General features: G+C 45.5%; 1 protein-coding gene across 1 annotated transcript; it reads right to left on the bottom strand.

Moving 5' to 3' along the window:
- Positions 1 to 56,991: 56,991 nt before the first annotated feature.
- Positions 56,992 to 101,193, bottom strand: ZNF292 (zinc finger protein 292). Its single transcript, XM_075597860.1, has 8 exons — positions 100,873 to 101,193; positions 77,416 to 77,570; positions 75,064 to 75,142; positions 71,620 to 71,755; positions 67,911 to 68,113; positions 67,245 to 67,381; positions 66,214 to 66,355; positions 56,992 to 65,510 (listed from the first exon to the last, which is right to left on the bottom strand). Exons 1-8 carry the CDS (start codon positions 101,032 to 101,034, stop codon positions 58,410 to 58,412), a joined length of 8,115 nt encoding a protein of 2,704 aa, XP_075453975.1. The 5' UTR covers positions 101,035 to 101,193; the 3' UTR covers positions 56,992 to 58,409.
- Positions 101,194 to 144,179: the final 42,986 nt, after the last annotated feature.

Raw genomic sequence — 144,179 nt, forward strand, 5'->3', positions numbered from 1 at the left:
CCTTCCCCTAGCTGCTCCAGTCACCAACTGCCAATGTGCTCTCTGCCCGCGAAATCTATCAATCATAGATATCAAAACATAGAATAGATATCAAAACATAGAATTTGTTTGTGCCGTATGTTTTACATCAAGAAAATGTCAGAGCAGAGCTCACAAAGTGCAAGTTGGTTTTAGCGGATGATCTCATCCTCTTCCACCCGCCCTAGTCACTAGTCCCACCACCCAGCCCTAGTCACTAGTCCTGGGAGATTCGTCAGCCCTATTGGCTCCCTGGCGTCACGGGGGGCACTGCTGGGGCTCATGGGACTTGTAGTCCTCTTCAAGAGCCTTCCCTGGTAGGCTAGGGCTTCGCGGGCTTTGTCGTCCCCCTCTCGCACATGCGCGATCTCCCTGGCCTGTTCCTACACTCGCGGGGCTCCCTTGCGCATGCGCGATCACTGCGCATGCGCGAGTGGCTGGGTAATGGCGGTGCCCTCTTCGCCGGCCGCCGGGACCTTAGAGACGCGACCGTGGCCTTAGCGACGGCCCGATCGCGTCCCCGGCAACCGGCCCGCTCGCGGAGAAGAGGCGCTGCTCCCTCCTTGGCCCTCACCCTCCGGAATGGCCGTCGGGTCTGCCGCTGGCCTCCGGCAGTACCCGACATCGGTCCTGGCCACGGAGGCAGACCTGGGAGGTCGCAGGGGGCAAAGGGTGTCCTGGCTACATCCTCCCCCTGGTAAAATCCCCAACGTCCTCGCTTGGGACACAACTCAATGTAACTATATACAGCAGTTATATAATGAAAATGCATTTGAAAACATAACTTAGCACATGCATGAATCTACACAATATTGCACAATTCTGTGAGCATCACAATCACAGATTGGATCTTGCTCCGAGAGCACTGCTGAGCCTCATAATGGGGTGCCCCCATCTGATCATAGGTTACTCGAGTTGGAGGGTACCTGATTCTTTGGCTCCGTCGGAGTTGTTCTTCTGCAACTCCCTTGGGGGAGTAATAAGCACAGTCCTGAGGCTCAGCCTCTTCCCTTGAGGGGAGAAATGTCTCTGCACAGTCTCTGTTAGGCACAAAGCTCGGGCTTTGTGGATCCAAAGGCTGGCCTGTTGGTGCCACCTTAGTAGGCGTTGGCCTACGGGGCCCTTTACCCATAGCTCCTCCGGGAGATGCCCCTTCTGTGGAGTAGTCCCTTTGAGAGGGTCCTTCCATAGGATCTTCAGGAGTTTCAGAGTGGGTCTCGTTATTGACAGTCTCTTGACCCAGCTCTGATAAGTCGGGATCACCGTTGAGCGGTGTAGCCAGTATCTCTGTCTCTTCATCTTCCACTTGTGGAATGGGGAGAAGATGATTGCGGTGCCATACCTTTACCCGGCCGTCAGTGTCTTTGATGCGATAGACCGGGAGGCCAGGCATCTGGGATTCTATTTCATACACTCCGTCTCTCCATCGATCGGCCAATTTGTGTTTGCCTGGCACGCCCAAGTTCCGAAGCAACACAGCATCTCCTGGCCGAAGTTCCCGATATCTGACCTTATGGTCGTATCGCCTCTTATTGTCAGCATTTAGCTTAGTGGTGGATTTCTCTGCCTGCTGGTACGCCTGCTGCAAGCTGTCTTTGAGTCGTTGCACATATTTGAAGTGGGTAGCATTATGTATCCCATCCGTTGAGACTCTAAGACGCACATCCACTGGCAATCTCGCCTCTCGCCCAAACATGAGGAAGTATGGGGAGAATCCAGTTGACTCGTGTCTGGTGCAATTGTACGCATGCACCAAGGCTTCCACGTGTTGACTCCACTCCGATTTCTGAGCATTCTGCAGTGTTCCGAGCATGTCTAGTAAGGTCCGATTAAAACGTTCGGGTAGTGCATCCCCTTCGGGGTGATACGGGGTCGTTCGGGATTTGGCAATGTTCAGCATTTTGAGCAGTTCCCTGATCAATGTACTCTCGAAATCCTGTCCTTGGACAGAGTGAAGGCGGTTGGGAAGGCCGTAATGTACAAAGTACTTTTCCCATAATATCTTCGCCACGGTGATGGCTTTCTGGTCTTTAGTAGGGAAGGCTTGAGCATACCGAGTGTAATGGTCTGTGATGACCAGCACGTTGCATATTCCCCGGCTATCAGGCTCAATACACAGAAAGTCCATACACACGAGGTCCATGGGACCAGAAATTTTTAGATGGCCCATGGGGGCGGCTCGTGTAGGCAGGGTCTTGCGCTGTATACACCTAGTACAGCGGCGACAGTGACGTTCTACGGCCTCTCGCATATTGGGCCAGAAAAAGCGATCTCTGACCAACCTAAAGGTCTTTTCTATCCCAAGATGTCCATGATCATCATGTAGGGACCTCAACACCAGGTATTGTAAGTTCTTAGGGAGAACTAGTTGTCGCCTATCCGGGTGGTTGTGGTATTGCACCACCCGATATAGTAAGCCATTGTCTATTTCGAATTTTTCCCATTCCCGCATGAGCACAGCCACTAAGTCATTTGGGGCACGCTTCAGAAGGGTTGGATTCCTCCGGGCAACGGCCTGTCGGATGATACTGACAACAGGATCTCGTATTTGATAGTCTACCAGATCTTTCCACCGTAACACCTTGTCATGCGTGATGTTCATCCCCTTTGGGTCGTAGTAGGCGGTAATCGTGGAGCTTCTCGGTGATAGCCCACTTGAGAGCCAGAAACTCCAACTTGTGGACAGGGTACCTCTGTTCACTGGGGGTCAGACTGCGACTGATGTAGGCGACAGGCCGAAGACCCTCGGGGTGCTTCTGGTGCAGGACGGCGCCCAGTCCATTGAGACTGGCATCCACATGCAGAACGTATGGTTGTTCGGGATCAGCATACGCATGCACCGGTGCTTCGGTCAGACATTTCTTCAATTTAGAGAAGGCCTGTTCGCACTCAGACGTCCATTTATCGCCAAACGGTTGGCGAGCAGATACAGTCTTCCTCCCGGTTTCTTCGGGGTATATCTTCAATAGATTGTTCAGGGGTTTTTCCTTACTAGAGTATCCTTCCACGAACCGACGGTAGTACCCGCAGAATCCCAGGAAGGATCGCAGCTCCGTGACATTCTCGGGACGAGGCCAGTTCATGACCTCTTCTACCTTGGCGGGGTCGGGGGCGATCCCTTGGGCGGATACGATGTGTCCCACGTAGGTCACTGAAGTATGGCAAAACCGGCACTTGTCTAGGGACAATTTCAGCCCTTCATTCCCCAGACGGTCTATTACTTTAAGTAACCGCTCTTTGTGTTCTTCTAGAGTTCTTCCGAAGACAATGATGTCATCCAGGTATACAAGACACTCCCGCGGGCTCATGTCTCCGATAGTCTTCTCCATCAGCCTTTGGAAGGTAGCAGGCGCCCCACATATACCTTGGGGCATACGTGTGAATTGGTAGAATCCCAAGGGGCAGATGAAAGCTGTTTTCTCTTGGTCTTCCGCAGTCATAGGCACCTGATAATACCCGGATCGGAGGTCGAGCACGCTAAACCATTGGCTTCCATTCAGCGCGTTCCGGATCTCTTCAATGCGCGGGAGGTTGTACTCATCTGGTATCGTACGATTGTTCAGGGTTCGATAGTCGACACACAGTCGCACGGACCCGTTCTTTTTCCGCACCACCACTATGAGGGACGCATAGGGTCCCCGGGACTCCGTCACAATCCCAGCGGTCTCCATGTCGTGTAGGGCATTCCTCACATCGTCCACATCACACGGGGCAATGCGACGCGAGTGTTCTCGGAACGGAGTGGCATCGCTCAGTCGAATGGTATGTTGGGCACTGCGACTGCACCCCACATCCATCTCACTCGTGGAGAACACATGTCGTCGTTGGAGCAGCTGGGTTGTCAGCCGTTCTTTCCACTTGCTGGACAGCGCCGACTCACCGAAGTCGAAGTCCAGATCGACTAACCGTTCTTCCGCGACCGCCGCTTTCACCTGAGGCGTGGTTTCTACAGGGCTGACTGGATATATGCACCCTAACTTCTGGTCGGCATCAAATTCCATCGGGAAGGGGGAGAGATTCTGCACATACACGTGGGTTCGTAGAGGGATCTTAGCCGTCCACTCCCTCACTTCAGGTAGTACCCTATATCCTCTCTGGACCTCTTCTTCTTCAGGCTAATTCTCCAGAGAGAACAGCTGGTCGCTCTCATCTCGTTCGGGATAACAACACCAGACGGCCATCTTTTGCACTCCCCCTGGTAATATGGTCGTCAGTCCGCGTTGACGGTTGTATAGATCCCCGTGGCGCTGCATGGCGTATACCCGTTTGCACTCTTCTCGTAGGACCGGATCTAGGAGAGAGGTAGCTAGCGGCAACTCGTTAGTCTCTTTCAGATATGCTCGGATCACTGCTTGTACTATATCCGCGTTGGTGCCCAAGATGATCGGGTACTTGTACTGGTCTTGGGGCTCCGGACAGACCAGGGCCGCCACCCGCATGGGGTGTCTCTTGCCGGTATTCAGCTGGGGTATTTCTATTTCAACCTGTACAATCCCATCGATAGGGTAGTCTTCGTTGCTTAGCCCCCGTACTTTTACATGATCGGCCACTCTTAGGGGGCAGTGTCTGAGGTGCTGGTCATAGAACGGGCGGTATATGATAGTCACTTGCGATCCCGTGTCCAGTAGTGCCGCCGCATAGATCCCTTCCAGTAACACCCGTACTATAGCTGCGGGGCCTACTTGGCTAATGGCTTCCCGGGTGTAGACATCATCCCCGGTGTTGGCGTCAGCAGGGACATCGGCGGCTCCCAGAGGCGTTTCCGGGCCCGACTCGGCAGTTTGTACTAGGCATACCATCGACAGGGCTGGGTTTCTTCTGTCGGGTGGTTTTTCTTCTGGGAAGTCCTCCCTCTCTGGGCAGTTGTAAGAGACGTGGCCCTTTTTCCCGCAGTTGTAGCAAACTACTTCACGGCGTTCCTTGTATGCAGAGGATGCCCTCTCAGGAACACGACTTTCCCTGGTAGGCGGCTTGTGGGGCGCTTCTTCCTCTGGGGCGGAAGATTTTTTACCCTTAGGGGCAGCGGGAACCTCGGAGTCACTCTTGATGGTAGCTTTGGATTTCTTTGGTTCATGGAAATGTCGCTGCACTTCATGTCCTCGGATGTACTCCATCAATTCTCCGTACTTAGGGGGTATCGCAGCGGTCGGTGCAGCCCGCATCATGATAGCTATGTTGTGATCCGGTAGCGATCCCTTAAGTATCTGTTTGAGTCGGTATCGATCCGCCTCGGCCGCGGAAATGATATGTTTGTCCAGAAGAGTCCCCAGGGATAGCTGTAGATCGCAAGCGAAGGCCGATAAATCCTGTCCTTCCTTCCTTCCTCGTCGTCTTTTCGGGCAAAGGACTGGATCAGCATTTCTACTAGTTCCTGGGCAGTAACTTCTCCCTCCACGCTCCGGTGAGTCCATACCAACCGGGCGGCGGGGCCTCTGAGGCACTCGACCAGCCTTTGTCTTTTGCTGGCTTCAGAACACAACCACTCCGCGATGGCGGGGAGCGTATGTTCCCTCCAGGCCTCGATCCCTTCTTCTCCCACTGGAGTCGGCAGAATCCCAGAAAAAGCTTTTAGTTTCCGGTAGTGCTGGGCTTGGGTCGAGATGGTGACAGCTTCTACTAGTTGGGAGGCGATCAGATTCAAGGAAAAGTCGGCACTGCTGTGTCCAGTTCCTACACCAGGCATGTTTGAAGGCCCGCCACCGGACCATCTATCAGGAGTAGGTGAGGTGGGTGGGCTTCCTGCCCAGCTGCGGTTCCCCCGATACCGCTCGGGGTGAAGGAGACCTTGGGGGGGCCAGTCCATTGAGGAGTACTGGCGGCCCAGTGGCTCGCGCTTAGTCCAGTGAGTGTAGGCGCTTCGTCAGGGGCCTGGGTGTCAGGATAGATCATGATACAGTCCTCTGCCGAGGGCTCGGGTAGGTTCAATACAAGCGGGACAGTCTCTGAACATATGTCATGGGAGGTGGCCATAAGGTAGGTGGTTTTTCGGCCACCGACCCCCAGTTTAAGGTCTATCAGCCGGGCAGTGGCTAGTCTCGGGCAGTCCCGGACTTGGTTGCGTACGAGGTAACTGTCCGCGTCGTTGGGTACTTCCGCCACTGCAACCACGCGCCTTGGGGACACGCAGCGTGCTAAGGCCCAGTCATAGACGTCTTGCTTTGACGGCACGGACAGGATGAAAAATATGAATTGGATAATTTGGAAAAAATTGGAACAGGGCACCCCAGGGCTATCTCAGCAGCACCTCCAAATGTAACGGGTTTCCCCCCCCCCCCGATCGCAGATCATACGGTGGGAGCGGAGAAACATACAGTGTTACCATAGGTGTGTGTGGTGCGTTACCTGTTGGCTCACAGGAGGGCTGAGCTTCCGCCACGGGGAACCTGGGGCAATTACAATACTATGGACAACCACTTACATTAGGTGCAGCGCCTCCACCTGCGATGGCTCCCACCAGAGGGGGAGTGGTTCCTCGCAGGACAATCAATAACCACGTACAACGGAATTGATAATGACTAATACCTTTACTAACATGCATAGAAGGAATATAACATCAACACATAACAACCGGTGTCCCTCGTTAAGGGCAACCTGACTACGGCGTCTCGGCGGACGCTAACTTGCACTACGGCAGGAGCCCACACTCTATGCGTCGCGGCGGACGCTACCACCTTAGGCGCCTCGGCGGACGCTAACACATAGGCGTCACGGCGGACGCTAACCTTATGCGTCACGGCGGATGCTAACCTTCCAAAGAGTGATCCCACCCCGTGTCCAGTAACCCCAACCCAATGTCTCGCGCTCCCAAGTCATATACCAATGTGTGTGTGTGACTGCGCAGCCACTATGTCTGGTGATAGGCCTTGTTGGTGCACGTGAGTTTGTGGGTTACCTGCCCGGGCTCCAGCCACGGGTGCTGCTATACCACTGGGGTTGAGTCGCCGGGATATCCTCCTACGCGTGGGGTGAAATCCGGCGTGGATAATATCACCGCAGCTCTGCACCGTCTATACCTTGGCTAGGGTCTGTCTGCTACCAGCAGGCCGCAGTCACTGCTAGCTTGTTCTCCGTGGAGATAGTCCAAATCCCTTTTGGCAAAAATCAATATGCTTTACTCCTAACTAATAAATAGATAATGGGGCAGAGTCCCTAACCTAGGGCCTGTCCCTACAATACTCAGCTAGGATGACTCAGGGCTATCTGGGGCCTAGGGGATTGCTGGCCTAGTGCAGAGAGTCACTGACTCCTGCACCCTACCTCCTTCCCCTAGCTGCTCCAGTCACCAACTGCCAATGTGCTCTCTGCCCGCGAAATGTATCAATCTCCTCTCTTGGGAGATTCGTCAGCCCTATTGGCTCCCTGGCGTCACGGGGGGCACTGCTGGGGCTCATGGGACTTGTAGTCCTCTTCAAGAGCCTTCCCTGGTAGGCTAGGGCTTCGCGCGCTTTGTCGTTCCCCTCTCGCACATGCGCGATCTCCCTGGCCTGTTCCTACACTCGCGGGGCTCCCTTGCGCATGCGCGATCACTGCGCATGCGCGAGTGGCTGGGTAATGGCGGCGCCCTCTTCGCCGTCCGCCGGGACCTTAGAGACGCGACCGCGGCCTTAGAGGTGGCCCGATCGCGTCCCCGGCAACCGGCCCGCTCGCGGAGAAGAGGCGCTGCTCCCTCCTTGGCCCCCACCCTCCGGAATGGCCGTCGGGTCTGCCGCTGGCCTCCGGCAGTACCTGACATCGGTCCTGGCCACGGAGGCAGACCTGGGAGGTCGCAGGGGGCAAAGGGTGACCTGGCTACATCTATATTACCCCAACAACCCCTATACCCCCCTAACATACACATACAGTATATGCACATCAATGATAGTATACAACAAGAGACAGGGGGTGCCCAATGCTACATCCAATTGACAAAACATATATGATGAAAAGTATAAAGTAAAATATTTCAATAATAATAATATTAAATACTTGGTTATTTAGTTAACCCTCTGGCCAAAGGCGTTATAAGCCTGCATACCAACGTCAAGGTATAACCAAAATAATGCAGGTCCTACACTACACTACATTGTGAACCCTTCCTTTTACCTCTGTAAGAGGGGAAGAACCATTATAGGTCTTGTTCCTGCAGCAAGTGAAATTACCTCCCAAGTTAAAAAGGTGAAGGAGGAGGAGTGAGCTCTGGGGGGAGGTGCCACAGCCTCCAATTGACTGCTACCAGTCAGAAATTGATTAACACACATTCCCAGCAAGCTCAAACTCCCACACCCACCACATGATGAATATATATATATATGTCAACCAGAGAGCTACTGAGCGTGGCAATGGTATACAACAAGAGACAGGGGGTGCCCAATGCTTCATCCAATTGACAAAACATATACAGTATGATGAAAAGTATAAAGTAAAATACTTCAATAATAATAATATTAAATACTTGGTTATTTAGTTAACCCTTTGGCCAAAGGCGTCATAAGCCTGCATACCAACGTCAAGGTATAACCAAAATAATGCAGGTCCTACACTACACTACATTGTGAACCCTTCCTTTTACCTCTGTTAGAGGGGAAGAACCATTATAGGTCTTGTTCCTGCAGCAAGTGAAATGACCTCCCAAGTTACCCGCAGGCCTGCAGTACCAATTCTGTGCCCCCCCCCAATTAATGTCAAAACACATACATACTTATAAATAAATAACCCCCCCCTCCCTAACACATACAGTATAGTAATGGGCACAATTACTATTATCCACAAATGGATAATAGTGAATGTGCCCATTTAAAATACATAAAGAACAATCAATACATTAAATACATATAGAACTCACCCTTGTCCGGCTGCCACGATGAAGGCCATCCTCATCTTCATCACCATCCATGCCGCCTCCGCTGCTGCAAAACAGAAACAATAATAAAAACATCCAATGTAATGTCCCCTAACCCCTTAATCACACTAGCGGTTATTAACCACTACAGTCATTAAGGGGTTAACCCACCCTCACCCACCACTCAGGAGCCCTGCATACCCTCCCCCAGTAACCCCCCACCCCGTGAGGCCTAACCACCCTCACCCACTACCCACCCACAAGGGAGGCTTACCCACATACCCTTGGGACCAATACCCCTCCCCCCACCCCCATTACCCACAATAAAAACAATTCACAGCCCCACATTAAACATTATTCTATTTATTAAATACATTACCCACCCCCGTGCCCCCCCATAAATACATGATTTATCCTTTTACATACAGGGTTCACACAGGGTTCATACCCCAGCCCCACGCGAGTCCCCGGTGGGCTGGCGGGTAACCTGACAGACCTACTGGGTACCAGCAACATGTTTCACACAGGTTCTGGAGCCTGTTGGTGGGTCCTGCCAAGCGCCATGGCCCCCAGGTGGTCTCCTTAGGACACCGTGGGCCACAATTGGGTCCCCACGGTAGGCCCGCGGATGTCTGGGAGCCCCGGGTCAGACCCACAGGTGTCTGCGGGGCCTCGTATGGTTCTCACGGGGGTCTGGGGACTCACGAGTGCTCACTACGGGTCCGCGGTGCCCCCACGGATGTGGGACCACCGGTTCTTCCCCGCACACTACTGGTCCGCGCTGCCCCCACGGATGTGAGGCCACCGGTTCTTCCCCGCAGACTACGGGTCCACGGTGCCCCCACAGATGTGGGACCACCGGTTCATCCCCGCAGGTGTCACCCGTGGAACCACCAGCCTGATACACGTGAGATACCCGACGATACCGCAGGTGGTCTCCAGAGGTCTAATGCAGAACCAAGGAACAAGCCCTGAATGTAAAATAAATAAACATGGCCTATACATTCAATACATACATTCCCCCCCCCCCCCCCCCCCAACACCTACAGTAAAATAATGTGCAAAATAACTATTATCCAGATAGGGATAATAGATTGTTTGCCCATTATTAAACACATTAACTAGCATATTAAAATAAATAAAGTACTACTGACCTCATCAATAAGAAGCCCCCGTCGCCAGCAACATCCTTGTCTTTCGTTGCCCACAAAATACATAGCCAATACAGAGCCAATACATTGCACTTACATTCAGATATCAATTAACCCCTTAAACACCTTTTCGGGTAATAACCACAAATGTAATTAAGGGGTTAAGCCACACTGGTCCGATACCCACCCTTCACCCATTCATTTGTACAGTGGCTTCATCATGCAACTATATATATATACACATATATATATATATTTATTTTTTCAAAACGTTGTATGTCTGTCCCAAAGGCCAATCTGATAAGGCCAATCTGATTGGTCAGTTGGTCTGTCTCTCACCCTCTGGCCAATCAGATTGGTCCGTGGACCAGCCCCGCCCTGCACGCCTCATTGGTCACACTCACCCACGCTGCCCGCTCCTCGGTGCTGCCGCCGCCTCACCTCTCCTCTCCCCACATTCCCCCCCACACCCACAGCAAACCCCAGCCTCTGCACCGTGGGGCCAGCGGCGCCCGCTCCTCTGCACCATAGCCTCACCTCAAACGCCCCCCTCCTCCACCTCACCTCTTGACACACCGCCTCCCGCCGAGTAACCGACGCCGCCGCCTCTCACACATTGCCAGGTACCTCATCATCATCCCCCCCACCCCCCGGCCAGGCCGGGAATTCGGGTGGCGCCAGCAGCTATCACCACCCCACAACCACCCCCCCCCCTGGGGCCGAGGTGGCGCCAGCAGGTACCGACCCCCCCGCGCCCGGACCAGCGGCCAGGCCGGGAAGCCGGGAGCGCGAGCAGGTATCAACAATCACCCCCCACCCCCTCTTCGCGACAGGGAAGAGGAAAAAGCAGAGGGGGGGGAAGGGACACACACACACAACAACAACAACAAACTGACTGACACACGAATTGCAACACGAACTGCCTGTCTGAAACACACATACACACACTGACTGACACACAAACACAGACTGACAAACACACACACTGACTGACGCGCACACACAAACACACACACTGACGCACACACACAGACTGGCGCGCGCGCGCGTGCACACACACCCACTGACTGACGCACACACACACACTGACTGACACACACACACACACATACACTGACTGACGGGGACACACACTGACTGACGCACACACACACTGACTGACGCACACACACCCATTGACTGACGCACACACACACCCACTGGCTGATGCACACACACACCCACTGACTGACGCGCACACACTGATTGACGCGCACACAGACTGGCATGCACAAACACACACACCCACTGACTGGCGCACACATACACTGACTGACTGACTGACACACACACACACACACTGACTGACGCACACACACACACACACACACACACACTGACTGACGCACACACACACACTGACTGACGCAAACACACACACACTGACTGACGCACACACATACACTGACTGACGCACACACACACACAGCCGGATGCGCGCGCACACACACTGACTGACTGACTGACGCACACACACACACACTGACTGACGCACACACACACACACACACACACACTGACTGACGCACACACTGACTGACGCAAACACACACACACTGACTGACGCAAACACACACACACTGACTGACGCACACACACACACACTGACTGGCGCACACACACACACACACACACTGACTGACGCACACACACACCCACTGACTGACACGCACACACTGACTGACGCGCACACAGACTGGCACGCACACACACACACCCACTGACTGACGCGCGCACACACACACACACCCACTGACTGACGCGCACACACACACTGACTGACGCACACACATACACTGACTGACGGACGCACACACACACACACACATACACTGACTGACTGACGCACACACACACATACACTGACTGATGGACACACACACACACACACTGACTGACGCACACACACACACACACTGACTGATGCACACACACAGGAAAAAAGATGGAGAGTGAACTCCAAAAATCCAAATGCTAAACAATCATATTAATGTGAATATGCAATCACTGTCCAGGTGTAGCCAGGAACAAAGTCTCAATGCAGGTGCAAGTAGAAGATATGAAGGTGATAAATGATAATAAAGTCTGGGGTGGCTTTATAGTATAACCATACCTGTCGGGGGTTAATGAGCAAATGTGGACTAGAGGTACAGAGTAATGTGACCGCAGCCGCACTATCTGTAAGCTCAATAATTGTCCCGATAATGCTAACCTTAACCGACTTGTTACTTAGCCAACCCCTGCAGCCCAGCTGTATAGTAAATCAATGTCCCGTAAAAACCTGTATACGGCAAGCGGGTGTACAGCTGCTGGAAATCAGGAAAGCAGGGCGCTCCTGTGCGAGGTACCAGCGGATAACTCAACTGCTCTGCTGCCTGGCGTGTATGCCAATCCCTCAGCTCACCGATGTAGATGATGTGGGAGCTGCGTCACGGGAACCACCGGCTGTGCTGAACTGAGGACCCGATAATGGTGCGCTCCGGCACATAGCCTCCTGGATGCGGCCCCAGGACGACCTATCAGCCGTGCTCTGACTTGGGAGGCAGCATGCAGTGTGTTCTGGCTTGTAGATCAGCTGGATACCGCCTCTGCTCAATGACAAAAGTCAGCACCTGCAGCGAATTGAGACTTCTGTGTGCTCCATTCAAATTGGTAACAATTGAAGTAGAAAAGGAGGAATGGTCACTACTTCCTAGTACCGACACAAGCTTGATGAATAAAAATAAATTTTATTACAAAAAAAGGCTGGACATCATGGTAAAAGCCACTCTGACGCGTTTCATCCCTACATGGGACTTTATCAAAGAGTACACGTTTCAGACAACAGACACATCTAATATAGAAACAAACAACATCTGATTGGACAACTCTAAATCAGACTCAGCAGGTAATAATGATCACTTGAATTGTAACTCAGAAGCGGTGACATATTAACACTAACTAGTCTGGTCAGAAACGAACAACCACACATATACAATTGGGAATATATAGATAAACAAAAAATATATATTAAAAACAAAGAACATGATGGCAAGCATAATTATAAAAATATATAAAGAAATCATGGAAAAATTGTATATAAAGGATCTATTAATTGTTAGCGACAATTATTATAACCTGATCAAATAAAAGCATATACAATGTTAGAGACTATGATATATAAGCATATCATAAATATCATAAAGGAAATACAGATATGGAAGCATAACATTATACATACAATATTCAATAATCAAAAATACAATACTGTACATTTCCTTAATCCTGAAGAAAATGTTTCAACTCCCATTCGGAATTCATTCCAAAGGGTTGAAGAGTACTGAGAGTATATATCCAGTACATTTCTTTTTTATTTAACCTATTCTCCCTATTGCCTCCCCTGGGATGACGGGGTACATGTTCAATAGCCGAAAAGGAGAAATTACCAATACCCCCCCTAGGGCACTGTGAGAAATGTCTGGATACTGGGTGAACCAAATCCTTCTTTCTAATTAAGCGAGTATGTTCAGCTATACGAAGCCTAAGGGATCTAATAGTGCGGCCCACATATCTGTGGCCACATGCACAAGAAAGGACATACTGTATACAACATAAGTTGTATTACAATTAAGAAAATTCTTAATATAAAACTTTTTTTGACCATTAGAATAAGTTATGAATTTGCAGGTAATGCATATTGACACATTGAGCAATTTACACAACTAAAAAAACCTTTTGGTATAGTTTTAACATTAGAACATCTTGCGTTAGAGTTAAAAAGACTTGGAGAAAGGTGAGAGGCCAAGGTTTTAGCCTTGCGAAAGGTAAATCTCGGTCCACCTAACAGTGAGGGACCAATATCCTCATCCAACAAAAGTGTATGCCAATGTTTAGATATAATTTTTGAAATTAATGATGATTGAGAACTGTAGGTGGATATGAAAAATGCACTTTGTGTACTATTATTGGATGGCATTTTTGAAATTTTTGATCTTGAACCAGTTTTTTTAATTAGGATATCTCTATCCATAGAGTCAGCTTTTAAAAAGGCAACCGCTATATCTTTTGTAGAATAGCCCCTGGCCAAAAATCTGTCAGACATTTCCTTAGATCTTGACAGAAAAATGTCATTACTCGAGCACAGTCTCTTCAATCTCATAAACTGAGATCCAGGAATATTCCTAATCAATAAACGGGGATGGCAACTCCGTGCATTGAGAAGCATATTCCTGGAATTCTCTTTCCGAAAAATATCGGTCTGAATATTCATCTCACTGTCAATATACAGGGTTAAATCTAAATAGTTAATATAATTAATGTTTTGCTCAAAAGTGAATTTAATATTATAGTCATTGGTGTTTAAATAGTGAATAAAAGAAAATAAAGAGTGCTCATCACCATTCCAAATTAATATCAAATCGTCAATATATCTCTTTAAAAAGATGATATTATGACGAAAAGAATTACTAGTGTGATAAATAAATTGTGACTCCCAAAAACCCATAAATAAATTGGCGTATGAAGGTGCAAAACTGGTGCCCATAGCAGTGCCTAACTTTTGTAAATAAAAACGTGAATCGAATAAAAAAAAGTGTGAGTGAGTAAGAAAAATATTGATTCTTGTAAAAAGGTGCAATGTGAAACTGATAGGGTGGATAAATCTAAAAAGTGTCGTGTGGCTTTAAGTCCGTGATTATGATCAATAATAGAGTACAGGGAGGTCACATCTAATGTGACCCACCTGTACTCCTTGTGCCATTTAAGATCCTGTAACTTGAGAATGAGATCTGCTGAATCCCTAATGAAGGAAGGAAGTTGAAAAACCAAGGGCTGTAGGAACTTGTCCACATACCGCGATAACCCATCTCCCAAAGATCCAATGCTCACCACTATTGGTCGTCCAGGAGGGTCGACTAGCGATTTATGGATCTTTGGGAGATTGTGGAATACCGGAATCACGGGATGTGGACAGTTCAGAAATTCACATTCCTTAAGACTAATAACATTTAGAATTCTCCCAAAAGATAACAATTCAGTCAATTCTAGAGAATACATTGTAGTAGGATCCTCCTTAAGAGGCTGGTAGAAATTGATGTCATGTAATTGCCTCAGTGCTTCTTTTTTGTATTGATCAGAGGACAATATCACTAGGGCTACCCCTTTATCCGCGTTTCTGATCACAATGTTAAAATTTTTCTTTAGTTGTTCAATTTGTTGTACTTCAGTATAGGTTAAATTACCAGAACTAACATTAGAATAAGAAAAACCTTGGGAAAGTAGTTTTAAATCTCGTTCAACCAAACGTTCAAATGTGGTTATAGATGGGCCCCACACACACACTGACTGACGCACACACACACACTGACTGACGCGCGCACACACACACACACTAACGCGCACACACAGACTGGCGCGCGCACACATACACACACCTACTGACTGACGCACACACACATACACTGACTGACACATACACAGACTGACACACACACACACACTGACTGACACGAACACACACACACACTGCATGAAGCTGTAAAGGAGGGGGGAACGGAGCTGGAAAGGGGTCGGGGGACTGGACCGGTAAATGGGGGGGGGGGGACCGGACCTGTAAAGGGGGGGGGGGGGCTGGTTTGATGGGAATGGGGGACAAACAGAGAGGGGGAGACAGGGGAAGAGAGAGGGGGTAGACAGGGGAAGAGAGAAAGAGAGAGAGGGGGGGAAGAGAGAGAGAGAGAGAGAGAGAGGGGGGGAGACAGGGGAAGAGAGAGAGGGGAGAGGGGAGACAGGAAAAGAGAGAGAGGGGGGAGGAGAAAGAGGAGAGCAGGAACATTACATCCCGGGTATGTATATATATATATATATATATATATATATATATATATATATATATATATATATATATATATATATATATATATATATATATATATATATATATACATACCATAACAATTATTAAGGTTATGGTGGGTAAAAAAAAGTGACAAAAACCCTCCACAGTAAAGCATAAAGCATGTTATTGCTGTATGGTCATTTGCATATCTTAGACAGGTCTGCAACCCTGTATTTCCCCAATATCGCCCAGCATACAGCACTTCCACTGCAGCAAGGGATTCTGGGAAATGACATGCAAATGAGCACTCAGTGCCACCTTTTGTCTCAAGCTCGTATTACACAAGCAAATCCTCAAGCCAATGCATGCTATATATATATATATATATATATATATATATATATATATATATATATATATATATATATATATATATATATATATATATATGTATATAAGGGTTTAAAGGAGTACTACCGAGCGTGAGCAAAATGTATACAGCAAAAGACAGAAAAGCCCAATGCTACATCCAATATGACAGAAAAACACAGTGGAATACTTATATATTTTCTTGAAAAGGGGTCATTTAGTTAAAATATATATATGATACCAGCACCAGAGCCCCCCTGCATGCATCCGAGGCAGGAAAAATGCATGTAAAGCCCACTTCATTACCTTAGCGGCTAACCGCTAAGGCAATGAAGGGGTTAACCCGCCGTGCCAGGTTTATTGTGGGTAGCGGGGGTGGGTGAAGGGGGTATTTGGCACTTGTTGCTTGGTTAGGGTTTGTGGAAGGGTTGCGGGTGCAGTTAACCTCTTCATGACCGTAGCGGTTAATACCGCTACGGTCATGAAGGGGTTAAGCCCTCCCGCTACCCCTAAACAACCACCGTTGGGGCTAATACCCCCTTCACCCACCCCCGCTACCCACAATAAAAAAAAACACACACAACAGCCCCACACTAAATAAATAAATAAATAAATATATATATATATATATATATATATATATACTGAGTTAAGTTATGGTGAGTAAAAAAAGTGACAAAAACCCTCCACAGCAAAGCAAATATGCAAATGTAAATACAACTGTATGCTCATCTGCATGTCTTAGGCAGGTCTGCAACCCTGCCTTTCACCATTATCACCCAGCACTTCCACTGCAGCAAGGGATTCTGGGAAATGACATGCAAATGAGCACACAGTGCCACTTTTTGCTTCAAAAACCATTATATATATATATATATATATATTTAAAGCAGAAAATAGCCGTGTTAGTCCAGTTGCGAAATAGGTGATACCTTTTTTATTGGACTAACAATTTACGTCATAGGACAAGCTTTCGAGAGTTCTCCTCTCTTCTTCAGGTCAAGCAATACTGATATACAAAGGATTCAATAGCTAAAACAGTGTAGAGAGAGGGAAAAAAAAAAAACCAACAGATATTTACTGTAGATAAGGTAGGGTGTTAAGTGTTTGAAGCCAGGGGACAGTGTCAAAGAAAGGTGGGGAGGGGAAGGGATGCTGGGGGGGGGGAGAGAAAGTGTGGATAAGATTTGAGGCAAGCAGGATAATTACAAACAATTTTGATAGGTTGTGAGAAAACCCATGTCCGCATTAAGTCCTTTGGTTTTGGTGTCAAAGAGTCTTATCATTCTGAGTTCAAATGTTTTCCGTTCTTGGGTGCTTTTAAACATTCCATTGAGGATTTTGATTTTTAAATCATTTATGGAATGATCTGGTTATGAGAAGTGATGTCCCACAGGTGAGCAGTATCTTCCTTCTTCGTGATGGCGTATAGAGTGTCTGTGCATATTCATTCTTCCTTGTAGTTTTTGGCTGGTTTCCCCAATGTAGCAACCTTGGTCACATTTGTTGTACTGATGTGTATATATTACCCCAACAACCCCTATACCCCCCTAACATACACATACAGTATATGCACATCAATGAAAATATAGGCCGGCGGGGGCCCTCAGGTGTTACCCGCAGGCCTGCAGTACCAATTCTGTGCCCCCCCCCCCGCAATTAATGTCAAAACACATACATACTTATAAATAAATAACCCCCCCCCCCCTAACACATACAGTATAGTAATGGGCACAATTACTATTATCCACAAATGGATAATACTGAATGTGCCCATTTAAAATACATAAAGAACAATCAATACATTAAATACATATAGAACTCACTCTTGTCCGGCTACCACGATGAAGGCCATCCTCATCTTCATCACCGTCCATGCCCCCTGCGCAGCTGCAAAACATAAACAATAATAAAAACATCCAATGTAATGTCCCCTAACCCCTTTATCACCATAGCGGTTATTAACCGCTACAGTCATTAAGGGGTTAACCCACCCTCACCCACCACTCGGGAGCCCTGCATACCCTCCCCCAGTAACCCCCCACCCCGTGAGGCCTAACCACCCTCACCCACTACCAACCCACAAGGGAGGCCTACCCACATACCCTTGGGGCCAATACCCCTCCCCCCACCCCCATTACCCACAATAAAAACAATTCACAGCCCCACATTAAACATTATTCTATTTATTAAATAGATTAGCCACCCCCCGTGCCCCCCCCATAAATACATGATATATCCTTTTACATACAGGGTTCATACGCCAGCCCCACGCGAGTCCCCGGCGGGCTGGCGGGTCACCTGAGCTGAACAGTCAGTGTGTGTATGTGTGTCAGTCAGTGTGTGTATGTGTGTCAGTCAGTGTGTGCATGTGTGTCAGTGTGTGCATGTGTGCCAGTCAGTGTGTGCATGTGTGTCACTGTGTGCATGTGTGTCAGTCAGTGTGTGCATGTGTGTCAGTCAGTGTGTGCATGTGTGTCAGTCAGTGTGTGCATGTGTGTCAGTCAGTGTGTGCATGTGTGTCAGTCAATGTATGTGTGTGTGTCAGTCAATGTATGTGTGTGTGTGTTTGTGTGTGTCAGTCAGTGTATGTGTCTCTCTCTCTCTATGTTGTGTGAATGTCTCTCTGTGTCAGTCAGTGTGCGTGCGTATGTGTGTCAGTGTGCGTGCGTATCAGTCGGCGTGTGTGTGTGTGTGTGTGTCAATCTGTGCCGGTCAGTGTGTGCATGTGTATCAGTCAGTGTGTGCATGTGTGTCAGTCAGTGTGTGCATGTGTGTCAGTCAGTGTATGCGTGTGTGTCAGTCAGTGTATGTCTCTCTCTCTGTGTTGTGTGAATGTCTCTCTGTGTCGGTCAGTGTGTGTATGTGTGTCAGTCAGTGTGCGTGCGTATGTGTGTCAGTCAGTGTGCTTGCGTATGTGTGTCAGTGTGTGTGCGTATCAGTCAGTGTGTGAGTCAGTGTGTGTGTATGTGTGTCAGTCAGTGTGTGTGTGTGTGTGCATGTATGTGTGTGTGTGTGTGTGTGTGTGTGTGTGTCAGTCAGTGTGTGTGTGTGTATGTGTGTCAATCAGTGTGTGTGTGTGTGTCAGTCAGTGTGTGTGTGTGTGTGTCTGTCAGTGTATGTGTGTCTCTCTTTCTGTGTCCTGCCCCCTCTCTCCTGACTCCCCTCACCCCAGGCGGAGCTGCGGACCCGCGGCGGCTCTGTCTGAGTCTCTCCTCCCCCCCCTCCCTCCCCCACCGCCAGGGAGACGTGGCCGCACCGGGCCCGGCATATGTGAGGGGCAGATACCGTGCTTAAGAGGCCCCCCCTCCGGCAGTGCTGCATGGGAAGCGGCACGCTCAAACCCCCTGCTTCCCGCGTTACCGGAGCAGGAGCCGTGAGAGCACGATAACGTGTCTGTGCGCGCATGCGCGGCATATGCTGACAGCGCAGCGGGCGTTAGTGATATCTTCTCGGTTACCCTTCATGATCCCGGGGCTCCAATCCTCCTCCGGCCCCGGTGGCGCTCAGTCAGCGGGACACAGGGAAGGGGAAATGAAGGTAGAGAAGAGGGAGGAGAGGCTGAGCAGCGGCTCCTCCTCTCACAGCCGGAGGACTTGTGGGCCGCCATCTTAGTACACCCACAGCCCGGAAGCTCTGCGCCAGCCATCTTGGTTTACCCATTGCAGCGGACGTGTGGGGGTAATGGCGGCCGTTAGGAGCAGCTCCGGCGGCTATCGCCGCCGCCGCACGTCACAGCGGGTGTGTGGAGGGAGCGGTGGCATGTCACAGCAGGCGTGGGGGGGGGAGGGGGAGCAGTGACGTCACGTCACTTCCGTTTCATTTTCGTCTCCATCTCTCCAGTTTTGCCCCATCAGAATAGGTGCCACTTAAAGAAGTTTCACTTCAAAAAGTTAACATACAAACATATATACACATATGCACGCACATAGTCTGTGTCTCTCTCCGTCTCTGTGCCCATCTCTTCGTGCATCTCTCCGTCTCTCCGTGCATCTCTCTGTCAGTCTCTCTGGGTTTGAGCTTCCTGCCAGAAGCAACATGGCTGCTTCAGGCCCCCAGGGTGGAGCTTCCTCCGTTTTACCGTCCTACTTCATACAACCAACAGATGATTGGCTCGCAAAGTGGGCGTGCCCAATTATAAGGGGAGTATGTACATTTCAACTTAACTCTATGGAAAAAAATCTTGCCTTATAAAAAAAATCGGTACAAACCGGTACATTCATTGCCAAATACTTTAACAAACAGTACATCCAGGGCTGCCAACAGATTTCCTGGGGCACAGGACTACAGCTTTGCCCGGGGCCCCGCCCCATGTCAGCACCACCCCTCCCCCTGTGTCTGCGGCTTTGCGAGTCAAACCCTTTCACACCTGTATTTCTCTCCCCCCTCACTTTCTCTCCTCCCACTGTTACTCCGCCTCTCTCTACACCCCTCTGCTATCACTCAATTATCCAGTCTTCCTCAACCTTGCTCCCTCAATCCCCCCTCCTCACATGTATTTCCCCCCCTCCCCTGGCCACACACACACATACACAATTCCCCCTCCCACACTGCCTACACAACAACCCCCCCTCCCAATACAAAACTACTCCCTGAAATAGACATGACTACACCCCCCAGATACAATTACCACTACCCCCTCCCAGATGCAATTACCACCACCACCCCAAATACAATTACCATTTAACTCTGGTTGCCACCGGGCCCTGGCTCTTCCCAGCTGCTGCTGCTTGGGCCTGCCTCTCTCTGTCCCCCCAATGTGCGCCAGAAGCTGGGCTTGACTTCTGGGTGCCCCGACAGGAGAGAAGCCCAGCGTGCGAAGGGGCAGGCAGTAGCTGGGGAGAGCCGGGCCCAGCTGGGGAGAGCGCGGACGAAACCAAAGGCCCGGCAGCTGGGCCCGGCTTCTGGTGCCACCGCTGCCAGGCCTCGCCTCCTCTTCCCACGCTGGGCCTCTCTCTCCCGTTGGTGCTCCTCAGAAGCTGGGTACACGCAGAAGTAAATCTCAGCTTCCAGTGCACACTGGTGGAAGAGACAGTAAAGCAGGGGAAGAAGAGGCAGCAGCTGGGAATAGCAAGGAGCCGAGGCCTGGCCTCCGGCCAGACCCAACTTCTAGCTGGCCCCCCCCACAGCCACCAGCCCTGTGACACTTGCCCTGGCTCTCCCCCCTGTTGATGGCCCTGAGTACATGTTGGCTTATCACAATGACATATCTGTCAAAAATGATGACGCTTTTTGTAAGTCCTGAATAAAGATTGGAATAAGTAGACCTCTTGTTGTGTTTATTATGTTGTAAGTCTCCGATCACCTAAAGCGGTGAACCTGGGAAAGTACAAGTTTTAATGCCACAGTGGACCATGGGTCCATCTCCTAGAAGACCTTAGATTAGAAGGAAAATTAAGACCATCCTGGGAACCATGGTGACCAAATTTTACAGAATTTGTGGGATCTATTACGAATCAAGCTGTTGAGTTTCTCCATGCATACCGCTCATATTTTATTAATAATTTGTTGTTGTAGGTGGCTCCATTTGTTGCTAGAGTCTAAGGATCACACATATAGTGGTTTTAAATATGTGGGATGCCACTGCATTTGTTGATTTGTCTAGATCTTTACATGGTCTATAAAGTCCTTGAGATCCTGCTTAATAAGGAGGTGATAGTCTTCCAAATGGGGACAATTTCCAGGCAAATCAACCATATGTGTATGTAAGAGCCAAGCTGGCCGCAATCCCTTCATCACAAAGTAGGCACGTTAGCTTGATATCTATGCAAACATAATGGGGTTAAAAGTTTAACATCATTTTTCTGGTAGTGCAAACCGAGGTCTTTGCTATACCTTCACAAATGTCAGACCAATCGTCAATCTATAAGCTCCCCCAAGTCCCTCTCCCAGGGAGCCATGATTCTGCATTTAATATTAGAGGAGTCAGATAAAAGAAGTTGGTATATAGATGATAAAACCCTTTGAATTAAGGTCAGCTAAGCAGATATTTTCAAAGGGAGGGTGACTTCTGGATAGGGACCCTTCCATACCCCAATACACACACACACACACACACACACACACACACGCACGCACGCACGCACGCACACACGCACACACGCACACACACACACACGCACACACGCACACACACACACACACACACACACACTAACCCCCTCTCCACCCAATATATATACACACACACACATTTTACCTTGGGGGTGGCCTCCAGTGACGTGCCGATCCAGCTGGCAGATGCATCAGTTGGGGCCAACTTCTGGCGCTGACCAGTGGGGTAGGGCATCCAGTGAAGTCTGGGCTGCCATTGGGGAGAGCCGGGGCTTAGCAGGCGACCAACGGATGTTCGAACGTAGTATAGCAGCAGCCAGAGCATAGCCAATAACCAGTATTCAAAATAACCCCAAAATTTGTTGATCAGCTATTTATAGCAGACTGCACAAAAAAAGCAGGATCTACATGATCGCACCACCTTGCGTTTCATGCCGAAGCACTTTATCAAGGTGTAAAGGTGACTGATTAACAAGTGTTTTATACATACCTGTTGGTTCAGCCGCGCCAACCCGGGTGACGTCATCGACACGCGACTGGCAACCAAGTCGCAATGACGCGACGTACAACCCTATTGGCCCAGCAGATCCACAGGAATGGCTTTTTTCTAAAACAAAAATGTTATTCATACGGTAAACATGAATAATCGACAAACTTTGTAAAAAAACAATAGTAAAGATCAAATTAACTTAAAAACAGCAACATATATAAATTAAAAACACTAACCCTTCAAACACTGCTTATAGTTGGGTATAAGGATACTATCATGATGATATAATATAAATACCTGATTTGAATGTTATATATCCTGTTAGATAAAAACTTAGCATACATTGCACAAATATATACTCTTAGCAGAGTGAGGGAAAAAACATAACCTTGATTAGCATTCAGATGGTATAGCAAAGTAGACCAATAGATGGTAAATAGGCATCAAAAAATACATATAAATTTCATATATCAAAATTCATACAGAAAGAGCATGCTGTATACTACATACCGACCCTACCCCAAAGTTTCAGAAGAAACTTAGGGATCTTTTGGACACGGGTTCTATGTTGTGTGTACTCAATAACAATGACACCAATTTTTTATACAATGCTACGCCTGTTACTGCCGTGTTTCACTATCTCCCAAAGATCCACAAAACATTGGTCTCCCCCCCGATTATTTCTAGCATTGGATCTTTAGGTGATGGTGTCTCACGATATGTGGACTGTTTTCTCCAGCCCCTCGTACAACAGTTACCATCCTATATTCGTGACAGTGGTGATTTACTCAACAATATCAATTCTATCAAGTGGAAACGAAATTTAGTATGGGTGACACTTGATGTCACATCCTTATATACAGTCATCTTCCATGAGCAGGGCCTGACAGCTGCTCGCTTTTTCCTCACGCGGTCTGATTTAGCACCAGCGCACATTACATTTATTCTGCAATCCATTCACTTTCTTCTCACTCACAATTTCTTTATGTTTGATGGGGTTCCTTATCTCCAAACATGTGGAACGGCAATGGGGACCAGTTTTGCCCCATCCTATGCTAATTTATTCATGGGACGGTGGGAGTCGTTCCACGTGTTTGGAGATTTGAACAACAGACGGTACATTGATGACCTGTTGCTTATTTGGGAGGGTGATATTCCTACACTTCTCCAGTTTATTGAATCACTTAATCACAATTCTCTTAATCTTGTATTCACATCTAATTATCACTTACACCATATATGCTATCTTGATTTATATTTATATATAGACACTTCACTGCAATTTCAAACAACCTTATTTCGGAAACCGAATTCTCGGAATACTTTCTTGAGAGCCAGCAGCTGTCATCCTAAGGCCCTGTTCAGGGGGATACCCAAAGGCCAGTTTATGAGGGCGCGCCGGAACTGTTCTAGTGAGGAGGATTATGAGAATCAGTCCAGAGAATTGTATACACGCTTTAGGAGAAGGGGTTATGCCCAAGATATCCTGGATAGATCCATTCAGGAAGTGAAAATCATGGATAGAGGGTCTCCACTCAGACGGGCCCATAGGATGGCTAGGTCTGATGAGAGTCCCTCATTCATTACCCCCTATAGTGTACAGGCAGAATCTATAAGGTCCATACTTAAACACTGGAGTGTTCTTTCATTAGATCCTGTGTTGAAACCATTTGTGTCTACGGGACCCAATATAGTATTTAGAAGCACAGACCTTAGCTAATTAGCTCTCAGAAACAAACAGACAAAAGATTCCCCCCTGAATGCACTCAGACCGATCAGTGAATGTGATATGGTTAATGAATTAAAAACCTTTTAATCAAAAATACAATGATAAAATAGTACTTATATAGAGGGGCATGGTATATAAAGTCCAGGGCCAGCCCCTAGTGACAAACCAAACTATCTTCCTAGATACTTATAGACGGAAGATGGTTAAATACAGTGCATCGACTAGCTGTGGGCCAAATTGCTGCGGCTATCAATAACAGATACCTACAGAACAAGGTGCTCACCCTTAGTCCGGATGCCCTTTTTACTAAAAAATCAACAGTCTTCGTGTAATTAAGGCTTCTGATACTGAATCTGAAGGGGTTAATAGCCTTAGCGAAAAAAAGGTCCAGTCAGACGGACCTGCAAAATGTATATAGCCCACCCCACATGTTGATGCAGATCAAAAGCAAAACATCGTGAGAATCAATTTAAACAGAATAATGTACTTAATGAACATACTCTCGCACGCAGAACGATATTTAATAATAAACGTGGTATACATAGGGAAAAATTCCTAGCGTGTGGATATAGCTTTCTGTGGAGGGCAAGCACAAAATGTGCATAGTTAGTGCCCTGAGGCACGGTTCAATGACCGTATCCAGTTATAGCCTCTGAAATACAGTAATTTGTTGCACAGAAATTGCTTATAATCTCCTAACATAAGACCACTCAGTAAGAGTCTCGTGATAGGTATATGTGATCATACTACATATTGAGATGACAGCTCTTACTAGTCATAACATTAACAAATCAGTCTTACAATGTAGCAATCAAAGTTAGGATATTGTCTCACCACATACATATCATGCACACGTCTCAGAAAATAACAATGTTATAATCAAACAGTTGCAAATACAGAGACTCTTAGAGTCAGCAATAACCCCTAAATGGTTGGGACTGTGGAGATGGCACTGTAACACCACAAATAGATATTTGTTTATCACCGTTGTGCCCAATCACGTGGTGAAGCAGTAGCCAGTGAGGCAGTGTTTAGGAGGAAATAATGCCTCTGTCTAACGTAAAGACGCGCAGTCTACGTGTGGTATCAGCACGGCAAAGTGAGTGGGATGGTACACTTAGCTTAGGTCTAGTGCGCGTCAACAGCTGCTCCACTCAGTCCGGGGGTGTAGGGAAATGAAGGAAGAACGCGGAGATACAGCAGCCGAACAGCAGTGATAGTCAGTAATTAAGCTGCGGCGGCTGAACTCGCGAAGACGCTAACACGCTTGTAGGTGGCATCCATTCTGCAAGGTGACGTCACGCTATCAAGTCACCTGACGCATGTTTTGCGCTTTCTCAAATAAGCTCTCACCCAGCCTCTTTAAACACATACCCGATGCCCCGTCTACATTACCCAACGGATCCTTTGCCTGCAGCCGGTGTCAAATTTGTTCTAAAATGAAAAAAGAATGGTGGAGCACTGCTAGAAAAATAAGGCTGGAGGCTAATTTAGAAATATTAAAAAATGCTTTGTTCTAAAATGTGTCAGAAACCAACATTTATATCATCAGTTACAGGAACAACATATAGAATTCAAAATTTTATAAATTGCAACTCGACATTTGTGATCTATTTGTTGACATGCGGCTGCGGGCAACTGTAACGCCTGTATGCCCGCAGACCTGGCCAGTCCCCAGTACTGAGGTGGGTAAGGGTATAACACGCACCCACAGCATTGAGGGCATGCCCGGAGTGTGGTAAGATGCGTTGCCGGGCGTGGTGAGAAAAGGGTTAACGATATACTTGCTGAGTCCGGGGTGCCAGAAGTCGGGGGTTTAATGTCCAAGAGCCTAGGGTCAAGGGCAGGAGAAAGCAGCATAATGAGGTCCAAAGCAGAGTCCAGGAGTAGAGATGTACACGTAAGCAAGCCAAGCCGAGATCAATCCAAGGGTATCCAAACAGGGGCAGGGACAGGAACAAGAGCTGCAACAGAGAGCAGAGCTTGACATAGACACTGCACACAGGAGCCACAGAGAAGCTATGCTGAGCGACGAGGGAGAGGGCAGACTGGGGTTATAAAGGAAGGAGAGCCAATGGTAGCAAGGGGTGGAGCGGAGGCCTGTCTGGGTACTCGCAGGGATAGGTCCAGGTGAGCGTGGAGGGAGACAGGGGTTTGATTCCTGGTATTGGCATGCAGCCGATGGGAGGCGGCGCCAGCGGCGCGGGAGGGCTGGTAAGAGGATTGGCTGCGCGTGCCCTCTTTAAGGCTGCCATGCGCGCGTCCCAGTCGCGTGCGTGCGGATGCGGCATGCGCCGCGGAGGAACGGCTCGGCGTGGGACAGGTAAGAGGCTGAGGGAGCGGGGAACTGGGTCAGAGAGCCGCCGTGGGGCCAGAGGTGACGGGGACTCGCTGAGAAGCGTGTATCCCCTGATCCGTTACAGTGCCCCCCCCCCCCTTGAGGATCGGACTCTGGACGATCCTCCCAAGGTTTGGGAGGAAATTTCCGACGAAATTGTTTGAGAAGAGCTGGAGCATGAATATGATGACAGGGTACCCAGGAACGTTCCTCCTGGCCATATCGTTTCCAATGAACGAGGAACTGAAGTCTGTCCCTGGACCAACGTGAATCAAGAATGGACTGGACTTCGTATTCCTGTTGTCCTTGTATTGTGACGGGATTAGGTCTCCGAGGACGGTCCAGAAAGTGTACATTTTGGACAAAGGGTTTCAGAAGGGACACGTGAAACACAGGGGGTATCTTCATGGTGGGAGGAAGCGAAAGACGATATGCTACCGGGTTGATCCGTTCAAGGACCTTGAAGGGACCCAAGAATCTAGGAGCCAGCTTCTGGGAAGGAGTTTTGAGCTTGATATTTCTTGAAGATAGCCAAACTCTGTCTCCAGGTTTGTATACTGGCCCCACCTGACGTCGCCGATCTGCTTGCGTCTTTTGTCTTTGGACGGACACTTGCAAGGCTCTTTGAATCTTTTTCTAAGAATTTTGTAGATTGGAGACGTGAGTATCCGCTGCAGGAACACCAGAAGGGAGGGAGGAGAGGGGAAGACTGTTGGGATGGTACCCATAGTTAATGAAGAAAGGCGACTCTTGCGTGGACTCATTCTTTAGCGAATTAATAGCGAACTCTGCCTAGGCTAATAGGTCCACCCAATTGTCTTGAGATTTTAACATAAAGTATCTGAGATACTGTTCCAAGGTCTGATACATTCTCTCCGTCTGGCCGTTGATTTGCGGGTGGTAACCCGAGGAGAAGAGAAGGGAAATGCCAAGTCGTTGAGAGAACGCTCGCCAAAATTTAGAGATGAATTGAGTACCTCTGTCTGAAACAATAGAAAGTGGCATGCCGTGTAACCTGAAAATTTCCTTAGAAAAAATGTCAGCCAAGGTAGCTGAATTGGGGAGACCCTTGAGGGGTATACTGTGTGTGTGCTTAGAAAACCTGTCCACTACCACAAGGATCGTATTCATCCCCAGAGACTTTGGAAGTTCCACAATAAAGTCCATGGAAATATGCTTCCAAGGTCATTCCGGAATAGGAAGAGGCAGGAGGAGGCCGGAAGGTTTTTGTTAGGCGGACATGCTCTGAGCACAGACTGGACAAGTTCTGGTAAAATCAAAAATGTCCTTGTTCATTTTAGGCCACCAAAAGGTCCGTTTAATAAGATCCACTGTTCTCTTGAAGCCTGGATGACCAGCAGATCTAGAAGAATGCCCCCACTCTAGGATCTTGTGGCGAAAACGTGGAGCAGCGTACAGACGTCCCTCTGGCACCTTAAATCTCCTAGGAATATGAACCTGGGCTTTATTGATCTCATCCAGTATATCAAAATTATTGGCAGAAATAATATATTTTGCGGGAAGAATCGTCTCAGAAGATTCGTTAGATCCTTCCTCTGTAGAGAATTGGCGAGAAAGAGCATCGGCCTTGATATTCTTGGTACCGGGAATATAAGAAATCGTGTAATTGAAACGAGAGAAAAACAGTGCCCAACGTGCTTGACAGGATCCCAGACGACGAGCCCCCTCATTATATAATAAGTTTTTGTGATCGGTGAGAATGGCTACTGGCTCTTTGGTACCCTCGAGGAGATGTCTCCATTCTTGCAGAGCTAATTTGATAGCCAAAAGTTCACGGTTCCCGACATCATAATTTCTCTCGGCCGTAGAGAATTTCCTGGAAAAGAATTCACATGGATAGAGTTTTTCTTGTGAAGAGGATCTTTGTGAGAGTACTGCCCCAGCTCCCACATCAGAAGCGTCTACCTCCAGGGTGAAAGGTAGGGATGTATCCAAATGCCGAAGGATGGGGGCGGAGACGAAAGCTCTTTTGAGAAACTCGAAGGGTTTGATGGCTTCAGAAGATTATGCTGTAGGATCAGCACCTTTTTTGGTCAAAGCCGTAATGGGTAAAGCGATAGTGGAGAAATTACGGATGAACTTTCGATAGTAGCTAGAGAAACCAAGGAAACGCTGAACGGCTTTTAGGGAATTCGGCAGCGGCCAATCCAGAACAGACTTCCATTTCTCAGGATCCATGGTGAAACCCTTATCGGAGATTATATAGCCAAGGAAGGCTGTGGAAGATTGGTGGAAGAGACATTTCTCCATCTTCGCGTAGAGGCTGTCAGCACGCAGCCGAGAGAGGACCACCCTGGTGTGACAAATGTGTTCTTCCAGGTTCTTGGAGAAAATGAGGATATCGTCTAAATATACGATGACAAAGATTCCCAGAATGTCCTGGAAGATATCATTCATAAATTCTTGGAAGACAGCAGGGGCATTGCAGAGGCCGAACGGCATCACTAGGTATTCATAATGACCCGAACGCGTGTTAAATGCAGTTTTCCATTCGTCACCGTCTCGTATTCGGATGAGATTGTAGGCTCCTCTCAGGTCGAGTTTGGAGAATATAGAGGCTCCCTGAAGCCGGTCAAAGAGTTCCGAGATTAGAGGAAGAGGGTACCGTTTTTTTACTGTAATCTTGTTAAGCCCACGAAAGTTGATAAAGGGTCTTAAAGAGCCATCCTTCTTTTTCACGATGAAGAAACCGGCCCCGGCGGGGGAGGTGGAATTTCAAATAAACCCTTTAAGATTCTCCTGGATGTAGGTCACCATAGCCTTGGTCTCGGGCACAGATAATGGATATGATTTAGACTTGGAAAGTGTAGTAACACGAATTAATTAGATGGGACAGTCGTACGAACGATGAGGTGGAAGAACTTCAGCCTGAGTCTTGTTAAAGACATCCGAAAAGTCGTGGTATACCTCTGGCAGGGAAGAGAGAGAAGGAGTAGAGGCGTTGAGACCAGCGAGCATGGTAACGGGTGGTGTCACCGTCTTCTTCAAGGTAGGAGCCCATTGGATCGGAAGTTCGTTGGTCCAATCAACACACGGGTTGTGAAGCTGGAGCCACGGCAGTCCCAAAATGACCTGGACAGTAGGGGAGTGGAAGACATCGAAGATGATGACTTCAGTCTGACCATTCGCAGTGGTCATGGTGAGGGCAATAGATTCCCAAATAATGAAGGCTGGTTGGAGCGGTCGGCCGTTGATGGCCTCCAGGCCGATGAGCGACTTCTTCTTGACTAACGGGATTTGAGTATTGCAAGCATAGTCGTGATCCAAAAAGTTGCCACCAGACCCGGAGTCGATGAAGGCTTCAACCTCTACCTTGACATTAGGACACACAAGAGTTATGGGGAGAAGGATTCTCTTCAGAAGCTCTTTGGGGGAAGAGGGGCAAGGAGAAATGGTACCTAGTAGAAGCCCCTCTACCTTTACTGGGCATTCTCGTTTCTCGATTTCAGGCGACAGTAACGTAGTTGGTGTTCCGGGGAGCCGCAGTAGTAGCAGAGACCCTCATCTCGGCGGCGTGTTGTCTCAGCAGCCCGAAGCTGTTGGCTACCGATTTGCATCGGTTGGGGGGTGTCCAATGCAGGAAGAGCCAAGGGCGGAGACCTAGGAGAAACAGGCAAGGGAGACAGTAAACGAGGGCGCTGGCGCTCGTGGCGTCGCTCTTGAATGCGCTGATCCATACGGATGCTGAGGGCAATGAGATCCTCTAGAGATGAGGGACGAACATGAGCTGCGAAGTCATCCTTGAGGGATTCGGACAAACCCTGCCAGTATGCCGCGGCAAGAGCCTCATTGTTCCACTGGGTTTCTGCAGCGATGGTGCGGAACTCCACCGCGTATCTTGCAGCTGGCCTGCGACCCTGGGAAAGATGGAACAAGGAAGAAGCGGCAGTCTCCCTACGTGCTGGTGTGTCAAAGACCAGCTGAAATTCTCACTGGAACTTGGGGTAATCTTGGGTTAGGTCAGATCGGTGTTCCCAGAGGGGAGAAGCCCAAGCAAGCGCGTCGCCAGTGAGCAGAGCATAGACATAGGCCACCTTAGAACGACCTGAGGGAAACCGAGATGGGGACATCTCGAACTGGACGTCACACTGATTCAAGAATCCCCGGCAAGTAAGGGGGTCTCCGGCATACCGGTTAGGAGGTGGAATACGTGGTTCCAAATTACCTGTAGGTAGTGGGGCAGGAGGGGACGGTCCGGCACCTGGAGATTCCCGCAGGGAGAGTGTAGAAAGTTTGAGCCACAGCGGTAACTTGGGTCGCTTAAAAATTGCCAGTGATCCATAGTGACACCTTGGCCCATCTCAGGGGGGTCTGCGTTTGTTGGGCTCAGCATAATGTAATGCCTGTATGCCCGCAGACCTGGCCAGTCCCCAGTACTGAGGTGGGTAAGGGTATAACATGCACCCACAGCAGTGAGGGCATGCTCGGAGTGTGGTAAGATGCGTTGCCGGGCCTGGTGAGAAAAGGGTTAATGATATACTTGCTGAGTCTGGGGTGCCAGAAGTCAGAGGGTTAATGTCCAAGAGCCTAGGGTCAAGGGCAGGAGAAAGCAGCATAGTGAGGTCCAAAGCAGAGTCCATGAGTAGAGAGGTACACGTAATCAAGCCGAGCCGAGATCAATCCAAGGGTATCCAAACAGGGGCAGGGACAGGAACAAGAGCTGCAACAGAGAGCAGAGCTTGGCATAGACGCTGCACACAGGAGCCACAGAGAAGCTATGCTGAGCGACGACGGAGAGGGCAGACTGGGGTTATAAAGGAAGGAGAGCCAATGGTAGCAAGGGGTGGAACAGAGGCCTGTCTGGGGGATCGCAGGGATAGGTCCAGGTGAGCAGGGAGGGAGACAGGGGTGTGATTCCTGGTAATGGCCTGCAGCCGATTGGGGGGCGGTAAGAGGATTGGGTGCACGTGCCCTCTGTAAGGCTGCCGTGCGCACGCCCCGGTCGCGTGCGTGCGGATGCGGAGTGCGTGGAGGAACGGCTCGGCGTGGGACAGATAAGAGGCTGAGGAAGCGGGGAACCGGGGCAGAGAGCCGCCGTGGGGCCAGAGGTGACAAGACCCGCTGAGAGGCGCGTGCCCCCTGATCCGTTACAGCAACAATATGTCGGTAGAACTACCAGGGGCCTGAAGATCAGGATCATGGAGCACGTACGACTTATTGTTAGAAAGGATACAAACCATCCCGTATCTATACACGTTTCCAGCTGTATTGATCATTTCCGTTTTCAGGGAATAGAACAGGTTTGGATACTTCCTAGGGTGGGTGACAGGCTTAAGATGCTGGACAGACGCAAAGCGTTTTGGATCTTTTCCTTGAGAACTAGGACACCATTAGGAATCAATATCGATTGTGATATAAGCCATATTCTTTGAAATAGGGGTAGTAATTGTTTCATATGATGCCTCTTATAAATTGAACTATGTGTTTATTATTAATACATTAGTTTGTGTTTATTAATTCGTGTATATATCCTCTTGACGAAATAGCTCTCTGTTAAACAGAGGTTACTAGCAATATTCAACTGCTGCTTGTTCTGTGATAGGTGTAGCATTGTTTATTAATGTCAGAAGCGCAGTGAAGTTAAATTTATTACTTCATTGCTCTTTCTGTATGGATTTTAATATATGAAATTTATATGTATTTTTTGATGCCTATTTACCATCTGTTGGCTCTACTTTGCTATACCATCTGAATGCTAATCAAGGTTATGTTTTTCCCTCACTCTGCTAAGAGTATATATTTGTACAACGGATGCTAAGTTTCTATCTAACAGGATATGTAACTTTCAAATCAGGTATTAACATATTATACCATCATGATATCATCCTTATACCTAACTATAAGCAGTGTTTGAATGGTTAGTGTTTTTAATTTAATAATGTTGCAGTTTTTAAGTTAATTTGATCTTTACTATTGTTTTTTTACAAAGTTTGTCGATTGTTCATGTTTACCGTATGAATAATGTTTTTGTTTTAGAAAAAAGCCATTCCTGCGGATCTGCTGGGCCAATAGGGTTGTACGTCGCGTCATTGCGACTTGGTTGCCAGTCGCGTGTCGATGACGTCACCCGGGTTGGCGCGGCTGATCCAACAGGTATGTATAAAACACTTGTTAATCAGTCACCTTTACACCTTGATAACGGCGCGTTCATGTAGCTCCTGCATTTTTTGGAAGTCTGCAATAAATAGCTGCTCAACGAATTTTGGAGTCTGCCTGGGGTTATTTTGAATACTGGTCATTGGCTGTGCTCTGGCTGCTGCTATACTACGTTGGATCATCCTCACCCACAGACTGCACGCCCTGGATGCATTGACAGTGGGAGTGTTCCTGCAAAGGATACAGGTAATGGGCCATAGTGCCATGTAATATTTTCCTGTTGCACACAACTGCTGCTTATATTTAGTGGGTTACAGAAATGTGCCATTATTTGCGGTCATTAAGTGGATGCTACTAGGCACAGAGTCCCATCATTTTATTCTATTTTCTTCATCATTTGAGGAATGGATAATATACAAGCATCCTGACGCTTATCGGATTTATTGACACAACCCAATGTGGTCGCATATGATTTTTGGAGCACCACAGTATCCTCTATTGAACTGACCACGGATGTTCGCCTGACCTCTGTCTCGGCTTGTCTTTCAGCACTGACTGGGTCACCCACAAGCGCCAGGCCCAGGACAGTTGTCCCAGCTCTCCTGTGTCGGCGGCTATGATTATCTCTAATGTACATTAGTCAGAATACCTAGTTTACACTATGTTCTTTATGGAAGAAATCATGGCTGAAAGTTATGTTATTGTCCTTTGAGGATACATCACCAGGTCTTGACAAATTACCCAGAAAGCTACCCGCCCAACCTAAAAAGCTGCAAGCCGACTGAGGAGTATTCGCGACCGCTAGGGATAGATAGATCTTAAGCTCCAACAGACCCGGCATCAATTAACTTCAAAGCGACCACTTAAGCACACTGTCAGCCTGGAAAAATAGAGAACTGTACAGCGGAATATCGCAAGATGTTTTTTCTCCGGAGAGATCTTATGGACAAGTTGAACTTAAACAATTATTTCCAGAAACCAGGAATAGCAAGGACAGGAAGATCAGCTGCTACATCTCCACAATATGGCTCTGATTCTGAGCAGGAATCGGGTAGAGAGAGGAGCGCTAGAGTAGAGAGAGAGCTAGTTCCAAAAAGTGATTTTTAAAAAAGACCTGGAAACACTCTTTATGGACTTAAAATCCGTATTCCAGTCAGAGCTGCAGGAGTTAAGGAGGGACATATCAAGTATAGGGACCAGGACTGACGACCTGGAGAAAAAGCTGGATGTTACGATCAGAGCCCTGAAAAATAATGAAAATAAAGCCACCTACCTGAAGCTGAAGTGGCCGAGTTGGCAGATAAACAAGAAGACTATGAAAACAGAGAGAGATGGAATATCGTCAGGAGTAGAGGAATACTGGAGTCTATCACTGTTTTGGATGACCTCTATCATGCCTGATAAGACAGAGTCTAAACGTTTATTGGACAGATGCCATAGGTCACTAAGGGCAAGACCACAAACAGAAAATCTTCCAAGAGATATAGTAATGCGCTTCCATTACATTAAAACGAAGGATACCCTGTGCCAGATCACAAGGAATATGAGCCCATTAATCTTTGAAGGAGTGAAATTACAAATTTTTCAGATTTTTCAGGACCTTTCCCAGTTACATTGGGCCGCCGCCGCAATTTACACTAAGATCTTGAGGGATAAAGGACTGAAGTACCGGTGGATCCCTTTCCCTTTGGATTATTGGTGCTCAAAATTGTCAAGGCTGTGTCTATGAGGACCCTGGAGGAAGGTGATATCTTTCTATAAAAGCTGGGGATTAAAGATAAAATTACTCACCAGGCTGTAAAAGAACCTTCACCGGAGACATCCTGGAAAGAAGTTGGGAGCTCTCCACGAGGCTGCAAGGAAATGGCGGCCAATTAAGGACAACGAGACATCCAATTAAGACTTAAAGAAACACTGCTCTTTTGTTCCAGACAGTTCAATACCTTTTGCCCAAAACGGATTCTGTTCCAGATCTTCAAAGTGCTGGAAGCGGAGATCTGCGGAGATGATCGGAGATACCGTAGAGGATCGTGAGTCTAATCACAGAAGCGGGAATGCGCCAGAGGATGAGGGGACCCCAGCAAGATGGCAGCGGTGACACAATGGATCGGCGGTGACTGACCCCACGAAGACAAATTGAGACAGGACTAATGGACCGGAGACCACGGATCGAAGCAGCATGGGAGGGGGGTGAGTAGCGGGGATCCAAAACACAGAGTCTGCCACAGCAGCTAGGAGTGTTCCAGGAGGGGCCTCGGTAAAGGACATGCGTAGACAAGCCTTCTCACCCACCGGTCAGGAGCAGCGAATTAGCATGACCAAAACGAGACTGGAGGGGGGACAAATAAAGGGAAAGAGGGGCTCATGCGGGAACATGAGGAAGGGCCAAGGAAGGTCTAGGGGCAACGGTGGTGGAGAGGAGGCACGAAGGGTTAGGGAAGGAGGAGATAATATGGGTAGAGGGTATAAGGAAGGGGAGCAGTTACAAGGAGCTGTGGGAGGGTATGAGGTGAAGAGAGAGGGGCCCAAAACTGAACCGGTAACAGGCTCTAGATGGTCAGAGATAGAGGAGGTGAGGAACATGATGAGAGGGTAGGGCCTTAGTGGAAGGTGGACCAGAGAGAAGGGTCAGCAGGTTCCGGACACATGAGCCGCCTAGATCAGAATCCAATGATATGGGGTTCAGAAGGCAAAGACGTGGTGAGGTGTGAGACGGAGGTAGCGAGCAGGGGATCAAGGGCACAAAGCTAACTCACCAACAGGAGAAGGTATTAATTAGGAGAAAGAGCAAGGAGGAAGATAGGTAAATGTTTCAAGTTAACAGATAGTTAAGATGCTTCAGGCAGTTAATAAAGGGTTAAGGTCTCTGGAGAGTAAAATTTATTAGAATCAGGCTTGAGTTCAGGTCACAAAATGGGTTCGAATGGTTGTTTCTGTTGTTTTTTCTTCTGCTTTCTACATGACCGCATTAAACATTTCCTCCATGGGGATAGCACTAGGTTATGACCTCAGCAAAAAACACAGGTCACTCCCCGCCATTAGCTCTGGAAGATGGAGTGAGTCAAGGGACTCCATACAAAGCGTGATGCGATTGCTCCCTCTGCTGACCATAAGGTAGTACTACAACAGGCACGGAAGGCTCAGCAACAAAAAGAGAGCTGGGAGATAAGGTTAGAAGGAATGAATGTCTGGGATTAGTTCACATAAATATGAGAAGGGGCTTTGGGTCATTAGTGTTAGTGAATCAGATAGGGAAATCTATTGGGACACACTTCAAGTGTAGGGGGATAGAGAGTCTGCTTTGATAGGGATCCCTCCCTTGATTTCTCTTTTAGAAGTGCAGTTATTAATGGGGATTGTGATAGTCACACAGAAGCTTAGGAGGAAGGAGATGGACTTAGACCGTAAGAGGAAATAGGGTTGCTTTGGTAGTAGCAACATATTATCACCAGATAGAGATGCTGGGAATGAGTCAGGAGTGTAGTTCACATGCTCCGGTTACAGAGGGCCAGGGGGCGCACCCTGATGCCCAAGAAAGTCCCTTGGGTACGTGAGTGCTCTAGTTGCTCAGGCAATGGGACCTCTCCTGGTCCAGTTCAGGGAGAGGCCATGGGCCCAAGGGCAGAAGAGCCAGGGTCACATAGGGTCGGTATTGGCTCATGTATTATTTATGTGTGTGTTTTTGCTTTGTCCACCCTTCCCAGTCCCAAGTCCAGTCTTCTTTGCAGTTTCTTGTCCTTCCCAAGTTGTAAGCCTCCTAGATGGGGAGTCAGAATGCGGAGGCGATGGGGGCATCTCCTTTGCGGTCCGGGTCAGGAAGTTCAGGATGTAAGCAAGGTGCCAGCACTCATTAAATGGCGTTGAACATAGTGTCACATAATGTGAAGGGACTCAATAGCCCCAATAAGAGGCAGGTGGCCATGACGGACTATAAAGGGATGAAGGCAGATGTAGTTCTATTGCAAGAAATCCATTTCAGCAGTGCTAGTTACCCCAAATATTTTGACAAACATTTTAGAAAATCAGCTAGTGTCAAAAAACGGGGAGTGGCAACACTCTTTCACAACAGGTGCCCCTTTGTGTTGGAACAGTTGAAAAAAGACAAGTCTCGCAGATATATAATCATGGTGGGTTCGATACAGGGACAATAACTGATAGCGAATGTTTACACCCCGTGTGATCACGACCCGTAATTTTTTGCCAATTTTTTTAAATCCTAAGGAAAGTAACCAAGGGACACATAATTCTGGCAGGAGACTTCAATAGGGTCCTGGCTCCAGGGACGGATAGATCGACCCAGGCCCATCGATTAAGAAAAGAGAGGTCAGCCACCCTAATAGCGGAACTGAAAGCGCTCCAGTTAATTGATATCTGGAGAGAGCTACACCCAGGGGAGAAGGGGTATACTTTCTTCTCACATTCACACAACAGTTACAGCCAAATAGACTACTTCTTTGTTTCGAATAGATTGGTCTTGCAGGTATCCCATGCCAGGATCCATGATATCTCATGGTCTGATCATGCGCCGATTGAATTAAGTTGCGCTCAAATTAGTTTAGACAGACATGGAGCAAATTGGGAGTTAAATGAAGCCATTAAAAAAATTCCAGAGGTCAGCCACACAATCGAAACAGAGATAGAGCATTTCTTTAGGATTAATCAAGACAGTGTAAATTCGCAGTCTACTCTGTGGAAGGCCCATAAAGCGACTCTCCGAGGTACGTTAATTAGCATAGCGGCAGGACGAAAGAAAGAGAGGGAAGCAAACATTTTGAAGCTTCGGAAGAAGGTGACATAGCTCTCAGAGTTACACACGATTAACGGAAGAGCAGATATGCTTAAGGACATGGAAGCTGTTAGAATAGAGCTGAATATGCTCCTCACCTCCCAGGCTGAAAAGTCTTTGAGTTGCTCAAAGAGGACATTTTACGAGAAAGCGAACAAGCCAGATACCCTATTACCAAACAAATTGAGAAATAGGCACTCCAGCTATTATATCCATGTTATCAAATTGAAGTCAGGCATAGTGACATCTAATCCGAAATTAATTGTAGAAGAATTTAAGAATTATTATGAGAATTTATACAACGGGGAGAAGGCCACACATAATACCAATACAAAGCAAGCTCTTCAGGAGTTTTTAGCGGATTCAAATTTACCAAGATTGAGTGGGGAGGAGAGAGATGCTCTACAGAGGGACTTCTCATTGGAAGAGGTCATACAGGTGATTAAACACTTGAAACCTTCCAAAGCCCCGGGCCCAGAAGAATTCTCAAATTTATATTACGAAAAGTTTATCAAACTGTTGTCCCCCTATCTGCTCCGTATGTGTAATGCAGTGCTAGCGAATACCCCATTCCGGACCGGATGCTCCAGGCGTCCATCTCACTAATCTACAAACAGGGGAAAGACCGACAAATTGTAAGAGCTACAGGCTGATATCTCTAATACATTTGGATATAAAAATATTCTCTAAAATGCTGGCCAATAGACTGAGTCACATCCTGCCTAGACTGATTCACCTGGATCAGGTAGGTTTCATTAAGAATAAACAAGTGGACGATAACACCAGGCAAATTATTGATCCGATTGAGATGGCAAACTCAAAACAGGTCCCGGTGATGGTGTTAAGTCTAGATGCCGAAAAGGCCTTCGACAGGATTGACTGGCTGTATCTGCAGGCCACGCTTGGAGTGTTTGGGTTTGGGGGTAGGATATTGAAGGCAATCATGGCACTGTGTTCCAATCCGGCAGCAAAAGTTATTCATCAAGGCTTCCCCTCAGAGCCATTTGCAATTAAGAGCGGTACTTGACAGGGGTGCCCCCTGTCACCACTATTGTTTGCCCTAAGCATGGAGCCAATGGCGGCACAAATTTGGTTAAATCAAGATATCTCAGGGATACAAGTAAAAAACCAGAACCACGAGGTGGCGCTTTACGTGGATGATATTTTTCTAACTTCTCTAGGCTTCTCACTTCTCTCCCCAATCTGTTTAGCCTCCTAGATACATTTAACAGGATCTCACGGTTCAAAATCAACCAAACAGAATCGGAAGCGCTAAACATTAACCTTTCGAAGGAGTCAGAAAAACTGATATCCATCAATTTCAATTGGCAGCCTGAGGCGATTAAAACCAGATCACTAGAGATTTCAAAACCCTATATCGGGCAAATTTCCCCAAACTACTTCAAACCCAAAGCAAGACATTAGAATTTGGTCTACGTAGAACATATTTTGGATTGGGAGAGTCCATTGTATAAAAATGAATTTGCTTCCTCGAATATTATATATATTTCAGTCTCTCCCGGTACCAATCAGGAAAAAAGACATACTCTCGCTTCAGTTTTTGATCTGAAAATTTATATGGAGATATAAAAGACTGAGAGTAAAGAGCTCCATTTAAAAAAGAACAACATTGGCGGGGAGGGATGGATTGGGGGGGGGGGGGGTGGAGTACTAGCAGTACCTTGCTTGTTATCTTTTTATAAAGTGGCCCAATTAGCTCAAATTTTACAGTGGCACTCTAACCTAAGCCTTAGGATTTGGTTGGCGCTGGAAAAAGAAATGTGTGCTCCATTGGAACTATACAACCTGATTTGGTATCCAAAACCGACTTCAGTCCAAAGAACCGCTGTCCGCAATAACCAAATCACTTGCAATCTGGGAGGTGTCCAAATGTAGGTGTGCTTTGACCACAAAAAATGTAATTAATGGCCCCCACATATGGTAATCCGGATTTTGCTCCAGGGATGAATAGCAGAGAGCTTTTGATTTGGAAACGGAATGGTTTTCTTAGACTTAAAGATCTGGAGGGTAGGAATACAATCAAAACATCAGAGCAAATTAAGTCAGAAAAAGACTTCCCACACACAGAATGTTTTTAGGTACCTCCAGTTTAGAGCGTTTTATAATAAATGTACACCCCATCCCCCATTGATAAATTTTGAAAAGCTCTGTATACTGGAGACAGACATGAGTGGACTTATATCTAGGTTGTACAAGGAAGTAGTCTGTTCAGGTACCACACACCTTAGAAAGTTGACATACATGTTCCAATGGTGGTAACGGGACCTGGGGGAGATACTTGAAGAAGAAGAGTGGGACAAGATATTCTTGGCTGCGGCTAAAAGCTCAATCTGTACGACGTTATGGGAGAATGCGTATAAAGTATTAATGAAATGGTACCTCACCCCACTGAAATTATCCAAATTTATTGAAGTTATTCCCCATTGTGTCCAAAACAATGTGGAAGGGAAGCTGATCTGTTACATATGCTGTGGTCCTGCCCTCGGGTGCTGCTCCTATGGGAGCAAATTAGAAATTGGCTACAGAGGATTTGGGGCCTCACAATTCCACTAGACCCCTGGCTGTTCCTCCTTAACAGGCCAGAGGGGCTAACCAGAATACATAAATTAGTTTTGCAACGGCGACGAGGTGCGCGATTGCAGCATTATGGAAGCAGACAGAGGTTCCGTCTATTTCCACAATCAGAAACAGAATTTGGTATGAATGCCAGATGGAGAAGTTAACGAGTTTGGCTAACGACACTGGCCCTAAATTTCTAAAAGTCTGGCTGATGTGGTTAGCACAGACATCCCAGGGGTGAATGGTGCCACAATTCTGCTATTATAGTCTCCAAACACATTCTCTGCTGACGCCGGGAAGCGAAACTGAACGAGGAGTGAGTGGGAGCTGGCCACAAGAGAGGAGTTGGGAACTCGGGCCGTGCAGGAGACCCAACCTAAGGAAGCCGACTTAGAAATCGGTGGTTACGCCGAGGACGAGAGGAGGCTGAAGACAGATGGACATCCCCCCCCTCCCCAGATTTGTTCTTATTTTCTTTGTATTAAGTTAATTTGATATTGTATTTGATTGCTGGATACATGAAATGTAACGTCATTGTTCTGGTTTTTCAAAACTTCAATAAAATATGAGTTATATATATATTAAAAAAAAAAGAAAAAAAAGCTGCTCGCCCTTGGTCCCGCCCCAATTTTTGAAATAAAAAGGAATACATTTTTAGTAAGAAAAATTCTACATCTCTCCGCACCATTCTTTCCCCATTTTATGTGGAACTTCTTTGTCTTTTGTCACGTTTTTTCAGTGCCAAAATGCAAAGAAGTTTGACTTAGAACGCATGTTTGAGCTATTTACACCTGTATATTTATAGTAACTGTGAATTCCTTGTGTGTCTGTGTGTCAGTGTCAGTCAGTGTGTGTGTGTCCGTCAGTGTGTCTGTCAGTCTGTGTGTTTGTCTGTGTGTCAGTCTGTGTGTGTGTCAGTGTGTCAGTCAGTGTGTGTGAGTCTGCGTGTGTGTGTCAGTATGTGTCTGTGTGCGTCAGTCAGTGTGTGAGTGTGAGTCTGTGTCTGTGTGTCAGTCAGTGTGTGTGAGTCTGCGTGTGTGTCAGTCAGTGTGTGTGTGTGTGTCAGTCAGTGTTTGTGAGTCAGTCAGTCAGTCAGTGTGTGAGTCAGTCAGTCAGTGTGTGAGTCAGTCAGTGTGTGTGAGTCAGTCAGTGTGTGTGAGTCAGTCAGTGTGTGTGTCTGTGTATGTGTGTAAGTCAGTGTGTGCCGTCTCCGTGTCCTGCTGCAGGTGCTCCGGTGCCTTCTGCACAGGCGTGCTGAGCCGGAGCCAGCACCCCCTCTCTTCCCCCTGGAAGAGGTGCAGGGACACGGCGGACGGATCTCTTCACCAGACAGGGAGGACAAGCTGTCCCTGTCTGTATCCTCCAGCCCAGAGCAGCCCCCACTCTCTCCCCCAACGGAGGTACGGCGGACGGATCTCCCGCCCAGACTCGCCACCTCCCTCTTCACAGGACAGGGAGGACGGGCTATCCTTGTCCGAGTCTCCCGGCCCGGAGCAGCCCCCACTCTCTCCCCCCGGCAGCGGTGCGGACACGGCGGCTGGATTTTGTTTGTGTCCTCCCTCTTCCCCCATGGATCCAGCGCTGCCTTCATCCTCACTGCTGCAAGCTCGCAACCCTGCTGTGGGACACGGCGGGGGAAGAGGTGCCGGGAAGGTCGTGTGTGTGTGTCTTTCCTTCCTCTCCCTGAACATCGATGATGGCCTCTTCTGCTAGCAGTGATGTCACTTCCGTCATGGAATTTTGTTACACCAGCAATGTTTCCTATCAAAACTCTATATGTGACAGCAAAGAAGTTTCACTTAAAAAACCAGAGCACTGCGTCAAACACACTTTTCTGTATGTTGAGGCATAGACCCCTTAGAATGTCACTATATCATGCTAAGCCGTGTGTTTCCCTCGCAATTTGGGAAGGGTTTTCAGAGAAAGAGTTGGGGAGAGGCTGCTTTTCGCACATATTATAATGGAATGTGCCAAATTGTGCTTTTGTAGACACCATTGGTTTCCATATCACTGGTGATTAAAAAAAAGTAATGTGGGGCTAGTTGCACAAACATCACTATAGCTTGTTGATGAGGCTCCCATTGTGTATCTTGGTTCATATCCCCAAGACCCAAAGCTGTACACACAGATCATGATACTGACTCCATAGACCAGTGTTTTTTCAACCTTTTTTTTGTTGGGGAAACTCAGAATTTAATTGTGAAATTCTGGGATCTCTCTCTCTCTCTGTATATCTCTCTCTCGCTATGTATATCTCTCTCTCTCTATGTATCTCTCTCTCTCTCTCTCTCTCTCACAAAAGAGATGAAAACCCGCTCAGCCTCCTATTAAAGACTATAAATGTAGGGGGTGCACTAGGGGAGGGAGAATACATATAAACAAATTCCAAAGCCCTATATAATCTCCGAAGATGGAAACCTGGCTGAGAAAACGAAGCCCCCTATCATGCACTCGCTATGCACTGGTAATTTTATATGATGCTGAGTATGTCAGCATTTGAAGGTAAAATACCAATAGGGAAGCAACGTAACTGTAAAAAGTCCCTAACATTAACGGTGAGTAATACCAGAATGATTGGATAATCTAAACATCAGTCATTGGACTGAACAATAAAATAAATCGGATACAGATACAAATATAAAATAGGGTATTCCACAGGATAACCAACTGGCTCAATTAACTTAACATTTTAGCTGGGTTGTTCACCAGTAGAATTTTTTTTAGCTAGGTATGTGGGTTAAGGCTGAGACATTGTCCATATAAATGAACACATAATTAAAGTCCTCTCTGCACTGTGAAGTGAGTCTAAAAGGCAGGGGACTAAACCATTGCTAAGAGCTCCAAGCAGCACAGGCACTGATAATTTACACACACTGTCTCTCAGTCCCTTACTCTGTGCTCTCCACACCACTCAATTCAAATGTTTCATTTAAGAATCCCAATAAATATTTAACAGGGAAGTGAAGGACAGCGAGTTTTAACTGACGTAAATAGGACTTCTTGCTGCCCCCACACAACTTCCCACATTTCAGGTGATCTGCAAGTGCCAGAGTTTATACTATACTATATCAGTTTTTGTCGAGTCTGGGCCCTGTGTCCTTCTCCTGCACGCAGTTTTACACTTGCTGCCGGTCCCTCCTCCCGCTCGGCGATAGGGCGAACATCACTACTGGGGGCGGGGACTGTTGCGACGGGACACAACGATTGGGCCAAGGGTGGAGGTTTGGCCAACCACACAGGGGTTGGGATTGGCTGCGGGCTCCTGCCACTCATGATACGTGGCTCAGACCAGGAAGTAAATACAAACAGGAGAGAGAAGTACAGGAAGGCCCCGCTTTTCGGTGCTCGGCTTTCCGGCGTTCCGCTAATATGGCGCTTCACAATGCATACCTAGTCCCTTTACATTTGGCACTAGTTCCGTCTTTACGGCGCTTTTCGGCACCCGGCTGTCGATAAGCAACCTTTTTCGCACATGCGTACAGCATTGTATTCTCCCTGCCATTGAAGCGTGTGCATCAGTATTGGCCCAGCCATTTGCAGAAGCAACCTTTTTCACGCGTGCATGCATGCAGCATTGTATTCTCCCTGTCATTGAAACGTGCGCATCAGTATTGGCCAAGCCATGATAAATTTGAAGCTAGCAGAGGCTGGTTTAATAGGTTTAAGGCAAGAAGCCACCAGCTCCATAACAGAGTGCAAAGTGAAGCAGCCAGTGCTGATACAGAAGTTGCAGAACGTTATCCACGTGAGCTTGCTAAGGTCATCGAAGGTGGATACACTAAGCAGCAGATTTTCAACGTGGATGAAACTGGCCTATATTGGAAGAAGATGCCGTCTCGTACTTTTATTGCTAAAGAGGAGAAGGCAATGCCTGGCTTCAAACCTGCAAAAGGCAGGATAACTCTCTTGCTAGGCGCTAATGCAGCTGGTGATTGCAAGTTAAAACCTATGATGATTTACCGATCAGAAAATCCTAGGGCCCTAAAGAACAATGCAAAAGCTAGCCTTCCTGTTTATTATAAATCCAATTCAAAAGCTTGGATGACTGGGATTCTTTTCTCAAATTGGTTCACAGACTATTTTAAGCCTACTGTTGAGGCTTACTGCAGGAGCAAGAACATTCCTTTTAAGATTTTACTTCTCACAGACAATGCCCCAAGCCATCCTAAAGGTCTAATTGGTTTGTACAGGGAGATAACATTTATGTTTCTACCTGCAAATACAACTTCATTGCTGCAGCCTATGGACCAAGGTGTAATTGCGGTGTTTAAATCCTATTACCTAAGGAGAACTTTTGCAAAGGCTATTGATGTCTTAGACAGTGACACAGCAGCTGGACCTAGAGAAAATAAATTAAAAGCATTTTGGAAAGGCTTCACAATATTGGATGGAATAACAACTATTAGAGATGCATGGGAGGAAGTGAAAGAATCAACCTTAAAAGGTGTTTGGAGGAAGCCAATTCCCACACTTATGGATAATTATGAAGATTTGGAGAATCACGTGGAGGAAGCCACTACACAGCACTCCACACGAGCACAAGAAGCAGACCACAGGGTTTGATTACTGTCTTCATACAGGGTTTGATTACTGTCTTCATTTGCTATTGCCATTCATCTTACATTGACTGTTGTGGACTCCTGGTGCTTCTTTGCAAGCTGCTTTCTTGCAGGCTGTGCTCAGCCTTGACTGTACCATTGCACATAGTTTCTGGTAGTACTTGAACTACTGGCATTGACTGTAGTGGATTCTTGCTTCCCTGCTATTAGCTGTTTAGCTGTATTTAGCCTACACTGTATGTTTGCTATCTATTTTCAGGGGTGTCTGATTTGACCAGTTATAGGGGAAGGGAGGCTTAGGGAAGTACCTCTGGGACCTTTTGGACCAGGGGGAATGGGCCAGATGAAGAGGTAGTCCCTCGAAACGTTGCCCCCCTAGCATACTTGCCGTTCTCCATTTTTTGTGTATATTCCTTGTGTTTCATGTTTTTTCCCCTTTTCCTTTCCCCCCCCCCCCCCTCACTTTGTGACATACCCATTTGTGATACTGGTTTCTGCAAACACATTTGATTTATTTCTGGTTTGTTTTATCATTAAATGTTTATTCTGCATTACAACTGTTTTCATCATTTAGCTATTAGACAGTGAGTGCTGGTACTTACGTAGATTTGTAAGCCACTACAAATGTTTTAGAAATGGCAAGGGAATTAAAATTGGAAGTTGAGCCTGAGGATGTAAAAGAATTACTTGAATCCCACGACGAGCCCCTAACAGAAAAAGATCTTCTTTTGATTGATGAGCAAAGAAGGATGTTTTGCAACGAGGAATGAGTTAACAAAACACACAAAACCTCAGCAAGCTCTTTTTGGGAACGCCTGAGCCCCCACAAAATATATATGTATACAAGTGTCAAAAAGGAGTGCTATTGAGCGTGGCATATGTATACAACAGACGACAGAGAAGCCCAATGCCTACATCCAACATGACAAAAATACACAGTAAAATACTTATATATTCTCTTGAAAAAGGGTAATTTAGTTTAACCCTTTGGCCAAAGCGTTGTAAGCTGCGAGCTATGACAAGGCAGACTCTGTTCGCAAGTCCTAACACTACCAGATAAAATACTAATATACCTCTATTAGGATTAAAATTCTCATTTACCTCTATTAGGAGGGAGAAAGACCACCATTGGATCTGTATCCAGTAGAATGAAAGGACCTACAAACTTGGAAAGTGAGGAGGGGTGGGCTTAAAATCTGGGAAGGAGGAGCCACTAACCTCCAACGAGGAGTCACATCCTGATAATAGTCCTGCTGTCCCTGTACAAACAACCGTAAAGGACGTTTTTTGGTGCCGGAATGCGTTATCCAAAGCCGGAATGTGTTATCGGTTTCACTATCCAATGCTACTTCCAGAACGGATTCTGTTAGATAACGAGGACTGTACAGTAGTTACAGTACTGTACTTGTTATTCTCTATTGTTCTGTACTGTTCCTTTTTACATTCATGTTTGACAGCCTATGTGCAATTTTTGTATTTTTTGTATTTCCATTTTTTTAGAGTTTTGCAGAGTTGTAGGATTATTCCTGCCTAAGCAGTGAACAGTACAGTACAGCACAGTGTTCAGTGGTTGTCATGCTACTGTACACAATAAAATATAACTCCAAACTACTGTACCTGTACAATGCTATAAGTGTGAGCCTTTTTCTGGACGTGTTGGCAGGGATGCCCCTTTACCCAGTTCTGTGCCTGGGTTTGTGTCCTCCCTGTGCCCCTTTACCCAGTTCTGTGCCTGGGTTTGTGTCCTCCCTGTGCCCCTTTACCCAGTTCTGTGCCTGGGTTCGTGTCCTCCCTGTGCCCCTTTACCCAGTTCTGTGCCTGGGTTTGTGTCCTCCCTGTGCCCCTTTACCCAGTTCTGTACAGTACAGTACTGTACATACTGTACTGAAGTCGTGACTGACACTGCCCACCCTAGTCCCCCAACACCCATCTGTGCCTGACTCTGCCCACCCTAGTCCCCCAATACCCATCTGTGACTGGCACTGCCCACCCTAGTCCCTCAACACACATCAATGACTGGCACTGCCCACCCTAGTCCCCGAACACACATCCATGACTGGCACTAAGCCACCTTACTTTGCCAGTACTGTAGATGCTTTATTGCCTTCCTGGTTGGCCACGATCCCTTTCAGCTGTACTTGACTGGAACCTTTGAACCGCAAGTACACGTAGTGCGTGTCAGCGCACAATTGGTGTTTACCTTCCCATCGGTCACCGTAGAACCGGAAATAGTGCGTGTTGACGCACAATTGGTCTTTCCCTTACCTTCCCGCGCTGGATAACGTTGTATGATGGCGGCCAATGTAAGAATAAGTCTTTAAGGTAAGCAATGCACATTATTTTTGCATGCATCGCTAGGGCCCCGCTTTTCGACGGGGGCCTGGTACGAAACGCACCGTATTAGTGGGGCCCTGCTGTAAATACAAACAGGAGGAGACTGCCTCGCCAGCTTCCCAGGCGAGGGGGCGAGTGGGTTTGTTGAGGCCTGATCATTATTAATGTGATGTTATCTTAGGCCAACGTCATGTTGAGGATTTACGGAGCTTTGAACATATATGTGTGACACGGTTCAGCCTGGGTCCCCCTTCATATCCCTTACCTTCCGCTGCAGCTGCGCCCGGCAGTGGGGGATGGGGAGAGTGTGGGGAGGTCTGTGGGCAGTTGGAGCTGCGACCGAGTTGCTAGCGGCTCCCATAGCAGGGCACTGCCATTTTGTTCATCCACGCGCATGCGCAGTGTAGTCGTGCATGCGCAGAGAATCCCCTAATCCGGCGGCCATATTGGAGTTGGCGCCAGCGCAAGAATTGGCGCATGTGCAGCAGGACCCCCGGAGCGGCGGCCAATAGGGGAAAGGCTCATGACAGGGACTATATATCCCATGAGCATCAGGAACGGACGTCACATGCTGCGGCTTAGCCAATAGGACAGCTGCATTTGTAGTTAAGGCAGTTAAACAGTTGGGCAGTTAGTGAGTTAGTCAGTGGTAGCTGGAACAGCAGAAGGGTAGCATGTGTGTGTAGGGAGTCCGTGACCCATTGCACTAGGCCAGAGACCCCCTTAGGCCCCAGCTAGGTCTACCCCTCAGCTTGTGGTTGCTGCAGGGACAGGCCCATGCATAGGGACACTGCCCTGTAGTACCAGAGTGAGGGACACTGTCAAGACGCGGCTGCATTCTGATCTCAGGTGATCTGGCCCAGACACCTGCAACAAAGAACAATTTCATACGGGACCCAGCCCACGTAGAGGCGGAGGCTTCGCGGTTGCCGTGGATCCCATCAGCATCACTGCGCACGCGGGTGTGGACACACCCAGCAGGTACCCAACTAAGTGCACCAACCATACACGGGTTAGTGGGGGCAGCGCTCTCTCACACACTTGGGTGGGTGATTGATCCGATGGACACTGGGACAGTCTGGTGCCTGGAGCACCTTAGTTCATTGGGGGAAACTCCACTGGGGTGTGGACAGGGGTCCTGCGAGTGGGTATCACCTTTATTATTGGTTCTCTGATGTGTACAGTAAACTGTTATTGTTTTACCCGTATGAATTCTTTATTGTTCTGTAACGGGGTCATTCCACATAGTAGAATCCCATTATAGGTGGAGGCGCTACCAAGCATCAACTCAGGTACACCCCAGGTTCCCAGAGCTGCAGGCTCAGGTTTCCTGTGAGCCACAGGTATTGCATTGTATCACACATAACGTAGCCACACATCTCCCAGGCGGTGAGGGGGGAAAATTGCGTTACATATAAAATATATATGAACAATTATTGCGTAAGTATGTGAAATACCTTTGTCTATTCTGTATCACATTATTTCATGGCTTCATACTACAGAGGAGCTGAACAGCTAGCGCCCACACTTAGGGAAATTAGAGTATATATTATTATTTATAACACACAAACACATATTCCGTAGCACAGTACAATAGGGCTGGAGGACAGCAACAAAATATAACACATTAACATACATTGTTATATTAGGTAAGGAGGGGGTGCTGCCCCAACAAGTTTACAATCTAGAAGGAAGGGTAAGTGGAAACATAAGGTACAGAGGGATAAGAAGGTTGGGGTGTTCTGGATAGCTACTTGGTAACGGAAGGCGTTGGCATTGGGAAAGTAGTATGTGGGATTGTGCAGAGCTATAGCTGTGAGCAGGGTAAAGTGTGAAGATGGAAATGCTTTAATATACATCTGAAATATTTTACTGAAGACCAATAACAGAGCAGCTGCAACATCGGCGAACGGCCGACACCCTTTGGCTGCCACCTTTGATGCAACACGGGTATTATTTCTAAGAGAATCTAAAGTGAAATTGGCTACATGGCAAACAGACACCCACAGCAGAGATGCTGGGGCGAGGTGTTGACCAGCTCCACATCTTTGAACCCTCATACAAGATGCTACCGTTTAAATATCATAACACTTTTTAAAATATAAACATGCCATTTTAACTTCCAATTCTGACAAAAAAGCCAGTGAGGGGACATCTTAGACCATGTTTCCAGTACTGCTTTAATTTGATTGCATGGTGGAATCCAACAAGAAGCAAGACCTGGCCTCTAGCAGAACAATGCACCCTTTAGCTGCAGACGAGGGTTCATAAAGAGCACAGAGTACCATAAATACTAACCATAAGCAGTTAGATGTACAAAGAAAGAACATTTATTGAAGATGGCAGCATTCATGTAAACTTAATGTTTTTTTTGTCTGTCTCTTGGATTTGAAATCACGCCCACAGAATTCTAGCATACACGGTCAATGGAGTCTCAGAAATGGATTATGTATTTTTTCCCATTTAATTTACCTTTTTTTTTGCCAGAGAACCCCCAACTCTGTCCTTGGATGTTGATATAAGGTGAAGAGAACAAAAAAAAAAAAACTGGCAAGGGCTGAGAGACAAGAGTTGCCCATCTAATAAAACTCATTTGTTGTCACTTTCCCACCTAGCTGGGGAAAAAAATGGTAACCTGGCAAGGGGTCTCTTTGTTTGGGTTGCTTTAGGTGTCAAGATGTCCAGTGGCAAAGTACACAGACATTTTGACTCCTGGGTTTTACTCCCTCTAATACAGCAATTACATCCTTGTGACTCATGGTCTCTACCTTGAACAGAAGGGAAATCCTCCAGCTCTCAGACAACACATGCCTGAAATCATGTAATAGGATTGGAAGACTAGTATAGCACCGGTAGTGTTATTAATATAATATTACCAGGAAATAATACATTGAGAGTTACCTCTCATATTCAAGTATGTCCTGGGCACAGTTATTTTGACAATACATGGTTACGTTATATGAACAGAGGTTATATTTACAAACATTTCCTGTACTGTTAAGAGACATATGATCAAAGGTAACATTTACAGACAAGATAAAAATGAGAGACAGCTGAAGTCTTGAAGGAACTTAAATTGGAGGCGGCTTTGGAGTGTCTCTGGTCGGTTGCTCCTGACATGAGGTGCACTATAACAGAAGGAAGAGGGACCCAAATGTTGAATGGGAGTCAAGGCATATGCCCAGATATTGAAAACTAGTGACGGGGGCTAGAATGATGTTAAAGCTGGTTCTAATCTGTAGCCATTGTAGTTGGCATTAGAAATTTAGCCTTAGTCCCAAATACCGTACAGTTTTGTCTGGTGTTTAAAAACAGATTGTTTTAAAAAATCCATTTTGCAAGTCTTGTAAAAGCAGAGAAGTATGTGTCCAAGTCAGAGGCGCTACGGCTGTGTATAGACGATTGTGCCACACACATACATGTGCATTGAAGCTCCCTTACAAATTGTAGGTAGATCATTTAAAGAGTGGGGTTAGTTAGCGCTCGAGATAGACACATATTGGGATCTACCCGCTAGGTAGAGCACCAGTAAGTTTCCCCAGTCTATTCCATACTGGATCCGGTTGCAAACTTTTAAGAGGGTAGTTACCATGGAGTGGTTTGGACAAAAGCCAAATTGGAGTTGGCTAAGGAAATTTGTCTTGTTCTAGCCATTGTTTAATTGGGACTGGACCCATTTTTTCATGACACTGGATAGTATTGAGAGTAGAGAAATTGGTCTCCTAAATTGGTTTAAGGAAAGGGAATTCTGGTGATAAGCAAATGTAGAGCAGCACTGACTAGTACAATGTTTGTTCATTTACAATGGATTTTTAAACTATCTTAATTATGTGTTCCCTCTATGACAACCATATTTCCAGTTGTTTTGAATGTTTCTATAGGCCACTTCATTTAAGTGTTAGATAAAGCACTTTTTCCAAAAAATATTAATGCATTTCAGTTAAATCTGTGAGTTTCAATATTTTAAAAAACGGCAGAATGTTTAAAAAAAATATATATTGTTATAGCATTCATAAAACAGACATTTTATAGAATCTATTCAAAATAAATATATTTGGTTCTGCAGAGTAAAATTACCATTTTTTCCCTCAAGAAACCCATAGAACACAAGTTGAAAATCACAGAATTATATCTCACTGAAATAGCTGAACAAAGAAAGCATATTTACAATGTTATACTGCCACCTTGCTACCAATGGTAATAATACAATGTACGATGATTAGATGCTAGTAAAATGGTGGGGACTAAGCTTAGCTAATTGAATTTTATAAAATGGTGGTGACTGAATTATGAATGCATTTGATTACACTAATCATTCAGTGTGGCTTGTGAGCAGAATGCTACATTTATCACATATGAATGCAGCAAGTTTTCTTTAATGTAATGTAAACCCAAACGCATGCTTTATTAGATAAAAAAAATAATAATAAGTGTTAAAATGTCATTCACACAAGGTTTTTATGGTTGAATGTTTTTTTTTATGCTACATTATAAAGTGAGCTTTAGAGAACAGAGTAAGATGTGTATAGGGCCGGCCACAATGCACATCAGCTGTCACATGTAGCGTGTTACATAGCAGATAGAGATGTGTCCATCGAGCTCAACATGTTACATTTAATTGGTCAACATACTCCTCCTAGAATTACTTAGAGGAAGTCAAACAAAAAGTAAACCTCATTGAAACAGGTCTAAACGGTATAATAATCCACTTTGCTTTATGGATTGACAATTCCAATGATGTAGGTAACCAGTGCGCCTGTGTATCATCCCTGGGAATGGTCAGGTGTTCTCAAGCTAGATGCTTTTCAAGAGTGTATCTTACCAATATTTCTCTACATGCCTCAAAAAAAAACCCCTAAAAACCACGTTTTTGAAATGTATTTATTTTTAAATTAGTGGACGCTAGGTAAGCCTTTATCACGCAGAAACGAAAGATCGATGTGACTGCTACTCCAAGTGAAAATTTTTTGGGAACTCACCAGCTGATTTAGAAGTTAAAATCCATTTATTCAGCTACATAAAAGCAGACAGATAGGCCAAAGCTCCTCCTCCCAAGCCCACTGTGGCGCTTTTTCAAGGAGTGTGCAGTTAGCTGATGTCAATTAACATATAATGACAGAGAGAAACAGGTAAAAAGATAATACGCTTAACAACAAACTGGATAAAAAAAAAAAAAGGGATAAGAAAATAGGTCCATCTGATATTTATATAATCAAGAAAATAAAGCAATATAATAATAAAGAATTTAATAAAGATTAATAAACCGATAAAACAATATATATTTTTTAATTAATTGTATTATAAAATAATAGATAAGCAAACATGCAACATGAATCGGATTAGATAATAATATAGTCTGAGCATAAATGGACTAATAAAGAAAAGTCTCTAAAATTAGAGGCACTCTTTTTCTTGTACCCAATTTGTTGTTAAGCATATTATCTTTTTACCTGTTTCTCTCTATATGTCATTATGTTAATTGACATCAGCAGTTCTGTCTCTGTGGGAGAAGTATATATTGCACCTTTTGTCTCCTAACTGCACACTCCTTGAAAAAGCGCCAGTGGGCGTGAAACACGTGGGAGTTTTGTCTTATTTTTGTCCGCTTTTATGTAGCTGAATAAATGGATTTTAACTTCTAAATCAGCTGGTCAGTTGCCAACATTGTTTCACTTGGAGTGGCAGTCACATCGATCTTTCGTTTCTGCTGAATATACTCTGATCGACGGACGCCACCGGGGGTATAGGAAGGTGAGCTCTGACTCATCCAGGCTCGCAGCGTGGAAGGAGAGGCGAGGAGATGTTCCCTAGTGAGTGCATGACTTCACACCACAACCGGCCAGGAGAGACGGGTTAAGAGGACTATCATAGCATCTATAGGGGGTACACATTAGTGGGGATCACCCACTCTGTGTTAGTACCCCGCTACATTTGCACTATCATTACCCCCACCTTATGTCTCCATCTCCCAGCACTGGAAACATTACTTCCACAACCCGGAGGAACAAGCTCCAGCTTTACATATTTTTTATTGTGAATTACTACTCTTACTACTTTCCTAGAGCTGGTATTCGGTTTAACTTCCATAAGCCTTTATCCCACCTGCAAATCACATACACATTTTCTAATATACCAGGCATTGAACAATCATTTACCGTTAACAGTGTGTTACAGGGGGAAAAAATAAAAAGTATGAGGGACTACACAGAATGACAAAATGTATTTATTTATTTGAGTTTATTTTTATATAAAAAGGTGTTGGGAAGTGTACCTGAAATGCCAATGTAGTATTTGGTACTCTGTACCCAAAGAAGCATTCCCTATTCTTTGCTCCTAAAATGAACATTGTGTAAGGCAGTGGTGCGCAAAGTGGGGGACGCTAGATTGTCTGGGGGGGGGCTCCGGCTGTTACAGAGGCCCTGTGCTTCCCCGAAGGCATTTAAAATAAATGTTGGGGATCACGTGATGCCTTGGTAACTGTTCTACTTACCTTGGTTCAAACGACGCGTCTCCATGGCAACCGGCATCAAATGACGCAGCGGGGTCATGTGACGTCATGTTGCTATGGCACCGGGAAGTCACACGACCCGCAATGTAATTTGGCGCTGAGGCCGTGCAGGGTGCGAGCCTGAGGGAAGAGGAGAAAGGGGGGCGCATGAATATAAGTTTGTGCCCTCCTGGTGTAAGGTAAAGTAAAACAAAATAGGACCATATACCTCCAAAATATTTAGGGCCATGTAAGCTGAGAAAAGTGAACAAACCGAGTCATGTAAACACTTCCGCTATAATGTCAATTCATTTGTATCTACAATGGCTTTCTGAGAAATATTGATGTGCAGGGTTTTACGTGGGGCCAGTTGAATATTCTGTAATATTTCCTCATTTTGGTTAAAGTTACAGACTAGCCAGTAATAAAAGTACTAGGCCCAGTATATAACGTGTTGTGAATAGGTTTCCTGGCGTAAATTTGCATAGGCTTTAACTCATTTAGATCAAAGTTCTAGTAGCTTTATTGATCCCGTAGACCTTTAAAGGCTTTGTAGGTTGTTATAATTAAGGAGACCAAACAATATGAGAGTTCTACAGAAATTAACTTCTAGCATTCACACCATTCAAAACGTTACAGGACACCAAGTATACTGATCTGACACAGACCTGTACAGTTATGAAAGCTCTGTACACAAAAATGTAACTTCCGAAGAACTCGCATCAGTGCCCACAATCGGCAAAGCATGTTTATAGAAAACCATATATAATTAGCAATACAAAATACCTTCAACTCCATACATATAAAAAAATTAAACAAATCTACACCTCTCCAATGAAAATTCAACTCCTGGACTCAAATGGAGGATTAAATATTGATCGTTTTTACATTTTACACCGATATATCTTCTATAGATTATGTACCACAGTGTTTAAGTGAAAGCCGTGCGCAACAATTTGTATCAATGAAACAAGGACAGTTGATACAGATCCCAACAAATGCTTTTTTCCTGCTCCATGATTGATGTACTATTTTTTTTTTCAGTCTCTGCTGCCACTGCCCAACCATAATTTGGAGGTCAATAAAGTTGTTTGCCTCTTTGTACCCAACCTAATAAATACGCTGTAGTTTGAGTTGATGCAGTGGTCAAAATACCATGGTGTATATAACAAATAAAAAGCACCTGTAAAAAAGAAAAATTCCCCCATAAATCTCTGGAATTCCCTATTACTGGAGGCGGTGACAGCAAATAGCGTTAATAGCTGTAAAAGAGAACACATTGTACACATGAAGGACTATAAGGGCATGGACATATCTGGACACAGGGAATGGGTGATCCGCTCACCCAGAGAGGTTCCCAGTACTTCTTACCTTGGAAAGCAGAATACTGGACAATTTGAACAAGCAAGAAAGAAGTCAAATAGTTTGCACTTTTCATCAACATAGAAGCCATCAGATTAGTACGGTTTTAGCACCTATTTAATCACACATCACAGGGTGGGTAGCAATATAAAAGCCGTTAGTAAACTGAATGGTGTGCAGGAGTGGTGTTTGAACATGGGTATCAGATATAACTTTAAAAGCTTATGTTTCGGAGACCGCAAAGTCAACAAGTGCGAGGATAGTGACCGAGTAGAAAAAGGTGTGTATCAAACATACAAAAGTTTGTGGGTTAAATTCCATATACAATGCTACCTCCACGGCTTATGATCATGGGCATGATGCCACACACGAAAAGACTATCTTAATATATCTCCCTGGTGAGGCGTTGCACAATAAGACCCTTACAAATACTAAGACCCCAAAATAGTAAACAATCAACCAGGCTGTTTGAAGCAAAAACAGGTTGCACAGCACCACCATTGACAGGGCTAGGCAAATTAGTATTTTGCCAAGCACATACACAAAGAAACTAAGAAAGAAGACGCAGAAAGAGGAATAGGGTGAAGGCTGGTGTGTGATGGATGTGACGTGTGTCTGGAATGTACTGTAGTTTAAATAGAGCCCCGAGAGTGATTTCCTGTCTAGATGGAACAAGTGTTTAGCGGTGCTCGTCTTTCATACAAGGACACAGCTGTACTGGATTACCCGTTATGTTAATATGTCTAATAAAAGATAAGATAGTTGGAAATGTATCCATGTCAGACTCGCCTTCCTTCACGAGGGTTCAAAACAATCTGCATTTCAAAAATCATTCAGCACATCTAACTAGAAGAGATTAGTAAATGTAAACCATTACACAATATATTAATTAGCACGAGGCAGTAGATAAGGAGCTTATAATACAGAAATAACCAATGCTATTGCACCCGTTATCGCACAATCGTGTATTACCCATGGCATGAGTTCTAACACGTTACCAAGTGATTTGCAACATGTCAACAGAGCTGCAAATTGCCAAAGCGTGGTATCTATGCTAACTCAGTTCACACTAACTGGTGCAATCATGTTAGCTTCATCTGTATATTAAAAAAAACAGTGTGTGTGTGCCGAGCACGCACATTTTAAGTGAAACTTTTGTCTTTTGTCACAGAAATTATATTTGTAACGGTGAGGTTTTTAATTAAAAATAAAAACACAATTTCAGTGCCAAAACCCAATGAAGTTTGACTTAGAACACGTGTTTGAGCTATTTGCACTTCTATATTTATAACTGAATTCCTTGTGTGTCAGTCAGTGCGTATGTGTGAATGTGTCTTGTCAGTAAGTTTGTGTTTTATTCTCAAGGTCCTGCCCCCCCCCCCCCTCGCGGAGCTGCAGACACGGCGTGTGTGCCTTCTGCCGGAGCAGCCCCCAAGCAGAGGTACGGAGAACAGGGAGGGTGTGTCTGTCTGAGTGCCCCAGAGCAGCCCCCACTCTCTCCCCCGGCAGAGCTGTGTCCTGCTCAGCGAGGTACAGGGACATGAGGGTGTTCGGCGGCTCACGGGGAGGGGGAAAGACTCTTCTGCCAGGAGTGAGATTATTTCCGTCACCACTTCCTTCCACCTCAATCAACTGCATTCACGCCGCTAAAGAAGTTTCACTTCAAAAATGTCTTGAACACCTGAAAGGCAGGTTTAAATAACACCTGAAAGTGTACAAAAAATACCATGAAGTTGTTTCAGGGGTAAGAAGGTGTATGAGCATATATTTCCTCTTCTACTATGGACTGATACCTTCTAGGAGCAATGGGAACCAATGGCAGTGGCATGCTTAATGGGTAAACTAAGGCAATCATTACTAGGTTTTGTATAATTCTAACCTTAGAAAAAAACATATAATACAGTATAAATTTTTATAAATGTTTTTTTTTTTTACAGTGGAAACCAAGAAGTGAGCATTTTCCCTTAAGGGTTATTAAACTTAAAGGAATGCAACTACATCAGTAAACAAAAACAAAACCCAAGTTTAACCAGTGATATGGGACTGCCCTTTCATAACCCACATTAGGAATGCTGCTCCTTTACTATTATATACAAACTTACAATAGGTTAAAAAAAAGTTTGCAAAATGTTTTCAGATTGTAATGGGTTTAAAAAAGAAGAAAAAAAAGGGGAAATTGTCTAATTTACAGAAGATTGCCTTGACTTTCTGTAAAAATACAAGCTTCCATTACATAGGAAACCGTTTGATCTAAATTGTTTTATAGAGTAAGCATTGTCAACGTAATTGATCTATCCACCATATGATCCATAATGTTTGAAACACTAAAAAAATAAATTATATATATATCTCTCAAAGCTGGACATTTATGCCAACATTCACATTTTCATGATTTATAGATAATTACAATGCAATGCATCGTTCTACAAATAACTGTAAAAATATTATAAGATCAAACTTTATTTAAATAAAAAAATAAAATAAAAAAGAGAAAATGTGATTTTATTTAAGGCAATACTGCGCTACTTGACAAATCACCACCTTTAATATATACACGGCCCCACAATACTATAATTTCCTATGACATTCACAAAAGGTTTCTTGAACACAATACGCTACTATAGTGTAAAAAACTGTTATTTCTACATTACACTTATTGTATGCTTATGTACCAAAAAGGCAATGTATCATTAAATACTGGCAGGCTGTATATGTTGGGAGGAAAGTCCTAAAGAGCGGGCACTATATGACCAAGAAGGACAGCGTCCATGGTTTCCAAACCTAGAAAAAACACCAATGCAAAGTGTTATCTAAGAAAGGCGTTTACCTTCCTTGCATGTGATGTGTATCATCAATGGCTTCTATGAAACTCGAGATTCAAGTATTTGGTCAAAACTTCTAACCCATGGCAACTCAACCATTTTAAAAATGTGATCACTTAATTACAAATTCAGAATATAAATGTGTAATTTAATAGTTTAGACTTATGCCGCAAATGTTTTACAGTAATATGTACAAAATTGTTATATACACAAAGATCCTGCTATACACATGAGCAGTGAATTGGTTAATATATATATATACAAAATCACAGACAATGCACAAAGAGTTAATTTGTGGAAAGGACCATTTATCAATAGAAATATTGAGGTTTTGAAAGATTTATACAACTGAAGAAACAATTCCATTCCTCAAGTCCCATAGGGATAAAATGAAATAAAAACATTGCATGACTTGTGTCATGATTTTTGCCAGGTTTAAGTCACTCCCACAACAAGAAATAAAAATACAATTATTGTTTGCATGCTTGATGGTTTCTAGTCGACAATAAAAACTTTACAGGTTTTGAATATACTAGGACTTCTATACGGAGGCTTCCCCATCTATATCGAAGCTTTGTTCCTTCGCAACTATATTTGATTCATCCCAGCAAATATCAAGTCTTTCAAGAACCACAGTTGGTTTCAGTTCATTAAGCTGCTTTATCACAAGCTCAATGCAGTCATTGAATGTGTCCTCTAAAACAATGTGTACATTATCAATGTCTGGAAGGTGTAAAGGATTAGCAAACAGTATGTACGTATCAGTGTCTGAGCATTCCCATGCATCCTCGTCATCATCCGAGATCTTTTCATTTGACTTTATTCCACTTGGATGTGATACCATATTTGTTTCTGTATTTAAATAATCTTTTGTTGGGCTTTTCTTTTGCTTTGCAGCAGATTCTTCAAGGAACTTAAGGAAAGACACTTCAAATCCCATGGGCTTAAATGAGCCTAAGTCAAAAGCTGGTGGCTCTTCGGTGTTTTGTTCAGCAGTGACCGTATCCTCACAACTAAGGGTGCTACTTGTTTCAGCAGACAAGATTTCATCAGGCGTATCAACTTTTCTCATCTTATTTGGGGTAACATGCTTTTGCTTGTTTAATCTTTTCAAACTATTTGCATCTCTTTGTGGTTCAGACTGGCAGGAACTAGTTTCCTGGAAATCACTGCTCACAAAGGATGAAGTCCTTGCATGGCTGTGAGAACCTGTACTGTCCTCATTACTCAGTTTTGCAATAAATAGTTCTGCAAGCTCATCCATTTCATCCTTTTCGTTTTCACTCTGCTGTGATGTGGATACAGTAGATTCATCACTACTTACAGCCAAGCAAGGGTCTGGTTCTTTCACGGGTGGAACAGTGGGTTCTTTTACCTCACTTATTTTGTCTTCTATGGGCTCAAGTTTCGAAGACACTGTTTTAACGCTGGTGCACTTGCGTCTTTTGCAGACAATGAGAGCTCTTCTATGCTTTAAAATGAAAGCTTTTGATAGTTTATGACATTTGTAATGTCTAATAGTACTGTGTTCACTTGTAACAATAGATGAGCATCCACGTATCATACAAGGAAATTGCTTCGCGTGATTTTCTATACATTCTGCCAGTGCATCATCTTTAGCCTTCAACGAATAGGTATGTCTACCATACTTCAGAGACAATGGTGACCGTCTCCTTTGGCCCTGTCCAACATTCAAATCTTTTTCTGACTCATCGCCTCTATTTTGCTTTGTTTTAGGAATGTCAATACCTTCATTTTCCAACTGCTGTTTAGGCACTCCAGGCTTTTCATCATGATTGTCTTGATCACTTAGACTCAGTTTTCTGGGCCGTAAAAGATGTTCCTTATGCTTGTCATTGTGCTTGCGAAAAATGTGCCTGAGCAAATTGGACCTTGTTGCATAAACACGGTCACAGCCTTCACAATCACACTTGTAAATGTCATCATCGTCCAGTTTAATTTGCTTCATTTTTATATCGTGGGCTTCCTCAAGGTGCTCAATGTAACTAGAACAAGTGGTAAAAAAAGTAGCACAGTGGGACTGATCACATTTAAATTGGCCAACATGTACGAAAGAAATTACATTTTCAATTTCTTCAGCAATCATCTCATGAAGTTTCATGTAGTGCTGTATTAGACTGGCGACCTCTTGAAATATTCTAGAGCAGTCAGTCTCCATACATCGAAATTCTTTGCAAATCTGGCTATGTTTACATTCGTCGTGTTCATCTTTAATCTCCTCTTCTAGCGTGAACTTGGACACATCTGATTTGTGAACAGCTTGGTAATGAAGTATTAAATTTTGTTGTATTGTAAAAGCAGCAGTACAGCCTTGGTGAACGCATTTGTAAGGTTTATAGGCGCTATGCCCCTGGTTGGGTTTAACATCTTTTTCTATTGCTTTATTGTGCTTTGGTTCCTGTTCCTTTTTTTTCCGCTTTACTTTAGAACCCGTCTTGCTTTTCTGATTTAAAGACGGTACCAGTTCTGGATTTTGAGAATTCATAACAGGAGTTCCATTTTCTAGCACTTTATCCGGTTCTGTTACTAGTAAGGTTAGCTTGTCCTGATGTAGGTCAAACTCTTTCTTAATGATTATTCGTGGAACTAGCGGTGTTGCTGCACGTTTTCTTACTTTCGCATTTTTTCGTGGCATTTCATAAATTGAGGTTATATTTTCATTAGCAGATTTCCTTCCGTATGGCCTCTTTATTCTTAATTTTACCATTTGCTCTGATGTAAAATGATGCATTGATTGACAGTGTGCCCGGAGATTAGAGTTTCTTGTGAAAGTTTTCATACATAAGGGTACAACACATCTGAATGGTGCAAACTTTAGTTGGCGCTTCTTTATTTCTTGAATCTTTTCATATGTGTACCTATGTACTTTAGCATAGTGCTTCAGTAAAGCATCTTTTGTCATCGCACAGTATGTGCATTCATTCTCGTGGCAAACAAAAGGCTTATGAGATTTATCAATCAACGGTTTAGAATCAGGGGATTGTTCCTCTACAACATTCAGACTCGGATTTGGTACAATTACACTTAAACTCTGAGTGAAAGTGTCAATTGAAGGGCACTCAGTAGCTGGATCGTTTTCAAGATTTTCAGACATCAAATCATTCCCTAACTGAAGCTTCTGCACCAGTTTGACAATTTCTAGTATTTGTGCATCACTTTTCTTAGCAGGTTCTGGTGTTGATGAGATGGGACAGCCAGTGATGTTGGCTGCACTACCTGGGCTCTGAGCACTGCTGGTAGAGATCACGTTTTGCATGTCTGCAGGTAAAAGGTCTGTATTCTGCCTTTGTGGTAAACCAGAGTATACACTCTGAATGTTACTATTTACAGGGAAGACTTCAGCTGCATCTGATGGGATGTTGTGAAAATGTTTGCCAGTGAAGTCTGGCTGAATTTCTAATTCAGACTGTCCATTGCTGTCACGTGTGTAAGGAGGCAATATTAAAGAATCACTTTCTTCCTGTTTAATAGCAAGGTGAGATAATGCATGTACTTCAGAGCTGGCTTTAAGACTTTCATTTATACAAGACATGAACAATTGTTTGTCAGTGCTATTTAAATGTTTTGCAAGGTTTTCTAACAACTCGGACCCACAGGTTGTTAGGAAGTTTGGTTGCAAGTCAGTAGTCATCTGCAGATTTCCTCCAATACTTGCAGGCAAGTTTCCTGCTGCTGCTAATAAGATATTTCTTGTCACATTGTGTGAAGCATCAATGACAGCAGGTACATCAACACTTTTTTTCTTCTTCTTAGAGCTGCCACCCCTTTTCTTGGTAACGGTTAAACCAGAATTCTGCGGGCCATTTATAACAGACACTCTGGTGCTGCTCACTGGATTGGAAATGCAACGGTTTTCCTCAACAGAATTCAAAACTTTGGCGCACAGCCCATTCTCAACAGTGTTCAAGAGGTTCTCTTCAGAAAAAGCAGCTGTGTGACTGCAGTTATTAACATTAGAGTTTAGTATGTTGCTGCCACCGTCTTGTATTTGACTATTGCCAGGGATGCAACGATCTGAAGACCCAATGAGAGACGCTGCTCTGTTCTCTAAAATTCTTGTTGCCAGTTCTTGCTTAATGTCCCGCCCCTCCTCGTTCCCACAGGTGCTGAAATTAGATACATTAGATTGCGTAAACGCTCCTGGCAAAAATGCAGCAGTCAGATTATCAGATGCAATGGTCTGAAGAAAAGACTGATCTTTGAATGTAATTTCAGGATTAAAAGAAGTTTGCTGAAGTGGCTGTAAATTTTGTATGGGACTGGACGAAAGTATCATACTAGCCAAAACAGAGGCTTTACCATCTCCCTGCTGCACCTCTTGTGACATTTCAAATTCATTATGGGGTTTGCATATAGTTCGTTTAGACAGATGCCCACCAAGTGACCGTGGGTTAGTAAAGACCCTAAAACACCGGCTGCATATAAATTTTCCGTCTCTTATTATTGCAGGACATTTTGCCCGCGTGCGGTGCTTAGGCTTTCTCTCTCTGTTTTTTGGATTCCTCCCACGATTAGCCTTCGTTTCTCCTGAATTTGAAAGCATACCAGTTGATTTATCCAAGCTAAATCTCGTATCCGTGTCTAAATTGCCAACCTGTTTAGAGAACACTGCTTCTGCATCATTTTCTTCCTTCACAAACACAGAGTTTGCTGCTTCGCCAACTGTTAAGACATGATCATGATTTGTATTACTTCCTAACGGTGAAAACAATGTACTTCCGGTTAGTGAAGACAAGACTGGCATTGGATCATTTTCTGTTGGCATAGGAAGAAAGGGGTCTGAGCCACTTTCAAATTTCAACGGTAAAACGACTTTCGCCAAATCCTCTAGTTGTGACGTCAGGGCTGCATTAGCCAAATTTTCAACTTCTGATCCCAGTAGTGTTTCGGCTACATTTTTTGACAGACCCTGGCTAATGATACTTTCCATTGATGTTAGTATTGGGTTAACCAAGTTATCGAGATGCGTTGGAAAGACTGGATTTGGGATGTGCAGTAATGGAATAGACGAACTAGGATTTGCACCATTTTGTACTTGTGATGGAAAAACAGGATTAGTGGAGCCATCTCCTCCCGGCAGCAGGTAATAAACTAACTTGCCATCAGTGGGTAGGATTCCTGGACGGCCAGACCGCTGCCTCTTTCTGTTCTTGCGGTCCAGTTTAAAGGCATCATAATGTGAAGGATGAGTTGTCTTCATGTGTTTGCCAATACTCTGAACAGAATTGTAAATGCGAGTACATCCATCCACATTGCATTTGTACTTCTGTGCTGGCACTGGCGGAACAGAAGGAGTTACTGTTTTATTATGGAGGACGGGTTTTAAGACGTTAGAAAGTATACTACTTGTTTCAAGGGACAACGATAAAACATTTTCTGATTTCATACTTTCTTGAAATCCAGACATAACTAAATTATTTTCAGAGAGCTCAGCTGTTTGGGTGTGCACATTGAAGGGAATTGTACTGTTTACCTGTCCTGTAATAGAATTTGATGTTAACACCTCTATGTTAATTCCACCAGAATTTAGAGAAGAGTCTTGATCTTTACTTGAAATATTGGGATAGTTTTTGCGGTCTTGAAAAACTGGAAGACTTGGTTCTTTACAGATCTCGCCAACAACTGGATTAGTGGGCCTCAGAATATCACTTGCATAATTTGAATTACCTGCCAAATTCAATTTGCTCCGATTCATTAAGATATCATGAAATTCTTCGGCGAGTGAAGGTATATTAACATTGCTAGAATCAGTTGAAGATTTTGCAGGATCCAAAATATCTGCTGTGTGTGGCAGAACTTGACTCAACATAATAGTGGATGAAGGTAAAATCGGGCTCAGGTTTGTAGCAGGAAGAGCTTCAGTGGGTGGTGGAAGAATATGATCCAGCAAATGCATGGTCTGCTCCAATCCATCAGAAGTAAGTGACGCCACATTCTGTGTTAGCACTGCTTGAGACAGGTGTGAGTCCTGAGCCACAGCATGCTCCATAATATCACCGGAATGCTGCGTTTCTGCAGTAAAATTACTATTCACTGAACACTCCATAGGTATTGCTTCTTCTTTTATAGTGACATGTTCATTATATGCATCAGTAATTGGCGATTGAGCCAATTTAGCAGTTGTGCCGGATTGGCTCTCTGGCACGGAAGCTTCCGCACGACTATGTTCACTTAAGTGCTTTTCTAATTGAAGTTGAGAATGATAAATCTTTCCACAGTGGTCATATCTACAAGTGTATGTGTTATAGTGTTGTGCTTCATGTCCATAGAGCAAATAAGCTTGAGAGAATATTCTGCCACATTTAGGAAACATACACTTTGCTCTGAAAACCGGGTGCTCCTTTCTGTGTGTCAGTAATTCAGTATAGCTGTTGAAACTAGCTTTGCACTTCATTTGTATGCAGATATAAGGTTGGCTGCCACAGTGCATCTGTAAATGATCATTTAAGTGAGTTACACTAACAAAATGTCTTCGGCAGTACTGACAGATAACCTTTTGGCTTTGCATCTCTAGGAAACGTTTAGCTTCCTCACTGTCCTTGTGACCTTTCACATGTGCAATTAAATTTTTGAAGTATTTGAATCCTTTTTTCCCACAAAATAGTACAGGACAAGGGAATTCATTTGCAGAAATTTGGTTTTGTACAGGTGTAATGTCATGTTCGTTATCTTTCTCCTCGTCATCCGAATTATAGTCATCGTTAAATACAATAAAGTCATCAGAATAAAGACTGTTCTTCTTTATTGGACGTTCTTGTTTTGAAACCACTACAGATTTTTTTCTCGCACAAGGTAGTGCCTTTTTAGGTGGTCTACCCAATCTTTTCAAGGGTTTCATAGTTGCCAGTCTTTCTTTGCAGGATTTCTTAACGTGTAACGTTACATGCGGAACAAAGCTTTCTTTACTACTGTACTGTTTTGCACATATTGGACAGCTATAAACTCCATCTGTGTAATGCTTTTGTGCATGCCGCACGATTCTATGACCGAGAAACTCTTTGTCACACAGTACACAGTACTGCATGTAAGCTTCCCAGTTTCTAAACCTTTCAGATACAAATCCATTTTCTCTTTTCCTCTTGTTTTCCCTCTTTTTTTGCCTCTTACCCTGTATATCTCTTAGAATATTAGTACCATCATCAAAGCAATCGAGCCCATTTAGGAAGGTGCCATTGGTGGGTTCTTGATAATCATGCACCTGATCATATACTTCATTGTCATTAAGTTCATCTATTGAAGATACAATGGATGCCTCCTCTCCCATTAATGCAAGACACTGGCGCTTCAATGTTTTCCAATCCCAGAATTCTGGATCAAATGGCCACCGTGTCTTCAACACGAGCAACAATTCACAGCGCAGAGAGTTTGGTACTGGAAGACTCTCCTCGTCGTATTTTTGGTCAGGCTGATTGTACAGCATTTCAACAGCATAGTACGCATCCACAGTAGGTTCCAGAAGGAATTCACTGAGCTGACAAGCTCTCTTAACCTCCAAGTCATCTGGTAACAGGCAGGAGATGGTTTTGCAGATGGAGATTTTCACATTGTTGTTTTCACTTGACTCCAAACGCAGCGCTCGCACACACAGCTCAATACAAGTTGGAAGTCCTGTGCTTTCAGTCTGTGGAATACAAACAAGATGTCAATACGTTTAAAAGAAACTAAAAAACTAAAAAGAATTCGGTACACCTCACTTAATGCAACACAAGACATAGAACACATTTTTGACTAGGGGTAGATTCGCCATGCTTTAATGTGGGGTATTGCACCCCGCGAAAGCGCTCGTAAGTGAATTATTCACACCACACCAAAGCAGTTTCATGAGTTACAGGAGATAGTTCAGGACCTGCCTCATCATAAACTTTATCTCTGAAATGTCATAGGCATTCAATAATACATAAATTAGAAGCTTCATCTGCAAAGCCTTTCCACTCACTATTAGTTTGTAAAGAATTAATATTTGGTATTTCATTTTTTAGCTGAACAATGAAATTCAAATAGGATGGCCCGTAAAAATTCTAAAGCTAATGTATGGAATTCTGCAGAAATGGGATATGGCAAGAAATATTAACAGTGCATTTGCCCAAGTAATATTTTGATGATTTTCTAAAATACAGAGTAAATCGTCAATCCGTGTCTAAACATGATCAGAATGATTAAAGATGCACTATTGTGATAACTAATTTCTTTGTATATCTGCCCATACTTACATATATATATATATTAAACTCACAATCTCTTGCATCCTGTTTTCATTAGAATAGTCTATTTTAGATAAAACAGGAGGCAGAGTGCCAAAGAAAAAGTAAAGCTCGTGAGCTTACCTCTGACTGAATAACTTTGATCAGAAAGAAAATGTGGTATACTGTTTTTGTTAATAAAGACAGCTGGTGGCATCTCTTCAGATAAACTTGGATAGACGGATCCACTCTCCTTTGCAATTTGCTCCAAAACAGCGTCAGTTCCCTGTGAAAATCAACAGTAAAAAAATGTAAAGAAGGACATGTAAAACTGCTAGTAAGCAGATGTTCTTTATCAAACTAAGTAAAATTACAATCAGTCGATTTTTACACACAAATATGACAAACTTAATTTCTTAGGATGGTTTACCAAGCGCTCGCAAAGTAGTATACAATTGACCTCTGGAGTAATGACACAAGGAAAGAAAAAAAAAACATACATACATACGAAACCGTTCTAAAATTTCAGGATTGCAATATATTTTGTTAAAAATAGGGTTAGAGTAAAAAATTAATTATGTGAAACCGTTATGTGAAAATTACCTATACTGTGCTAAACATTGAGCTACAAAGGACTATTTCTTAAAATCTTTACACTCAAAACCAAAGGCCACCAAATGTTTTAGATTTTTTTTTCCATACACAAATACATTGAACATTTGTCTTAAGCCCGTTTTACTTTTTTTTTTAAGTTACTTTGTACAAAATCACTGAAGATGTACGGTTACATTAAGTAGTTCAGAATGTTTGATATAAGCCTCTACTACCTCTTCATAATACAGATAACACAGATGTAGCAAAGGCTACTGCACCCGCTGGCACATTACAGTGGGATTTTCTGTGATATATTCGGTGTTATCGCAGCCATAGAATCCTATAGAATATCTGATATTCTGCATTATAACGCAATATTCTGCATGAGTGGGCGCAATGTGTACATACAATTTTTTTGTCAACTTCCTTTTCAAGATAACAAGGAACGGACCACAGATAGTAAACATGGTCACATCACACCGTCACCTCATACGTCATTGGTTTGGGCAGCAAGCCACTTATCCCGCCAATTAATTTGTCACCTTTGTTGGCTCCGATCAGAAAAACAAACAAACACTCACCAAGCACAGTCCATCTCCCCGTACTGCAGCTGGCGAGACAGAAATGCTGCACATAATATCAGAGCGGTTTTCTCATCCCCGTCGGACTCCAGATTACAGATCATGTCCAATGCGTCTTTACAATCTACTTTGGTGATCTATTAAAAAATAAATAAATGGATGGAACTTTTTCTGGTCAGTATACACATGTCCCAAGATAGATGAAAATGAGGCATTTCCCACAGCTTTTTTTTTAATCTACCATTAATCTCCAATGTCCCTTCCCATTAGCTGTAAATAAAAGGTTTATAACACCCATTACTACTTCATGGATACCTGCTTATGGCTACGCTTAGAATGCCGGCGACGTCACGTTCCGGTCGCTGGAAAAATCAAATTGAGATGACTTCCAGCGATCGGGGACAAGCAGTCGCGCTTACTGCAAGCGCACGCCACGCCGGCAATACATTTGTTTGAACATAACGTCGTATCGCTGTCGCCGGCACTATAAGCACAGCCTTACTCCCCTTCTACAAAAATCGACCGTCCATCACACGGAGGGCCTGTAACGAACATAATAATAATAATAATAATAATAATAATAATAATGCCTACGGGCCACACCCCTTTAGGAAAAAATAAATAAAAGCTATGTTTCTTTATAGTGTATTGGAAACACCAACTTACTTCTTCTATAAGTTTTATATTTGGTGAGGCTGCACAGAGGCAGGTCAGGTAGATTTGTTTGAAGTTGCCTTTTTTGCAGATATCGTGGTGGTCTGAACAAGTCTTCGCCAGGGAAGTTGCAGCCGCCACTTTGTCGAGTTTGAGAAGCCGCTTGATTCGCATCTCCAGCAGTACTGGACCCTCCAAAAGCAAGTACTCATCAACTGTTTTAAAAGAGAAATTTTTTTTTATTTTTTATTTTTTAGATACTGATCAGCATTAATGCCGAATAAAAATGAACCAATGTTGCAACTCTCTGAAAAACACAAAAGCTTAATTTCTTCAATGAGAACTAGAAGATAAAAAACTGTTACAAAGTAATCTCCAACTCTCCAATTAATTAACCGGAACATTATGACTCGCCCTTGAACATGAAATGTTCAGTCACAAAACACCTTTTACCCCTTTGTTATTCTCTTACATGAACCCCTTCTGTATCCCAACACATTCTGGTTGGTGGGCCATGTGATAACTACACAAGTCATCATATGGTCCCAGTCTCCACTTGATTTTGAGAGCAGAAGGGGGAAGACTCTTGGGTTCCAATCGAGACCTCAGCTCCTGTCCGAAAGCTGCGGTCTCGATCAGTTCTACATACGAGCACATTTAGCGGGATGTACATGAAGGCCCTTGGTGAACAGCGCATCATAAATGCACTGAAGAGGTTAAAGTGGAGCATTGAACAACGAACATTAAAGGTCAACATTTAACATTCAAATTAGTAAACAATTTACACAAAGTTGGCGTAAACACTAATGAGTGGAGGGAATGATGATAAATGCCACTTGTTATACACCCAGAAAAATAAAGTTGCATTCAGTTGGTGACACAAAATTAGTCAGCTTGTTAACATAGCAAATTGTGTTTAAGGTGTTTTCTCCAGTAGGAAGCTGTGTCGTAATCGGTGCAGCTTTTTGTTGGCCCATGTGACGCGGGAGCTTCAAACTTTAAAGCCCAGCTGCACCTACTACGGAGGCAAGTATATCCGGAAGCAGAAATGAATGTGGTTCAGCTCTGGAAACCCCTAGGTTAAGTAAGTGTGTGTGTATATGTGTGTGTATATGTGTGTGTGTGTGTGTGTGTCTGTATATATATATATATATATATATATATATATGCGTGTGCGTGTGTGTATATGTGCGTGTGCGTGTGTGTGTGTGTGTGTGTGTGTGTGTATATGTGCGTGTGTGTGCGTGCGTGCGTGTATAATATATATATATATATATATATATATATATATATATATATATAAATGTGTGTGTATATATAAATGTGTGTGTATACACACACACACACACGCTTGGATTGCTCCTTTAAACCTCAAAGTTTACCATATGTGTTTTGCATTAACAGAAGAATACATTTCATCTCACGGAAATGTCATATTTCCGTGAGTATGCAGCCCTGCGCATCAACCTTGAGCCCTTGCATGCAACACAATACTATATGATTAAATAAAATGAAAACCTTGGCATTCTACATTTTAATCAGTGCAATTATTTTAATTGAAATTGTGCTGGCTTTCCCAACATTGATGACCTTTAAAGCTTTCCATTTATACATAAAAAAAAAGTGGCACAAATGGCAGTAAAAGAGGGCGAGCTAAAAAAAACGATTTATTGCACACACAGGATCACACCGACATGTTATGCGCCGTTTTTTTTTTTTAGCTCACCCTCTTTTACTGCCGTTTTGTGGTGCGGTACTTTTTGGCTTTGTGCCACTTTGTCTCTGTCACCTATCCTGCGTGACGCACGCTTGGACCAATGTCCTGCAAGTTTGAAGATCATTGGATATCACAAACTACTTATTGTGAGTACAATTTCATTTACATTGGATGTTCTTGAAAATTTGGAGGTTTCTCTGTGTACTGGGACACAAATGACTCATCCTTTCTCGAGTGAGAGTCTAGTTCAGTACTATCCTCCTACAAGACTTACATATGCTTGTCTCTCATATACTTGCCTAGGGTCAGGTTTTCTAAGAAATTACTGATGTCTCATCATTGAAGGACTCAGTATTGCTTCAAAAGCTTTCTAAAAAGTTTTCTTCAAAGCTTCAGTGTATCCCACTCCCTTGAGCCCCAGCCATCCCTCGCAGGATAACTCTACCATTTATACATAAGACATTTGAACAGCACCACTTACTATCATGCTCTGCTACTTCATATCCCCCCCCCACCCGCCCTAAAAAAAAAAAGTAGGAGAAAAAAAAAAACTTAGCCACTTTGTTGCAGGATGAAACATGTACATCTAACTAATTTGTATGTGGCTTATGACCTGAAACCTAGAAGCAGCAAAACATTTTTGCCTTCTCCGTGGCTGTTTCAGTTTCATTATGACCGAACAGTAACATGCTCTCAACATTATTGGATATTTTACACCAAAATGAAATGCCTTCCCTAACCTTTAGGCTAAGGCCCCGCTCCCAGAGTCAGCGCACCTGCGCTGCTGACAGGCGGTGCGCTGAGATACACAGACCGCGATCTGCGGTCTGTAGGGAGCGGGAGCCGGAGCGGGAGGTGGGAGGTGGGAGGTTTGATCGGGAGGTGGGCGGGAGGTGGGCGGTTTGACAGGGAGGGGGGGCGTGGCTTGAGCGGAGGGACCTGCTACTCTCCCCCCCCTCCCTCCACGGACTCGGGCTGGAGCTGGAAGGTAAGTTTAAACACACACACGCAGGCACTCATTCATACACACACACACACACACACACACACACACACACACACACACACACACACACACACACACACACACACACGCGCGCACACACACACACAGGCAGGCACTCACGCACTCATACACACACACAGACAGGCACTCACGCACTCAGACACATACACACACAGACAGGCACTCACGCACTCAGACACATACACACATACACACACAGACACACACACAGAGAAAGGCACTCACCTGCTTTCACTCCACACTCCTCCCCGCTCCCCGAAGCCTCTCCTCCTCCCGCAGCCTCCCCTCCCCATTGGCTCACAGCCACACACGTCACGCGTCAAAGCTAGGAAACACCATTCTCTGGTGTCTCCAGCGTCTGACGCGCTACAGCGTGTAGTCAGCTGTGCAGCCAGGGGGGACCGGGACCGGCTCGCGAGGATTCCCCTGCTGGTGGGGAACTCGCGACCCACCGCCCGCGCCAACGAGCGCAGCGGGACCGAGGCCTTAGCATGCCACCAGACCCTCTGGCACTTTAGGGAAATCCCGGCTCCAGAGTTATTTGTAGTTTTTTTGTGCCGGTTTCGAGATGCACACAAAAACATTACAAATATGGTGGCGGACTAAAAGCATGGTCCCTGGGATCACCAATAGACGACGCAAACAGCGGGAGCTTTTTGAATCCCCCCAAAAAGACAAGGGAGATAACGATTTCAGCCTACCACAGCCAAACCAGATTTGGGACTGTATTCGTGAGATAGAGGACAGCACCTAAGACTGGAAGGAGTATACCCCGAGACTATTTCAAGGTTATCATACCTTAAACGCTCCAAAATACTGTTTGTTTGTGAGTTGTATTTATTCTTTTTAAATATATTTTGAGTTTATTCTCTATTACACGATTGTGTTTTTTCTTTTTCCTATTTCTTTTAGTGATTACTACACATGTCCATGTCTGATGTGTTTTATGTGCTTGTTGGATAAAGAACAATGCTTACTTTGATGCTGAGCCGGTGCTTCGTGGTTAAGGATCTTGTGCAGCACTGGGTCCTTCCACACTCCGGCTTCTTGAGAAACATTGTACAAGAGAAAAAGCTCCGGGCTGCCATTTTCAGTCAACATTTGATGAGCAGCCTTGGGAAGCGAAAGCAAAAAAGGAATACATTAACTTTAGTCTGACAGGTCAAATGACAAAAAACTTTCCCACTAAACAATATCCAAATAAGACTGCATTTTCTACTCTGTCATACTATTTAGGGCTCCAATTTCCCTCAGATGTATAGAAAACCTTACCAAACATACTTTATTTTACCTTTTCCAAAAGGTGAAAGAGGAATGGATGCATTTTCTTTGTGAGCTCTATGTACTAAGTATTCCTAGAAATTGGCCTTGTTGTAAACAAAAGAAACTCTTCAGGCAGCAGGTGATTGGGACTTTGTTGGCATATTCAAGCCATAAAAAAAGTGCAAGCAGGTGAAATAACCAACATTGCATAACCAACAAGAAAGGAAAGAAGTGGGATTGATGCTACCTCCCAGTCTGAAAATGGTGTTATTCTCTTCAGTTCTGCAAATGGCTTTTTATTTGGGGAGTTTGCTCACTATACCAGTTCGCATCTGTTTATTCCAAGTGAAATCTGATTTTGTAAGCACGAGGTCTAAACAAGCAGGATTTGGATCTGTGTGTGTACGGTTTGTTTACTGTTTTGTTTTTTTTGCTTCCCCTTTTTTAGTGTGATTGCCAAAGGTTCCCAATTACAATTTGCTAACTATACCAGTTGTCATCTGTTTATTCCAGGTGCCATCTGGTTTTGCAAGTGTGCTTTTAAAACCAGCAGGCCTTGAAACCCAGGGGTTGCCCACAGCATTGACACTAGCGTACACATCTGCTGCAATGTTTGGTGCTGTCCAGTGTAGTGGATGTAAGGCAGTATTGTTCCGTGATACATTCTGGGAGTTCAGGTACTTTTCCATCTGTAGGCACTTCTCTGTGTTGCAGGAGGAGATCGTTAGGCTGAACGATTAACGTTTTTGTGTATTCTCTTGCCTCATACAAGTACCATCTGAGAGGCCACCTTGTCTCAGAGGCATCCAAGGAGGAGAGCAGTCTGGACCACTGACCTCTAGCAGGCACAAGTGTTGCAGATTGCAGGCACATCCAGCAATCTGTGCCACTGCAAAACTACACTGCATTAGCAGGGCAGAACTGCACCACAGAGGTACCTTCTGTGGTGGAGGTGGTGGGATTGTTTTTAATTACTAAGAAGGAACCAGCAATGGAAATGGGATCCCAGGAAATGAACCTACTCCTCCTGGGGGATTCCATTGTAACTGGTATAGATTTGGGGGCAGGTAGTTAGGCACCGTACCGCCCTCTTCCCCTATCTGGAGATACAGCTCAGAGGGATAGGAGGCACAGTCTGGGAATTGTTAAGGCAGCAAGACAGGATGAAGAGGTAGATGTCATTGTCAACCTAGAAACGCACGATCTAGCTAGGAACGAAGAGATAGTAGTGCAGGAGATTAGGGAGTTAGGAATAGCTCTTAGGCAGGGAGAATCCTGTGTGTCTTTTTCAGAGGCATTATCAGTATATAGGGGTGGGGGAGGCAGAACTTAAATGTGTGGTTGAGGAAGTGGTATGAAGAGGAATTTGGATTTATTGGACAGAACGGTTCTACCTGGATGAATAAGGGTCTATATAAAGGAGATGGTCCACATCTATCTTGGACGGGAACCAGAATACTATGTGAACAGTTCATCAAGGGTTTGAATTAGCTGAGGGGGCAGTTAAACGAGTCAGAATAAATCCAACTACCTCCCCTGCAAGATGTAGTGACAGGGTGGGATATTAGAGCAGGAAACCTATTCAGAAGGCTGCTTAAGTAGGAGAAAGATCAATACCGGCAGAAGGTGATGTTATAGGGGAAACAAAAAGGATTTGGAAAAGCAGTAACAAAAACTTCAGGTCAATGAGTAGAAATCCTCATAGTTTGGGAAATAAAATCCCACAAGTAATTGCAATAATCACAAGGGACGACTTGTATATCGTGGACACAAATGAAAATCAGGACTGGGACATCGCTATACCAGGTTACACTATATTTAGGAAGGGAGGATGAGTTGCCCTTATGTGAAGAACGTAAAGGTCACTTCCGTACAAGGTACTGGAGATAGTTACAGGGGTGGTCTACAGACTTCCACGGCAAGAGGAGAAATTGGATAGGGTATTATTAAAGGACATCACGAAAATGTCAATTAAAAGGAGAAGTAATCATTATGGGAGCCTTCAATCTGCCAGATGTGGACTGGCATGTGTCTATTGCAGGTTAAGTCAGAAGCTGGGACATCCTGGATTCATTGCAAGGGTAATTTCTCAAGCAATGAGGTAAATCCTGGACATAATATTTACCAATGGGGACAGAATATCCGATGTACTTGTGGGTGAGAACTTAGGTTCCAGTGACCAATCAGTGTTGCTTAGTATAATTGATTAACACACATTCCCAGCTAGCTCAAACTCCTACACCCACCACATCATGAATACATATTTATGTCAAAAAAGAGTGCTACTGGGCGTGGCAAACGTATACAACAAAAGACAGGGGTGCCCAATGCTACATCAAATTGACAAAACATATATGGTAATGAGTACAACGTGCAAATACTTCAATAATAGTGGTCCGGACACATCGCAAGAAGAAATTACCATCATAGGACAAACATTGTCTCTCTGCTGGATTCCAAGAGATAAAAAATAAATAAAAAGGATGGGCACTTCTGAATTATTTTTGCCATCACGGTCCTAGTTTCACATCCACCCGTTAGCTCATGTAGAATACATGAGTAAAACCCATCCTTCGTGAGGCACAATGGAAGCTTCAATTGCAAGATTGTCTTGTTTCTTCCAAATGTGCTTAATCCCAACTTCCTTGTCCTATTGATTTCATTTCATTTGAAAGATTCCCATTCATTGCTACTTTTCAACTTTTTCTAGTTTTATTCCATTCATTGCAATCTTTGTAGAGTTGACACGTTTCTTGATCACTCTGGTCTTGCCGAGATTCATATGGAGGCTACTCTTCTCATATTGCTTGGCGAGTTTTCAGATTTGTTGCTCTATGTCTTTCTGGACTTGTGGCAAAAATAACCATGTCCTCTACAAATCCTATGTGACATGTATTCTCCGTTGATTTCTTTTTTCTTCACAATTTAATGTACACACACACACGTACACACACACGTACACACAGGTCCTCCTCTAAAGTGATCCATAGTAAGGAAGAGAGGTCTTATGTTATGTTCTATGTTTAACTCACAACTATAAATCTGTGATGCATGTAACCTGAAACCAATTGCACTCAAACAACAAAATAAGATTGCGATGAATATACAAAAGTGAATGTCACTCAGGTTGGTAGGGAAAAAAAATTCAAAACTCTTACCTTAATCGTGGATTGAAATGTTTCCCAACGATCATCGGGAAATTCATGTGGAAAACACAACAATAGTTCAATACAGCTTCTGCAAAGCAAAAATCAATGGTAAAATGTTAAGTCTGTCAGAGAAAGCGTCGCAGAAAAACAAGAAAGCAGTGCACACCCAAAGAGAGTCGGGGTCAAAAATGAGAATATAAAAATGAGTTTATTTAGAAAACATGCTAATAAAGAGGTACAAAGGCTCTCCTACGCGTTTCATACCAGTGGGTACTTTATCAAGGAGTAAAAAACAGCGGTTCCTTCAGTCCCTTTAAAACCGGCTGTGTGACGCTTCGAGACGAAAACGTCATGACGTCACATGTGCCACGAGTGCACGTGCGAGCCTGTACACACCACCCGACATCAAACGTCCCCCGCGGGAAACGAGGCGCACACAGCACAGGGAAACCAGTGCAATGATAAACCAGCTTTAAAGGGACTGAAGGAACAGCTGTTTTTTACTCCTGGATAAAGTACCCACTGGTACAAAATGCGTAGGAGAGATTATTATTCACCCCCTTTTTGGCCTTCAGGGGATACCTGTTTTATTTGCCAAGAACATACTCCTCACCTTGCAAAATAATTATCTTTGATGATTACGTGACATATTCACCCACCTATCTATGGAGTTTTCCGTTTATTTCTAATGAAGATTTCATGAATCTTGTTCCGGTGCTTGAGCACCCAGTTAACACATTTTTTGTACACAGAGAAAGCTTTGAACTGAGTTATTAAACCTCAAGAGATCAAGGATAATGCATAGCAAACTCTTCAAGACAAGTGAACGCGAGTGCTAGTAAACCTAGAATGGCTGATAATGCAACACTTGTCTGACACACACACACACACACACACACACACACACACACACACACACACACTGCTGCTTTAAGAAAAAATGCCCACAACCGATATTGCAATAAACATTACTCAACCATGTAAAACTGTAGTGCCATTTCTACACTTTGTTTTGTAATTCATGACACGCGTTATTGTTTTTCAGGGCTATTTAATTTATATGTTGCTAGAATGTTGATGTGCTGTACTATACAGTCAGACACAAAAGGAGGTGGCAGCAATTGGTTTAATCGTTAATTTTAAGTAGGGGATAAAGGATGCGCCAATAAATAAAAATAATCCCATTTCCTAAATATTCTTTACCAACATTTATTTCCAAGATAAAACTTAGAAATATATTAGGATTTTTAAAACCTTCAAAAACCAAGATTTATCCCATTCAACATAAAACTATGTTGTATTTTGGTCCCAAGTATGCGTTCACATCTCACTTCTAAAGCACAAGGCATCTGCAACACTACTGCAAAAATTCCAAGCAACGGTGTTGTGTCACACAGGGAAGTAACGTGACCATGCAGTATGTTTAAAGAGTGGATGTCTGTACAGGTGGCTTGGGAGTATCTGCAGAATATTTAACATTTACACAAAGCTCGTAAACATTTTGAAGTAAACACGGCTACCATTTAAATTTCTCTCATTCCTGGCGTAGGAAACAGGCAGAATGTTTCAAGCAAATAAAAGTATTTAAATAGATATTTTTTCCCCCCCACACCTTTCAGGTTTCAAGTCATCAAATGCTTTAGCTGTTTTTTTTTACAAAAGTTCATTTTTTTGAGCAAAGTAATAGTCATTGGGTATTTCAGGGGTCTTTGCAATTATAACAAGTTTTCCTTTTTTATGATAAGTCTGCTAGCTGAACCTTAGACAAAAGTAGGGTATTAACACATTCCATGTAGATTTGTTAAATGAGCATAGTAATTATCAAAGCAACATTAGCATAACCACCACTAGTGGAGGAAAACCATTTGCTACCGACAACGAATTTCATGGGCCCACTTGAACAGGAGTTTTTAGAATATATATATATATTTATATATATATATATATTTATATATCTATATATATATAGATATCTATATATATATATAGATATCTATATATATATAGATATCTATATATATATAGATATCTATAGATATATAGATATATATAGATATATAGATATATATAGATATATAGATATATAGATATATATAGATATATATAGATATATATAGATATATATATATATATATATATATATATATATATATATATATATATATATATCTATAGTGTTTTTCCTACCCCCATTTAGAGGTGCATTTTCTCTAGGAAAAAATAAATGGTACATTTTTTTTTTTTAATTATTAATGCCTAAAAATATTTTTTCATTTTGCCACTATGTCCACAGTAAGAAGAGTAAGACATTATGTTTAAATAACACCCAAATCTTTGCTGATTTGGAGTGGTCATACTTACAAAGCGAGCCGTTCCAGCACTAAGGCTACATTCTCACACTCCGAGGTAAGGTATGGTCGTGCTTTAGCATAACTTTGGATGGCCACAGTATAGACTTCCAACAGCGCCAAAGAGTCTTCAGGTGCCTTCCACTTCTCTGCATACTCAAGAAGAGTCTGTAAAAACAAAAAGCAGTGGTCAATTTAACACCTTTGCCAAAGGAAATTGACCAAAAAAAAAGTCCACATTCATGGATAACAAATCGATATTTTGCAAAGTTTAACAAAGTAAAGCTATCCATATGGAGTTGCAAAGTTTCTTCTTACTAAACTAAGCATAGGGATTTTTCCCTGGGTCGACATTTTGGATTCTGGCAATCTGGAAGCTGGAGTTTGTAGTACTGTTTTATGATAACGTATTTAAATAATGCTGTTACACCCCTTTGTCATCATTCACTGGGGAGGTGTCTTAGAGAAAGCGGTAGAACAGCAGCGTGCCTACTTAGCTGTGGGGTTTAATGCTTTGTTTATCATTCATTCAAAAGAACTAAAATACATACATTTAAGAAGGAATTTACTCAGAAGTACAGAGCATAATAATAATTTTTTATTTTTTTTAAAAATCAAGTACAGAATACCTGAAGACATTTGGAACAAGTCTACCTTTCAGTGCCCAGTTAAATTAAGTGTGTTTGAAGATCAACTACAAAATAGAGTTGGACCAGAAGTTTGGGAAGAACGCTCTGAAATGCATTTCCCTTTCTTCCATCAGATGAACTGCTACTCTAATATACCAGAGATCTTTTTTTTATATAACAGAATGACAGTAGAAAGCAATTCCACACACGAAGCTCAAATCATTTGTTTAACCCTAAAGAAGTTTATGTTGAGTGACGGTAACACATTAACATTACAGTCACTTTGATTGATGTCAGAGCCCCAGAGGCATGTAAATGCCAAATCTCTCCAGCGGAACGGTCTTGGGCTGGGACACTAGGGGGCCAGACAAAATACAACATTTAATCAGTGTCTTGCAGGGAGAAACAGTGTTTTCGAGGAAGGGGTTACCATGGAATTTGGGGATATATATTGTTTACCAAGAGCCGCATCTCTTATAATAACTGGTGCTAAGCGGCACTTGTTTATTTTATTGCGATCATTTTCTTTTAGCTTATTAAACCACAAGGATTGTGAATTTGTGACATACAAAGAGCTCTGGTAGACATATTGGCCCTGGAGAAAAGCAGATTGGATGTAGGTTGTGACATCTTTAAAGCAGACCAACAGAGTTGCTGACAGATGAAACATTAGTTTAGTTTAAAGAGCTTTCGAAACCTCCCAGCTTTCCCTTTCTATTCTGAAGAATTATTGCTAAAAAAATTTTTTAAAAAATAAACCCGTGTGTTTAGGGACCATTAAAACCAGCTGTCATTTCTATTTTTGAAAACTGCTTTATATATTAGTCCATGGCAATGACAAACTTTTAGGCACTGCATTCTTTTCTCAATTCTCCATGCAATCTCAAGACAGTAGGCCTTGGATATCTTTGAATATTTGTCACAGGTGCACTTTTGGGCCTACATTTGCAAAGCTATCATAACATTAGTAAAGTTAGGCAAAACACTACAACCGTAGAGACTGTTGCAGGATTTAGTGCCTTCTTTTTCTAGCTGCTTTAAAGAGGTCTACAATGGGAAAGCATATATAAATATTGTGCCACATAAATGGGATCTGAATTTGACGGAGATCATTCAAGACATATTAAAGCGGGAAGGAGAAAGAAGAGTGCAAAACGTATTAAGAAGATAGCAGGGAAATTCAATAATAAATGGAGCAACAAAAAACCGCAAAAGGGTAAAAATGAACAAATGTAGGTAACAAAAAAAATAAAAAGCTCCTCCACCCCACAACCCCCCCCCCCCCACCCCCAAAACTAAAAAACATGCTCTGAGAACCGACCTGACTATTGTTTAATCAATCCAAATATTGATCCACAGATGTGAAGAATATACTGTATTATATCAGTAATAGCTGATATTTAACCAAATTATGAGCAGATTGTTTAGTACACAAACTCTAAGACTAAATCGTCAGACTTGTGTCAACATATTTGAAAGCGAAATTACTCATTCATACAATATATATATACATATATATTTTAATAACAAAAGAAAACACAATTGAACACTATTAGTGCCAAATGGATAAAGTGCCAATGGTGCCAGAGACGTCTGGCCCACGGTTACGCCAGAGATCGTACTACAGCCCATAATAAAATATATATATATGTTTTTAGCGTTACAGATAAGGTCAAAAGCTTAATTGGAAAATAACACAACAGAAAAATTACTACGGTCAATACTTGTACCCGTATTTCCTCGATTCTAAAACGCACCTTTCCCCCCCCCCCCCCATGTCTGAAATTGGGACGCGTCTTAAAATCGATGTTTAAAAAAAAAAAAACACCACAAAAAAACACAGTCTGTAAGTGATCACTGCCGGAGCAGGGATGCTTGGCAGTCTTACCTGGCTCCGACCACGATCCCCTTCCTCCCACCCCCATCCTGAGACTCTCGACGGTCTTGCGGGCAACTGTTAACGGGACCGGAACGGCAGAGGGAGCGCAACAAGATGGCGGAAGACAACGTAAGCATCGAATGAATGACGGAATTACGTTGCCGACAACCCCAGTGCAGCTCCCATAGTGCTGAGCAGGAACCCTGTTTTAGTGTGGTGCAGTGCTTGTATGGATAAATGTATGCTATTGTCAGCTAGTAAAAACATTTTTTTTTCTGCACATTTAATGTAGTGTTTCTTCCCCTCAAATTTTTGTTTTTTAAATTAAAATCAAGGGTGCGTCTTAGAATCGAGGAAATACGGTATATTCACATAAAATTGTCTATTATTTTTGCAACAGAACCTGGAAGAAAACAATGAATTATCATTAAGTAATCTAATCAGAAATGGCTTTTTAGATCAGGGGTATTTCCCAAAAGCAGTGTTAGATATTCAAGACAAATGATGCAGAGCAGTTGTCTATGCCCATTATCAGTGTTTGACAAACCTATACATTTGCACGCCCCGGGTGAGTGGATTTAACATCATGGCGAGCTCCTATTGGCCCAAGCAGCACACGTGTGGTACTAGGTGGCGAGTAGATTTTTTTTGTTCGGCGAGTAGATTTTTTGGTAATTTGTCGACCACTGCCCATTATCAATAGAACACTCTTACAAAGCAAGATTGGTTGTATAATTACATCAGAATACATATGCACAGATGGAGGTGTAAGGCTAAGGCCCCCGGTATCGACGCTGCATGCACGCCTGCCAGGCTGGGGGGGGGGGGGGAAGAGATGGGGGGATGACAGGGGCATGATGTCACCTGGCAGGTTTGCCCTCATTGGCTAAACCGCCGGGGGGCCTGGCCAGCGCTGTCGCCAGTTTTATGGTCTTCAGAAAAGTCTGGCTGCGCAGCACGGCAGCCAAGGTTGGTAGCGGGCCCGGCCCTATTGAGGGGCGGTTCTTGTCCCTGCAGCGCACACCATAGCGTGCGTGCTGCAGCAGGCACCGGGGATCTAGCCCAGGATCTAGGAAGCAAAACATTCAAAGAACCCTAAAAAAAGCAGCTCTACAATGGAACCATTAGGATGTTATGTGCGGTCAAAATGAGTGGACGAAGTCCTTAAAGCAGCACAAATGGAGAACTCCGTAATGAGCACACTTAACAACACACTGATTTTCTGCAAGGCTCACCGATTTAACATTGTTGTTCACATAGACTTAGATGGGGTCTCACTGACGTCTATTAGTCTGGTTCAAAAAACCCAAAACCTCATTACAAATGAAAAAATAAAAAAAAAGGTAAAGAATCCGCCACAAGAGTGCTCAAGATATACTGCTCAACCCCGTTATAGCGCGATCTGCTACAACACGGATCCACTTATAACGCGGTCTAAACGTGGCTCCCGATTTAAAAACACCTCCATTTTTTTTATTAAACATGCAATGCTTTAACCTGGTTAAAACGCTGTCTGATTCCGTGGACCCCAAGGACCATGTTATAACGGGGTTCAGCTGTATATAGATCTATATATATCAAACACAGATAGTGCCGCAGTCAAATCACTTCTTTAAGTCTTAAATCACAAAAAACAGAAATCAGGGATCAAAGTACCCCCTGGTGGTGCTAAAGAACCAAGATATTACAAACACCCAAAAAGAAGAAAAAAAGGTCCCGTATAAAGCACTCAAAATTGATGGAAAAAATAAAGATGAATTTTATTAATAACACAGAAAAAACTAAAATAAAAAATGTAAAATAACACCAACTGCCAAACTCCTAAATAAAAATGCTGCAAAGAATAAACAAATATATATATATTTAGGCGTTTAGCGGTTGGTGTTATTTTACATTTTTAATTTTTGTTTTTTCTGTGTTAATAAAATTCATCTTATTTTTTTCCATCAATTTTGAGTGCTTTATACAGAACCGTGTGTGTGTGTGTGTGTGTGTGTGTGTACACACACACACAGATATAAATCGCTCTATAGCTATATCTGTCTATACCTATATCCAGTGGTTGACAAATCACCAAAAAATCTACTCGCCACCTAGTACCAAACGTGTGCTTCTTGGGCCAATATTTACTCTCCCGGGGGTTAAATCCACTCGTCCGGGGCGAGCAAATGTATAGGTTTGTCGAACACTGCCTATATCTATAGAACACCCACAAGCTCATATAGAACCCCCAAAATAACCACAACATATATATAAGCGCATAAGTGTCACAGAGGAGTGCTACTGAGCATGGCAATATTCATTTAAAACCAGAGACAAACATGAAACACAGAGCTCAATGCACATCCAGCGAAACTTTATACACGGTACAGTGCCTAAATATACATGTATTGATATCTATTAAATAAAATGGTCAGTAGCACTCCTCTGTGACACTTATACGCTTATATGTTGTGGTTTTTTTGGGGGTTCAATATGAGATTGTGGGTGTTCTATATGTCTTACAATTCTTGTTCAGCTAGTCTTAGCTGATTGGTGGGTGGCAACCTCCTACCTAATTTAAGCTCACCCCTTCCCACTTTTAAATGGTTAAAAGCTCACTCCATAGCATCTCCCACTCTCAGGGGAACTTGCTTGCTTGCAGTGTGATTGTGACAAATCTAATACAGAGTGCTTTTCCTGGTAATGTACAGGTTAATAAAAGCTTAAATCAGACTTAGAACTTTGCAACTAATTTTGACAGATTTATTATAAATCATTCTTCCTGGCAATGCACAGGTTATTAAGAATTTATATTAGTGTAGGGACCCTTGAGGTGTGGTCTGCCGTGCAGTGGCTCAGGGGCTTACAACAATTTGGCCAAAATGTTAAACTAAAAGACCATTTTATTTAATAGATATCAATACATGTATATTTAGGCACTGTACCGTGTATAAAGTTTCGCTGGATGTGCATTGAGCTCTGTCTGTGTTTCATGTTCGTCTCTGGTTTTAAATATACCTATATCTATCAACAACAAAAATCACACATTAAAATAGCTTAGGAAAGCATACATTTGTTTAATACTATGTTGAGAGAAAACAACAGTACAAGGAGCATAAAAATATGTCTCTAGAAAAAGCAAATGTTTGTCAACCATTACTACGATAATTGAAAGATATCGGTGGTGTTTTTAAACCAGTGGGAAAATAGTGTTGGAGCTCAATTTGTCAGGTTTGGAGACACCGACACCAGCATTAGAGTCAACTGCTCTGGTTCTACCAAAAAAATCCAAAGACCTATTCTTAAAAAGTCATTCATAGGTTTATCGAGAGGAGTAATCACAGAGATTTAGAAATTCGGATTGAGATCAGGGATCCAGTTGATTCTGTGCCAACTGCATCTAAAAATTAACAAATAAAACTAGAGAGAATATTTAAAGCCGCAATCATGCCTGATATTTCTTTCTAATCTGGCCCCCCTTCCAGAAGAAAGTATTTATATTGCTTTTCTTTTGCCTCTCTCATGGGTATAGAGTCTTTGACAATAATTTTCTCAACACTGTTAAATCTGGCTTTGGCACACTTTGTAATATTATGTGGCACTAAGTGAGTTTGTATCGTACAGACGTATTTATTGAGGCTCCTGTAATCTGTTTAAAATGCATATAATTAACCCAATTGGCAAATAATTTGCTGGATTTTTTTAAATATTCTTTGTCTTGCTTATTCTTCAAGATTTCAGGTTTACCACTTGGGTTTATTACTTTTAATTTTCTTGAGATGTGTCCGTTTCCTTTTGCCTAAATTCCGATTTCTTTTATTCCTCAATATTATGAGACTTCCCCTTCAATATTAGATCACAATTTGGGGTTTTAGCCACGTTTCACGTGTTTGGAAACAGTACATGCATCGGGGAGATGGCGACATTCAACATTACTTTGAGGATTTTAAGGACGTCAGTTATGGATGCCGTGAAGACCTTTTCATTTATTGATTTGTTGGCATTTGACGTTTTATTTCACATAGAGGGGGGCTGCTGCTTTATATTTGTGGTGATATTTGAATGAAAGGGGCTATAATTACCTGTGGCACCTTTAGCTGCACATTTTATAAAAAAAATTTGGGAGTTATACTCTTCCTATAGTTAGAGTTTTGCGCATTTTAAAGTCATAGCAAAAACATTTAACATTTCGTTATTGTAAAGTATTAGTAAAGCTTAAATCATGCTGGTACGACAGACAAACTATAACCAAGCAAATAGGGAGTGCTGTGAACTTTAACTGAACTAGGGATCCAGAAAATTAGCCATTTCGAATTTTTGGTTATAAACACTTCAAGGTGTACTCCTCATGTTTATATGCATTGTAGATAACCCTTTGTAAAGAAGATTAGGGAAAGGCCAATGATTAAGGAAGTGGAATGACCGATTAGGGCTAATTAAACAAAGCCTCACCTATGTTAAATGCACTAACAAAATGGAAAGACTGATTTTTTTTTTTTTTTACATAGAAGTGGTTGCACTCAGTCATGTTAAAGCAGCAATCCAAGCTGCCGTCCCCGTTTTTTGCATACACTTTACGATACAGTGTGCAGTCTCAGAGACACCATGCTGTTATAACTGCCCCTCTCCATCCCAGTTACTATTCAAAGAGCAGGAGGCATGTCAAAACTTTTCAGAGACTTTAGTCTACTTTCATTCTTGCACAGAGCTACCGGTAAGAGATGACTCAATGTGAGCAAGAAAAGGAGACTGAGAAATTGCACAGATTTGGAAAGATGGGAATCGCTGTAGTGAGTATCTATGTACATATTATGTGCATAAGAGTTTTGTGCATTATAATCAGCATCTGCCTAAATACAAATAGAAATTTCACTGGGGTTGTCAGGATTCCTTAATCCCCCCCGCCCCGTGCTTAATATACGATCCCAACTTTGAGCATTACTGCTTGCCAACTGCGGTTCGATTGCTTTTAATCATCATTCCCGAACATCTGCAGGATTATTAGTGGATATGGTGATTCCCCTCCTACCAGATATTCTTACCTACATATGAAAGTTGCAAAATATTGTCAGCTATGGACAGTCTCTTCAGAGTCAATAGCTGTTTATTTCCCCTCCCCTGCATTAAATCTCCTTTCTAATCTTTCAGTGCTGAAGGATCATCCAACACCAAAAGGAGTTAGCAGAGGAAGGGGTTGTCTCCTACTTAACATTTATTAACTAGGACAGAAGCACAGGCAGGTACATGGCCAGCTCTTGAAGAGGAAATCTAGTTGTGTCTTTCACTCATTCAAGTGTAGGTGTGTCACGCTCACGCCCCCACTGTTCACTCTTCAAGACCCTTTAACAGTACAGACTGATGTACTGTAGGCCAGCAGCAATAACGACAAACATGCTCTGTAGAGTTTCAGGAAGTAAACGGCTGATGAATTACAGCACGCTTCTGGGGACTATAAAAACGGCTAGGTGAGTACCTTTAAGTCACCTTGGAAAAGAGCTTGCGCTCGAAACGCGTTGGTGGGGGGCTCTGTACCCCGTAATGATGCTGTTATTTTTGCAATAATCCATTAAATAATCACTTTTAATGGGCACACGCTCCCTTGGATATTCATTCATTTTTTTGTTCCTGAATTGTTGGTGCCTGCTTTTTCCCATTGTCTTTCTTGTCAGCATATTGAAAAAACGGAAGCACACTCCCCACTGTGGATGAAGTTTGAACAATCTGGATGATACATTCTACTCAGAGTGAGTTATTTATTTCACTTGGACATTCTCCATTCCGATATATTATGTTGGGTCACTTTATTGTGAGGTCCCTTACTACAGTGCTTGTGGGGACCCTAGTCCACTAGTCGGTTTATTATGGAGTTGTGATTGTTCTGAATACTTTGGGATATATCCCTTATTCTTCTACTGGGGAGTACACATTACAGGATTCTTCAATCAAGTGTATTTTAAACTAATAGGCTTTTTTTTTTAGAGCACCACACACCTGTCTTTTTTCTGTAGAGCATAACTGACACAATGCAAAGCAAAAATAAGCACCCATCATGAATGTCATTTTAATTATATTGGTAGCCTACCAAATAAGTGCAGTGTCTGATTTCAAATCAAAGATGCACTCAAGAGTTATGAGCCATAGATACCAAAAGCATTGCAAATACAGGGATGTGTATTTTAGGGACATTATACACCAACTTAAAGGCCGCCATGTTGGAAGGTGACAGAAAATACTATTGATAGACACGAATACTAATTGATGCCAACCACAAAACACCAGTGACCTCAAAATTCCAGTGTTTCTGCTTTAAATTATGCAGTCTCAGTTATGAGAAAATATAAATATGCAGTTATAGACTGTGCAAAACTAAATTTTCTTTTCCAATTTTAGCGTCGAACCCACACATCATTATAAAGTCCTCCTGCAAGTCCCGGATTGTAGAAAAGCAGTGATGGAAAATATTTCAGGACTCAAACTGGCAATTGCAAATCTTCAAGACCTGCTCATTAAAACAGCACCTTTCAATGCATGTCCGGGAACAGGATTGTATATTTTCTGTACATTTTTTCTGCTCTCACACTGCCAGCTCTCCCCAGGGAAAGTTGCATGGTTTCCCCCTGTTCCAAGCAGCCAGTGCTCCTGTGTATATTGCAACATAGTTGTTACATATTACTTTTTCCTCATGCCACTAGTCTGTTGCCCTGGCAACCTTCCAATGCTCAGCTTGAGATTGGTTTAGCCCTCTCCCCCTGTCCTTCTCTGTATATTGTTATGCCCCTTGACTTGTTCCTTTCTGGAAAGGAAAGTGTGCTCTCTCTTTTCAACAGCAGCCAAAGTGAGTAGACCTCTTCCACTGCTCTCTTAGGCTGCGCTTATATAGTGCCTGGCGACGCGACGGTGCTCAAAAACGAATTAATTGAATCCGTCGCATGCGCTTATAGTAAGCGCGACAGAGCGACATCACAATCAAAAATTTGGAAGCCAGTGAAATTTGATTTTTTTTTTTTTAGAGACAGTTGCCACATGTGACTGTCTCTAAACCAATCACAGAGCGCTGCCCTCCTCCTTGGTGACGTCACTGGCCTTGTCACCAGCGACGTTGCTTAAAACTAAAGTTTAACTTTCTCCAGTGGCGACGGCATCGGTCGCATTGCCGGCACTATAAACCCGGCCGAAGGCCTCGTTCAGGGTGGCAGAGACAGGAGGTGGGGGGCGCGCGTCCACGCGTCCGTCTGCTGGGCGATGTGTGCACATCATCCCCAGCCGACCTTTGCTAGCGTTGAGGAGGCGGGTGTACAGACCTCAGCTTAGGGATGGGTGTTGCTCTGTTCAAATCATTTTCAAGAATGATTTGATTGGCTGCCGAAGTACCATTGACGCTGCTGCAGCTTGAAAAAACAACTTGAGTTGTTTATGCAAACTGTAGCAAGCGTCAACTCCGTACTTCGGCGACAGGGTAGCTTCTACCCTGACAACCGCTATTGACTTTAAATACTTTGTTTCGAACGTGCACGCGCACGTAGCAAAGCAGGCGAACGAGGCCTTGGACCTCGTTCAGGGTGCCGGCTTCAGAGGGGGGGCGTGCTTACGTGCCGGCCGGACGTTGGATACAAATTGTTTCAACTGAATAGCAGTTGTCAGGGTAGCAGCTGCCCTGTCACCAAAGTACAGAGTTGACGCTTGCTACAGTTTCAATAAACAACACAAGTTGTTTTTTTTGAAGCTGCAGCAGCGTCACTGGTACTTCGGCAGCCAATGAAATCATTCTTGAAAATGATTTCAACATAGCAACACCGATCCCTAAGCTGCCGTCTGTCGCCCCGCCTCCTGAAAGCTTGAAAAGGTCTGCTGGGGATGATGTGCACACATCGCCCAGCAGACTGACGCTCGCACACGCGAACGCCCGCCCTCCAACTCCTGTCTCTGGCACCTTGAACTCAGCCTTAGAAAGGAACTCCTTTTTATCTTCCCCTCAGAGAAGCACTTCCTCTCACAAAGAAAGCACCTTCATCTCACAAAGGCTAAATTCTCCTCACAAGAGACATTTCCTATCATAATCTACATGCAATACTTTTATATATTTCTGTTAACTCCACTCAATAAAGTTGAAGAATATAGACGAACTTTGTGTGCTTTAAAAGGGGACGAGTTTATGCTACATAGACTAACATGACACAAGCGAGCCTGGGTCCAGAATAATGCACCTTTCCCCAAAGTCAGGTATGCACCGTAACCTATTAAAAAGGACCATAGACTCAATAGATTTGGGCACGATCGCACGGAAGCTCCCATCGCCTTCAATAGCAGTTTCCGTGTCAAAGTGGCCAAATTGGCACTATTGCAGTTTAAGGACTAACCTACTTAGACTTCCATGGCTACACAGCAGACAAAATCATATAGAGTAGCATTTCCTGCCTGTCGAAGCTACATAAAATAATAAGAAAAAAAGGCATTGCTATGACGCACAATATTAATTGGCAGTTGCAGGCTACATACATTTACAGCGTATGAAACGTGCAAACACATGGCCAATAGCTTCAGTAGATTGGGTGCAGGTTGGACGATCCTTGTCCACCAAAACCAGATCGGAATGAAATATAAATTATAAATTATATATATATATATATTCCACATCACTCCAGGGAACAAAAAAATAGAAAATATTTAATTAATGCATCAAAGCAAGTACAAAATCAGCAGTGACATTTCAGACCCTAGGGGCCCTTATTGTATTATAATTTCCTGTACTGTACTTAGTAAAGTGCCAAGAGCATTGTGGGCGCTATATAAAAGTTATACATACCTAAAAAAATACAGTTCCAGGTAAATGCTTTAATTTGTAAACTCGCACAAAGACAAAACTCACAACATTGAGGCAAATATGCCGTGTGCTTGTTTAACTGTTTGGCTGCTGAGGGGGGAGGGGGGGGCGTACACACGACGACACAGCAACGCATTACAATGCACACCTGGCAATAACAAATTAGGATGAGTAAAATGAAATAGAATAAAACAGACCAAGTAATTAAGACAGAAAAAAAATAACATATAAGATTTACATTATCGTACACTAACAAATATACACGCACACTGACTAATTTAGCAATTCCATTAGATATGAGAAGACAGGCTCACAAATATTGCAGCAAACAGTGACAATGTTAATCAATTGCTTGCGCTTTTAGTAGGCAAAATATATTGGAAATGCAATAGTGCAAGTGCATTGCAGAAACACTTGCTACTGTACCCTCACTGCTATTGTTATATTCTGTTTTATAATCTGTTATACCAAAGAAAGCAAAAAACAAAGAAGCCCAGTGCTACTTCAATATGACAAAAATACACAGTGAAATACCTATATAGTCTCTTGAAAAAGGGTCATTTAGTTTAACCCTTTGGCCAAAGCGTCTTAAGCCTGCTGCCCAGTAGCACTCCTTTTGACACAGACACAGACATGTAATTTGGGGGGGGGGGGGGGTTTCTAGAGCTTGCTGGGTATCTGTGTGTTTATTAACCTTGTCCAGCTGGTCTCAGCTGTTTTTGGAGGATAGTGGCTCCTCCCCCCACCAGGGTTAAAGCGCGTCCCTCCCCACTTTACAAGTTGGAAGGTCAGTTTCATTTTGTTGGGTTACGACAGATCAACTGTGATCATTCTTCTAATTATAGAGGTAAATAAATTATTTAACTCTGGTAGTGTTAGGGCCTGCTAATGGTCATGACTTGAAAGTAGCAGCAGGCTTAAGAAACTTCAGCCAAAGTGTTAAACCTACATGGAAGACTGATAAACAAGTTGCAATGCTTGGGATTAGACTACAGATTCAATCATTAGCTTTCATGTCATATCCCAGAGGGGCAATCACTCCCAGATCTCCTCCTAGTAATTCATTTCCCCACATGGTCATCGTCTGAAAAGTGATGGCAATTTACATAGACTGTATTTAAAGCTACTCGCCTTACTGGAACGGAGATAAACCAATGGCAGGGACATGTTAAAAAGGGTTAAAACTGTTCGAGTGGCACCTGTTACAAATACCCATGACGTATTATTTCATTGTTTAAAATCAACAAACTTTAAAAACCATATTAAAAACACAAAACTCAAGGTTTTTCTTGTAGCTACATCATTTGGTGTAATGTCACTTTGCACTGACCACAATGTTTATGAAATCATTCAGAAAAAAAAATTACGCTGAAAAAAAAATGAAGGGTACGCTGCCTGACATGCATTTTTCCCCCACCCAAGTAGATTGTTACATCTTTCTTTTGCCCCAAATGAGCCTTTCTTGATAGGTATTCTCTTCTCTTACCCCCGACTGCATTCCTTGTGAGGTCTTCCAGAAGACTGATTACCTTTGAGAAATGTTAATATCAAAATGAAAATCTGACAAACACAAACGAGATATGCAACATTCCATGAGCTTTCCGGCCCAAACAGTCTATTAATGATTATACTGTAACTCCAATGCATAGTGGGACCCGTACCAGCAAGTTCCAGGTAATTACCCATCAAAGGGGCAATCTTGGACCGAACAAGTACTAATGGCAGTGTGCAACTGATATCTTTCATACCAAAATCTGATATCAATACAATAGTTTTAAATAACTTTTTGGAGTTAATTTGTAAATATTAGAAGCGGAGACTTGGGAGGGGTTTGATTTGCTTAAGCTCAGGGGTGGCCAACTCCAGTCCGCAAGGGACACCAACAGGTCAGGTTTTAAGGATATCATGGCTTCAGCACAGGTGGCTCAATCAAGGACGGAGCCACCTGTGCTGAAGCTGGGATATCCTTAAAACCTGACTGGTTGGTGGTCCTTGAGGACTGGAGTTGGCCACCCCTGCGCTAGCTACTACCTTGTGTGAGGTCCCTGAGTATCTAACAAGATTTTACACAGGCAAATCCTCCTCTCCCCCAATAGATTAGAATAATGGAATAATTTGACCAACTAACACTCCCCCACTCAGAGAATAGATATCCCTAATTTCCAATTAATAAGCAAAAGTGCCTAAATTATTGTTTGAAGCAGTTACGCTTGTTTTAGGCTGAGTTGAGACAGGCTGCGACGTGCGCGCTCACCACTCTTTTGCTTTGGTTGGTGGGAGTTTTCAAACTGAAAACGACACCCGGTGTGGAAGTACCGCGTTGACGCCGCTGCACTTGAACAAGACAAATGAAGTTGTGATTTCAAGCGGTAGCCGGGTGTACTTTGCCAGCCAATCACAAACACAGGTTTTTTTGTTTTTTTTAAAGTCTCGCCTCCAATTGCGTCCTTCTGTCTGCTGGGGATGGGCACACATTGCCCAGCAGACAGAGGTGCGGACGCACGGTAGCGTAGCAGCCTGTCTGAGTTCAGACTTGGGTAGACAAGTTGGCCTAAGGAAAAAAAAAAAAAAGGGGTTAAGAATGTTACAACCCTCAGATTGATCACATTTTGAATTCTGCACTTGAGATTTTGCATTGCTTAGATGTGGGGTGCGCAAACTTCTTGAGCTGCGCCCCCCTGCCTGGGAGCAACAGCACTCGACCCCCCCCACCCCATCCAATGACTCGGCGTCAAATGACGTTGCGGGTCATGTGACGTCACCCTGTCGCATCATTTGACCCGCGTCGCCAAAGAGCAGGTAAGTGAGTTACAGAGGTCTCACCCGGCATTTAATTTAAATGCCATGGGGAGGAGCGCGGGGCCTCTGTAGCTGCCCGCGCCCCCCATGAAATTCTCAGGCCCCCCCATGAAATTCTCAGGCACCCCTGTTTGCGCACCGCTGGCTTAGATTGTACAATCAACAACAAAATAAATTAAATTAAAAAAATGCACAGGAACTGCTCGATAAGACCTGTGATATGGGTATATTTCTACCAGTTATGTTTTTGGTACATGTACAGTTTTTCATCAATCATGAATCTATATTTACAAACAATCACAAAAATATAATTACAATTACATTTTAAAATGAGTCCATCGTACATTAGTCAATATCAGATGAGTCATTTCTTTACAACACACACACTGCATAAATGATCTTATGCATGCTGTATGATTCCCATTTATATTTTCTGTTTGTGCTTCCTCCCTGGTAATAGAAACACTGACTGATTAAATGCCACACTCTTGCTAGGTAAATTATCATTTTAAATTATATCTAGCCAACATTCATTTGCAGTTTTCAGTTTCACTGTTGCCTATTGCCATTTTAAAACCCAGGAGAGCCTACCCGTTGTATTGGAGCCGGCCGGCGTTTCCAAGCATAACTATTGCGAGTGTTATCACACATTTTTCAACCAGAACTTAAATGCTGAAAAAGACATCCATTGTAACAAAATCACTTTCCTCTTTAGTGGACTAATCGACATTTACATTAGAAGCTTCAAACAAAAGAATGTGGATTCCAAGTGTCACATAAAAGGCCGACTTCACAAAAAAAATTGTATTTTACAAATGGATTCCACTGTGATTTTTCTTCCTGACTAGATACAGTATGATCTACATCAGGGGAGTGCGGCAGTTACAGAGGTCCCGCACTTTCATTTAAATGAAATGCCGGGGGGACCACGCAAGGCCTCTGTGACTGACTTACCTTGGTTTCCAGCAACGCGTCATCATGGTAACACGACGGCAATGACGCCGCAGGGTAATTTGCCACCGGAGATGAGCGGGGGGAGGACAGCAGGTGGGGGGGGGGGAATTGCACACCCCTGACCTACATGGATCCCATGTCTCAAAGGAAGATCTAGATACTGTATATTCTGTTGCATATTGTTTATTGTGTTCTTCACTGTTAAAGTTTAGGGTCTACATTTACAAGAGGTTAAGCACCCCAATTTATGAAGCAATGATTTATTATGATGCCACAATTAAGTTGACAGACTGCTCATAGCGACTTCGGCAAATTGTCATTTTCCACAATGGCTGACTATTGACACTTGGCATATAAACAGTTTAACAAACAAAAATACATTTATATTTGGGTCATGAATTGTAGTAAATGATGAACAGGGGGCAGGACCAGAATTAAGCATGCAACACAACATGTATTATTCAGATGATTCAATTGAGAGAACAATCTAAAGAAAATAAAAAAAGTTTACAGTAAATTATCTTGGTTATGATAGTAACCTGTTTTAAAAGAATAAAACAAAAATACAACAAACACTAAGTTGCCACACAAAAATACAACAAACACTAAGTTGCCACACAAAAATACAACAAACACTAAGTTGCCAATGTGTTCTTCTCCCTGTTCAATACAGCAAGAATTCCCTCTGTGCTGGGTCATTATCAATCATATAATGCCCTGTTGTTCAAAGAACCATCTGCTTTGGCTCATTCACTCTGCTTAACACCACACGGGAGCATTATTTATCAATTAATAACACTTCTAGGGTATTATAATTGGAAGAAATTGCTGTACCTTTTGAACAGACTGACAGATTAAATGACTACTACCCTTCTTTCTTAAGGTGTGCACTCGTGCATGGGCACACAGAATTTGAAGGAGTAGTTCACATAATGGCAAAATACACAATGAAACAAGTTTCCCACAATGAGAAGTCACTTCCCCTTTTTGTGACAACACTGTCCCTCACTCCCACTAGATTGTAAGCTCTCACGAGCAGAGCTCTCATTACTGTTTGTATCTGTTTGTCCTTATTTATATTTGTATGCAATGCTGGCTTATGTAATGATCAGATATCTGCATGCACAGTATACCGAATATGTCAGCGTTTTAGAAATAAATGATAACTTGGAATTCTTGAGGACAGATTTTCTCCTTGGAGAACCATCATGCAACATTTTATGAATGAACGGAGAAGGAATAAACATGGGGATGCACTTAGATTACACATAAATAGAGTGCTGCTTGAATGTCCCCTCGACATGGTCAGACCGGTGTTCCCCGATGAAAGGGTTGACAACAATTATCCCAGATGATGAGACCGCTTAACATGTCCTCCGAGTAGAACACGGCGTGTCATTATGTTGTTAAAATGTTCTGAAAGAGAACTACTATTAGGTATGTAAACCTTGACGTACTATAACAGGCTATGAACGGTACAGTCGTGATGTAATACTAGTAAGTGACAGTCTTGACCCTGAACAAGCACAGCAGACAAGATGATGTACATCTCCAACATGGGATCAATGAGAGCTGTCAACCTGAAGAGCAAAAGAATGTTGTTATCTTTGGTTATGTACGTTTTGTCTTACATTACAGGGTTTACGCTTCATTTTACCATGTGACACATGTATAAGTAGATGTATGTCTGTTACTCATGGGGAGAACTACTGCTATAATTAACAGTAGGCCCATTTTTATTTACCCTAGGGGTGACCCAGTATGATCACAGAAACAAAAAGAAGATCTGTCAAAACCAACCCGAATGCCCACATAAAGACTCGAATATACCAGTGTTGGAAAGGGCGCAAAAACTAGCGTCATTGTGGACCTTCCCCAGATGTAACAAATTCAGCTGGGTGCCATCTAGAAACCTAAAGTGTATAACTATGTGTGGGAGTTAAAAACAAAAACTTCCCAGGTGAGATGGTAATGCAGCTATTATTTCACAAGCAATTCCCAATATTCCAACATACATGTGTTTTTGCCAGCTGAAATGAAGCTAAATTCCATAATAGGACATTTCAAAATGAAGTTAGATTGCAGTACTGCTTATCTACAATATAGGTGTAATTTCATAACCCAACAAAACGGTGGCATCAATCTGGATAAATCGCTTCATTCTTTAAAAAATCACTAATTTAGGCTCCATAAAGCTTAAATGCAAATACATGTATATGACATTTGGTCGATTCACAGATTCCAAGGGGAGCATAGAGGGAAAAACACAAAAGCACAGAAAAATCTTAGTGCAGGAGAAATACAAAGTGAAACTAATGTCAGCTCCAATCTTGGCTCTTGTGAAAGGCCTACTTACAAACTGTAAGAATATCAACAGCAGTGTGTAATCAAGGCTTTAGGCAGTCTATCCAAGGTGAGTGTCAGCTCAGCACGGATTGAGGGAGAAGCATCTCCAGTACTCAAGAAGATGTAGCCGCAAAATAGAGAGGAAAAAGAATATATCAATAAAAAAAAACGGGCATATCACACTGCAATAGTGTATTGAAGAGACAGCTTGGCACACCAGCTCACCGTCCTGCTGCCAACATAAGATCTCTGTCTCCAGCCTTTACTCCATCGCGGGTCTGGGCGTCTGACGTCAGATCCGGTTTTCAGGTAGCAACCTCGCGGCCTGCGGCTCATCTCCAAGAATGCTCCGTATGGTGAAAGGACTCCCACTACCATACGGAGCATTCTTGGAGAGGAGCCGCAGGCCGCGAGGTTGCTACCTGAAAACCGGATCTGACGTCAGACGCCCAGACCCGCGGAGACGCGATGGAGTAAAGGCTGGAGACAGAGATCTTATGTTGGCAGCAGGACGGTGAGCTGGTGTGCCAAGCTGTCTCTTCAATACACTATTGCAGTGTGATATGCCCATTTTTTATTGATGTATTCTTTTTCCTCTCTATATTGGGGCTACATCTTCTTGAGTACTGGAGATGCTTCTCCCTCAATCCGTGCTGAGCTGACACTCACCTTGGATAGACTGCCTAAAGCCTTGATTACACACTGCTGTTGATATTCTTACAGTTTGTAAGTAGGCCTTTCACAAGAGCCAAGATTGGAGCTGACATTAGTTTCACTTTGTATTTCTCCTGCACTTCGATTTTCTGTGCTTTTGTGTTTTTCCCTCTATACTCCCCCTGGAATCTGTGAATCTACTACAACACTGAATGACAAGTGAAAACATATCCCACCAGAGGGTTCGAGCAGGGGGTTAAAACTTTATTATTCTTTTCGCCACATTTTTTTGGTTTTTATATCTTCACAATATTTATGTGTTATATACTATACGTGCACTTTAATTAATTAATTTTAAGAGTGTTGTTTTCACTTCACTGAATTTACAGTGATCACCTATTAAGTTTTTTGCACCGTTTTATCACTTTTCACCAGTAATATGACATTTGGTCGCACAGGTCATTACAACAATTGGGTACTTTTCTGACACTAGAGTATATTCAGGTCGGTCTTAAGGCCGCGCTTATAGTGCGCGCAACGCGACGGGTGATGTCGACGTCACTGGCGACCTGGCCATTGAGTGGTTCAGAGGCTGTCACATGTGGCGACAGCCTCTGAAAATTTTTATTTTATTGGCTTCCAAATTTTTGGTCGCCACCATCGTGCCACACTTACTATAAGCGCTTACGACGGTGGCAATGCTTTTGTATTCAGGCGACGTTGCGTCACTATAAGCGCAGCCTAAGGGCTGGGACCCGCTGCGCCCGGCGGCGCAGGCGGCCACACGAGCGTTCCCCACCAGCAGGGGAATCCTCCTGAGCAGGTCCCGGTCCCCCCTGGCTGCACAGCTCACTAAACGCTGTGACGCGTCAGCCGCTAGGGGATTCAAGAGAATTGTAATCCCTAGCGTCGACGCGTCACGTTGTGTGGCTGTGAGCCAATGATGAGGGGAGGCTTCGGGAGGAGGGGAGGCTTCGGGGAGCGGGGAGGAGTGTGGAGGGAAAGCAGCGCGAGTGCCTGTCTGTGTGTGTGTATGTGTGTGCCTGAGTGCGTGAGTGCCTGCCTGTGTGTGTGTGCATGAGTGCATGAGTGCATGAGTGTCAGCGTGTGAGCCCGCAGCATCTCCCGAGCCCGAGGAGGGGGGGGAGTAGCGGGTCCCACCGCTTAAACCACGCCCCCCCTCCCACTCCAGCCCCCGCTCCCTACAGACCGCATATCGCGGTCTGTGTCTGTCAGCGACCCGCCTGTCTGCAGTGCGGGCGCGCTGACTGAGGGAGCGGGGCCTTAGCCTAAGAAAGGTCCAAAAAAAAGGGGACTGAAACGGTTGATTTTGTAATTGAAGGGCTGTGCTTGCAGTTTCTTGTTTAGTGCATATACACAACCTATTAGTTGTGTTCTGTTATAGCACCCCATTTTCTCATCGCTTTTATATGTTGAATGCCTTCACCTTTGGAGAGAGAACACACACACACACACACACACACAATGACATAACATTTGACAAAAGACACGGCATTTTCTACATTCTACCCGTGTTCCCACAAAACCGTATTCTTAAGTACAAAAATATTTTAAAGGAGTTCATAGTTTAAAGTTATAAAAGTACAAACTCCTTTATAACAAACACTGCCCCTCGCATAACTATGCTCAACTGTCTACTGCAACATTACAAAAAAAAACTGTTACTAATGGTCTATCCCAGGGGAGCGCAAACTTTTTGTGCAGCGCCCCCCTGTCTCTCTGCCCCCGGCTCTCGCGCCCCCCTGCCTTCCTTCAGGCGCGTCAGATGACGCTGCGTGTGCGTGTGACGTCAGGTCACATGGTGCCGCGGCGTCTATTGACGCCGCGTTGCCATGGCGACGCAACACAGACGGCTGAATCCCGGTAAGTAAACAGTTGCAGGGGCCTCACGCGATCCCCCGGCATTTAATTTAAATGCCTTGGGGAAGAGCGCGGGGCCTCTGCAACTGCCCGCGCCCCCCCAGCACAATCTCCCGCCCCCCTGGGGGTCGCGCCCCCCACTTTGCGCACCGCTGGTCTATCCTATAACTTTAATGCATAGGAAGCCAATATTAAACCATGTGCATCAATAAATGGATACCTTACATAGCAACAAGAATGGTGACAACTGCCCATGTTGCTGTCTTACTGAAACAAGTTAATCATTGATAGGGCCCCTAAAAAAGCATTTCCTGAGCACATGAAAATAGCTGCTGGCATACTTGCATGCTAAAAATACACTAATTTCATACCTAGCAAACAAAAGGTAAAACCAAAGGCTGTAATAGCGGGATTCTTTATAATTAATAACCAATATAGCTAAACTGTATTCTTCAGAACAAGATGCATTATGTCTGTGATCTTCCTAATGGAAGACAGATCTGAAGATCTTGACATGCACAATAAAGTCAAATTTTTATTATCAGATGTCGTCAATATAGACACACACATGCATCCCCTTTCAGGACAGGAGAAGTCAGCAGCACTTTGATAGCCAATGAAGACCATTTACTGTTAAGTAATGCCTCTTCCACCTCTGATATTTCTGCAGAAGATGGTCGCCATAGTAACAGTGTTTATCATGATGATGAGTTGAGAGAATGAGCATTCTAACAGACCAGTGAGGATTTGTAAAATGCCATCAGTCACAATTGTGTCATAACATACAAAACGAACACACTGACATCTTGGGATTGTGCTTAACAGTTTCAAACATTTACAAATATTGCCACCTACAGTTGTCAGAAAGGAGGCAGCTGAAAATAAAAAGGACAAGACAGGGGTGGGCAACTCCTGTCAGGGTTTCAAGACATCCCTGCTTGAGCACAGTTGGCTCAGCCTTTGACTGCCACCTGTGTGCTGAAGCAGGGATAACGTGAAAACCTGACCGGTTGGTGGCCCTGGAGGACTGGAGTTGCCCACCCCGGGATAGGGTCAGAAATGTCAACAATCCAAAGATAATTACAAAGAAACCCAACTAGTAAACCATTTGAAATGGACTTGAAGTTGCCAATGTTTATCTTCCCAGTTTTATTTTCTTGGGTTTATAGGTTCAGGCATACCCCGCATTAACGTACGCAATGGGAGCGGAGCATGTATGTAAAGCGAAAATGTACTTAAAGTGAAGCACTGTCTTTTTTCTCCACTTATCGATAAATGTACTGTACTGCAAATCGTCATTTACGTCTATAGTCTCCCCGCTTGCGCACATCTTAGGCCTCGGCCATGGTTATTGCTGGTGGGCGGAGGCGCGCTGAGGGAAAGCGGGTGCTTTCCTTGGCCTTAGACAGCGTGCTGTCCGGGGGCGTGTCAGCGGGCGCGGGCCAGTCATGTCACAGAGCTGGTTCACCCTCATTGGGCGAACCGCTCACGTGACCGGCCCTGCGCTCCGGCAACCGGGAAAATTTAAAATTTTCCTAAGACCTACGCTTCTGCACACTTGCGGAAGAGTAGGCGAGCCCCTACTAAAGCCACTCTCATTGTGGCTGTAGGGGCTCAGTACCGAGCGGAAGCGCGCCTCCGCCCGCAAGCACTATCCATGGACCCGGCCTTAGGTACAGGTAGGGAGCTGGTATTGCTGTTCAGGACGTGCTGACAGGAGCATGCGTGAGATGCCGTTTGTCTATTGGGCGATTATGTCCTTACTCGTGAGTGTACTTAAAGCGAGTGTCCTTAAACCGGGGTATGCCTGTACTCAACTTTTTGCATGCCAACCACACACATTGTTTTACAAATTTTCTTTTCCTGAAGGTCAATCTCACGCTGCATTACTGTATTCCTGGCTGGTACCGGGAAGTGCCACAATACGGTTTTGATTATGAACAAAAACGCAGCTTCATTTATTTATCAGCAAGTGCGGGAGGGGCAGAGCATTAGGATATTTAGAAAGCTTTAAGATTTCACCTTGAATATGAAATAGCGGTGAATAATGGGGTATATGTGATTCGTTAAACTACATCCTGAACAGAATTATTAACTATGATTTTGGGGGGTAAATCAGCAAATGCACCACAGGCAACATACTATTGATGTAATGTAACCTTTAATATTTCCAAACTGGACTCCATAACGACCTGTCAACCCAAGAAGGAAGGACCAATAACAAATCTTAAAACCTACAGTACTGTAACAAAAAAGGTATGCAGAAAAGGTCACCCTAACTACAAAGTCAACCATTGAAGGGCATTTTTATACTGTTCCTTTAAAACAATGGAGTTGCTGTGGACAAACCCCCTCAATTAAAAAGAACACGAAATTGCATTACAACTTGATGAGATCTGTTGGTTCAAATTAGGGGAACACAGGCTAGGCCATAACCTGTCACGTATAAGCAACAAAGGGAAGCCTCTCCCTGTGCAACCAACAAAGGGGGCCTGGAGCCGACTGAACGGGATAGTATTGAGAATAAAGCAATCTGAGATGCCCTGGGATAACTAATCTGGACGGCTTTTTTTTTTTTTGCAGGAGAAGCCTGCAACACATTGCAAAGCTTCCCAGTGCATTCAGGGGTTAACAAATAATCCCTCGATGGTTATGCTGCAGCAGCAACTGGATCAAACTTGATTGGGAAAGGGAGGGGGCGTGAGCAATCCCATTTCACCCCCCTCACAATGCAAAAAAACCCATCGGAAAGCAGCAGAAGGAAGCAGACAACCCGGAGGCTGCAGCCTGACCAGGGGGAGGGGGCTCTCTGCAGATCCTATCAGTGATCCCTCCAATGGGAGGCGAAGAAGAAGAAAAAAACGACAACATGCCAGCGTCCACTTAGACTAGAATACAGAGAAAAAACAACATGCCAGCGTCTCCATTCAGGAAAGAGAAAGGCGGCTGCAGATCAGAAGCAACAAGGGCGTGTAATGAAATTGTGAATGGCTGTAGGACCAAAGAGGGGGGAGGTCTGGGGCAAGAGGCCAGGTCACAGTCCCAAGGAAACCCCTGGAGTCCCGGAGGGGCCTGCAACACAAGCCCTCACTGAGACCCAAGGGGTTACACGAGACCAATCCCGGTGTCAGAGACCCTAACTGATGTCAAGTATAATATTTACCTGAAAAACACGCACCTCATTTAGGGGGAGGGGGGGCTGCATATCCCCTGCTGTCTCAAACAAAAACACACGGAAGTTCCCTCACCCCCCCCCCCCCCCAAGTCTATGGGAGGTGAAGAGATCTGCCTGCAAAGAAAACAAACAACACACATGCTCCACACCGTGGTGCAGAGGGTGACAGGCCTGCACATGTATGTATCCTGCACATATACATAGGGAGCCGCTAATCACGCCCTACAGCGCCAGCACTATCACAGCGGGGAGCTCGCGGAGCCGCCTGGGTCAGGGTGGGTGTGTGAGCCCAGGCCCCCTCACCATGGCGCCCTCACTCTGTGCCCGCTCCGGACATACACAACACTCACTTGGCAGAACCGCTGGCAGTAGTCGGTTGTCGCCTGCACGGCCTCCTCTCCTTCCCCTAGGCGGTCCTCCAGCTCCTGCAGCCTTTCTTCCAGCAGGGCTATTTCGGCGGCGGTCACGTCCGGCCCGGGGCCGCTCTCCTGCTCGGCCTCCTCGTCCGCCATCTTCACACCCCGCTCCGTCGCGTACACACACACACCGCCGCCGCCGAAACGTCACGTGACAACCACAATGCCACGTTCGGGCGTTCTAGTGCGCGCGTCACAATGGGGAGGGGTGACGTCGCTGGCCGGGCGCTGTGCAGCGGGGGCCCGTCTGTGTGTCTGTGCGCGCGATCTCCCCGCCTCCCAATAGCTGCATAGTGACGTCACGAGCCCAGTGTTGCCTAACATGGTTATTACAGTAGACTTTCATATAGACTATAACTGTGTGCAAGTCATGTTTGTAGGATACCTATACTGTGTTATTGTGGGCTGTAACTGCCCTGGTTGGCATAAAACAAACATGTCTTTGTCATTTTCAATGGTGTGTGGTAGTTATTTTAGGTGACCGAACTTTTTTAAGTTGTTAGTTTTATCTGTAGCAGGGTCGGAACAATAGGATTTATTTACCAACATGTCCTGCCTGTGAAACTAGTGCACCAGATTTATCAAAGGCAAACACCCCATCGCTTTCCACCTCATTTAATTCTTCTTCTAAAAAAAAGAAATCGGTTTCCAGCAGTTTTTCAGCTGTGATAAAAAAAATATACCCCATTGAGTTGTTTTCTTTGGGATGGAGCAAGCTTATATTTAGCCGTCTTTCCTTACATGCTCCCAAATCTATGGAATTGGCTAAAGGCTTTGGGATACTTCAAAATGGTCGATTGCCAGCAAAAAATATGTAATTAACATACTCGACTCCAAAAATCAATGGAGCCAATGATTTCTATTTCAATAAATGAATACCGTTGTGATGTATTGTAAAACACCATTGTGCATGCAATGTCTTGTATATAATGCATACCCTGTTCACTTATGTAACTATGGGGCCTATGCAGAGAGCAGCGAATTTTCGAAATTCGCCATTTTTTGGAGATAATCGCGCAGAAAACAGCAGAAAATGGAGATTTCCGAAAATCGCGCCAATTTTTCATTTCTGTTTGTAAAACTCGCCTCGCGGCTGGCGAGAACCGCAATCTCGCCAGTTTAAAATATATCCGTATGCAGAGAGGCGCGAACGGCATCTAGCGGCTGTTCGCGCCAATAAAATGGCGCGATTGTCTCCGTTTTGCCTCGCCAAAAAAAACTGGCGCTCGCGGCCATTGCAAAGGGAAAAAAAAAGGCGCGAATTTGTTTTTACATGTTTCCGAAGCGCGCATCTCGCCAATTTAAACTCGCCAGACGCATCCATGTTAAACATAGCAGAATTCGCACTTTTCTGCATATGGAGATTAAAACTCTCCAAAAAAGCTCCTTTTTATGAAATTCGCCATTTTTAAAATTCGCTGCTCTCTGCATGAGGCCCTATGTATTTGTATCCATGTATTATGTGTCATCTTAACTCTATGCCCAGGACATACCTGAAAACGAGAGGTAACTCTCAATGTATTACTTCCTGGTAAAACATTTTATAAATAAAACAAATAAATAAATTATGAGCATCTGGGAATAGCATTTTGCCTAAAGGGGCAGCGTAACCAAGATCCTATGTTTGAACTTTCACTTGGCCATGTTACAACAGGAAAGAGGATCACATCACCGCTGACACTAAAAGCACACTGGAGTAAGACTGTGCAGGGAATTTGGCTCCACCTCCACCCTGCATATGTGATGATGTCACACACCCATGCTTGCAGCACTGTTGCTAAACATGACTCATTTAAGTAGGCTGGGCTATCCTTGGTTGACTTCTTGATCCCAAATATGTGTAAATAGCCAAGGCTCTAGATTTGGCCAGGTAGTATAAAGTAACTTACCCTGCCGTCTTTTATAATATAAATAGTACTTGCGGTTGCTGTTCTCTCTAGGAGCAAGATCCGTATTAATAATACCGTAATAACTTTTATTTCATATTGCGCTTTTTTTCTCAGTAGGACTCAAAGCGCTTCACAATTACAATATAGTGAGCGGTAAGCAGGGTTGCACATAGGATTTTTATGGACACAGTCCCTGCCCAGATGAGCTTACAATCTATGTTTTTGGTGCCTGAGGCACAGGGAGATAAAGTGACTTGCTCAAAGTCACAAGGAGCCGACACCGGGAATTGAACCAGGTTCCCCGGATTCAAACTCAGTGAGCCACTTCTACAAACAATGATTTTAATGAGAAGCACACCATCTGTTCTAATGCAATTTATTTCACCTACTAACGTTTCAGTCCTGCTTGAAAGACCCTTTTCAAAACTGGCTGGGATATATATATCTGAGCACTTGAGAAAGGCTCCAGTAGGAGCCGAAACTTTAAAGGAAAACAGGACAGGCACTCCTATATGCAAGAAGGTGAGATTTATTGACTCAACGTTTCGGTCCGCACTGGGACCTTTCTCAAGAGCAAATAAATAAGTGACAAGCAAACCCAGATATACCCCACACCTCACCCTTTGTGGAAAAAAAACGGCGCCAAAAACCTTAGTGACACCCCCAGTGATGTCACATGAGTGGCAGAGTACATATATACCCACACAATTGATTTCCCCTTTGGGCTTGTCATGCTCCAGTCCGACACTGCCAGCTTCTGCCCACCTGCGTGCATGTGAGGGTGTATTTGTGATACACCACTTTCACCTCAGCACAGGACAGCGGTGTCATTGATTATGCAATTGCTGACCTAGACAAGAGATAAATGCACTGATAGTGAGACCCCACGCCTACCTATCAGACCACGGCTAAGTAATCCTATTCATCAACAGATCAAAGCACATGTCAGCAACCAAGGAAACCACTCCAGAGTCTGCAAAAACTTCCTACCAAGTACATATGGACTCATGACAGAAAGGGGAACTATGAAAGGGCCTTGCAATACCCAGAAATAGAAAACCTGATAAATACTCTATTGGACACAAAACTACAGACACACCCCACATGACACCAGCCAAGCAGTAAAAGATCTAAATGCAATTCTGCATTGAGCAGCAAGGAAATCAATGACAACAAAATCAGGAGAGAGACACCTGGCCAAAAAATATTATCCAAAAGTAAACTAGTTTAAATGGATCTGCAAGTGAAAAGGTGAGAAAACTCTCCAACTTAAAGCCAAAAGAATCCCCCCAGGTAACTTTGCACAGTTCTTATTAACTAAAAGTAATCATCATAAAAAATTGAGAATATCCCATATGGGCAGTTTTAAAGACTTAAGAGGAATTGCTCCCAACAGGAGGTGATTCTATCACAAGCCCATCACCTTAAATCAAAGTTTATAGATAAAGGGTTTGTGGAAAGATTGCCTGACCAGGCTCTTTCCAAAACAAGTGCTATTGATAGGGAATATGTGTTTACTAATAATAATACAAATAGAAATAAAAAAAAGTCAAAATAATACATTTAATAATGATAATCCAGTATTTATTACTTGATTTAATCCTGGTCATAATCAAATTCAGAAAGCATTATTAAAACATTGGCATATAGTAAAAGAGAACCCTGTACTAGGGGATGTGTTAGAAAACAAGCCTAAAGTTATATTGAGAAAGACAAATACACTTAAAAATGTCATAATTCCCAGTCTACTAAAGGAAGAAAAGGGAAAAGATAAAGGTAGTATGAACTGGCTATCACAAAAGCCTTTGGGGAACTTTAAGTGTAATAAATGCAATATATGTCAATACATGGATACACATAGTAAATTTAAATCTTTATATTATATAAACAGCATTTACTGCGCCACTTTACTCACAGGCGGGGGCAGGAGGCCCAGCTGTCCCCCTGTCTGTGGCCCTGCATTTAGTTGCACCTTTTGATCAAAAAATTATTCAGAACTGCTAAAGCCGTCAATGTAAACTCAGATTCCGGAGGTATCCACACTAAATGCATATTCATTTTTAGTGTCCTGGGAACTACATTTAGTGAAGGTTAGGGTTATAAATTGACCTCTATACACTGATATGCGTCTTGCTATTTGGGAATACATATATTTATTTACATTTAGATATACTGTATTTGATATATTAAAACTATATTGAGTCTATTTTTCTATATACTTAGTTATACTCATTATCTTTAGGTAGTACACTAGATTTATATTTTATATGCACACACACACACACACACCACACACACACACACACACACAGTGCTTTTTGTCTGCGGGTACGCAGGGATATGCTGTATCCCCACCTTTTTCACACGGCTACTGTGTAAGCCGAGAAGATGATGATGGCCTGCCAGAGCGGAGCATGGCGGCAGAGGAGTTGTACGGGGGCAGAGGAGGACGGCCGGGGAGGAGCTTGCCCCAATGGTCCGACACGGAAGTCTTTACTGAATTCCCGTGTCATCCGCTGTTACAGCGTGCTCCTCCCTGGCTGTCCTCCTCTGCTGCCATCCATCTACTCTGCTGCCCTGCTCCGCTCTGGCGGGCTGCCATCATCTTTAACAGCCCGCCTCTACCACCGTCTTCCTCTGCCACCGTCATTCTCCATTCCCGAGGTCCTCCACCGAAGTCAGGTATTAAGGGGTGAGAGGCGGCGAGGGCAGGTGAGGAGTGGGGATGAGAGATGAGGAGAGGGGATAGGGGATGATGGGGAGGAAAAGAGAGGATGAGGAGGAAATGAGGGGATTATGAGGAGAGGGAATTGAGAAGGGAATGAGAGAATGAGGAGGGTGGGTGTGGCAGGGTACATGCAACTACACATGCGGGGTCTCTTGACAAGCCTTATTTATTTAGCCTTAAAAACCATACAGCACACAAAACAAAATAGCTTCTCTTCAGCAGACAAAACAAAATAGCTTATCTTCAGCATGGCAATCAAAGCAGTTTCTCTTCAGCATGCAGGACACCACAGTTCATAAAACATGTACTTTTCAAACAGACCTTATCTCAGTAATCTCTTCAGTAACTCACTCCTGTCTCCTGACCAGCTAGCTGCATGTGTGCACATCCTGGGGTTTTTAACACACCTTGATTAGGCAGCTGGGATCCAACTAATTGCCATGAGCTTTCCAGCTGAAGTTAACCTCATCACTGCTGCACTGCAGACTAAACATATGTCTGCCAGGCATATAGCTGGTGGCTTTTATTTACCCTGTCACATTCCTCCCCTGTTAGTGTTTGGCTGGGGCTACGCACGGCTGAAGCCCGACTATCCATCCCTTCTCTAGAAAAGAAATCAGCATTTGCATTCTCTTTTCCCGGCCTGTGCTGAATCTCAAATGAGAAGGGTTGGAGGGCCATATACCACCTAGTTAATCTAGCATTGAAATATTTCATACTATTTAACCACTTCAGTGGAGCATGGTCCGTCACCAGAGTAAAATGGACTCCTGCCAGGTAATGCCTTAAAGCCTCGATTGCCCATTTTACTGCGAGGCACTCCTTCTCAATCACTGAGTAGTTTTTTTCCCTCGGGAACAATTTCCTACTCAGGAAAAGGATAGGGTGTTCAACCCTCAAACTGTTGTGACAACACTGCCCCTAGCCCTATCTCTGATGCACCCGTTTGCACTACAAAAGGCCTGTTGAAGTCTGGGCTTCTAAGGATGGGACCTTCTGATAGACACCTTTTTATGTCCTCAAAGGCTCTCTGACACTCCCTTGACCATACCACTTGTGTAGGGGCACACTTTTTTGTGAGGTCCGTTAAAGGGGCTGCCACTTCCGATTAGTTGGGGATGAACCGCCGGTAGTATCCTGCTAAACCCAGCAGAGAGCGTACTTAGGAACTTCTTTCAGGGCAACTACCTTGTCGGCTAGTGGCCTTACATTTCCACCTCCCACTGCATACCCTAAGTATTTGGTTTCCGCCTTACCAAGGCACATTTCTTAGGCCTCGTTCAGGGTGCAAGCGGCAGGAGTTGGAGGGAGGGCATTCGGGAGGGAGGGCGGCAGTCTGCTGGGCGACGTGTGTTCATCCCCAGCAGACTTTTTCAGGAGTTGAGGAGGGGGCGGGGCTACAGACGTGAGGTTAGGGATCGAGGCTGCAGTCTTGAAATCATTCTCCAGAATGATTTCATTGGCTGCCGAGATCCCTGTGATGCTGCTGCAGCTTCAAAAAACGATTTTTTTGTTTATTGAAACTGTAGCCAGCGTTAACTCCGGGCTTCGGAGACAGTGCAGCTGCTACCCTGACAACCAGTATTCAATTTGAATACTTTGTGTCCCACGGCAGCTCGCATGGCAGCATGCCCTCCCTCCGAAGCCTGCACCCTGAACGAGGCCTCAGGATTGGCTGTTAGCCCTGCCTCTCTTAGAGATTTGAGGACCGCTTTCAGCCTATTTAGATGGGCCCGCCAGTGTTTACTATAAATGACAATGTCATCTAGGTAGGCTGCGGCATAAGTCCTATGGGGTCTCAGCACCTTATCCATGAGTCTCTGAAATGTGGCTGGGGCTCCATGCAGTCCAAATGGCATTGTCACAAACTGGTATAAACCCATGGGAGTGGCAAAGGCTGTTTTGCACTTGGACTTTTCCTCTAAGGGTATTTGCCAGTATCCTTTTGTTAAGTCCAGCATGGATATATATTCCGCATTACCAAGGGCGTCAATTAACTCGTCCACCCTTGGCATCGGATATGCGTCAAACTTGGATACCGCATTGACCTTTCGGAGGTCCACACAAAATCTTACCTTCCCATCGGGTTTAGGGACCATAACTAATGGACTACACCACTCACTGCCTGATTCCTCAATCACTCCTAAGTGTAACATTTCTTGTACCTCCTTCTCTATCAGGGCCCTACGACTTACAGGTAACCTATAAGGACGGGAATGTACTTTTACCCCAGGTGCTGTCTCGATCGCATGTGAAATTAAATTAGTTTGCCCTGGTAAATCAGAAAAAACATCATGGAATTGTGTAATTATTGCTAACAAGTCCCCTTTTTGTTCAGAGGACAACTGTTTACCCATTGGGATTTTATCGTCACTCATGATGTTCTCCCGTGGAGGCTGAGGACCCAAGTCCGTTTCCTCCTCCACTGGGTGGATGAATAGAGACCGCTGCATCTTCCAGGGTTTCACAAGTTCACATGGTAAATGTTTTAACCCTTCCTGGACCCTGGTTGAGCGATCTCGTAATTCACATCACCCGTGTGGCGGAGTACTTCGAATGGGCTCTGCCATTTGGCCAGGAGTTTACTCTCGCAACTGGGTAATAATAACATCACCTGGTCTCCCGGGTGAAACACTCTCATGCGAGCATTCTGATTGTAATGTCTCTCCTGACTGTCCTGGGCTGATCTAAGATTCTCCCTAGCAAAATGGTCGACCACATCTAGGCGCTTCCTAAGGTCTAGTACATATTGCAGGGAATTCTTAGAAAGGGACCGCTGTTCCTCCCAGGACTCCTAGGATACCCCGGGGTTGGCGGCCATACAGCAGTTCAAATGGAGAGAATCCCGTGAAGGCCTGGGGAACTTCCCGCACTGCAAACAGCAGAAAAGGGAGAAGTTCATCCCAGGCTCTCTTCTCTGAATCTACAAATTTCCTCAGCATCCCTTTTAGAGTTCGGTTAAATCTTTCCACCAATGCGTCAGTCTGTGGATGGTAGACCGATTTCCGAACAGACTTGACCTCTAGTAATTTTAAGACATCCTGCATCAGTTTAGCCATAACATTTGTACCTTAGTCTGTCAACATAACCTGGGGAAGTCCAACCCGTGAGAACAGCTCCAACAACTTGTTGGCTACTTGCTTTGCCGTTGCTGTTCTCAGGGGGAACGCCTCAGGATATCTTGTTGCATAGTCAACTATTACAAGAATGAAAAAACATACTGGACACCTAACAAGCTCCTATTGAACCCCCAAAATAACCACAACATATATATAAGCAGTGTTCGACAATTATATACATTTACACGCCCGGGGCGTGTGGATTTAACCCCCGGGCGAGTAAATATTGGCCCAAGCAGCACACTTGTGCTTTTAAATTTCCCGCGCTCACGCTGCTGTTTTTCCCGCGCTCGCGCTGGAGAAAAAAAAAAAAAAAAAGCCGGAGGCGGGTTCATGTTGTTGGGAGAGATTACCCCGCCTCCGGTTCTCTCAGCAACTTTCCCTCCTCAGCGCTTCCACTCCTCCCCCTTCCGGCAGCCAGCCCCTTCCACGCCTGTCTGCTTCAGGCCCCTGCAGGGCCATCTGTCACCCCTCCCATCGGGCCATCCGCCCCCCCCTCCCATCGGGCCATCTGCCCCCCCCTCGTATCGGGCCATCCGCCCCCCCCTCGCATCGGGACATCCGCCCCTCCCTCGCATCGGGCCATCCGCCCCCCCCCTCGCATCGGGCCATCCGCCCCCCCCCTCGCATCGGGCCATCCGCCCCCCCCTCGCATCGGGACATCCGCCCCCCCTCGCATCGGGACATCCGCCCCCCCCCTCGCATTGGGCCATCCGCCACCCCCCATCACCCAAATCTCTCCCGGCCTCCGTGACCCCAAACTCTCCCGGCTTCCTGACCCCCCCCCCCTCACCCCACGCAGCGTTGGTGTGCCGCCTCTACGGACAGTCTGCCGATCTGTCAGCTGTTAAGGAAACCCCTGATGGCCAGCTCAGTTGTTAGCAGGGGAAATCCTCTAACCCGAGCCTCTCCCTGCTCTAAGCAGGGGAAATCCCCTAACCCGAGCCTCTCCCTGCTCTAAGCAGGGGAAATCCCCTAACCCGAGCCTCTCCCTGCTCTAAGCAGTGGAAATCCCCTAACCGGCCCTTCTCCATCCTATCAGTGAATACTGTGGCATCGGCGTCCCCCTCTGGAGGGGGCGCGGCCCCTTGCAGAGGCCCTCCTGCCGTGCGGAGGCTCCCGCTGCCATGTGCGACCCCCTGCTTTACGGGTGAGTGTCTGTGTGTGTGAGTGACAGACTGTGAGTGTGAGTTTGTCTGAGTGAGTTTGTCTGAGTGAGTGTGTCTGAGTGAGTGTGAGTGTCTATGTGTCTGTGAGTGTGTCACCCTCTGAGTGTCTGTGAGTGTGTCCCTGTGTCACCCTCCCTCTCCCTGTGTCACACTCCCTCTCCGTGTCACCCTCCATCTCCCTGTGTCACCCACCATCTCCCTCTGTCACCCTCTCCCTGTGTCACCCACCCTTCTCCCTCTGTCACCCTCTCCCTGTGTCACCCTCCCTGTGTCACCCTCCCTCTCCCTGTGTCACCCTCCCTCTCCCTGTGTCACCCTCCCTCTCCCTGTGTCACCCTCCCTCTCCCTGTGTCACCTCCCCCTCTCCCTCTGTCACCCTCCCCCTCTCCCTGTGTCACCCTCCCCCTCTCCCTGTGTCAACCTCCCCCTCTCCCTGTGTCACCCTCCCCCTGTGTCACCCTCCCCCTGTGTCACCCTCTCTCCCTCTGTGTCACCCTCTCTCCCTCTCCCTGTGTCACCCTCTCCCTGTGTCACCCAGCATCTCCCTCTGTCACCCTCTCCCTGTGTCACCCACCCTCTCCCTCTGTCACCCTCTCCCTGTGTCACCCACCCTCTCCCTGTGTCACCCTCTCCCTGTGTCACCCTATCCCTGTGTCACCCTCCCCTCTCCCTGTGTCACCCTCCCCCTGTGTCACCCTCCCCCTGTGTCACCCTCTCTCCCTCTCCCTGTGTCACCCTCTCTCCCTCTCCCTGTGTCACTCTCTCTCCCTCTCCCTGTGTCACCCTCTCCCTGTGTCACCCTCTCCCTGTGTCACCCTCTCCCTCTCCCTGTGTCACCCTCCCTCTCCCTGTGTCACGCTCACTCTCCCTGTGTCACCCTCCCTCTCCCTGTGTCACCCTCCCTCTCCCTGTGTCACCCACCCTCTCCCTCTCCCTGTCACCCTCCCCCTCTCCCGGTGTCACCCTCCCTCTCCCTGTGTCACCCTCTCCCTCTCCCTGTGTCACCCTCTCCATCTCCCTGTGTCACCCTCTCCCTCTCCCTGTGTCACCCTCTCCCTCTCCCTGTGTCACCCTCTCCCTGTGTCACCCCCTCCCTCTCCCTGTGTCACCCTCTCCCTCTCCCTGTGTCACCCTCTCCCTGTCACCCTCCCTCTCCCTCTCCGTGTCACCCTCTGCCTGTGTCACCCACCCTCTCCGTCTCCCTGTGTCACCCTCTCCCTGTGTCACCCTCTCCCTGTGTCACCCTCTCTCTGTCGCTCTCTCCCTCTCTCTGTCACCCTCTCCCTCTCTCTGTCACACTCTCTTCTTCGCTCTCTCTGTCGCACTCTCTTTTTCGCTCTCTCTGTCGCACTCTCTTCTTCGCTCTCTCTGTCGCACTCTCTTCTTCGCTCTCTCTGTCGCACTCTCTTCTTCGCTCTCTCTGTCGCACTCTCTTCTTCGCTCTCTCTGTCGCACTCTTCTTCGCGCTCTCTGTCGCACTCTCTTCTTCGCTCTCTCTGTCGCACTCTCTTCTTCGCGCTCTCTGTCGCACTCTCTTCTTCGCGCTCTCTGTCGCACTCTCTTCTTCACTCTCTCTGTCGCACTCTCTTCTTCGCGCTCTCTGTCGCACTCTCTTCTTCGCTCTCTCTGTCGCACTCTCTTCTTCGCGCTCTCTGTCGCACTCTCTTCTTCGCTCTCTCTGTCGCACTCTCTTCTTCGCGCTCTCTGTCGCACTCTCTTCTTCGCTCTCTCTGTCGCACTCTCTTCTTCGCGCTCTCTGTCGCACTCTCTTCTTCGCTCTCTCTATCGCACTCTTCTTCGCTCTCTCTGTCGCACTCTCTTCTTCGCTCTCTCTGTCGCACTCTCTTCTTCGCGCTCTCTTCTTCGCGCTCTCTGTCGCACTCTCTCTTTGTCTCTCATTCTCTGTGTGTGTCTCTCATTCTCTCTCTTTCTCTGTGTGTCTCTCTTTCTCTCTGTGTGTGTGTGTCTCTCTCTCTCTCTCTCTCTCTCTGTGTGTGTGTGTGTGTGTGTGTGTGGGTGTGCCGCTCTCTGTGTGTGTGTCTGTCTGTCTCTCTCTCTCTCTGTGAAGCGCCGACGTCCAGACACTGGTTAAGGGGTTCAGGAAACTAGTCATTCACATCTGGCTTTTATTTCTAGATCCGACATTGAGACACACACACACACACACGACTAATTGTAGTATAATGTAATACAATAAATACATTTATGTCAAAAACGAATGTTGTTCTGACTAGGAATTTATTAAATGTATTTTATTTATATATTTTATTTTAAAGCGGGGTTGGGGGCGGGACTAGGGGTGGAGTTGGGGGCGGCACTAGGGGTGGGGTTGAGGGCGTGACTAGGGGCGGGGTTGGGGGCGGGACTAGGTGGCGAGTAGATTTTTTGGTTGGACGAGAAGATTTTTGGGTGATTTGTCGAACACTGTATATAAGCATATGAGTGTCACAGAGGAGTGCTACTGAGCATGGCAATATCTATTTAAAACCAGAGACAGAACATAAAACACAAACAGAGCTCAGTGCACGTCCAGTGAAACTCATACACGGTACAGTGCCTAAATATATATGTATAAATATCTATTAAATAAAATGGTCTTTTAGTTTAACATTTTGGCCAAATTGTTGTAAGCCCCTGAGCCACTGCACGGCAGACCACATTCTTCAGGGGTCCCTAACACTAATATAAATTCTTAATAAACTGTGCAATACCAGGAAGAATGATTTATAATAAATCTGTCAATATTAGTTGCAAAGTTCTAAGTCTGATTAAAGCTTTAATTAACCTGTACATTACAAGGAAAAGCACTCTGAAAAGCACTCTGTATTAGATTTGTCACAATCATACTGCAAGCAAGCAAGTTCCCCTGAGAGTGGGAGATGCTATGGAGTGAGCTTTTAACCATTTAAATGTGGGAGGGGGTAAGCTTCAATTAGGTAGGAGGTTGCCACCCTCCAATCAGCTAATTGAAGCTTACCCCCTCCCACATTTAAATGGTTAAAAGCTCACTCCATAGCATCTCCTACTCTCAGGGGAACTTGCCTGCATGCAGTGTGATTGTGACAAATCTAATACAGAGTGCTTTTCCTGGTAATGTACAGGTTAATGAAAGCTTTAATCAGACTTAGAACTTTGCAACTAATATTGACAGATTTATTATAAATCATTCTTCCTGCTATTGCACAGGTTATTTGATCATTTGATAATTTAAAATGGGGGAATACAATCTGCTCATCAATTTTCACCACCTTGTCATACTGTCAAGCAAGGACTGGGTCTTCCCTTTGCTTCTGGCGAAAGTCAGGAAGGTACAAGTCTGGTAAATCTCCAGGGCCCATATCCCCCTCCCTCTGGCCATCCCCAGCCATCACTTGTGACCTCTGGCTACTAGAATGGTCACCTTGAGACCCAGATTTCTACAACCAGTCCTGTTTGTCAGAGCGGCTTTGCTTCCGAGTCTTTTGAACCCGGTGTCTACTGGGAAAAAGGTCTGCCGAGAAGGGGAGCAGTTTGCCAGGGTTCTCCTGAGCCATAGAATAAGGCTCCTCGTGAGAGACTGGAGCCATTAGGTCCGAAAAGAAAGGCCAGTCCCGGCCGAGCACAACGGGGGCAGGGAGCCAAGGAACGACTCCTAATTCGAGGTAGGCCACCTGACCTTTTACGTGTATCCGGATTTTGGCCGTCGGATACCGTTTTACATCGCCGTGTATACATTCTATACTCCATGGGGAGTCAAAAGAACACACGTTAGGTGGTAACAGTTCCTGTAAGACCAGAATTTTCCCAGAGCCCGAATCTACAAGGGCCTGGACGGTTTTTCCCCCAACCTTGGCTGGAAGAATGGAAGAAGCCAGGGCTTGTAATTTTCTCCAGTGAAGGTCGAGGCGACGGTCTTGCTGAAGGAACAATCCATCTGTGGACAGTCCACCTGCCGGTGGCCTTGTTCTCCGCAGGCGGAACATGGAGAGGGTTCCCTCGCAGGAGGGGGCCGTGGATAGCGCTCCGCTGGACCGGATACTGGATACCAGGCATCTGGTGGGTCTTCTGAGCGACGTCCTCGGAAGTTCCTCTCATTTTGCGAGCCGATGAGGAAAGAGATGAGGGTCTCGGCGGGGACCAGCATTTGGACTCCGCCCTTGCTAGAACGACTGCTCCTTCCGTTGGACTTGGCGGTTGCGCGTGGACGGGCCGTAGGTTCCCCGTTGATCCGACCTCCCTCTTTGGGCGTCCGCAGGTGCCGGTGGAGTCAGATCTGTCGGGTCTAGGACACTCGCCTGATCCTCAGCCCGAAGGATGTTCTCCACGACGGACCGCCAAAGCTAGGGTTTCAGCCGCGTGGCGTTTTACCTATGAGCGTGCGGAAGGGGGTATTATTTGTAGGGATTGTTCCAAAACCACCTGCTCAAGAATTGCCTCCTTAGTGCACTCCTCGGGTTGTATCCAGCGCGTACACAAGTCCAGTAACCGCTGAGCGAGGACCCGGGGTCTCATCTTAGCGGTGTACTTCATGTTCCGGAACTGCTGCCGGTAGGTCGCTGGGGTCAGACCTAAGTGATCCAGTATGGCGGCTTTCACTTGTCGGTAGTCCATTGCCTGATCTGCAGGGAGGCCCTATTATGAGACCTGGGCTTCTCCTATGAGGAGCGGGGTCAAAGCAGTTGCCCAGCGATCTGCAGCCAAGCCCTGAGCTTCGGCAACCCTTTCAAATGTCAGTAGAAAAGCCTCTGGATCCTCGTTCGGAGCCATTTTCCTCAGGAGTATCGGGGGTTTGTTTGCAAGTTCTGGACTGGCAGACCCCTGGAATTGGGTCAGCAGCTTGGCAATCCGCTCATCCTGTGCTGCCTGTAGTCTTTCATCTCTCTCTGCTTGTAGTTGGGCCTGCTCCTGCATTAACAGTCCCTGCTGTTTGGTCTGCTCCTCCATTACCAGTCCCTGCTGTCTGGTCTGCTCACACAGAAACTCTTTAAAAAATTCTTCCATTTTTCTTATTCTTGTGTGTGTGTGGCCCTTTAACTGCAGGGGCCTTTCAAAATCCCGTCACTTCTGACACCATATGTTGTAGGGTACATGCAACTACACACGTGGGGTCTCTTGACAAGGCTTATTTATTTAGCCTTAAAAACCATACAGCACACAAAACAAAATAGCTTCTCTTCAGCAGACAAAACAAAATAGCTTATCTTCAGCATGGCAAACAAAACAGGTTCTCTTCAGCATGGCAAACAAAGCAGTTTCTCTTCAGCATGCAGGACACCACAGTTCATAAAACATGTACTTTTCAAACAGACCTTATCTCAGTAATCTCTTCAGTAACTCACTCCTGTCTCCTGACCAGCTAGCCTGCATGTGTGCACATCCTGGAGTTTTTAACAAACTTTGATTAGGCAGCTGGGATCCAACTAATTGCCATGAGCTTCCCAGCTGAAGTTAACATCATCACTGCTGCACTGCAGACTAAACATGTCTGCCAGGCATATAGCTGGTGGCTTTTATTTACCCTGTCACAGTGGGGGTGAGAATGAGGAGGGGGGTTGAGAGGGAGGAGGGGGTTGAGATGGAGGAGGGGTGATGGAAGCAGGGGGAGAGGGAGCAGGTGGGGAGATGGAAGAGGGGGGTGAGAGAGAAGAGGGGGGGGTGTACCTCATCATGTGAATGTGGTTCTTCTGATTGTCATGTTACGTGATGAAAGGCGTCAGGACGTTACGTCGTACGCACTGACGTCACTACACGGCAGTCCGTCTATGAGCCCACGAAGAAGCCCTTGCACGCCTGCACTTACTACACCTCGGCGATCTCCGGATACACTCCCCGCAGTGTGAAGCAAGACGCCCCTCCAACCCGGCACAGGTAGCACGTGGTGTGGAGCATTTCTATTGGGTTTGCATCCAGGCTCCCTGCGGCTGAGCCTCAGAGTATCATGTGTCTATCAGGGTTTATAGCAGTGTGTATACCTGCTCCAAACTTATACAACACCTGACTGGGGACTGGGGACTAATGTTCTATCGGCGACTGGGACTGCTGTTAACCATGGATAGTGAAGTCACTGCTATGGAGATTTAATCTCACAAATGCTCTTTTATTCAGTCCTCTTGTGAGTGCATGTCCAAGAGTCCTTTTTTTCTATTTTGTACCATTACATTTATCCATACAGTATTACGCTACGGAGCTTGCAGTTCTAATTCTCTTTTTTTCTTGTAGATATCCTTGGTGTGGCAACATCATCATTGAAGCTACAATCTGCTCCTGTCCGGATTTACTACTACCATCTGACATTGGACTTTACCTATCTATTTTGTCGATTGGTTTGAATATCTGTTTATTTGTTATTGATTTTTATTGAGTTCAATTATGTATGTGTGTATAATACTATAGGCTAATAGAACAACAGTAACTTAGGTATACACCAACATTGTGGTCCTTTGTATACCGCACAACTGGGTACACCCACTGTATAGCCACAGTCTATTTCACACACATTTAGGTGCAACTTATTGTGCTACTTTATTGTTTTTGTTTATATATATATATATATTTCACACACATTTAGGTGCACCTTATTGTGCTACTTTATTGTTTTTGTTTATATATATATATATATATATATATATATATATATATATATATATATATATATATATATATTGGGACAAACGGCTTACTCCGGGGCTCCGCCGTCTGTCCGGGACTGTTAGAACACGGTCTTTTAGGGTAGGTTAAATGATGAGACGTCACGTACTGTTCCTTTAAACAGGCTACTGCCTAGTTTATTCAGTCCCAGGCACTGAGACTGCCACAGTGCAAACAGAAAACAAAGCCAAACAAAAAGCTGCTCATCTGAGCGATAACTTAAACTTAGATATCCCTGACTCAGGGTTGGAAGTGGCTTGTCCACTTCCACCAACAAAATAAGTACCTTTGCAGTCTTAGACAAACGAACAGAATGATTTGAACCTGTTTGGGGAAGAGGCTTCTCCCCCCTCTGTAGTTCAGCAGCCTTCCAGCCTCCAGGCTCTTGGGGAGGGGGAGAGGAAACAGGAAACAGGTCTAATATACCTGATCTCTAATCAGCATGACAGGTGACAGAAAGCAGGCAGCAGACAAACTGTGGAATGGAGTGCATGTACCACAAGGCTGCCCTGTTCAGCCTAGACAGGACAGAAACTGTTCAGTATCCTGGGAGCCCTGTATATGGAATTTATTACCATCCCCTGGTTTCTGTCACATATCCTCCCCCCAGCTCAGACCTCGAGGGATGAGTGACCATGGATATTAGGGAGTGCATCCTTGACAACCCGTCGGCATTGCCATGTTTGTGCCCTGACCTGTGTTCCACAGAAAATTTAAAGGGTTGTCGGCTTAGGAACCACCTGGTCACTCTAGCATTCTTCTCCCTGTTTTGACACATCCAGGTAAGGGGTGCATGATCTGTGACCAACCGGAATTTCTCCCCAACAGATAATATTTGAGCGTCTCTACAGCCCACTTTATTGCGAGACACTCTTTCTCGACTATGGAGTAATTTTTCTCCTGGGGATTTAGTTTCCTACTTAAATAAAGGATGGGGTGCTCCTCCCCTTGAGACTCCTGGGAGAGTACCGCCCCCAGCCCTACCTCAGATGCGCCGTTTTGGACTACGAACTCTTTGGAGAAGTCAGGTGTGACCAACACTGGTTGGGCACAGAGAGCTTCTTTCAGGCTTCTAAAGGCCTGTTCGGTTTCGGGGGACCATTTTACCATTAGCGGTCCTCTTGCTTTTGTGAGGTCGGTTAGTGGGGTTGCCTTAGTTGCAAAATTGGGAATAAACCTTCTATAGTAGCCAATTAACCCCCAAAAGGTCCTTACTTGTTTTTTTTTTAACTGGCCTTGGCCAATTTTGTATCGCCTCTACTTTGAGTGTTTGTGGTTTGAGTAACCCTCTACCAATAGAATACCCCAGATACTTGGCCTCCTCCAGACCAATAGTGCATTTAGCAGGGTTAGAAGTTAGTCCGGCAGACCGAACTGCGTCAAGCACAGCTTGGACCTTTGGAAGGTGGGACTGTCAATCTTCACTATGGATTACCACATCATCTAGGTAGGCGGCAGCATACCGAGCATGTGGTTTTAAAATTTTATCCATCATTCTTTGGAATGTGGCGGGAGCTCCATGTAAGCCAAAAGGCAGCACCTTATACTGAAAGAGGCCGTCTGGGGTTGAGAAGGCTGTTTTTTCTTTTGCCCTTTCTGTGAGGGGAACCTGCCAGTACCCTTTTGTTAGGTCTAGGTTTGTGAGATATCGGGCTTTGCCCAGTCTCTCTACAAGTTCATCCACTCTGGGCATAGGATAAGTATCAAATTTTGACACCGCGTTTAGTTTCCGGTACTCATTACAAAACCTTGTTGTACCGTCTGGCTTTGGGACTAAAACTATAGAGCTGTTCCACCCACTTTGGGATTCCTCAATTACGTCTAGTTTTAGCATTTTTTAACCTCTAAACTTATAGCCTCTCTCTTGGCCTCTGGGATTCGGTACGGTTTAAGGTTAACTCGGACCCCCGGTTCAGAGACTAGGTCATGTTCAATTACGCTAGTTCTACCTGGCTGTGTAGAGAAGACTTCTTTGTTTCTTCTCACTAAATTCTGGACCTCTCGTTTCTGATGCACGGACAGGGTTTCAGCTATGCTAACCTCTGGGTCAGTTTCTTGATTCTCTGACGGACCTGGGGGTACTAGGGTTAACAAGACCTCTCTATCTTTCCAGGGCTTGACTAGGTTTATATGGTAAATTTGCTCAGGTTTCCTCCTACCTGGCTGTCTTACCTTATAATTTACTTCTCCCACTCTTTCCAAGACCTCATATGGCCCATGCCATTTAGCAAGGAATTTACTCTCCACGGTGGGAACCAGAACTAGTACCCTATCACCTGGAAAAAAAATTCTGACCCTAGCACCCTTATTATACGTATTCCTCTGTGCTTCTTGAGCTTTCTCCATGTGTTCCCTCACTATGGGTAGGACTGCAGCAATGCGGTCCTGCATCTGGGCAACATGCTCTATTACACTTCTGTAAGGGGTAACCTCGTGTTCCCAAGTCTCTTTGGCTATATCCAGTAAGCCCCTTGGGTGTCGGCCATACAATAGTTCAAACGGGGAGAAGCCTGTGGATGATTGGGGAACTTCCCTAATGGCAAATAACAGGTATGGTAATAAACAATCCCAGTTTTTCCCATCCTTATCGACCGCCCGGCGTAACATGCTCTTTAAGGTTTTATTGAACCTTTCCACTAAACCATCTGTTTGTGGATGATAGACTGAGGTTCTGAGATGCTTGATTTTTAGGAGTTTACATAGCTCTTTTGTTACTTGGGACATAAATGGTGTTCCCTGGTCAGATAAGATCTCTTTAGGAATTCCGACCCGGGAAAACAGAACTACTAACTCTTTTGCTATGTTTTTAGCAGAGGTGCTACGTAGGGGAACTGCCTCCGGATATCGGGTGGCATAATCTAATATTACCAATATATGCTGATGTCCCCTAGCAGACTTTATTAGGGGCCCTACTAGATCCATAGCAATCGGTCAAATGGTACCTCTATTATGGGAAGGGGTACCAATAGGCTGCGGTACGCTTTGAACGGGGCGGTGATCTGACATTCTGGGCATGAGGAGCAATAGTTTGTAATTTCTGCCAGAACCCCAGGCCAATAGAAGCTTCGGAGAACCTTTTCTTTTGTCTTTTCCACCCCTAGGTGTCCCCCCAATGGATGACTATGTGCGAGGTGTAGTACTACGTTACGGAATGTCCGTGGTACCAACAATTGTTTAGTTGTAACTGATTTCCTTTTAATAACCCGATATACTAGGTCGTTCTCTACCTCGAAGTAGGGGTAAGCAAGTGACCTATCTGGTTTGCCAGGAGTACTATTCTGGTCCCGTATATTTCCCCTTGCTACCGCTAATGTGGGGTCCTCCCACTGGGCCTTCTTAAAACTCCCAGGACTGACCTCTAGGTCAGCGAGGGTCTTATCCGGTTCTGGGGTGGTAAGTGCCTGATCAACATCTTGATTTGGGGTATTCCCTACCAAAGTAGTGATGGGGAAGGGAATTTTACAGCACTCCTCCTTTTCCCCCTTCTTATTTGGGCCCTCGTCAACATCCATTTCTGAAAAAGGGAAAGGATTTGTTTCTTCTAATACTTCTGTAAGGATGTGTTAATACGCCGTGCATGTGTTCACTGTACGGCGGGTTCCGCGCGGCAAGTTGGTACAGGGCGCCGCCATATTGTTGCGCAATGTCGCGAGGTCACTGGTATAGAGGAAAGGTCGCGCATGCGCCCAGGAAGCGCGCGAACAGCGAACCAATGGAAAGGGACTATGTGCTGAACTTTAACCCCCCGCGAATCTTGGAGGAGTCAGCTGGGGGCGAAGAGCCAATGAACAGGCTGGGTTGTTAGGGGAGGAGAACTGGAAGCGTGGGGGAGAGAACCACGCTGGCAGAAGGAGTTGGAGTTTTGCGGAACAGGGAGTGCAAGAGCAGGGGGTCTGTGACCCGCCTGCCTAGGCCAGAGACTATCCCCAGGTCCCTAGGAGTATTCCCCGTGTCACTGTAGGTTGCGGTACTGTAGGGCCGCCCGTAGTGAGGAGCTATTGTCACATTAGACAGAGTCAAGCGCACAGAGTTGTGGACTGATATTGCCGTTTGGGTACAGACGGCGGAGCCAGCGACAGCGGAAGGTCTGGAACAGATACGCCGGACCCTTTGAGAAGAGGTGTGGTCACCGCCATGACCGGGAGGTATTTTGTATTCTGCAAGTGCACCGACACCGGTCATCAGGCGCTGATCCCGCCTTAGTATTAACTTGAACAGACACTAGCAAGTGGCTAGCGGATAGATAACATTCTTTCCAAGTGTCACAAGGACAAACTCCATGAGAGCGTGGCCGAGCCACGGCTGTACAGGACAATATTCCCTTTGAGGTGTGGCCGAGCCACTTTAGTATAATAGATGTTACACTGTGTTAGGAATGAGGTTCATGTTATGATACGGTCGCGTATATATATATGCATGCATGTTGTGTTGTCAAGGAGGTGTCACAGACAGATGCAGTAAAGTTTGGTTGTTTCATGATGTACGGTATGGTTCTTGCCCAGGGTAAATCTTTCGAATCGGGGATCCTGGGTAAGTGGAGGCGCTGCGCTATGTTATGAGTGTGTATTGCCCCAGGCTCCCAGCTAGAGGAGGCTCAGATCTCCTGGAGCCACAGGTATTAGACAGTGACCGGTAGCCCTTAGGTAGGTGTCCAGAAAAAGGGCTACATTTGGAGGCGCTGCTGAGATCTTAGACCTGGGGTGCCCCAATCAATTTTTTTCTCAATCTGCAACTAGCTTTACATCATGTCTGTGCCCTCCCCGCTCGAGGTGCGCAAGTGGGCCCAGCGGCATGGAGTCCCCCTGAACCGTGTCTTCGCCCTGGGACATGTCCCCGCCACTATATCCTTAGGCACTGTGACCGACCAGGTCAGAAAACTTCCACTACTGGACACGGCCCAAGCCAAAGACTATTTTTACGATCGGGACCGGACGTGGCGCCGGGTCCTATACATCACTGAACGGGATATATGTCCCGACGCGCTGCCCCAAATACTATTGCTGCCGGAGGCTCCTGGCGTACGCTGCCCCATAGTTCTAGTGGATCTCACTGAACCGCTGGCCACTTCCACCCCACAGCGAGAACACGTTCCCGCGCTAGGTGCCGTTGCAGGAGGCCCTGACCGCACCCCTGACAGTAGTCTGAACCCACGGTGGCCGGCGGCACTGGGCCTGGGCTCCCCGTCCACCCCCTCCGTTCTGAGGCCCGGGCTAGATAGACGCAGTATGTCAAGGCTAGATACCTACCCCTCAGTTGGGGGTAGCCTACAGGACGATGCCTCTATCCCAGCGGTTGCCGCAGCCATTCACCACTCCACCCAGTCTCTCCAATACCGGAAGTTAAAGGCGTTCTTGGGTGATAAGCCCACACCTCAAGGAGAAGTTGGGATAGAAGAATGGCTGGATCATACGGAGCAGGTACTGCCCGAGTGGACCTGCACGGACGCGGTCCGGAGGCAGCGCATCGTCGAGTGCCTGCGACCCCCAGCGTCCCACATGGTGCATTACTACCGGGACGACCACCCGGATGCTGACGCGGCGGACCTCATTTATTGCCTGACCAAGGCCTATGGGACCCCTGTGGATACCTATGCACTGATGGCAAAATTTCATGCGCTGGCTCAGAAAGAAGGAGAGATGGTGTCTGACTTCCTCAGACGTCTACATATAGACTTGTGGGCTATGGTGAGGAAGGGTGTAGTACCAAAGGTGGAGGCAGACGGACTGCGCACTACACAGCTGTTGAGGGGGCTCCTGCCCCTGCATCCAGTATCCATACGTGTCAGTGGCTGCCTAACGCCCGGACAAGCCTTGACGTTCCGTGACCCGATGGACCGTGTCCAAGCACACGAGACAGTGCTATTAGGGCGCGAACCAACGCCAGGGAAGAAGGCATCGCTAGGGAGCAAGGATGCCAAAAAGTCGGAACCAAAAGCCGAAGTGTCCGAGCATGGGGACCCTGACCCAGATGATGCAGGAGCACCGATGCTGGCTCGACCTCAGCCAAATCCAGTGCTATGCATGTGGGAAGATGGGACACCTTCGGGCCCGTTGCCCCTCCCTATGGAAAACAGCATCCCGGCAGGCTCAGTCAATGCCATGCACCCCCCAGGATGGCGGCGCCGGAGCCCAACCTTCCACGAACAATCGAATTGGACCCGCCGCCATTGTTCGAGTAGTTATTGAAGGTATCTACGCGTCGGCCTTGCTGGACACGGGATCCCAAGTGACCATCGTGTACAGGTCCTTTTATGATCAACATTTACACCGGTTGCCGTTGCTATCTGCTGACGCCTTACGGTTAAGGGGGTTGAGCCACAAGGATTATCCCATCGATGGAGTCGTGAAGGTGCAGTTGGACATCCCACAACTGAACACTGGCAAACATCATCCCATGGAAGTGGAAGCCCTAGTGTGCCCCGAACCCCAAGACCACCCCAGCGCTCCGATAATCTTGGGGACTAACACCGACATTGTGCGCGCGGTGTTCCGCATGTACTTGCAAGAAGCGGGCGAGGCTCCGCTGCTAGCCCTCGCTACGTGTCCAGTACTACAAGAGGTTTGCGGTAAAATCGCGACAGAGGAGGAGCATGGGACGCTGTATAGTCAAGAAGGGGGACTGACTCACATTCCCCCCGGAGAGGGTAGGATGATGATCGCGGCCTGCCACTACCCGGACCGACGTCCGGAGGATCAGTTGTTCTCTTTGGAGAGTATGGCCCAAGATGAACAGCGGCTAGGCTATGAAGTGTTAGCCTCTGTAAAGAAATGGCCCGGAAAAATTCCGGACCGAACCTGGGTGTATGTGCAGAATATTTCCCCGTATCCCATGAGTATTGATCGGCGACAGCTGCTGGGTAGAATGTACCCTGTAACTCCCGAGGAGAAGGCCTTGAAAGAACGGCCAGCGGGTACTACCCCCCCTAACGACTCCCCGTTGGATTTTGACTTCGGAGATTCCCCGCTTCCGGAAGAATGGAGGGAGAGACTGCGGGCACAGCTACAAGAACGACACAGAGTCTTCTCCACGAGTGATATGGATGGGGGGTGCAGTCGCAGTGCCCGTCACACTATTCGGATGAACGATGTTACCCCATTCCGGGAACGTTCCCGTCGTCTAGCCCCCCGAAACGTGGAAGAAATGAGAAGGTTGCTCGCCGAAATGGAGGGAGCTGGTATTGTGCAAGGATCCCATAGCCCTTATGCCTCACCCATCGTGGTAGTCCGTAAGAAGAACGGGACGGTCCGTCTCTGTGTAGATTACATAACACTAAACAACCGCACGGTCCCCCATCAGTATACGCTACCCCGTATCGAGGACCTCCTGAACGCCTTGACGGGGAGTAAATGGTTCAGTGTACTCGATCTGAGGTCAGGGTACTATCAAGTGCCAATGGGCCAGGAAGACCAGGAGAAGACGGCCTTCATCTGTCCATTGGGATTCTATCAGTTCACCCGCATGCCACAAGGGATCTGTGGAGCTCCTGCCACCTTCCAGAGGCTGATGGAACGGACTCTGGGAGATATGAACCCCCAAGAATGCCTAGTGTACTTGGATGACATTATAGTGTTCGGGAAAACCTTAGAGGAACACGCAGAGCGGTTGATGAAGGTGCTGGATCGACTTCAGAAGGAGGGCCTCAAACTATCCTTGGACAAATGCAAGTTTTGTCGACCGTCCGTGACATACGTGGGCCATATTGTGTCCACCGAAGGGGTGTCCACCGATCCAGGGAAGATAGAGGCTGTGGTGAATTGGCCCAGGCCCAGTAACGTCCAAGAACTGCGTTCCTTTTTAGGATTTTGTGGCTATTACCGACGCTTTGTGGAAGGCTACTCGAGCAAAGCCAAACTCCTTAATAATCTTCTAAGAATTTACCCGGAGGATACAGAACGAAAAAAAGTCACGGCACAAACACCTTTTGGGGAGAAATGGACCCCTGCTTGCGAACAAGCGTTCCTGAATTTAAAAGCCAGTCTCATCTGGGCCCCAGTACTGGCCTATGCTGACCCTGATCGTGAGTACATCCTACATGTAGACGCCAGTCTTAGTGGCCTAGGAGCAGTGCTGCACCAGAAATACGACATCGGGCTTCGCCCTGTGGCGTACGCGAGCCGAAGCTTGACCCCCAGCGAACAGAACTATCCTGTCCACAAACTGGAGTTTTTGGCACTAAAATGGGCGGTGGTGGACAAGTTACACGACTACTTGTATGGGGTGCAGTTTAAAGTGCGAACGGACAATAACCCAATGACCTATATTAACACGTCCGCCAAATTAGATGCCACCGGACACCGGTGGTTGGCTGCCCTGGCCAACTATAGTTTCAACCTCAAGTATAAACCCGGGCCCACCAACGTGGGGGCCGATGCTCTGTCCCGGAGACCGGGACTTCAGCCCACTACGGATGAGGAAGTATGGGAGGAGATTCCCGGGCCTGGGATCCGTGCTCTATGTTCCGTAGCAGCCGTAGTTAACGATCAGGTGGCGTTCTCAGAGCTAAGAGTCGCTGATTCACTGGGGTGCCACTTCCGAGCCATTCCCTGGGCCTATCAGAGTCGAGAAGGAATGAATCTCACTGAAGATAAAATCATTTCCTGGAGAGACTTGGTACATCACCAGATCCAAGATCCAGTAGTGGAACTGGCTCGTCAAGCTGTGCAGCAAGGGAATTCCTCTATACTTAAGCAAGCCCCCAAAGAACTGGTGAAGCTATTGCTGAACGAATTCGGGAAGTTCGAACTGGACAATTGCCTACTGTATCGGGTAAACCCATACCCGAACCATCCTGACCGGCGACAACTATTCTTGCCGGAGCGTCTGAGAAATATGGTTCTCCGGGCCCTTCACGATGACCACGGCCATCTGGGCGTTGACAAGACCTTCGGACTACTTCAGGATCGGTTCTATTGGCCGAGGATGAGAGAGTCAGTGTAACGGCATTGCCGGAGGTGTACCCGCTGCCTGCAGAGAAAAACACTCCCCACCAGAGCGGCCCCCATGGCCCATCTGAAGAGTTCTGGACCTATGGATTTGGTGTGCATGGATTTCCTGTGTATTGAGCCCGATAACCGAGGCATCAGCAACGTACTTGTGATTACAGACCACTACACAAGGTACGCACAAGCGTTCCCTACCAAAGATCAAAAGGCAGTGACCGTGGCCAGAGTCTTGTGGGAAAAATACTTTATTCATTACGGATTACCGAACCGCCTCCACTCGGATCAGGGCAGAGATTTTGAGAGTACTCTCATTAAGGAACTGTTAAGGTTACTAAATATAGCTAAGTCACGTACCACCCCGTACCACCCAGAGGGGGATGCCATGCCCGAAAGGTTCAACCGCACCCTGCTGGATATGTTGGGGACCCTAAAGGGCTCACAGAAAACAGAATGGAGCAAGCATGTAGAGACATTGGTACATGCTTATAATTGTACCCGACATGAGTCTACCGGGTACATGCCGTACTTCCTGATGTTCGGGAGAGAAGCCCGATTACCTGTAGATGTGAGACTGCGGATATCTACCGCTGGGGTATCCAACAGAACTCACTTTCTTTATGTGCAGCGGTTACGGGATAGTCTACAGCAGGCCTATAAACTGGCTGAAAAGGCAGCGGCGAAATTGAATGCGGGTAACAAGAGGCGCTATGATCACAAAGTGCGACATAAGGAAATCCGCCCAGGGGATGCTGTTCTCCTTCGTAATCTAGGCGTTCCCGGGTAGCACAAACTGGCTGATCGGTGGAGAGAAGGGGTGTACGAGGTGGAGTCGCAGATGCCTGGCCTCCCGGTATATCGCATCAAGGACTCTGAAGGTCGGGTAAAGGTGTGGCATAGGAATCATCTACTCCCCATACCTCAAGTAGGGGACAACGAATCGGAAGCACCCACTACCTTCATTAATGGAGAAATGGAATACCCAGAGGATGGCCTAGAGACTGTAATAAATGCCACCTCTGAGAATCCTATGGAGGGAACCTCTCAAAGGGGCCCTCCGGCCGCGGGGGCATCTCCCGAAGGAGCTACAGTACGGTTAAAGAGCCCCTTGGTCCAACGACAGACACGCTGACTCCAATGAGCCAGCCATTAGACCCACAGAGCCCGTGCTTTGTACCCCAGAGAAACTTTGTAGATCTGATGAACACCCCCAGGGCAGAAGCAGAAATGCCAGCTGAAACTAGTTACCCCTCAGAGGAGGTGACTGAAGAACAACTTCGCCGAAGTCAAAGAACTAGTCAACCTCCAATGAGGATGGCTTACGATCAATTCGGGGCACCCCATTATGAGGCTCAGCAGTGGGCTCGGCATAGAATGCACTCAGTAGTGGTCATGTTCAATGAGATGTGTAATCTAATCTAAGACAGCAGGGGATGTACCGTGATGTGTTTTATTGTATAAATGTTATGTATTGTAGCCAAGTGGGGACGTTGGATTCTGGGGAGTGGAGAATGTAAGGATGTGTTAATACGCCGAGCATGTGTTCACTGTACGGCGGGTTCCGCGCGGCAAGTTGGTACAGGGTGCCGCCATATTGTTGCGCAATGTCGCGAGGTCACTGGTATAGAGGAAAGGTCGCGCATGCGCCCAGGAAGCGCGCAAACAGCGAACCAATGGAAAGGGACTATGTGCTGAACTTTAACCCCCCGCGAATCTTGGAGGAGTCAGCTGGGGGCGAAGAGCCAATGAACAGGCTGGGTTGTTAGGGGAGGAGAACTGGAAGCGTGGGGGAGAGAACCACGCTGGCAGAAGGAGTTGGAGTTTTGCGGAACAGGGAGTGCAAGAGCAGGGAGTCCGTGACCCGCCTGCCTAGGCCAGAGACTATCCCCAGGTCCTTAGGAGTATTCCCCACGTCACTGTAGGTTGCGGTACTGTAGGGCCGCCCGTAGTGAGGAGCTATTGTCACATTAGACAGAGTCAAGCGCACAGAGTTGTGGACTGATATTGCCGTTTGGGTACAGATGGCGGAGCCAGCGACAGCGGAAGGTCTGGAACAGATACGCCGGACCCTTTGAGAAGAGGTGTGGTCACCGCCATGACCGGGAGGTATTTTGTATTCTGCAAGTGCACCGACACCGGTCATCAGGCGCTGATCCCGCCTTAGTATTAACTTGAACAGACACTAGCAAGTGGCTAGCGGATAGATAACATTCTTTCCAAGTGTCACAAGGACAAACTCCATGAGAGCGTGGCCGAGCCACGGCTGTACAGGACAATATTCCCTTTGAGGTGTGGCCGAGCCACTTTAGTATAATAGATGTTACACTGTGTTAGGAATGAGGTTCATGTTATGATACGGTCGCGTATATATATATGCATACATGTTGTGTTGTCAAGGAGGTGTCACAGACAGATGCAGTAAAGTTTGGTTGTTTCATGATGTACGGTATGGTTCTTGCCCAGGGTAAATCTTTCGAATCGGTGATCCTGGGTAAGTGGAGGCGCTGCGCTATGTTATGAGTGTGTATTGCCCCAGGCTCCCAGCTAGCGGAGGCTCAGATCTACTGGTGCCACAGGTATTAGACAGTGACCGGTAGCCCTTAGGTAGGTGTCCAGAAAAAGGGCTACACTTCGTTATGGTCCGCTATTGAACTCTGGGCGCTATTCTGAGCGGGGGACCACATTTTTAGAAAATGGGGAAAGTCGGTCCCTATTAACACATCATGTGCCAGTTTGGGTACAATACCCACCTTGAAATCTAAAGAACCAAACTCTGTTTCAAAAAAAACATCAACAGTGGAATATTCATGATTATCCCCATGTATACAACAAATTGCCACTCTTTGTGAACTGTTTACCTGTTTCTTCTTAATGGGCAACAGGTATTCGGACACTAGTGTGACCATGCTCCCAGAGTCAAGAAGTGCCCAAACCCTCTTACCATTAACCTTTACAAATGCCCACAGATGGTTAGGCTAGGGCCCATACATTGGGACCACAGCGAATAAGGTTCCACGCTATTGCATTGCATGGGTTCATCATTTAGTGGGCAGATTTTTGCTGTGTGGCCCCTCTCATAACAATTTACACATTTAGGTACATAGTCTGTGTCCCACTTAGAGCCTTTTCCCAGCTCCCCATGTTGGCTATTGCCCTTAGTGTGCGAGCCACTGTTGCTGGTTCTGCGTGAGGGTGGTCGCCGCTCTTCAGCGCCCCTTAACCCCGGTACCATTTTACCGTCTCTGGAAGAGTCCTGGAACCTCGGGTAGTGGGGTTGCTCCACGACTGTGGGTTGCGGGTGCTCTTCTGCTGCATTGTACCTTTCTACGAGGGCCACAAGCTCATCCGCATTGTGGGGGTCACTCCGACTGACCCAACGGCGTAAGGCAGAGGGAAGTTTCCTCAAGAACTGGTCCATGACCAACCGTTCCACGATGTGGCTTGCTGAGTTGATCTCGGGTTGTAGCCACTTCCGGGCGAGGTGGATGAGGTCATACATCTGGCTTTGGGTGGCTTTATCCATCGTGAAGGACCATGCATGAAACCTTTGGGCACGAACAGCCGTGGTTACGCCGATGCGGGCGAGGATCTCGAACTTCAATTTTGCATAGACGTTAGCATCGGCTGGCTCTAGATCAAAGTAAGCCTTCTGGGGTTCGCCGCTTAGGAAGGGTGCGATTAGACCAGCCCACTCAGCTTCTGGCCATCCCTCTCTCTGTGCCGTGCGTTCAAACGTGAGAAGATAGGCTTCCACATCATCCGAGGGTCCCATCTTCTGAAGGTAGTGGCTTGCCCTGGCCATTTTCGGGACTGGGGCTGCCTCTGCCAGTGGAAGGTTACTGATAGTCCCCCTCAGGATCTCGAGTTCCTGCTGCAAGCCCTGGGCGAACCGTTGTTGCTCCGCTCTCAGCAAGCGGTTTGTTTCTTGCTGGCTTGCATTAGTTTCTTGCTGGATTTTATTCGCCTGTTGCAGGGCTTCATTCGCGTCTTTCTGGACAGCGACATTGCATACCAGCGCACTCACCACGTCGTCCATCTTGTTTGGAGAGAGTGAAAAAAAAACTTTTTTTTTTTTTTTTTTTCAAAGTTCTTTAACCCGCAGACCTTTTAGTGTTCTGCCCGCATTCTCCACCATATGTGACAAACGGCTTACTCCGGGGCTCCGCCGTCTGTCCGGGACTGTTAGAACACGGTCTTTTAGGGTAGGTTAAATGATGAGACGTCACGTACTGTTCCTTTAAACAGGCTATGCCTGGTTTATTTAGTCCCAGGCACTGAGACTGCCACAGTGCAAACAGAAAACAAAGCCAAACAAAAAGCTGCTCATCTGAGCGATAACTTAAACTTAGATATCCCTGACTCAGGGTTGGAAGTGGCTTGTCCACTTCCACCAACAAAATAAGTACCTTTGCAGTCTTAGACTAATGAACAGAATGATTTGAACCTGTTTGGGGAAGAGGCTTCTCCCCCCTCTGTAGTTCAGTAGCCTTCCAGCCTCCAGGCTCTTGGGGAGGGGGAGAGGAAACAGGAAACAGGTCTAATATACCTGATCTCTAATCAGCATGACAGGTGACAGAAAACAGGCAGCAGACAAACTGTGGAATGGAGTGCATGTACCACGAGGCTGCCCTGTTCAGCCTAGACAGGACAGAAACTGTTCAGTATCCTGGGAGCCCTGTATATGGAATTTATTACCATCCCCTGATTTCTGTCACAATATATATATATTTAAGACCCACCTTAAGACACATCTGCTTAAAGAAGCATATGAGTAGCACTGGATAATCATGGACACATGACACAAAGCTTGGCCCCCTGCAGACGCACTTACTAGTATTCCCTCCTACTGTCTCTGTACGTTCTCCCTACCTACCAATTAGATTGTAAGCTCCTCGGAGCAGGGACTCCTTCCTTAATGTTACTTTTACAGTATGTCTGAAGCACTTATTCCCATGATCTGTTATTTATATTTGTTATTTATATGACATGTATTACTACTGTGAAGCGCTATGTACATTTTATGGCGCTATACAAATAAAGACAGACATACATACATACATACATACATATATATATATATATATATTGCCAGGTTTAGAAGTCTTATTTAGTGTCTTGCAATCAGCTATGCTGTGCAGAGCTCAAGACCGGTCAGCTCCAGAGATCTGTGTTCTCTTGGTCAGTCTCGACCTGGGAGACTCAAGAACACTGCTCTGTCTCCAAAGTTCAGCTGTCAGTTAGAGCTAAGGAGTCACTTCCTGTCTCAACAGACAGGCATTTGTAAGCAATCAAATCAGGCAGGTGGTGTTTATTAATTGACTACCAGCAGTTAACCACCACACTGCTAGATTAAAGGCACATTACTTGAACAGGGATTACTCCCCATGTTACAGGGAGGATAAATTAGCATACATAAACAACGGAGAAAGGGGCAGCAAATAGCTCTGCAGAAAGCTCAATGCACAAGTGATAAAGCCAAAGCAAACACATATAAATAATGTATTATTAAACTGTTTCTTAATCAATCAATAAGATATTAAAAGATTACTTAAATACACAGGAGACCAAAGGAATCAATGTGAGAGATATAAATGGAGAGAAATATATAAAGTATTAGGTATATAAAGGTAAATTACACACTAGAAATAATTTAAATAATTCATATATAAATATAATGCGATAAACATACCAAAAATTATGGATATGTCAGAACGTATTAACTTATGTCAATATGTGATATGTAATAGGACAATAAACTTAAAATACATTATGTAAATAGTGCACTAAAATGATATATATATATATATATATATATAAAGGATCATACAGCTGCACATCCAGGAATATAGTGTATATGATTCAACGCAACAAATGTGACCAAGGCTGCTACTGTACATTGGGGAAACCAGCCAAAAACTACAAGGAAGAATGAATATGCACAGACACTCTATACTCCATCACGAAGAAGGAAGATACTGCTCACCTGTGGGACATCACTTCTCACAACCAGATCATTCCATAAATGATGTAAAAATCTAAATCCTCAATGGAATGTTTAAAAGCACCCAAGAACGGAAAACATTTGAACTCAGAATGATAAGACTCTTTGACACCAAAACCAAAGGACTTAATGCGGAAATGGGTTTTCTCACACCCTATCAAAATTGTTTGTAATTATCCTGCTTGCCTCAATTCTTATCCACACTTTCTCCCCCCCCCCCAGCATCCCTTCCCCTCCCCACCTTTCTTTGACACTGTTCCCTGGCTTCAAACACTTAACACCATACCTTATCTACAGTAAATATCTGTTGTTTTTTGTTTTTTTTCCCCTCTCTCTACACTGTTTTAGCTATTGAATCCTTTGTATATCAGTATTGCTTGACCTGAAGAAGAGAGGAGAACTCTCGAAAGCTTGTCCTATGACATAAATTGTTCGTTCAATAAAAAAGGTATCACCTAATACTGAAGAACTCATTTATTCTGCACTATATATATATAGATATATATATACAGGCATACCCCGTTTTAAGTACACCCGTTTTACGTACACTCACAAGTATGTACATTTTTTTAAAATTGCACCTTACCCCCTGTGTACGTACACATGCTTCGCGAGTACGGACACCAGGGGGCAGCGTGCGCATGCTGCGGCGGTGTGCCCTCTCTTCCTCTCCCCGGCGCTTCCTTTACCCGGCTCCCCTAGCTCTTCAGTTCCCCAGCTTCCCCCTGGCTCTTCCTTTCCCCGGCTCATCCAATGCCTGGCTCTTACGAACACCCCCCACCTCCCCTGGCTCTTCAGATCACCCCCCTGGCTCTTCCGATCATCCCCCCACCCCCCCTGGCCCTTCCGATCAATCCCCCACCCCCCCTGGTCCTTCCGATCACTCCCCCCACCCCCCTGTCTCTTCAGATCACCCCCCACCCCCCCTGGCTCTTCCGATCACCCCCCCACCCCCCCTGGCTCTTCCGATCACCCCCCCACCCCCCCTGGCTCTTCCGATCACCCCCCCACCCCCCTGGCTCTTCCGATCACCCCCCCACCCCCCTGGCTCTTCCGATCACCCCCCACCCCCCTGGCTCTTCCGATCACCCCCCCATCCCCCCCAGGCTCTTCCGATCACCCCCCACCCCCCCTGGCTCTTCCGATCACCCCCCCCCCCCGAGCCCGCTCAGAGCCTCCGCTTACTGCCATGCTTCTGCCGCCCGCAACCTGCACGCTGCTTCAGGTAGGGGAAGAAAGGGAGGAGGGACATGGGGGGGGGGGGGGGGGTTGATGTGAGGGACATGGGGGGGTGATGTGAGGGACATGCAGGGAGGGGGGTGATGTGAGGGACATGCAGGGGGGAATGATGTGAGGGACATGGGGGGGGTTGATGTGAGGGACATGGGGGGGGGTTGATGTGAGGGACATGGGGGGGGTGATGTGAGGGACATGCAGGGAGGGGGGTGATGTGAGGGACATGCAGGGGGGGGGTGATGTGAGGGACATGCAGGGGGGGATGATGTGAGGGACATGCAGGGGGGGTGATGTGAGGGACATGCAGGGGGGGTGATGTGAGGGACATGCAGGGGGGGTGATGTGAGGGGCATGCCGGGGTGGGGATGATGTGAGGGACATGCAGGGGGGGTGATGTGAGGGACATGCAGGGGGGGTGATGTGAGGGACATGCAGGGGGGGTGATGTGAGGGGCATGCCGGGGTGGGGATGATGTGAGGGACATGCAGGGGGGGTGATGATGTGAGGGACATGCAGGGGGGGGATGATGTGAGGGACATGCAGGGGGGGATGATGTGAGGGACATGCAGGGGGGGTGATGTGAGGGGCATGCAGGGGTGGGGATGATGTGAGGGACATGCAGGGGGGGTGATGATGTGAGGGACATGCAGGGGGGGGAGGATGTGAGGGACATGCAGGGGGGGATGATGTGAGGGACATGCAGGGGGGGATGATGTGAGGGACATGCAGGGGTGGGGATGATGTGAGGGACATGCAGGGGGGGGGATGTGAGGGACATGCAGGGGGGGCTATGTGAGGGACATGCAGGGGGGGCTATGTGAGGGACATGCAGGGGGGGATGATGTGAGGGACATGCAGGGGGGGAGGATGATGTGAGGGACATGCAGGGGGGGTGATGATGTGAGGGACATGCAGGGGGGGTATGATGTGAGGGACATGCAGGGGGGGGTATGATGTGAGGGACATGCAGGGGGGGGATGATGTGAAGGACATGCAGGGGGGGGGATGATGTGAGGGACATGCAGGGGGGGGATGATGTGAGGGACATGCAGAGGGGGGATGATGTGAGGGACATGCAGGGGGGGATGATGTGAGGGACATGCACGGGGGGGATGATGTGAGGGACATGCAGGGGGGGTGATGTGAGGGACATGCAGTGGGGGTGATATATGGGAGACGCAGGGTGGTGATATGAGGGATGTTGGAGGAGATGTGATGATTTTACCCGTGCGGCCCGATTTTTGTATGGGGGGGGGGGGGGGGAATCTTTTAAAAATGTATTGAGGCGGTGTTTTTAAAAAAAAAAATGTATTGAGGCGGTGGGGGTCTTTTTAAAATGTATTGGCAGGATCGGGTATTTTTATTATGTATTGCGGGGTGGGATTACATGTATTTAGAGGGGTGGGGTTTTTTGGTATGTATTTTGTGGGGGGGGATTGAGTGAGTGGGGTAATTGACATAATTTTTACATCATTTTCCGTTCATCCATTTTGCATCTGCCAGCACTAGTAAGAAAAAAATCAGCTGACATTAAAGATTTTCTTTCTATAAAGCTTACTATATTTATTTTGGTTACAAATGTGTTATTTACATCAGTTATGCACATATATGACGATTGCCGTACAGTACATGCATCGTAAAGTGGAAAAAAAGTAGTGCTTCACTTTAAGTACATTTTCACTTTACATACATGCTCCGGTCCCATTGCGTATGTTAAAGCGGGGTATGCCTGTATATACAAGAAATTGTATGCACAGTTAAAGATAATATATATTTGTCAGGATGTGCTCACCACAAACGAGACGGGACCGTGGTGCTGAGGTGGGAAATGTTATTACGCCACCCACAGCCACGAGGGCACGTCTTGATTGAAGAGTGGTCTGGGATTCCGGGATCGGGGTAGGAGAGGTACGGATGGTAGAGGGTGCGGTAGCCAAGTCCAGGGTTAGAGAGAGAGACGTTGTCGTTTACCGTAAGCCAGAATCGGAATGCCAGAGATGAGGAGAGTCGTGATGCCATATGCCGAGTTCGGGATGCCAGAGGTGCAGGAAGACGTAGCAGAAGCCGGTCCGGTACACGAGGAAATCTGTGAAACAGAACTAGGGAGGCAGAGAGTGATGAGAACAACTGGTTCTATGCTCAGCCGACGAGTTAATGAAACTGGAGGGTATATGTAGGTACGAGGAACCAATGGCCGAGTAGCAAGGTGGGGGTGTGTGAATGGGCCAGGCTGAGACAGGGATAGGTCTAAATGAGTTCCTGGAGGAGGAGCTATAAATCCTAGAAGAATTGGTGAATTGTATTGTGGCATTGGAAAAGGGTACTGTGTCTTTAAAAGGTTGGTGCGCCCCTGTGTGGCCGCGCCTCCGTGTGGCAGCGCTTGTGGATGCGTGCGCAGACCCACGCCCTGAACCGAAGGCAAAAGGAGACCTGACGTGCGCGCGTGAGAATAGGAGGACCGGAGCTCGGCGCCATGAGGGAGACATCCATGCGGGCCGCGGGAACCCCAGACAGAGCCGCAGGTGAGTGAGGAGCACGCCGTGGGCGGCGTTACTCCTGCATCCTTACAGTACCCCCCCCTTCAGGGGCGACCTCCGGGCGTCCATGACAAGGCTTGGAGGGATTCCTACATTGAAAAGACTGGAGGAGACGAGGTGCGTGAAGATCCCGGTGGGGAATCCATGAACGTTCCTCAGGTCCGAACCCCTTCCAGTGAACCAGATATTGTACTCCTCCTCTGGAAATCCTAGAATCCAGGATAAATTGGATCTCGTACTCCTGTTGACCCTGAATCATAAGAGGAAGTGGAGGAGAAGTATTCTTGGAAAAGCGAGGACTCTGAAATACTGGTTTAAGTAAAGATACATGGAAGACCGAAGGTATTTTCATCGAAGGTGGATGGCGTAGATGGTAAGCCACAGGATTAACCCTCCTAACCACGGGGAAGGGACCAAGGAATTTGGGAGCAAGCTTCATGGTAGGTACCTTTAGTCGGATATTCCTGGAAGAAAGCCACACCTTGTCTCCTGGGGCGAACTCCGGCACTAAGCGTCGAAGGCAATCTGCCTGGTGTTTCTGTCTCCCTGTGGCTACCTTTAAGTTCTCCTGAATCCTTGTCCATAAGTCCTTCAGCCGGGAGATGCGTTTGTCTACCGCTGGTACTCCTGAGGATAGGGAGGAGAAGGGTAAACGGGAAGGGTGAAAGCCACAATTAATGAAAAATGGAGATTCTTGAGTGGAGTCATTGCGAAGAGAGTTAAGAGCAAACTCGGCCCAAGGAAGCAGATCCACCCAATCCTCCTGCGTATCGGTTATAAAACATCGAAGATACTGTTCCAAATTTTGGTTGGCCCTTTCTGTCTGCCCATTGGTCTGTGGGTGGTATCCTGAAGAAAATTGAAGTGAAATCCCCAATTTTCGGGAAAAGGCACGCCAAAATCTTGATATAAATTGAGAGCCACGATCCGAAACAATGGTTGCTGGCACCCCGTGAAGACGAAAAATCTCCTGAATGAACACATCCGCAAGCCTGGGAGAATTCGGAAGACCCCTCAAAGGAACCAGGTGCGTTTGTTTGGAAAAACGATCAATGACCACCAAAATCGTATTCTTCCCCTTGGACTCTGGAAGCTCCACAATGAAGTCCATAGAAATATGGTTCCAGGGACGATCTGGAATGGGTAGAGGAAGAAGAAGACCTGCTGGTTTAACCCGAGGTACCTTGTTGCGGGCTCAAGTGCCACACGCTTTGACAAACTCCTCTACATCCTTAGCCCTCTCTGGCCACCAGAAGGTGCGTTGAACAAGGTCGTTGGTCTTCCGTATCCCCGGATGTCCTGCAGATTTAGAAGAATGGCACCATTCGAGAACCTTTTTGCGGTGTTGGAATGCCGTGTAGAGTCTTCCCTCCGGAACTTTGAGCCCTATAGGAGTCTGGGATTGTTCGGATTGAATCTTGCCCATAATATCAAAGGAGTTGGCGGACAAGATACATCTAGAAGGAATGATTGTCTCTAGCTGCTCTTCAGATTTGTCCTCAGAAAGGAACTGTCGAGAGAGAGCATCCGCTTTAAGATTCTTGGAGCCAGGAATGAAGGAGATAAGAAAATTAAATCGTGACAAAAAATAATGCCCAGCGGGCTTGCCGAGAGTTCAAACGACGTGCCCCTTCAAGATAGAGAAGGTTCTTATGGTCTGTAAGAATGGTTATGGGTGTCTCTGTACCTTCTAAAAAATGTCTCCACTCCTCTAATGCCAATTTGATCGCCAAAAGCTCCCGGTTCCCGACATCGTAGTTCCGTTCTGCAGATGAAAATTTCTTCGAAAAGAAGGAACACGGGTGCAGTCTGGCTAAGGGAGATGTCCTCTGGGACAAAACAGCCCCAGCCCCGATGTCAGAAGCATCTACCTCCAAGGTAAATGGAAGTTTAGGATCCGGGTGTGTGAGGATGGGCGCAGAGACAAAAGCCCTTTTCAGCAGATCAAATGCCTGTATGGCGGTTTCAGACCATGATGAAGGATCTGCACCTTTCTTAGTGAGTGCAGTTATGGGAGATACTGTAGAGGAAAAATTGCTGATGAAACGTCGATAATAGTTTGCAAAACCCAGGAAGCGTTGCACGGCTTTGAGAGTGGTCGGGCGAGGCCAGTCCAAAATTGCCTTAAGTTTCTCTGGATCCATATTGAAACTGGAATCAGAAATAACGTAACCCAAAAACGCCACTGATTTGAGATGAAACTGACATTTCACCAATTTCGCAAAGAGATGGTTCTCCCGAAGGCGTAACAACACCTGTTGAACGTGTTTGATGTGTTCTTGAGTGGATTGGGAAAAGATAAGGATGTCATCTAGGTAAACAATAAGAAATTTGTTAAGAATGTCCCGAAAAATCTCATTAACAAAATCCTGGAAAACTGCTGGTGCGTTGCACAGTCCGAACGGCATCACCAGGTATTCGTAGTGGCCGTCATGGGTGTTAAAAGCAGTCTTCCACTCGTCTCCCTCTCGTATCCTTACTAAATTGTAGGCACCTCTCAGATCCAATTTAGAAAAGATAGTAGCTCCCTGGAGACGGTCAAATAGTTCCGGAATCAAGGGCAGTGGGTAGCGATTCTTGCGCGTGATGTTATTCAAACCCCGGTAGTCAATGTATGGATGGAGAGAACCGTCCTTCTTTTTGACGAAGAAGAAGCCTGCACCAACTGGAGAGGAAGATTTTCTGATGAAACCCCTTTCTAAATTCTCAGCGATGTAGGTGCTCATGGCTTTCGTCTCTGGGAGAGAGAGCGGGTAGGATCGTCCTCTAGGAAGAGGTGCTCCAGGAAGTAGATCAATGGGACAATCGAAAGAACGGTGCGGAGGTAGTATCTCGGAACGTGCCTTGTCGAACACATCACGGAATTCCCAGTACTCAGAAGGTAGAGAATCGATCTTCTCTGGCAGGGTAGACAACCCACCAATCCTCTGGGAAATCCTGGTACAGGTTTTGGCACACGAAGTAGCCCACTGAATGGGTTCCAGATCCATCCAATCGATGCGAGGATTATGGAGTTGAAGCCAAGGATGACCCACAATCAGCTCAGCAGAGGGAGAGTGGATCACATCGAGAGTAAGGAACTCCGTATGGAGATCGATGAACTCCAGTAGGAGAGGCACCGTCTGTAGCGTGATAAATGCCGGTTGTAGAGGTCGACCGTCAATGGCCTCCAGACCTACTGGCGTCTTCTTGGTGATAAGTGAAATATTGTTTCGCCTAGCGAAAGTCTCATCGATGAAGTTACCAGCGGACCCGGAATCAATGAACACTCGCGCTTGAGCGTGAAACCCCTCTCCAGACAGTGTTATAGGCAACATTATCCTGGTGGGAAGTATGTCCTTGACAATAGGAGAAAGGGTGAGAATTCCCAATGAAACTCTCTGGGATTTCATTGGGAGTTGGCGTTTCCCGGCTTGTGAGGACACTGGGGTAACGTGTGACTGGAGTTGCCACAGTACATGCAGAGGCCGGCATTGCGCCAACTTTGTTTCTCGGCAGGAGACAACTTGTTGCCCCCCAACTGCATTGGTTCCGGAATGTTCTCGGAAGGAGGTAACGGAGGAATGAAGGAAGGAGCAAGGTTTCTTGACACCCGTTGTCGGTAACGAGAACGTTCGTATCTCCGTTCCTGTAGATGCTGATCTACTCGAACCGCCAGGGCGATTAACTCCTCTAAATCAGTAGGACGGTCCCGCGCCGCGAGCTCATCCTTCAGGGACTCAGACAGACCCTGCCAAAACGCAGAAGATAGTGCTTCATTATTCCAACCCGTCTCACCAGCAAGAGTGCGGAACTCCACGGCATACCCGGCGACGGTACGATCTCCCTGGGTTATGTGATGAAGAGCCGAAGCTGCCGTTAATTTCCTTGCCGGGGTATCGAAAACTCTTCGGAACTCCTCGACGAAGAGATCGATGTCCTGTGTGAGAGGCCCTTGTTGTTCCCAGATGGGAGAAGCCCATGCCAGTGCCTGGTCGGTGAGAAGAGACAGGATATAGCCGACCCTGGAAATAGAAGAGACAAAACGAGAGGGAGAGAGACGAAATTGGATGAGGCATTGGTTGAGGAAGCCCCTACATCCTTGGGGATCCCCAGCATTGTGTTTGGGAGGAGGAATACGAGGTTCCAGGGCAAACGGAGGAGTGGGAAAGGTAGTTGCAGGTACAGGGGAAGCTCCGGGTGAAAGTTGCTGAGTGAGAGCTCGAACTTGAACCGTAAGGGAGTGAACACTTTGCTGCAACGTATCCGTCCGTCTATTTGCTTGTTCCAGATAAGTCTCTAGTCTGGTAAAAAGAGCAGTATGGGCATTAATAGTGCGCTCCACCTCAGCGGGGTCCATGTTTGTTGGGCTGAGCATAATGTCAGGATGTGCTCACCACAAACGAGACGGGACCGCGGTGCTGAGGTGGGAAATGTTATTACGCCACCCACAGCCACAAGGGCACGTCTTGATTGAAGAGTGGTCTGGGATTCCGGGATCGGGGTAGGAGAGGTACGGATGGTAGAGGGTGCGGTAGCCAAGTCCAGGGTTAGAGAGAGAGACGTTGTCGTTTACCGTAAGCCAGAATCGGAATGCCAGAGATGAGGAGAGTCGTGATGCCGTATGCCGAGTTCGGGATGCCAGAGGTGCAGGAAGACGTAGCAGAAGCCGGTCCGGTACACGAGGAAATCTGTGAAACAGAACTAGGGAGGCAGAGAGTGATGAGAACAACTGGTTCTATGCTCAGCCGACGAGTTAATGAAACTGGAGGGTATATGTAGGTACGAGGAACCAATGGCCGAGTAGCAAGGTGGGGGTGTGTGAATGGGCCAGGCTGAGACAGGGATAGGTCTAAATGAGTTCCTGGAGGAGGAGCTATAAATCCTAGAAGAATTGGTGAATTGTATTGTGGCATTGGAAAAGGGAACTGTGTCTTTAAAAGGTTGGTGCGCCCCTGTGTGGCCGCGCCTCCGTGTGGCAGCGCTTGTGGATGCGTGCGCAGACCCACGCCCTGAACCGAAGGCAGAAGAGGAGACCTGACATGCGCGCGCGCGCATAGGAGGACCGGAGCTCGGCGCCATGAGGGAGACATCCATGCGGGCCGCGGGAACCCCAGACAGAGCCGCAGGTGAGTGAGGAGCACGCCGTGGGCGGCATGACTCCTGCATCCTTACAATATTATAGGAGTATATAGCAGTTACAGACCAGATTAAAATGTGAGATAGCTTTAGTTTTGAAAGAACTTAGACTGGTGGCAGCAGTGAGAGTCTCCGGTAGACTGTTCCAGTTGTGGGGTGAATTTTTTTGTGTGGCTGTTTTCTGTTAATTGAATAATGGACTGAAAAGGGTATACATACTCAAGAATGGTGTCTGGTCCCCGACCCCTGATGAAGCATTTGAATGCAAAACGCATAGGGAGGTGGCTTGTCATATACGTCATTACGGTGGGCGTGGTCTGGAGAGACGCAAAGAAGGAAGAGTACAGAAATTACAGAGTGCAGCAGCAGGCAGCGTGTCCAAGAGGTATCCTGAAACATTTAGCTGAAAAAGGACCTGGACTAGCTATTAAAGCTGTAAATAAGAGCTTTCGTGATATTGTTGTTATTCTGGTGCATCACAAATGGACATTTATGCCACGATATCTTGAGGCTGTTTTAAGTCAACAGTGGGAGTTACATTTTTTAATAGTGAGTTTGTTACTTAACTTTTTTACACTTGTTTCTTCTTACTTGCTAAATAGATCCGATAACAGAATTTTATGTGATTTATGCTTTATAAATATTGAATAGAAAGATCAAGTTTGCACTATTGCTATGGAGCATGTATATAATGCAATATATTCAATGCCTAACAAATACACGAAAGCTATAATTTGCAATTTTTATTGCCATGGACTACAGAACTTGCTTTGCCCCAAAGGTAGACATTTGAAAGGGTTCCCCAAGAGCTGCTCCCCTACACACAGAAACAGTGTGCTATGGGTTAACATCTGGGATTGCTTGCAATGTGTTTTTCGTCAGCCCCGTAATCTCTGCAATTTTTATTGCCCTGGACTGTAGGACTTGCTTAGCACAGCTGAATTAATTCAGAACCTCTTCAGCCTATATCTGTGTGGCCCCAAAGGCAGCAGCCAAAGGGTGTCAGATGTTTGCTGTTGTTTGCTGATGTTACAGCTGCTCTGTTACAATCCAAATCCACACAGACACCTCACACCCCTGTCCTTTATATTTCCACTTACCCGTCTGTCAGGCATGGTGGCTCTGTGAACTCTGCTGCTCAAGCTCTGACAGCGAATTAGAACAGCACCTGGACCTGTTTCATCTGACTACACTTTCTGCCTGTTGCCTGCCTTGACCCCATCCTGCTTGCCTATGCTTTCTCTCTGCCTACCCTGACCCCGGCCTGCTTGTTTATCCGACTGCCTGCGTACTCCAGCCATTGGGATCCTCCCTCCGCTTTGAGCCCAACAACACTGCTGCCTAATAGTTTCCTTATAGATTGCTAGCTCCTTGGGGCTGGACCCTCCTTATCTTTTGTATATAGGTATGTTAATGTTTGATATTTTATTGTATTTCGTCCTCCAACCCTATTATACTGTGCTATAGAATACATTGGCGTGTTATAAATAAATGAAAATAATAATAGAATTGTAATACGTTTTTCTTGCAGAAATAGTTTGACTAAAACTAAAGGCTTTTCTTATATATATTTTGCATATAGGGAAGTCCTTTAATAAATCCGAACCACAAAGAGTGACTGCATGCAGCCCAACTATTTAAAATGTACAAATAGACACATTCCTATACGTTAGGGCCATTCTGCGTACCATTATTCGTAACGCGTATCCCCGAAGGTCAATTGCGTTACGTTGTCGACGCATTCACCTGAAACATAGCGGATCCATAAATTTGAACGGACGTCTGGCTTACTCATATGCAAATTATATGGTAATGAGCAGTTTACCTAACAACGGAGATCCTAAGACCTCTGTTCATGGAAACACATCAAAATAATGCGTTGCCTACATGTAGACCCTGATTATCATTGTATTATTGCTACAATTAGTCTTCAAGGGAACAGGTCAGGTCTTAAGTGGAAGCCACATGAGTGTAGGATTAAACCCTTTCATTACATGTTATACTAACATATACAGCTCAACCCCGTTATAACGCGATCCGTTACAACGCGAATCCGCTTATAACGCGATGCAAGTGTGGCTCCCAATGTTCATATTTATGAGTACTTTACAACACGATTATTGGTATCTTAAATACTTTATTGTACAATGCATACTATTGTACATTATTTATAACGTGACCCACTTAAAATTCTTAGGAGATAGTACTGCTTTTGAATAAAAAAAACACAACCAAAGGAGAAAAGGGAAATATATGTGACCTATCATAGGGGGATGAATCATGAACAAAACTAATCACATCAATATAATAATGCAGTTTAAAAAGAAATTAAGTAAGAGTATCCAACAAACATAAATATAATGTAAATTCAAGGCGTAGTTAATAGTAGTACAGCTCAATCCCATTATAACGCGATCCGTTACAACGTGAATCCGCTTATAACATGATGCAAGCGTGGCTCCGAATTTTCGTATTTATGAATACTTTACAAAACGATTATTGGTATCTTAAATACTTTATTGTACAATGCATACAATTGTACATTATTTCTAACACGATCCACTTATAACGCAATGTGATTCTTTGGACCCCAAGCATAGCGTTATAAGGGGGTTGAGCTGTATGTGGATAAAGACTTGATCTCATACACACAGATATGTATGGGCAATAATTGTCATTTGGAAAGGTGACTGAATATCTGTGTAACAACACATAGAAGGTTATAAACTCACAAAGTGGGAGATAAAATAAAAAAAATGTATAAAAATGTAAAAAGTATTAAAAGATATATATGAATGGAACAGCACAGTTCGATTGGACCATAGAGATTCTATTAAAACATTGAGATCTATAAAAAATGAGATTAAGTATAATTAACAATAGGTTGATTGCAATAAGAGAGGTGAGGGCAAATTGGCAAACAAAATAAATAAATATCTGGCTAAATATTAAAAGCTAGGGAAGGGGGTGTTGAGAGAGACTGGCATATGGTGATGAAAATACTCAGAGAAATGCTGCCAGATCTATGTTAAGGCCATGTGGAGATAATGGCGCAGATACATCAAGCAGTGAAAAGGAAAACTGGAGATGTTATCTCCAAAAATTAGCACATTTTTGGTCAATTTGCATTAACAGTATGTACCCTCTTAAAATGCAGATATACAGCTCAACCCCGTTATAACGCGATCCGTTACAACGCGAATCCGCTTACAGCGCGATGCAAGCGCGGCTCCCAATTTTCGTATTTATGAATACTTTACAACACGATTATTGGTATCTTAAATACTTTATTGTACAATGCATACAATTGTACATTATTTCTAACGCGATCCGCTTATAGCGCGATGTGATTCTTTGGACCCCAAGCACAGCGTTATAAGGGGGTTGTGCTGTATTTATAATAGTCAGCCTAGGGCTAGCTCCCATAGGGGGTTACTTTAGAGTTTTACATATTGATGCAGCCCTGTTGCACAGTGTGTTCACTCTCAGCACTCAAAAATAATTAACATGTTGTCCGTTTTATCCTGTCTGTGTAACTGTGATTAGATACATGAGTTGCCTTGACAACCGCATGTACACATTCTGGGAAGCCATTGTGGGATTGCCATAGAGACCACCAGCAGCGCTCATCCATGCCATATACTGATTTGTAACCGCCCACTTGGGCAGAGCCACCATCTGACGTCAGCCGCAGTGGAGACGTAACCTTCATTTGTATTTTATTATTATTATTATTGTATGCAGAGTCTGAACAGCTGAGAGGCAACAGGCTACCTCCTTGAGAAAGCGCCATAGTAGGCGTGAAACGCGTGGGAGAGTAGTCTGTGCTGTTTGTTTTTTTGTTTTTTATGTAGTCCAATAAAGAAGATTTTTAACCT

Source organism: Ascaphus truei, chromosome 4, assembly GCF_040206685.1.
Source record: "Ascaphus truei isolate aAscTru1 chromosome 4, aAscTru1.hap1, whole genome shotgun sequence".
In the NCBI taxonomy this organism is placed as follows: Eukaryota; Metazoa; Chordata; class Amphibia; order Anura; family Ascaphidae; genus Ascaphus; species Ascaphus truei.

Bases quoted from the DNA above. Each gene is read 5' to 3' on its own strand.
- ZNF292 (XM_075597860.1), bottom strand. From the start codon at position 101,034: ATGGCGGACGAGGAGGCCGAGCAGGAGAGCGGCCCCGGGCCGGACGTG. The intron at 66,356-67,244 runs GTGAGTGTTTGT...TGATTTTCACAG, and splicing joins GGGGAGATGGACTGTGCTTG to GGAACTGACGCTGTTTTGGA. The intron at 65,511-66,213 runs GTAAGCTCACGA...TGTATTCCACAG, and splicing joins TCAAAGTTATTCAGTCAGAG to ACTGAAAGCACAGGACTTCC.